Source organism: Glossina fuscipes, unplaced genomic scaffold (assembly GCF_014805625.2).
Source record: "Glossina fuscipes isolate IAEA_lab_2018 unplaced genomic scaffold, Yale_Gfus_2 1, whole genome shotgun sequence".
NCBI classification, from domain to species: Eukaryota; Metazoa; Arthropoda; class Insecta; order Diptera; family Glossinidae; genus Glossina; species Glossina fuscipes.
The window spans coordinates 27,797,156-27,941,334 of record NW_023998415.1 but is presented as its reverse complement, the minus strand read 5'-3'; the positions used below and the strand labels follow the sequence as shown (position 1 = coordinate 27,941,334).

General features: G+C 33.7%; 1 protein-coding gene across 1 annotated transcript; it reads left to right on the top strand.

Annotated features, from left to right (window-relative positions):
* Positions 1–47,027: 47,027 nt before the first annotated feature.
* On the top strand, positions 47,028–47,525 carry LOC119632602 (cell death protein Grim). Its single transcript, XM_038025580.1, has one exon. It carries the CDS (start codon positions 47,169–47,171, stop codon positions 47,523–47,525), a length of 357 nt encoding a protein of 118 aa, XP_037881508.1. The 5' UTR covers positions 47,028–47,168.
* The last annotated feature ends 96,654 nt before the right edge of the window (positions 47,526–144,179 follow it).

The window sequence follows — 144,179 nt, the reverse complement described above, 5'->3', positions numbered from 1 at the left end:
ACCAAACAGATGTAAAAAATTTGGATCGAATGGTTTGATATTTTGAGTTTCTTCCCATGCGGTTCGTACGCAAAGTTAGTGTTTATATGGGAAATCGATCTACTTTTTAATATTCTGAAGTGTCAACTGCTCCATAATAATGGTGTGATATAAAAATTATTTCTAGCATGTCTGGACCATGTACCTAGATTTTTTGTATACCATTCCATATAAGGATTCTTCTGAAAGGGTATTCTTATAGAGCGACAGCGGGCCTAGTTTTAAATATTATATGACGAAAGTTGGTCCACAACGGGAATTTTAGAAAAAAAAATAAAATAAAAAACATTTTTCGGATCCCCTCCCGTATGACAAGTGAGACGCCAAACACCGGACTCTAGTATTTAGGACTTACTTGTAACGAATATTGGTGAGTCATACACAATAAGATCTTTGAGAAAAAGTTTAATTTCGGAAATTAAATTTGAAATATCTTAATCCACGTTTTGGGCTCTCTATAATATAACGGCTAGCGTGAAAGTATGTCCTCACTCTGAAACGACGTATGATTTTCGGTACTTTATCAGAAAGATAAATAAAGAATTTTACTAAGCGAAGTGGTGTGGGGTATTTGATGGTCGTCATCCAAGATTTTTTAGGTTTAGGTCTTTAGATGAGTTGATTAAATGAATTTTTGTTGCCTTTTGACGATATTAAATTAAAAATCAGAATTTTATTAAAATTTCTGTTAGGGAACACGTGAACGAAAATTGCAAATTTAGACTCACATAGCCAGGTGTACATATTCAGTGACCAATGAGCAAATTTACCTAAAAACCTTCTAGTTTTTACTTGTCGAATGTCAGCTCGATGACAGTTGTGTGTTGACAATCCCAACGTGATATGATATATAAGATGGCATCTCTTGTCAAAAGAGATTATCACGTAATTACTGAATAAGATTTAAACCCATTTAAAATCTGCAATCAATACACTAACGTAATATTTAAAATTTATCTTAAAGGTAGGCAGAATCACATCCTAGGGATCAAGTCGTTAAAATTATTGAGTACCACGGAGAATGCTGCTATGCTAAAAAAACAGGGATGCAATTAAATCCGTTAACTAACTTGTGATTATGTCCTCGTTTCTGAGGTCATCTAGTTCTAAAATAAATTACCTTAAAATTATAGGAGGAGTTATGTCTTGCAAAGTATTTCATAAAAATACAATTTAAAATAAATTTCCCTTCGTTCAGTATGACACTGACCAAAGAGCTGCAGCTGTTTAGTCGCAATCAAAAGTCAAACATCTGATTTCGAATGAGATCGGATAGTCGACTGGCAATGCCGTCGATTCGACACAAGATGTCGTAAATGTCCAATTTCCTCGACCTGAGGAGACCTCCGCTCACCTCTGTCCGTGGATAGTACTTTTGAAGGGGATAGTGGTACTCTTACAAGGGACACTTTGTAAGTAAATATAGTGCGGATTATATGTTACAGCAATTGAGCAAAAACTAACGTGTGCATGTATAATAAACTGAAGCGAATATAAGAAAGTGGTGTGGGCAGAGTTAAGCACAGTCCGCTGATTGAAATTCAATCAATCGTATTCGACAATTCATGGGGCACCCAAACATCGACTCTCCTTCCATTTTTCGCAAGATTTCATTGGAATTCCCAGCGATCCGTTGGTCAGAGTGAAATGCATTTTCCACCTCAAAAATGCCAGAACAGAGCCGAGCAAGCCATCCACATGCGGTTTCCCGCAACAAAGTATCTCCACAAATTTTTTAAGGCTTTCGCAGCTTTTTCGTAGCAAAACAAATATACCGACACACAAATACAAAATACATTATTATATATTCACTAAAATTAAGGCTAATATAACCTTTAATGCAATTGACGTAACTTTATGAAAATTGTAGGGTGACATATCAGAATTGTCAGTGTGCGTACTGTCCGCTATATGACACATAGACACACACACACACACACACACAAACTTCATTTAGGAAAAGAATAGCAAATATCCCTCAATATATTTTGCTCTACTTAATATACATACTTTAGTAGTGTCCGTTGACGGAACCCTGTTTTGTTCCAATACCGTCTCTGCATTCTTATGCAAAATACTATGTAATAATGCAAAACACTTCATTATGATGCCTAAAGTAAATTTTAGAAAACAATGTCAGTCTTATATGCAGTATAGGCAACAATAACAATAACAACAACCATGGCAATAAGCAAAAGCTGAACGGCAATCCTGCAAGATATCTTTATGCATGCAGGCAAAACCTTAGATACATTTCGAACAATAAATGCCAACACTTATCTAGGAAAATGTCACTCAACATACGCTTTTCACCGATTCTGTCCCTTTCTCTTTCTCTCTTACACTCGCTACAGCATGCATTTTCGATACAGCACCTGCCATAACAATAGAAATTGTTTTGTTAAATATTTAGGCTGGTGAGCATGCTGTCCTTTCTTTTCTCGTCCCCGACCGAAGATAGGAGTAAGTTTTAATGAAAGTAATGCTTATATGTCACAAATGGTTTTCAATGAGATTGATTCACCGAAAGAGGAAAAGGAAGGGGAAGGGGAAGGGGAAGAGGAAAAGCAAGAAATGGCTTTCATTACTTTAAATTTTATATCGAATACGTTTGCATACATTTCATTTTTGCAACGGAGCATTTTGAAAAAAGAAAAGAAAACTAAATAAAAATTAATGGCTTATGAACAAATGTTGCAAAGATCTATCAGTTAATAGAAGCTTAACTTAAAGAATGGAAAATAATTATTACGGTTTGTACGGAAAATAATAACAATAAAATTTTACGAATTTCCTTCATTGCTCAAGAACGAAGGAATATGAGGAAAGGAAGAAAAAGATTTCTTCGTTTCGTTTCGTTTCGTTTCTTTTTTTTTTTTCTTTTTAACTAAAATTCTCTGTAAGAACTACTTAATATAAGTTAGGTTGTGTGAGACTTCGAAAAAAAAAAAAAAGCTCTTAACAAACTTAACGTAGCCAATTTGATTAATTTTCCACATATAATTTTCCATTGGGCCGAAAAATACGGAGAGATGTTTTCAACAAGCAAAGTAAACGTGAATCGTATCAGTTGGATGACGGCATGAAGGACTAACTTTGATATGAAAGTAGCATGTTCGTTAAGTCACCTCCGTGATTACTAGCCTGTGTTTTTGGTTGCTACTGCTGCTGCTGCTGCTTAAATGATGAGTTCATCTATACCTTGTTAAGTTTCTCTTATATTCTTGCGTTTTTTTCTTTTTTATTATTCATCTTCATTTTCTTGTTTTTCTTGTTTATTATTGTATTACGTCTAAACAGGAAGTTACAACAATTGGGCGCGGAAATAACACTAAGCATAAAATAAAATTGCTACTCGTAAATGGCTTTTTTTTCCTGCTTCTAATACAAGTTACAAGTTCCTTGATTAAAATCATGTCTTATTTTCAGACACATTTTGTCCGTACGCGTCCATCATTTTGGTGACGTCAATGATTGTCACTCAATAATCTTAATCATCAAGTAAAACGGATACGAAAAAATTTACTTGTAATTGCTTTGAAGAAAACTTTCTTTAAAACTAAATTTGTTTTATCGAACGCAAAAGGAAAAGAGAAATGTAAACGAGTGGTCAAGGCGTATATATATATATATATATATATATATAATTGTCGTGAACAGACATTCGATCTTAAATTATCCTCGTCTTCTCCAACTCCTCGTGAGTCCTTAGGCGAACTTAAAAGATGAGATAAATCGGAAAATTTTACACTTTCGTCCAGAATTGTTCGTATAAACTACAAGGCTTTTCTAAAGTGAACGCGTAGATTATATTAGTTACCCGTGTACCTCTTATGTTTTCGGTAGATTATATTATCTACCGGACGACTTTAACACAAATATCGATAACATATCGCATACATGTAAGCATTTTTGATCGACATAAACAATGCATTTGGATAATTGAGTTGGTGTCTGTGCAGATCTCTTCACCGATGCCTTTAAAGTGTCGACGACAATCTCATTTATTGTTCGGAGCATCTCATGTCTGACAATGTATATACATATATATGTATAATATTGTTACGAAATTCGCTTTTCTCGGACACAATTTGTGGATCTTACTTTTAATAGAAACCACTCTTGCACGCTTTCACTTCAAAATTCTTTATTTACAATCAATTTCTTTAAGGCTCGCATTAGTTACATTTTACTTTGGCAATACTCTCGACTTCTCAACTCTAATATTCTTGTTCGACTGAAATATTCTAGAGAGAGTAAGTTGGGCAGAATAGGATTAAGCAAGGAGAAAGTAGACAAGAGAGAAATCAACCGAAATGAAGTCAAGTTTGGGAGTTAGACAAAGAAAGTAAAGAGAAATTAGAATAGTTAGCATAAGCAGAGGTTTACTCAAGTTACTAAAATGGTTTAGTAAGTTAGAATAAAGTAAGTGAGAGAGGAGTTGGTCGCGGGTTGAGTGAAAGAGTAGAGGTTTTGGTCCGATTGGTGCGGTTACAATGACGGTTATGCTAGGTCTTTAGATTAAAAAAAAAATGAACTTATCTTTCATATAAGAAACGAAAATTGTGAATGTAGAAGAAGAAATCCTGAAATATATTTTCCTAAGAAAAGAATACTTTGAAGAAAGTTCTTGTGAAAGGCAACTTGGAGCTGCTGAGCTAGCCCAGCATAAAGTTTTGGGCAAAAATAGCCCTCACAATATGTATACACGGCTTCACCTTGGAGCAGGTAATGCTAACAATCCCATACTAAATGGTAATGAGATCTCATATTAATAAAATACCGCGAACGTAATTTTTAAATTTAGATAAGCAATGAAAATGAAAAATAATAATTCGCAACCAGTGGTAGGAGCCTGATTGAAAAGTTAGAGAAATAAATGTAATAGAAAAACTTTGCATAATAATGCGATGAATTTTCCGATATTCGTCTATCAAAAACTCGCGCAACCACTTAATTAAAAAATGCAATCTAAGCCGATTATAAATATGTTTTTTTTTTTTTTTCATTTGTATTGTAAAGATTATGAAAATAGTAAACGTGTAGTATTTTATGAGAATCTATTGCAAATTCAAAACTTTCGATACCCAAAAAATAACGATGGTTTCATAATACATTGGCAAGTAGTAAGAATATGTTGCCGTTCATAGATAAAAAAAGAAAAATCAAAAATTTAAAAATCATTTAAAATATATATACATACATATATATATATATATATGTATATATATATAATAGTTAGCTTAATGACTTGCATTCATCAGTCATTCATTCAGACGTTATGTTACAAACCATCAACAAATTGATAATAATCTCTTATAGGTTAAAGAGGAGAAAAAATGAAAACCATACTAAAGCCGCTCATTAAATATTCAAAACACAGTGAGAATCGAGAAAAAAAGAAAACTATATACATGCAATATACAAAACCGATTTAAATAGAAAAATAATTAATTAAATATTCAGAAACGAAAGATGAAGGGAATACATCAAATATGAATAATTTTAAGCGTACATTACCCTAAGCAATGACGGTTTAGAAAATCATAAAAAGAAACAAAAAAAAAAAAAAAAAATCATTATATTCGGCTCGGTTCGAATGCTTTGTATACCCATTAGCTAAGCTGTTAAGCCATGATTTGTATAGATGTTAATTCCTTTGATTTCTGAGACATAGAACTATGAGAGTTGGACGCTCGTAACGAGTTTTCAAGTGAGTGCTAACGAAATCTGGCAGTTATTAGCCATCTGAAGATGAGCGTCTTTTTCTAACTAATCCCTGCACTCACTCACCAGATAAAACCGAATTTCGTCAATATGAGCCATCTATGCACATTGCAGCTTGTATGTACGCTATCGTCGGAGTGGTATAACCGATGCTGTGGAAAATACAATTTCAGTTTGATTGCAAATATATAGATGAATAAGAGGAGCTTAGATCGACGAAGTTGGTCGTCACAAAAATGGCTAAATGTCAAGTAACGTATAGATAGTCTGAAGCATCGGAAACCAGAGCGAAGTAGAAAATTATTATTTGCCTCTGAGTGGGCTCTTGAGCATCCATTAGTTTTTCCTTCTGTAGATCGATCATAAATTAATTTAAGACGACATTTTAGAGTCTGCCTGAGAAAAAAAAACAAACAACCTGCTGTATATGCTAATGTTACACTTTTCCGATTTTTTTGTCTTTTCTTTTTTTTTTCGTAGATTATATCTATCTTCACACACTTTATCTCCGAAGATTGCACATGTAATGCTAATCGACCTCCTGAACATTCACAGATAGACGTGTTCGCTTTACGGCGAACCTAGAATATTCATTTCCTCAAAATTCCCTTTACCATTTCACAGAGTGTAGCCGTGGGATCCGCTTTCAACTTTTTACATTTGTTATGGGCTATGTAAGGTATGGAAAAAGCCTTTGTTCGTCTCCTCGAAATGGTTTTGTCTACAGTCTCGAGTCCGTGTGCAGATTATAGACATATGTTTAGCATTCTACACACAGCCTTTGTGGCCTGGAAAGTTTTAACAATAGGCGGGCAGACGAAGTCTTTAATGCGTAATTATTTGTCAATTTTCAAATTAAATGTAAATCGGTATGGGCGTGTCGCTTAAATTGATCTTATAAATAACATATAGATTGTTTTTTTTTTTCTTTTTTTTCTTTTTTGTGACACAATAATGGGTAAATGAAAAAACCTTGAGTTGAATTGTGGCCTTCTGCGTATCAAAGCAGCCTTTGAAGCATAAAAGCAGCTTCCATTGTAGCGCGTAAACGTAACAAAAATTGTAGCAAATCGAATACACCTACGATGTTTGTTGACGAGTGTGAAAAAAATTGCATTTGCTTGATTAAAAGCATTAAGTTTATAGCATGAGCAGAAAAACCAGCAGAAAATTGATGCTCGAATATCATTTTAAGTTTAAGTAGCTAACAAAAAAGGAAGCATCTTAGCTGACTGCTTATTTTTGTGTGAATGTTTCCATCTTTGCTTTTCAATTGGGTAGCGCCCCTTTCGTTAAACGTAATTATAGTCAATTTTACAAAAGAATACACGGCTAAACGTTACATTTATGTTCGCCTAAAACTTTGATTCAAACTTTATCATGATTCTCTTTTACGTGTGCTACGTGACTTTCTCTACAAACTTAAACCCTTTTTTTATAAATTTTTTCCTTGAACTCTTCTCGAAGATGTGTGCACATGTTTACTGTTTTTTTTTTTTTTTTTTTTTTGAACATCCCTTCTCTATTACTTTTTTTGATTTGTCGACATTTTATTGCTTTTATTGATGGGCTTTTATCAAAATAAATCTTTCTTTTTTTATTCGTTTTACTCGCTTATCATGTGCGTAATGATGGATGATTAGTTGTTGTTTTTGCTAATCATTAATATCTTCCAATGCGCTGAGGTGTTTCCTAACAAAGCGAGATTTCTTGGTTTCTCACTTTTTACCTTTCAAATCATGATAACATAAGGGAAAAACATACCTTAGGGAATGTTTTTGAAACAAAATAAAGGGTTGGGATTAAAGTTCTGGTATACCGTACGGCACTAAGCTTGGGAAATATAGTTTGTTTTTTTTTTTTTTTTCAAATAAGAAACAAGAAAAGAAATGACAAAGCAAAAAACAAAAAAAAAAAAAAAAAAAAAAAAAAATGAACAGAAAGGAGAGGGTAAAGATTTAGCTACAAGCGAGATTTGACAACATTTGATTCTGCAATTACATGTGTCAACATTACACATGTATTAACAAACGTGTTACGAATTCTTTGTTAGATCGCAAAAAACACACAATACCGGGCTCTATATCCCACATAGAAGATTTTCCATGGTTAGGGTTTCAGACCTTTTTTCCTCTGTCCACTTCTAGTCGCTCTATCAATGATCCAAAGGTTCAAGTCAGTTACCATCCCGAACAGAGTACTGGCAATAAACTACGATATAGGTAGAGTTATAATTTAGTAATATATATATATATATAAATATGCTGTGTATTTGTACGTGCTGCATTCTATATATTTCTTTTAATCATTCATATAATAAGAATTTGTGGCTGACTGATGGCATTGTTTTGGTACACCTAACTTTTCTGGGCGACCTAATCCGTATCACTGTATTCACTGATTATCTTCGAACGAGAGCTTTACGTAGACATTGATATGAGAGCTACATTGTTATGATGACATCATGTTTCAAGTTACTATTACGTTCCATATCTCTGACCATCGATATAAGATGGGCTGTGTAGCGCTTGTGTGTGCATACATTTAGGGCAAGTGTTCCACATATAAAAAAGAGATTTGTGCACCAACTACGTCCTTCAACACTGCTACACTACATGACTGCCCCAGCGCTCCGACCCAACCGTCCTGTAGTCACTTGCATACCGTACGACACACTACTACGACCTGTCCTTCTTTAACCAGTGGTCTTCCCACTGTGCCTGATGGTTCCACATTTAAGTCGAACATTCGTAGATATTACTGCCTTCTCTTCTACTCCTCTTTGGCACTAATCCTTCTTGATCGTCAACGCACCTGCTGGTATAGCCACGTACCCGCTGGTGTGGATGGTCATATAAGAGCAAAAGGTGTTGTCTTTATAGATATTTACTCCAAAAACCGCTATGTTAAGGCATTTGCCAGAAATTTTTTCTTTATCTTTTTTTCTTTTAAGGGAAAATATCGTTGATACGAATCGAGTTATAACTGACTGTAAGGAAACTGTTTGGAAATTTCATACTTTAAAATGAGCGCTTGTTCTTATTCTTATCACACTAGTACTATCATTAAACTTCGTGCACTAATAGTGAAAAGAAGTATACAAGAAATGTAAAAACAATATTGCAGTTATAGTAAGCGTCTGGATCGTGAACCAAATGTATGGAAAAGTACTGTTTCGAGAGTAATATGTCTATGCGATGTTGCTATCTAAATATGATAGCAGATGAGGGCGTTCTAGCGGCAAAAGGAACGATTTAATTAACACATGTAAATACGAAACGAGAAATAAATAAAAACACATCACCATTTCAGAGGTAGACGAACACGCGAACAGAGAGAAAAAATGTATTGACCTCTTGACCTATTTATCCGATTTCATTTCCGTAAGAAGAAGAGAAGCATATTGAAAAATTCGCATATTGATTCTCTAAATGAATTACATAACAAACGAATACGGAATACGTGCACTTACCATTTAATGCATTAATTTTTTGTCTTTCCGAAGAATATGTGTGTATATGTTTCTTGTCAATTTCAAAGATTCATGTTTTTAATTGTTACATCTATCTATCTATTTATATAAGGAATCGAAGAAGAAGTTAAAAGTGATTTCTACTTGAACCGGAGAATATTCGTCGAAATTATTACTTGTGGCATACTCTCCTATACATGGAATGGTTTAAGTAGAAGATGGTGATTAAATGCTCAACATCGTTTGACAAATGACATGTGTACATTTTTTAGTGTATTTCATACATGTAGTATCAGTATTTCCGTTTGAAACGGTAATATACGAAAATAGCTTTATTAAAACCCTTTGGTTTTGGCTGTAAACGAAACTCATAAAATTTGCAAAGTTTTCCCAAAAAATAATCTTGTTTTAGTTTTTCATTTGTGTCTATGACGACAACCATTATGAGAGAAAGATATGATATTCTTCAACTTTGACAACGCTACGATGATAATTTTGAAAAGTGATGACTCTGACATGTACATAAGTGATGAAACGAAAACGAGCTTGGTGTCTTCAATATACTCTCGTAAATTTGCATAAAAACATAAACATTTCGTGTATGTATATCCGTTTGTCTGTATGTCTGTCCGTCTGCTATATCTTTGTTGTGGTTTTTGTATATCCTGCATGTATATGATATTTTCCAGCACACAAAAGAAAACAAAAAAAAAAAAACAAAACAAAAATATAAACTCTTGCTGCATAATTTCCTGAGTTTCTTCTATACGCTACCACACTTTACACAATAACATTTAATATTCAAAAGTTTTCCTTCATCTTGCAAGCAGTAAGTTAATGCTTTTGCATGTATCCCGAATAGCACGAATTGGCGATGACTTTTGTCATATGGCCGTCGGTGTTGCGTTTATACTCTGCTATGGTATCGCTTGCTAAGCCAACCTCATGCAAGACTCGAGTAATTTCGTTAAAATAACTTACATTAAATTGGCGTGTATGTGTGTATATACATGTGATTGTGAATGAGAATTTCCTTTCCTTTTTTCAAAAAAAAAAAAGAAAAAATCAAGAATATCTAAAATTTTGCACTTAATTTTATAAGACGACATATGAAATATATATCAAAAAAAAAAAAAACAACTCCTTTAAGCATTTGAGAGACTGGGGAAATTTTAAGGAATTACTGGAATATCGCAAAATTTAGACGAGGATGTTCCGCATTCCCTGCACTTTTTTTTTTTTAACATTTTCTCATATCTTTTAAGACAAACCTGTCATGCCTCATCTTCGATGGTGTGTCTGAATCGTCCCTGTCAAGGGGTTAACGTCACTGCCCCTTTTAAAAGGTTATACGATTTTGAAAACCAAAACTTGCTTTTTTTTTATTTTATTTACAATCTATCTGAAAAGACAATGAGCGAATGTTATGGCAAGGTGGGGCTATTGTCCGCCCAATCGGAATAATGTAACAATAGAGACGTGATACTCAACTTTAAATAGAAAAATTTATATAAACCTAGAAAGCTCACTAGAATGACCTAAGGAGCAGTAATTAATTAATTTCTAAAGGCCAGGTCCAATGTACATCGCCTTTTCATTCTTTCTTTCGCATCCCATTGGCGTATTTAGAATATAACTTAAATCACTTCTAGCTCTCTTACCTTGCTATCACAGTTCAAATCTTCTACCAAAATACGAAATATGAGAAAACGCCTACAGCTTCTTGTTTCCTTACAATTCTTAAATACCAAGTATTTGCCAGTGAAAGCATTATTTCTATAAATTTTTAACATATACCTCTCAGGTGCCATCAATAAACGTTCAATGTCTAATCGAGTTACAAACTTTTGGCAACCGGATGAACACAATCTCTTAAACGGGTTAGCTGACATTATATGATCCGTCTTCCCGCCAACACATCCTTCGTTTAAAGATTTCTATTCTCCCCAAATCTCACAAAGTCTCAAACAGACTTGATAAGAAAAAAAACAAAAAAATCGCCTGACTGATATTTATTTACTCAAGTTGGGATTGCGACTTATTGATATCCATCTGTCCCCATCTGTCCCATCGCGCTCAGTGCTTTTACAACTGTTTTCCGCGCAAATTAACTATTCACATACATATCATATATAACGTATGAATAATTCTTGCTTAGTTTAAGAAAAGAAAAATATTTTAAATCGTACGCTTTCTAATGTTGTCATAAGGAAGTTTCTCCTCAGGGCTCTCTTTGCTGGACTAAGTTATCTAGTGACTTAATTTATCCATCGTGTGTGTGGCAGATCACTTTATTTTGTTAAAACTAAATCTTGGCGACATTGGATTTACTTACACTTAATACATGACTTTAAATGATTCTGGCATCACTCACTCTCTAAGAACAGGGCGTGTTGGATTTTGGATATGCGGTTGACTTACACATTTAAATACAATTTTCTCCTAACCCTTTGCATATTCCGTGTGATATATCTTATAAGATTATTTGAAGTCCACCATGAAGTATGTATATTGTATATATATAAATATATGTATGTGTTTTCTAAACATAAGCATCCAGCATAATTGAAGAATGTAGAGTAGTCAGTTTAGCAATAGCATCGCTCCTTCAAAAAGCGAAATGCATTCCCGGATTAATCCGAAGAGATTAGTTAATATCTTCTCTTTACCTTCTTCGCGATCCTTCAGGGACCGCTTCGAACGATATGAGAGCAAAAGAAAAATGTTTAGCGATTGAAATACAAATAGAGGGCATCTACGACAAAAACCGTGATCGTGAGCAACCGACTTGTCTTCCGCACTACCTTCTTATACGTCTGAAGTGTATTTAAAATGTTTACCATAAACTTGATCATTGGTTTATAACTTTTTATCCGTTTAATTGCAACTTAACATATTTCTCATCCAAAGCGGACCAAAAGGTACAGTTCAAGATACAAGTAAGAAATATTGTTACGAAATTCGCTTTTCTCGGACACGGTTCGTATTACTAGATCGTGGATCTCACTTTTAAGAGAAACCACTCTTGCAAGCTTTCACTTCCCGATTTTTTATTTACAATCAATTTCTTCAAGGCTACGATTATTTAAATTTTACTTTGGCAATACTCTCGACTTCTCAACTCTAACATTGTTTTTCGACTCAAATGTGCTTGCCCGACTGACTGTGCCTTTCGCAAATAATTCTATTTATTTTTATAAGCTTATTACTAATACCTAAGTGCATGGCTTCATTTTTAATCGTTTCCCTCGGCCGACAACTGCATGACGTGGCGCGTATGTGCACTTGGGTTTTCCCTCTCTAGGGCATTTATTATTAGTTAAAATCAATTACTTAGAATGAACTGAGTTTGGGATTTCCGTAGCAATATGTGAACTCGTTGTTGTTTTGTTCAAAATTAGATAACATAGTAGCATAGCCGAAGTCTTGCTCATACAACTGTTGAAGAAGAAAGAGAAAAAAGGCGCGGCAAATATTCAAGAAGAGAAATATATGCGAGTCACTTAAGGTTAGAATTTGAAAAAACCCAAAATCGAAACATTTTTCCCTAATTCCAAAATTATGAATAATGGGCAGAAAGTACTGTAAAGTAAAATCTACTTTCGACAGAGAAAACATAGCTTTCGCAGATGACTAACAACGATCGATAACAACAATTTTGAGTCAATTTATGGCATATTTGCTTGCACTCATTTTGGTCATTTTTTCACTTGATAAAGGCATTTATTGAGAAAAATTGGTACAAAATATATTAATTAAAATATTTTAAATCATTCTGTATAGCATTTGCGAAGCCATGTGCCAGCCTAGCCATGCTACATTGTACTGAAGAAATGTTAATCAAAAGTCGCCATGTCTCGCGAGTACGCAGCAAGTGACCAAACTGGCATTTTCAGTCAATTCGTACGGTAATCACTTTTCCTTTCCATTCCTTTCCTAAAGATCCTTTCGGATCTTTGAATGTAAAGGATTAGAGGATTAGTTGGTTTATCAACTGTTAAGCTATCTGCAAGTATTTTAATGGCCTCAGCTGGGTTTTCGTCTAATAAGTTTTCTTCGGACTTTTTTAGTCCTCGAGGCCATTCTTTGCCATTGACCTCGAAATTAACATTTTTAAATCGTTGACACCAAAACCGAAAATAGAGCAGCTGAGATGAAGCAGCATCATCATAAGCTACTGAACATGTTTGATAGGCTTCTTCAAATTGAACAACAAAAGCAATGAGTATCGAAAATGCAATTTTTCGCACTCGATGTTGAACGTCCACCTACACTGAATAATTCAATGACACTAAATGGAAATCTGTTATTTTATATAGATGAAGGTCAAAATCATCGAATTTAACCCTTATGTACATTGATACTTCGCATTACCATATCATTTTCACCAATGAATATATAAATTATAGTGATAAGGCAAGAATTTCCGGTTGCATTAAATCGATGAATTATTGTTTAAGAAGAAACTTACACAAGTTGCTCCGCTTCCGTATTTTTTATTTAACTCTTATATAAAAGTTCGAAAAAATCGGACCTTTTCTAGATCTATCGAGTGTGAATTTTTTTACGTAATTACCGGATTAGTGTTGGGTTACTAATAATTCGGTCTCAACTACATATTCACTTTCTCTTGCTATTGTCTTCTATTCGCACATAAAACGAGCAAACTGATGCATGTGATGTAAGGTTATGTTTAGACTATAAAATTCGTTGAAAATCGTTCCAAAATATAAAATAAAATTTATATCGTTGGAGAAAAAGTGGAAATTAACGACCAGCCTGAAAAGGAATAAAAAAAAAAAAAAAATTCAAATCGAGTAATAAAATTAAAGTGATATGAGATAAATGTGATAACAAGGCACTCCTTTCAATAAAATTTGATAACTTTACGGTATGACAAATGCGTACACAGTGTGCGTTACTCTTTTGAGGGATTATAGAAATAAAAGTGATCAGAACAGTAACAAACAACTCTGTTAAATTGATAAAAAATCATGTTTAGTGCAATAAGAGCACAAAAGAACAAAAACTATTATTTCAATTTCAGAAAATTAAGCCGTAATAAGTTAAAAATAAAAATATTATGTTTTTTACTTCAAGAAACCCCACATGAACTAAAATATCGGCAAACAGGTGAAAATTTATATTTACGACGAATGTTACCAATTTTTTTTATAAAAATGATAGAAATACGCTTTCTTTAAAGTATGTCCCTTCGGCAGCGGTACACTTCTCCGGCCTGTATGACTGTTACTTTTTCGAGGTCATCGCGTTACATTTTCAGCGAAGCCTATGAAATGTGTGTCGCATCGACGCAAGCAAGTGGCAATCGCAAGGACTCCCGATTCGACAGGTAAACCGTATGGGGTAATCGTTTCTAGTTAGGTGTTATTAATGTATTGCGAACCGAGATTCCATATGGATTGATGAACGAATATCATGTAAGTACATGACTTTGTGTTGCCGTCTTGATGAAGTGATATCGTCTTTCTGCCCAAGTGGTTGGTACGCCCGCGTCTGTTCATGAATTGTAACGCATGGCTTTCGTAAAATATATCCATTTTTCATCTCCTGCTAGGATACGATCCAAAAGAGGACTTCTCTTATATCACTTGGGCAAGAAGAATGCTAAGATATGCCCTTTATTTGGCATGATATGTGTGTTGATGCTGTGATCGCTTATTGTTAATTGGTATCCAGATTACAAAAAAATCCAACTTTAGATGTGCGTGCTCCCTACGCATGGCGTTAGGGCAAATTCCGGTTTCGTACTTTCATATCTAGTATACGAAGACTTGGAGGAGAGAAAGAGAAAGACAGAGACAGTGAATTCCCAATTGTGAAAAAAAAGCCATTTTCCGCCAAATATGGGCTTTATTGGCAAGCTATTTGACAGGTCACGAAGCTGTAAACACCAATCACGAACACTTAAGATGAAGCGATATTTCTTTCGCGTGTGACGTTTTTGCACAACTCTATTGCTCTTCTACCGGTAACTAGACTTCTTCTTTTGCTTTTATATTCATTCATTCTGTCAGCTCGAGCATAACGGGCTCGAATAGGATGCTTTTACCGTCCCATTGCAACGAAAGGCGTACTTTTTTCCAAAAATTATTTCTTTTCAAAATAAATTGCATTTAAAGGGCGAAACCACAGTAAAAAGTTTCCAAAAACCTTTTCTTTAGCAATATTTACGAAACGAAAGAGAAGATTATACAATTATAATATTCGAGGAGCCCATTAAGCAGAGCCATTCCCATAGAGCGCATCTAATTTAAGGGCATCGCGAGGGCGGCGCGATGATATATCCAAAGTATTGATATTTGACTTATTGGCGAGTATTCGAACGAAAAATTTCAATTTCTCATTAAAAGAAAAAGAAATACTTTGTCGTTAAATGCGGTTTAAAGTAACTTATGGAAAATCCCTCTTATTTTTTACGAGAGAATGTAATTTTAAAGATATTGGAAAAAAGCGAAAAGAGAGAGTGTAGAGTATTGGTGCTGTAGCGGACGGAATAGTCGTGTTTCGGAAAAAATATGTCACACTATTCAGAAATTTTCCCGCGTCTGTAACTACTTTCCTATAGCATTCGTGCCTCTTTAAGAGATAAAAAAAAAAAAAATATAAAAAAATGGATTTTCTGAAAAATGTACGGTGATCTCCTTCTTGCGAATATGTACCCATCATTTCTTTTAAACGATCGATTTTCAAGAGATTCATCAAAATTATTGTATGGACAGATAACGGGTTCCACTGTCTGTAACTTTCGGAAGCTTTGTAAAAATTTAACTAAACAGAGGCTAAACGAACGTTTGAAACTTAAACCTTAGATTAGTAAATGTGTTTAGATTCCTACACCGAGTACGAATCTTGAATATTTCTTAGTTTGACGTATTTCTTAAATCGTAAAAAGATACCTTTTCACAAAAAAGCCTGACAAAAAAGAGAGGAAAGGGAGGAAACCTTTCAAAACTTCCTTTTTGTCACTTCACATTAAAAATTAATAAATCACTTTTTAGTCAGAGTTTCATTATTTCTACATGAAATATGGACGTATTTATGCGTACAGAAACATGTATTTCAAACACATACACACGTACACATATATACACACTTACACTTACACATAAATGAAAACAACAAAGTTTAAAATTAAATTAGAGTTTTTGCGAAAAGTGCCATAAAATTTGTATGGACAGGCGAGACAGTATGTGGAAGACGAGAGGAAAGGAAAATTTTTAGAAACATGAAAGTATGCTTTTGCAAAAACAAAAAAAAAAAAGAAGCTCAATAGATCATATTTTCTGTTAGGCACTGAGAAAGGGGATAAAGACCATATTGATGGCAATCGTAAGTAAATAGATACCATTGTACGTGTACAACACAATATATTATTATAGATGGTTCGGCTACGCAGTAATAATAGTAATAAATATGTTGGCAGAAGCTGGCAAAGAGGATTTTTCCAGGCTTTTGCTATACAGATATTTCTGTTCGTAATATCTTTGTTCATAAATATGATTAACTAACAATAGCACAAAGGATGTGCTATTTATAGTTAAACTAGGGATCATTTTTGTGCCCATCACCCAAGGGTGAGGGGTATATTCATTTTGTCAAAACATTTGTCACGTGTCCAGAAGGACACGTCAGAGACCCCATAAAGTATATGTATGGTTGATCATCATCAAATTCCAAAACGATTTAGGCATGTCCGTCTGTCCGTCCGTGTTATGTTTGTTGCGAAACTGTGGACGTCAAATTTGGGTATAAGCAGCGCAAGTTCTTGCTCACAAGTGGGTATTAAAAATGGACTAAATTGGTCGAAGGAGACGCCCACAGCACCACGTAAACTGCGAGTACCTCTGTTTCTCAAAGGGAATGAAAAATTGATTTTTTGCTCATTACCCATTATATTTTTAAAATCATTTTTTCGCATATAAATTTGAATAAACTGATGTATGTTTACTTTGGGCGCTTTGTCGAATTTTAATAATAAAAACGCGGTACACAGCGAGATTGACAACAACTTCGTGCTTGGTGTTTTTTTCTACTTCTTTACTTTTATTTGAGTGGCGCGACGGCGCGATCTTTCACATTTGCTCAACATTGAAGTTTTTGACAACTAATTGACATATTACTTGAATATATAGTGAACACAAGCAATAAAACAAACAACAAAAGCAATAAAGAATAAATAGTTCTTGCTCATTGCTTATGGGCTACAGCAGATAAAGCTACAAAAATTTGACGATATATTCGGTGGGCGATGCTATACTGGCTGGACATAAATCGAAAAAAAAAAAACTGACCACGCCTGACCAATAGAAGAGTGTAGCAAAATTTGATATTTGTTTTAATACCTTCGAGGTGTACAGCAGCAATCTTCAAAAACCCCATAAAATAGATAAATTTTTGGGTAGTTTCAAATTCCGAATACACCTAAGCATGTTCGACCGTTCATCTGCCCATTGGTTCGTCCGCGTAGTGTCTGTGTTAGACATTCGCCCGTTCGCAAAAATGAGGGTATTGCCAACAAACTTGCAAAAGATTTGGAAAATGATCCAAAGTGGTTAAAGCGCGTGCCCACTACGCCCACACGTCTGTGTAACGAAGTCTGTGAACACCTTTGCTTTTCATGCCTTCCACTTGTTACTCATAAAGCACAACCCATATAGCATATAGATTGGCATTTTTATATTGAAAATAGAAAAAATCAGCCGCGCCCACCCAATATAATATAGTCTGAAAATGTAGTCTGTTTTCTTTCCTTTCTTTGGTCGTTTTCAGGGTCACGGTGATGGATATAAAAGATCCAGTCACGAACGTATATGTTTTCTTTCTTTCTTCACTTTGGATTGCATAGGTATACCTTTCGGACTCTTACCCATATCAGGTTTCGGATTAAAAGTGAGCCACACATATGGCAGGAAGGTGTAATTTTTGACACTTCAGGGCTAACAAGGGCAAAAAATGTAATGCTATGGATGTGGTAGTGCAGTCCAGTTTAGGATATTAAAAGGAAATTCTGGCTCCACTAGAGCTTTCCAAATCGCTTACCTCTGCTTTTTTTTCAAATTTTATTGATAGGGGAAAGCTTCGGCTTAGATGTTGCTCTGACCCTTGTTGAATTTTTGATATTAAGATCGTCCCTCGTTAAATTTCTAAATTTTTACCATTATTATATTTTGTTTTTTCTATCGCTAAACAATCAAGGAATGTGCTTGGTCATTAGCGAGAAGTGATGGAAGGAAAGAGAGAGAGAGATTGCAAGGCCGCAGCTTGGTGGGTACGTGCCCAATCCCTAAGTGTTACGCATTTACCGACTGAGCACTCAGTATATGTACGACCAAAGCAAGGTCAAAGAGCACTGAGACTATCTTGGTAGTCACAACTTTTATCTACCCAGTTATGTGACGGTTCATATTCACATAACACACAAACCTTTGTACATCCATATTTTTTTTCATGCCTTATATTTCGCTCTGTTTTGCTAACCTAATAGCATTGTCAAGTGTAACTTGCGATCTGAACTCCAGCTGTTCATTTAACGGACGGTTGTAGCTATAACAACAGCGTCATATTTACGTTGGTCCAACGTTATAGACCGAATATATATTAAAAGGTCGATAGATCGATAGATTCTTAAAATGGAGAAATTCGAAAGACGAAATCATCTCTCTATGAAAAGCCCATATTGTATACGTTTACATCTGGGGCGGATGTTAACAAAAACGTTTGTCTATTCAATTTCTCATCAGACACTCGCTTGCACGCAACTCAGAATTGGATTTGGCATGTGGTTTTCGATCCTATTCCATTTAGTTGTGATGAATATTATTTTGATTTTTCTTCTTCTTCTTTAGAGAATCCTTAATTGTTTTATCTTTCTCGAGGATACTTTATTGGGGGCAGAGGTGACCGTTTGATAGAAAATATTATTTAACAATAGAAGAGCACTTGTGCATACACTAATTATGTACAAAAATAGTTTTCCAGTTCCAATTTGTTCATAGAACTTAAAAATATGAAGTATGTAAAATGGTATTCGGCCATTTTAAGGTTTTAATGAAACTTAGGTAAAAGTTAAATATGCCATAAACTCAGTTTGTATGTTATAATTAAGGTTCATCGAAAATGAACTAATAAGACAATTTCTACCCTTAACTTAATATTAGATAAGTAGGTAGACGCATTTGACGTAAAATCTTTGTAATCATAATGAAAACAAATAATAATTAAGAAGATTCCATATGAGACAAGAAAATTAATTATAAATTTATGAATTAATTTAGCGACAATTGAATTGTTGAAATAACTTGAAAAGATAAAACCAAAAACATTATCAGCAAATGCCATATAAATCTATCGACCGTATATCTTACACTGTGCGCAGTCATAAACTTGCTCACACATCTCTATATAAATAAATGCGTATAGAAATTTATTAATATAGCACTCGAGCAGATTGTTTTACACGCATTTATTACGTATGCATGTATGTATGTATGTTTGTGTGTGTGTGTGTGTGTGTGTTTGTGTATGTATGCGTATATATATGTAGATATCTCTTTAACTATAAAGTCATTGAAAATGAAAACGATTACTCAGAAAGCCGTATGCATTATAGCTAGACGTCCGTATATATGCAGATACATGCAGATACATTTGACAGACTAACGGCTGTTTGTGTAATAAAACTTCACAGTTATATGTCATTTACAAAATCATCAATATTTCAATTTAAATTTACACGCATAAAATTTTATGTTTTGTCTTAATGCGTGCACGTACAAAACGGTATCCCATGCAAGTGAAAGCAAGGTACAGCGTGGTTGGTTATAACAATACAATAAGTATAGCTTCCTAGTCGTCGTCGCAACTCTTACTCCTCGCCAGAATTAATTGCGCAACTTTAGTTCTTTAGCTTCTTTTTTTTTTTTTTTTTTCTTTCTTTGTTTTTTTTATTTTAGTGTCGCTTCCAACTTTACTTAAGCAAATAACAATGATTAGTTCTGCACGAGCAATTCGAGAAAGCAAAAGAAAGAGAGAGAGAGAGAGAGAAAAAAAAAAACCAATAAATTTGTGTCTAAACCTTCTGCCAAACGACTTCACTATATGTTAGAGAGACAATCACTACTTTTACGACCTTACAAAATGTCATGTTCTTCACGTATTTACTACATTTGGATAATATTTATAATGCCAACAGATGACTCTTACTTATTAAAGCCACTGTTCACTGTTGTTGCTATTCTTGTACCGTTACCGCTTATACTAACTAAATATTTGTTTTATATACATATACAAACATACAGTTGGTTTTTTAATTCTATCATCGAGGAAAGGAGGTATATTCGTTTCGAAATTTGACTTGTAACACGTGTGCGTATACATATCAGAGGTCAGACGCATTCGCGAGTACAACGAGTGGACGAGAATCTAAGCCATTCGAAATCAAGTAAAGGGGAAACAAATTGGAAAAGGTCTTTCAATTGCGAAGAGCTTCATAGCTCTTGTATACTCCCACTGACATGGTCTTTATGTAAATCATAAAATTCTTAGCCTCTAAGCCTGTAGTGTTTGTCAAAACTTGAAAATCGATTCGAAGAACGTAAGACACTAGATCTAGAAATTATCAGAGACTCAACTCAAGTTTCAGCTTAAGTCCTTCACCCATATTTATAAACACATATATATAAATTTCCTGGATAGTAGCAAAAAACGACAGTCAACCTTTACTGAGTGTACGTGAACTTAAGTCAAGGACGCCCACTTCGTCTCTTCATGTCTGTGCTACCGCCCTCTAAGCTTTTTATACGGGTTTATTTTATTAACTACACACATTCATATGTATGCAGTCGGTCTGTCTGCCCATGCACTGTTAGCATTCTCGTTGTGACAACATGTAATTTTCACTTTTCATAATTTAAAGGTTTTAAATAAAAAAATATATGTATGTGCGTTAGTTCATTATTAATTTATAATGTGATTCCCTAGTCATGCTTCAATGATTTCATCCGTGTTATTAATATCTATTTTTTTTTTTTTTTTTTTTTTTTTTTTTTGATGCATTATTAATACATATTCCAAAAGTCAGTATGACTGACTGAAACTGTTCTCAAAATGTTTTGCGGCTCCATTCTTTTTATTGACCGCCTATTAGGCAGTGTCTTCTAAAAACTGGTTTAGGCTCCTTAAAATTAAACTCATTCCCTGTATATTATTCCGCTTTTTTTGCTTTATGCTTAAAGTGTACATATAAATATATGTTTTCTTTCTCAATCAAACGACAATATTCCCACTGGCCTCTTAGCTGACGCCAGGAAATATATATGCATCGTAAAATATATATGTAATGAAAAGATAAAATTATATTGGTCTTACTTTTTGAACGCAGTAGTATGTCATAGGTTATAAGTTAATGTTCTTGTCTATCACGACTGTATGCATTGTCGATTCGGATTCATTTGTGAACATGTCATGGATCATTTCACAAATTTATCTACACAAGGTCAATCAATTTAAAGGAAATAATTTTTACTCACATTTGTGCATCTGTTGACGCATCAGAAAAAAGAAAAAGCCTTCTTGGCCATCCTTCGAAACAATCACTTTGCAAATGAAAGGAAAAATTGTTTGAAATGTCGTTTACGATCTATTGAAGCCCATAGGATTTCCCATTAATATTCATTTTAAATAAATGACATCGACTTGAGGTAGAATTAACAAAGAAGTTAAATCGTCCTAGAATTAAGTTCTGTTTAAGAGTTGGTGATAAGTGTTTTGGTATGTTAGGAAGGGAAGACAACGTATATAGCATCACTTATCTATTAAGAGTGTGAGTATAATTAGTTAGTTTTCGCGTCTCACGGAGAATATCGAACGCTGAATCATCATAAATGTTTAGAAGGACCTACAACTATAGGTCGTATACATAACTCCCGACACTGTACATATGACAAAACGCACGGATATTAATTATGAAAAAACTCAAAGAAAATGAAGAAATACCGGTTCAAATATCTCATCCTCTGGCTTGGTTTACTTATTTATAACCTTTTAATTTAATAAGAGAATCCTTCAAGGCGGGTAAATAAGATTTCCATCCCATACATGTTCTGGCTATTTTGTTCTTGCTTCCGGAGTCTAACACGTTACCGCGTTTTACGACAAGTTTAAGCATAAAATTAAATTTCCTGAAGGACTTGAGAGCTTCTCTGCGCATTAATCTGCGAAAAACATGACCTTAAAGTGAGACCTTCACTCAGAGATCAACTCATTGCAACCTCAAAACGAATTCTAACCTTAAGTATATGATGGGTATGTAAAAACAGTAATTATATGCTTGCAATTGTGTGCTTATAAACTATTTAACTAAGATAACTTAATTTTCGGTAAACGCTTATCTCTTGTATACATTTTACATATCGGTCGAAATAACTCCTCTAAGAAAAGCATTTGTTTTTTAAAAAGCTTGAGTTTGCTAGTTTGCTAATTAAGAGGTTTTTTAAAACTATTCATCAAGACAATGAAAATACGCTTCCGTGTTCTTAATGAGCTCAGCATTTACCTTAACTTTTTTCCCTTGAGGCATCTTTCTGAAAATTACAAACACATAATAATCGCTGACGGTCGCATTTCTTGGCAATGGCTATACATTAGTGCCACACGTCGCCCTATTCCACATGTCCAAACATTTATCCAAAGTAGTGAAGACTAGTGAAGAATAAATTTTCGGATCGCTTCCGTGTCAACCTCATCTTTTACGTCTGCACTGCAGTCAGCATCACCACTGTCCGTATAAATTTCTTTAAAACCAACAAATCATCGACAAAGTGTTCTTTCCGACAGAGAAGAATTACCGTAAGGCTTTTCAAGCCAACACTGAGTTTCAAATCTAAGTTTCACTTTTCGAAATCAACAAATTATGCTAAATCGATATTCGAAATTTAAATTTGAGTTTGTCCATTGAAATAAGAAAACAGTTGGTTTTTTCAATACCGCTTTCGATAAGACTAAATAAAAAATTACTCTGAGTCAGAAATTGATCGGCGTAAACGCCTTCAATAAATATGTGGTTAGCATAGTACTCTTGTGTCAGATTCGGCTATGATGACTTAAGTCAGGTTAAGTGCTGCTGTTATTATGAAACTTTCCACCAAATGGGTGTACAAGCCTTTAGCTAAGCCGAGATAGATCTCCTACACTCTTACTAAAAAGCTTAGGGCATTTGCAATAATCGCCGAACTTCAAAAAATCCCTTTCCCTACGAACTGTTAAATTTTATATGTATATAAAGAAAAAAAAAAAAAAAATGTAAATATATTCAGTCAATTTAACAGAAGTAAATTAACAAAAAATTTAAATATAAATTTCAGCCAAACGGCACAAAACCAACATATCGTTAATAATTCAAAAGCTTCTTGTCTACACATGAAACGGGTGAGCGTTAAACAAAATTACTCTTATATGTAATCAAATAAGACAAGGTTAACAATTGGTCAGCCACAAATATATCGACCACAATAATAGCAATAATGGCAACTCCAGATAGAATGACGTTGAGGAGAATATAATAACAATTCCTCTATAATTACGCCAACGTAATAGAGAGAAAACAAAATCAATGACGTATGTAAGAAAACCATATCGGTCTTAAGCGAACCGTCTTAGCACTCTACCTTAAGTAAATAATAATTGTATGAAAAATGAGAATATTTTTAATTCGACCCAAATCAAACCATCGCTAGGAGATCATGATTCCAATGGCAGTGCTTGCGTAATTAATCTCTAAAGAGCAATTGTTCTTCCATTTTCGAATCCGTTCTTCCACTTTCGAAACTAATGGCAAATGGTTCATTTACATATCAAATTTAATCTGCATTATGCACATAAGATTCGTGGCTGCAAAAACTCCTGTAACAGGCAACCAGGTAAGCAGCAAGTGTAAATGGGTGCACAGAACTTGTATTGATCGACTGCATATATTGAATTAGTAGAAACCCCAAGGTTCTGAAGAAGTGTTGTAAAGGGAGTAGTATGATATATCCGCAATTTTTGTTCTCATGATGGGCATAAGAAAAATATGTAGAAATATGAAAGGATATCAAGAAAATTGTCATAGAAAATAGAGGAGAAGCATATAAATTCAGTCAAGCGCATGTATGAAAATTATGAAAACTTAATATAACAGAATATGATTTGAACGTAGATAGCTACTTTAGAGCGATAGTCGTGCGAGCACAAGCCATAGGCTAATAAATACATAAAAAGCCAGCGTACATAGTCCTGCGATTAGAGTGAGGTTAATTTTGATTTGTTGTAACGGGGAGACATGTGGTGAATAGAAATCAAATTGACCGAAGCAATTGCCTGTTGTTGCAAATCTAAGCTAATCACACTTTATAAAGAGAAAAATCGAAAGATAATTTAGAAATGCGCAATTTTATATACAAAACCACACAAGTCCGGCCAATTAGATTACGGCTAACAAGAAAATCGTGTAAAATTGTCAAATGACTTTAATTGCAAACACTCAACAGTTTTATATCAAAGCATTGGTCCGAAAATTGACAACAAAATTATGTTCGGCGACAACTGCACATTTCCCCATTCCGCGGTAGTTTGTCTCTGATAAAGGAATGACGGAAAGTGCACTGATTGTATAAGACACGCATTGCCCACTTCATACGGAAAAATGTTCACTAAATAAAATCAATTTTTTTCGCTATATATAGGACCTTAGTATAATTGTCCACTGCACTACGTGTGGTATATTAAGCATGCGAGAATGTATGTATCACCCAGGAATGCCCAAGTGCTTGCTATATTTATCGCTTTAAGATCATCGTCTGATTCTATTATATGCAAGCCTGTTTGTCTGTCTACTTCACTGAAGTCTTTCAAAGTATTTTTGTGTTCACTGACATGTTTTGGCCCAGGAACTAAACTAAAAATGGTATAAGGATTCCCACGGTATATAATCCTTTATAAGAAAAAAGTTCCAATTTTTATGATTTTATCATGAAAATTGATCCATGATCGACTTTCAATATAAAAGCTAACTATATCACATTTGGTTCAAATAGATTCTAATTTTGAGCACACCATACCATATTGCGGTTTTCATAGAAACTAAACCCCTTCATTTTTAGCATAGTATATTATGATGCACACCAATCCAAATAATACTCGGACTCCACTTGATGGACAGGATATGTTAACCCAAAGTAGCGTTTTTACATAGAAATTAACTGTAGCAAATTTGGACCACATATTGCTCGGGGGTCAGCGTACAGAAGAGTTCTCATGACAAATAAAATGATAAAAAAGTCTAATTTTGTAATTCTTTGTGACGAAAACCGATGAAGAGTAACACAATTTTTAATCAGATTTACTATATATGGGTCACTTCAGTTCACGTTGTGAACCCTCTGCTATATAATGTTTGATTTTCAGTGTATTATCATTAAAATGAATGAATGATTGCATTAGGCCGGTAGCATCGGATGTTTGATAGTCAGCTTTCCTAGACTATAATGTTTTCTCCCGTTCCAAGTTAATTCATTGGTCAATTTATCTTTTTTAAATTTATTTAACCCGCAATATGTTGTTTATTCGGCTCGTCTAGTAATAGACAAAATTACGTGAATGGAGCGGATCAGAACTGTAAGTTCTGTTCGCAAACAATAGTTTTGCGTTCTTTCAATTTTATATTACGCCAAAATTACGCTTTTATTACAAATTTGATCACTATGGCAAAGTTAGTAGCAAATGTGGCCAGATCAACCAAGCATCTTGTAAGGAGTACAGATTTTGGCTTGTTTGAAACGGATTGGCAGAGTTCAATCCGATGAAAATAGTAGTTTGCTTAAAATTCACTTCACTATTTAAAACACGGACATTAATGCCGTAACAAACATATTCGGGTGCATGAACTGAGCAAAAGCATACCCTTGGGAAAAAAAACCTCTGGGTAAACTATGTTTTAATGAATTACGAGAAAAAATTCTTAAGAATTAAACTCCATCGATGTTATCGTATATCAAGTAATAATTATCTGTTAGCAATGCTTGATAGTAGTATTAATAACGTTCGCATAAAATGAGGTAAATAAAGTCATAAGTAAATAATTATTTTGTTTGTTTTGTTTTGTTAACAGAAACACCCAATTAAGGTAGCCCCGTTACCCTACAATCCGAGATACATCCGATATAAAGATGTCTTTAAAAGTGTAATTTTAATTCTCACGGGATTTGAATTTTTTCCCTATAGCTAGGAATTTATCTTTGTAAGTTTTTCATTTCGCATTTTAAGGTAAAAAGGCAAGTGAAAATTCCAACTATTTTTCAACATAACAGAATGACGCGAATGCATACTTAGCTAACTGAACCTACTTGCGCTTCGATTGTTCGAAGCATCGGGTAATCGCAAAAGGGTTTCTCGCTTCTAGAGAAACCGTAGCCTTGTTCAAATACTTAATCGAAACAGAGGGTAAGATGAAAAATTCACGCCATAGTAATGAAGAGCGTTCGTCTGTAGTTCTACAGTGCGTTAAATTTTCTGTGAACTCACGTTTAGAGTAACGAGTTTCGTGCCAATGAAGATCTGCACGAGATTCTTCCACCTACGTTGTAACTTTCTGATGGGATATAAATATTTTCCGAATGAAAACATTTTTAAACGAAACAATAATTGCAAGTCAAGCCTGGTCAATTGCATTGGTATGTGTGTTTAATATCGCAAAAAAAAACTTTCCACAATTTCTGTACTGGTCTTAAGAAGGAAGCAACTCCGGATTTTTCAGGAAAATTAATTTTCCTGTTCAATTAAATACACTTTGCCTGAAAGGCAGTCCTTTAGGAAAGGTTTCCTGTAAACTGCAAGCTTTCCTCAAGTGCTCCGAAAAGACCAGCTCTGACTTATTGGAAAATTCCGGCCTAATACTTTATTTCGTCACTTCTTCATCTGCTAAGAAATGTGTTTTGGAAGTGTTTATGGTCCTTTACAAAGAAATTTGGGAGATTGGGCTTCATTGAGATAACCGTTGATTGGATATCAGGTTGGAAGCGATTCATAAGGAAGCAACGCTTCTGCCAAGAAATTGAAAGTGTGTGATGAAGATTTTGATGCTAATTATCGGTTCGACCCTAACTTTTCTTGCCGTTTACTCATTATGAGCGATTGTGTCTTGAACAGACCCGTCGTCCGTCCAATGAAAATCATTATTTTTAAAGTTCCCTACGTCTATCAGTACTTGCGGACATGTAGATGTAGATCAACTGAAATTTTTTTTTTAGAATGAAATTTATTCCAGTTAGAGTATGGGCTGCAGTGCCCCTTCAACAAAAGCTGCGGCACGACGAAGACTTTGGTATTTTTTTTTTATATTTTAATATATGCTTGGGTTTCTTCCCTTCATCAATTTTGCCTTTTTCAGGACAAAGTCGTTGTGCTTTAAAAGCAGCTATCATAAAAGCGCCCCAAAGAAATACTTAGTAATATGTGGGGATATGGGATATGGAATACTTTCCACGCCTGTAATTTCTGTAGAAGCGTATTGTGCACGCTCTTAGAAAATTCCAATTTACAATTATTTTGGTGTCACTCTTTGCCGGCCATCGATGACAAAATGCAATTGAAACATTTCTCTCGATCTTGAAATAGGATGCAGCAGTTTGCCTTAAAGCAGGACGCCGCTCTCAATTTAATTTGGGCTAGATTTTAGTATTTAAACTCGCGATAGGCGCCTTACTCACAGTCTCGCAAAAAAAAAAAAGAAACATGCGCAAACACGGTCAAAATAGGTACTTTGCAGAGCAGTGCTGCCTCGCAACTGTCAATTTTCCTTTCATCCAATTAACAAGCGGCTACATTTCTAAATGCGCCGCTTCTGCATCAATATAAAACTATGGGGAGTACTTTTTTGTTCACATTTCACAGATAGGTTCGCACCTCACTTGTGATTTGTACGAAAACGATACAAAGAAAAACTAGTAGATCTGCTAAATAAATCCCCTGTGAAGGGATTAAAATATTTTTGGTACGATATTACATTTTAAATTGAATTTGCGTAGATTTTGTTTATTATCGGTCTTATGTGTGTGCGAGCGTGTGCGTTATTTTACACATTGTGTCTCATGGTTGTCTGTTGCTCTTGGTTTTCTCCGTTTTTTTTTTTTAATACATTACATTACTTGCGGCACAATGGTATATTAAGTTTATGCGGATGCATGGAGCACTCGGTCGATTCAGAATCCGAATAAAGCTAAGCTTGTCGATCCATTTGTCCGTCTACTTTTCGTTCTTGTTTTTTTATGCTCAAACTGCAGATTGCAATCATGCTTTGAGTCAACAACAAACACTAATCAAGATGGTTTGAATCGGACTACTACTACTTTTTCGACAACTTACTATATAGCGTCTTATTTTGAATGTTCGTTAGACGCATAACTGTATGATAGTATACGGTGTTTAACGATAGGCGGTGACTTACTGTGTGCGTTTTATTCGCTTCACCTAAGGATGAGGCGTATATTCATTGTGTCAAAAAGTTTGCAACGCCCAGAAGATGCTTCAGAGACCCCACAAAATACATATATTCTTCATCAGGATCGAATTTTAAAAGTTTCTCCTGGTCGCAAAAATCAAGGTGTTGATTTTACATTAACAGAAACATTGGAAGCTTTTGCTCGCAGCTTGAAAAGTGGGCTAAATCGGTCGAAGGACATGCTCACATTACCTCGTAAATTGAGAACAACTCTGTTTTTCGAAAGGAATAAAGAATTGATTTTTTGTTCATCGTCATTATCAATCAACTTTAACAAATATGGAGAAACTTGCCCACGCCTACTTTATTTAATTGTGTGTAATATATTCATTTTTTTTTTTCAAAATTTTTATAACGCACAGAAGCAGGGTTCAGAAACGTCTTAAAGTATAGAAAGTTTTGGCTTGATTTCAAGTCTTGAATACACCTAAGCATGTCCGTCCATGCGTCGGAACATTTGTCCGTTTCTATAGTCTCTGGGGTAAACACTTTCCGATTTCCAAAAATGAAAACATCGCTTACAAGCTTGCAAAAGAATGCAACCACGCCCACCTAATGTTAAAGAATACAAAATTGTAGCTCTTTTCCGCATGAAAGATTCGATCACGACCGAATATAATTGTCTTACTTGTTTTTTGTTCAATTTTCACTTTTTGTTTCTCGCGCTATTAGTAATCGTATGAGAATGTATTGCTTTCGACTTTGGCTACGTGCAACTAACTATTTGTGTGTCATTGACTATTTTATGGCAATATGAAACTCACAGGTGACAGTTATCGAATAACACAATGCTCTCTTACTGTTTTAATTCTCTTTTAGGGTAATTTTGTGAGGCTTAAAAATTAACAAAATCGTATGAAAATCATTTCAATTCAATTTCAATATGAAACTATTAGGTTTAATAAAACTTTTGCTTTTAGCAAATATCTGCATTCAGTTAAGCGTGTCACAACATATTTAGTGAACGTACTACCATGAAAAAAAAAAAAAAATATATATATATATATATGAGCAGAAAGCAAACAGATGCCTCTGCCCATTCTTATTATTATAGAATGTATACACTTTTTGTGTACATATGTGGGTGAGATATAATTTCGGGATTGATTTTTGATAGTGACTAAGTGTAAAATCCAATTGTGATAAATTGAATGGCCCAACGACGAAGACGGAAAAAAGCATTTGCAATTGCGTTTAATACAATAATGAGAACTTGTTTGTACATGCACGACTACAATAACAGAGAGACATTGCTCTATTCCTTGTGGATGCAAATGTAAAACTTGCTTGTGGGAAAAATATTTTTATTTTTTTTTTACATATATGTGAAGCGTTCGGATGTGCTAACAAGTCTTCAATATTAATTGATTTCGATATACCTTGAATTTTGCAACAATTAATACTAATTGCTACAGATTTCCAAAAATATACATCAAGTATTTCTACGTCATATGGAGTAAGTGATAAAAGCATGTCTCCTTAGTTTTAAAAATATGCTTTGGGAAACTGCCTCGCAGCCAATAAGAAGAACTGTCCTTTACAGAACTAATAATCTTTGTTGTTCTCTTCTTTTTTTTTTTTTATAAACCGAGATGGTATCGAGATGAATTTTTTTTTGTCTTAAGATTTTTCAATCATACATTGAAAAGAAGAGATCAATTTTGAAAAATTTTCATATAATACGAACGGCAGTCATAATATAATGTCCTTGAATTTCAAATGTTTGCACTCTATTGTCAAGCGTATACCAATGCATGGATATGTCTAAGCAGCAATCAATCTATGCTATCTTATCTTTTATAGTGAGATGGCTAATGAGCAAAATTTTACATTCATTAATTTACATATAAGGACATCATTACAAAACCAAGTACGCACGTCTGAGCATTATTGTGTAATTATCACGTAAATAAATAAATAAAGTAAAGTATAAGATAAACGATACGGCAAGTGCAAATGCATTGTTGCAACAGTTATTATTGTACATGTGCAAATGCATGATAACGAATACGATTTTCATATTCTATCAAATGCAAATGGTGGAGATATCTATTTATGCTCAATCGTGAGAGCGTGCGTATAAAAGGCAGTTGGCAATATCATCATCGCACCGTCATATCGTCAGCACACCAGCTATTCGCATATGATCATTATATGCATATTAAATATTAACTTGTGATGTGTACGCCTTTGCGTTGCCGTCGCATCTTTCACGCAGTCGGTTTGTCAAAATAAATAATTATCATAAAAACTGTGTTGTCGGCAGAAATGTCATTTTATGACTCTGTATGACAATGGTATCATATAGCAAACAAACAAATAAACGAATGTAAGCATTCAACACTTTCTTGTTGTTGTGGTTTATCTAGCTTAAATACATTAACAAACGGAATGAAGAATGGATGCACGTTAATGTTCTAGTAACGCACAGTTTCATAGATACCTTATAGCAGCAACAATGGCACATATATATATATATATATATATATATATATATATATATATATATCAATATATATATCAATATAAAATCCTTGTAGATAAATGCATGTGTTAATGAGAATTGTAAATGTGTTTGTGTAATTACGATTTGCAATAATGTTAATGTAAATTTATGTTAATGACAAATCGTTAAAATCCACCGTCATCGTAAAATGTAAATAAACGCAGTCTAGCTAAACTTTTACACTTACTTCTGTTTTAAAACTTCCTGCTTTAAAATCAGCAGCATTAGGCAGCTGCCTGAAATGCACATTTGGTCTTGGAATTCGTTTTCCTATGGTTTCACATTATCATTTTTTTTTTTTTTTTTTTTTTTTTTTGCTTGTAATCGTTACAATAAATAAGAGCCGCTGCGAACACTTACAATTGCCAGTACAAAGTTCGAGTTGATTTAGGAAAAATCGGTGAACTCGATTCGATATTTTCCTCTCTTCGATTAGAATTTCATATATAGCGGTATTTTTGTTTTCTGTTTCGCTTGGAAGCTGAATAATTCCTAACCAATTAAGAACAACGCAAACACAGGGCTAAATATGTCAAAATTTGTATTTTACAAAATTTTTTATAGCCTGCAAGACTTTTCCGAATGCAAGAGATTCAACTATTATTTAACATACGTAACGCTGAGTGATGCAATATTATTCCTCGTGCTTCGCCTTACAGTCACAAGTGGTCTGATTCAGTACGCAATTAAAACAGATGAGAAATCGTAGAAATAGTCTTTTTAAAAAACTCATAAGTAATTTCTTGACCAATTTTTCAGCTGATGCTTTTCCTGCTAATGTGTAGAACATGCTACTCCTGTTACTTGCAAAGAATGAGAATTAATTTTACGAGAAGTCCGAGAAGTGTGGATGCTAAAATAAAAGCTAAGAAGTGCTCGACGTATATCACTTTTAACGGCAATGAGTCAGACTTATGCTGAAACACGTCTTTGACCGACCATAATATATCTATCGTATTCCCTCGTAAATCCGAGGTAGAAATTCTTAGGGGTTTAGTACCTTTAAAATATTCCTACTCACACAGTTCAGATGGCATACTTTTTAACTATATCCTTGTCACTTGCTAGGAATATATTGTTCGACCCCTCATCGATATAGTCAACCTGTTGCTAGCAATGACACATAGCCGTAAAAAATTAGTCCCTTTTTCTCCGTTTTGAAGGTAGTAAATGGTAGTAAAAGTGACATAGAAAACTATAGGGCCATAGCCAAGCTTAGTGTTATTCCAAAATTTTTTAAGAAACTGGTAACAAGACCATTATTAAATTCAGTAATGCTTTTGTTATGATAAATGATGACTTACTTATCCTTAAACTTAAATGCACTTTAATCTGCATATACGACAATTGTAAATGCAGCCAGATGTACTCGGCAAATCAAAAGGTCAAAGGTCGTATACGCGTCAGCAGTATGACCTCCAACTCCTGAATGTGATTTTGATTGGATAAGAGCTTTCGATTGGACAAGAGCTGCACTTGGAGTTACCTACGAGGTTAAATTAGCTATTGGCCATTGGTTCAGTTGAAGAAGTTAATATTGATACCCCGGAGCGAATGCCCAGGCACTATATCCTAATAAAGTTGCCATTTTATCGCTCCAGCTGTGAACTTTTTAACACGTTTCAGGCTGTATTCCCTTCTTTTTATTCGCTTACCCGAATCGAAATGCACTCGCTAAAATTATAAACTGCCCAATGTTGCACATATGAACCGATATTGGATATGTTATGAATGTTCAATATATATCACTACTAGGTTTACTACTTTTTATTCTTACTAATGAAATAGACACAACAACAAATAAAAAATATATGACCTTAAGCGAATGGCTCAAAGTAAAACTATACTTACACACTCTTAAGACCGCATTGTTTTTTTTTTTTCATGAGACTTTCAAAAATAGGGAACAGAAGGAGCGGAAGTAGATTTCTGAAATTTAATAATCAATTTTCCGAAAATAATGATAAATAATTAACATTTATGCACAGTTAAATCCAAAGAAGAACACCCCCCTCCCAACCACTTTCTCAACTATACGCAATGAAATGTTTTCGGCAAGAGCTTAGAGGCTATATATGAAGATTTCATCACTGAGAGAGATGTCGTCAGGGTTGACAATCATTTTAAGCTAAACCGATGGAATTTTTAATGCATATTACTAAAGTTGTTGTTTATTTCAGGAAAATTGAACTTTTTCAACGGCTTTGTCATCCACATGTGACAGAATATTTGATAAAATTCAATTTTTGTCTAGTTTATCCGCCCAATGATCACGGCGGGTGGTCTATATTGTTAACAAAACTCTGCTTTTGCGCTTGGGCTATTTTTACTTTTCATTTTTTTTCCCCAAATCAAACTTTACATAAAAAATGCTTGTGTTCGGTATACAACTCAATTTCATTCACTTTGAACTGATGGACATTTACATTGATATTCGCATGAAAAAATGCCTAAAACCGCTGATCCGTAAATTAAGAGTATGCTTAGTTTCGTTCATAAGGTAGCGAATCGGAATATAACCTAAAGCGATTATGCATTTTAGTCTTTTAAGGCAATGACCTCTTGGTACACTTATGCTAGTGTAGAAAACAGAAGCTTTTCTGCGCTTTTCTCTCTCATGCAAATCAAATAAATTTGGTGCTGTTCACTAAAAATCCAGCAAGTTTGATGCGCCGGCAATTTATGAGTTAATAGAATCGATTCCGCACAACCAGTTTTCGAAGTTAACAAAAACATAACTGTTAGTTGTGAGAGATGCGGGTAGGTAAACTCTTAAATCTCTTCAGTAAACCATCATTTCATTTAGAATCTAAAGCTCTTTTAATTTAAACAAAACTAAATCCATTTATTTAGTATTTAAAAGTTATATGGTATTAGTTAAAACAACAATATCGGTGAAGTAATAAGCGACAAAAGAAATTTTCTCTCTTTTGCTTTCACATCACTTTAAAGTAAAAGTAGAGGTCAACCCAAGGTCTGCGTGCGTGATATTGCGTGGGCGATAAAATTTCGAAGCTTTCTCAAAAGAGTATTTAACAATTGCCACCCGTGTCAGAGTACCGTGTTCACCATTATTATTGAAGACAAAGCGTATGTCATTTCGTCACAGCTTCTTTAAGCAATGAAAACCATGTAACATGAGGCAACAAAACGCCGGTCTGCCGGATGATAAAAACAAAAGCTTATAAGCCCTTAAAGACCTTGAAAGGGGCTTATGATAGGTATGCTAGGAAAACGCAGTAAAACAACCGTTAATAAACATCACAAACAACAACAACTGGGATAATGAAGCCCAAAATAATAAAAAAAAAAAAGGAATTGTTGCAATATGTCCACAGTTCACCAAGCAACGAAGCACCGAAGCACTGAAATGTCATAAGCTATCGCACCAATATCTTCAGCAGATATTCTCTCTTGTGATTATTTTGCTATGTTATCAGTGCTCCTCCAAAAATCTTCTTCACATTAACCGCTGATCGAATAGCCTACTTTGCTAAGCCAAGAGTACGGTCAAACATAAGTCCTTGCAACATATTCAAGCGGGAGTTTTTTTCCTAATAAACAGTTGCAACTAAGTCAATTCAGAGTCTCACGCTGAACAAATATATAATAAAAGATGATTTTCGAGCTTTACAAGGTTAATGACAAAGTTAATATGCCGCTATCATCCGATGGTAGTGTAAAAATTATTTATTTGATTGTTTTTCAATATCACCAAAAGTTTAACTTTATCCCATGGAAAAAAAAAAGAAATCAAAAATCGATAAACTAATGTGTGTTGCATATACCGAACATAGTAGATGCGTAATAAACCGTTTATTCGTTTATGTTTTATTGTAAAGAGTTTATGATAAGGATTCTGAGGACACCTTCCTTTCTTTGACGGAAAAATGTAATCAATTCGCCCAGCAGGACAGGTAACTAGTTGGATAATAATCGTTTTATTAAAAAAAAAATAAATTTTAGAGTTCAATTTTTCTTGCTTTGCATTTAAGATTAAAAAAAAAAAAAATCCATGTGATCCACATGCAGTTAATAAATTGCAGTTAAATAATTGTTGTCTCATTACAAAACGTTTTAGAGTTAGTTGCACTTAATCTCTTTTCTGATTTCATTGGTTGTTGCGTTCGGTGGGACCTCTTAATAATACTCGCTCAGGGTATTTTTCTCTGTTCATATCCTCGTTCAGACAGGGACTGCAAGATGATGGAGCATAAATATTTGATTGTATCCGTGCAATTATAAAGACATGAAAATTTTCCATAGACCGAACACTTGAGTTTCTTAAGTAAGTTTAAGTTTTTGCTTTTTGTGCGTAAATTTAAAAATATCTTTAAGCGAATTTTCATTTCTCTTCTCTCTTTTTACACTTTAAAGGGCTTGCTTTTCAAAACGCACTTTAGCATAGTTTACACAGACTTTTATTACTTTAATATTAGTGCAGCACAAATAAGACTTTAAATTCCCTTAAGTAACTAACTTCGACAGCAGTTTATCATACCTGGTACTGAGAAAAGTGAAAAAAAAAAGAAGAAAACACAAAGACAGAACTGCATTACCAACCAGCCAACCAGCCAACCAGCCAACCAGCCAGCACACACATTTAAAGCTTTATTAAATATTCCACAAAATGCATATTAAATGCATGTTGGATTTTATATCTCCCATCATGTGTAAGCTGCCAAAGAGTGCTTCCGAATGTTGTGCTGCTGTTATGTACATTTAAAGGAAAGTTTATATTTCTTGTGGCATTTTATCGTTGGCAGCTTCTCCTCTTTCACGTTCCGTATATAAATTATTTCTTTTTTAAGTATTCATCAGCGAAAACATATTTCATGCTTTTGGGAAATTTCATTTTAATTTTTCGGTATTTTATTTATACCTATTCTTTCGTTTTTTTTTTTTTTTTTTTTTTTTTTTTTCTACCAAGTTTTCATGGCTTTTTTATTAGTTAAAATAAGAAAAAAAAAAAAAAAAAAAAATTAACTAGAACTTATACAGAAGAGCACGAACCAGCTGTTGTTTTAGTTCTTTTACCAGTGGGAAGTCAATTTAAATTAAAATATCCGCTAACAGACGCACTTGGAGGATAACAATAAAAAAGACATTCAACCATATATATACATATATATATATATATAAATGTAAGGTACTTGTAAAAATTAACTAGCTTTGCTCTTTTCCCTTTCGAGTTGAAATATTATCGTCATACCTTCTCAGTTCCTTTAAATATTAATTTGGCTTAAATTACAGGTATTCAAAGCTACTTTATATAAAATTCATCATCTTTTGCACCAACTTTCTTTAGAAAAAAAAATAAAAAAAAAATTTAAAAAACTATAAAGAAAATTGCTGTCGCTTCAAGATTACATCCATGATATTCGCCATTTCAAACTAATATATAGAAATTCTGTGTATTTCTTTTTTTTTTTTTTTTTTTTTTTTTTTTTTTACAGGTTCGGTTTGGGTGCCAGCAAACGCTTGTGTCAACTCGATATCTGTCATGGGGTAAAAGCTTTTAACAATATTTTCAAAGTTTTTCAAGGTTTTTCTAAATGCCTCGCAATTACATATGTTTTCAGTTTGCTGTAAGATAAGAGAGCTCTCAGAAAAGACAGTCGACTCGCACACATACATTGCTAATATTGACGAAGTATCTACGTAGATCAAAAATGGAAATTTAATAATAAAGAATTCAAAATAGAAACAAAAAAAATAAAAAAAAGTTACAAAGCGCATGATAACGCAACATACTATAGTTGCCTGTTGCCCTGATGAGTCAAATAAAGAAAACACCACACAGTTTCATTAAGTTCTCGCTTTTCTCCCTGTGCGCTCCCGTCGCTTTCCTCCTTTACTTTTCATTCATCGCATGGCTTTCGCAATTTATTATACGTAACGTAGTCATTTTTTGTTTGTTATCCTTTTCAGCTACCATTTACTTACGTTTATTCTCGGTTTTATGTTCATATTGTTGGTTTTCAGCGCACTGACTGCATTTCACTTTTCAAAGAGTTTAATTATAATTTTATAAATTCATCAGCTTAAGCCATAGCATTCTCCCTTTCTTCCAATAGTTGTTTTGAGTTATTAGATGAGAAATCTTTTAATAACTTTCTTGTTTTAATTTTCATAAAATATTCGTCCCGCACTTGTTTATGGATAGTCGTTAATTTTTAGAATTAATCTCGATGTTGTAATATTACGACACTTTGCTTAATGACTCGGCAAGAAATAAAAATGTGCAGAATACGGTTACACAACGCTCATCTCCAAATCAATATTCACGAATAAGAAGAGAGGAGGTAGACGACTCCTACCATTCAGTTAAAAGAATTACTCGCATACTCGAGTCTGGCATTTTTATAGATTTATAACTTGACCCCGCTGTAATAGGCTTTCAAGAATTTTTTAAAAATGATATCCATGGTTACATGACTATGTGCAAAACCCCTTGGCATCTCAATCTAACAGTCACACCTTAAGGAATAACGCCACTCAGCCAACCTTGAAGAAATATAAAATTCTTTTCCATTTTTCTTAGGAATGGATGAAATGATAATAGAGCAAGCATTAAGAATTTAACAGAATCATTTTTGAAAAGTAATAAAAAATAGCAACATCTCAGGCAAGATGGGGAAGTGGTAGCTATAGCCTTCAAAGTTGGTGCCCAATTGCCAAGTGCTCCGTCTATATCGCCAGTTACTTGGGGGTCCCGAGGCAAGCAATGCAGTTAGTGCAAGCATTTGAATGTAAGAAAAAAATGAAGAAATCGCTTTATCTTTATCTGTGCTTTGTCTGTTGCTAGCGAAACACATGGGCAACTTGAACAAGCAAGAACGTTATAGTCGACCTTACACCACTTCGCTTAATAATAATGCACCAAAAGTCACAGATTATTTTTATGTTAATGCATAATTTTCATCAAACCTTTCATTTCAGAGAATAGTCAAACATCATTTAGTGTCCCTAACTGCTTCCCTAGGCACTTTATCTTGGTTAAGCTTAGTCCAGTGTAAATATACTTATGAGCTGTTTAACCCGGTCGGAGTTGTTTGCAAGAACCTAAATGACGTCTATCAATTATTCTCATTACCGGACTCTTAAAGCAACATTGCTTAATACGCCTGATTTACCTATGTCCTACTTAAACTAGCCCTTAACCTTCAAAAGTCATTATGATTCGAAAATTAATTGTTGTTAACTATTATCGGTTGCCAAGCTTATTCGTGTTTGCGATGGCTTAGGGGTTCATTTTCAATTTGGTCCTGTACCGGTTATGGGTTTGGCTCTATGCTAAATGTGTGTGTGTTTCTTTTTTCTTTTTTTTCCTTCTTTTTTTGTGTTGATTATACTTATACCAAGTTTTAATATTCATTAATATAAGATATACTGAAAGCGCCAATCGAACTCGACTGTCAATTTGTTTTAGTTGAGTTTCATGTATAAGTAGAATAAATAAATCAACGCGGGCGGTAAACTTAATTTGCTTGTCAAACAAACCGCAAATTAGACTCATCATGGAAGGATTTGTTTTCACGAGAGCCTTTGTGTATATGCGTGTGCGTGCGGTCTAAAAAATAGACCTACGTGATCCAAATTTCCTATGATTGATTTTCTAAGCACAACATTTTCATCATAAACATATGCAACCCTATATTTAGTCAGCGTTATTTCTCATAAACAGAACTACGTAGTACAAATTCGATAAGGTTAAGTTCTATTTCGAATCACTATTGCGAATGCATTTACCTAAAGAAATATTAAAACTTGGGTCTTTTTACCACTCACTTTCCATTTGATCGACTCTATGGCAAAAGATTAAAAAAAAATTCCCCATCACATGCAAAGTCTTGACACCAAGGAGGAGTATATTTAATTTGGAGTATATTTGTTTGCAATGCGTGGAGGGAATCATCAGAGACCCCACAAAGTACACATGTTCTTAATCAGCATCAAATTCTAAATCGATTTAAGCATATGCGTCTGTTCATCTGCGTAAAGTCTCCTTTAAATATTCTCTTGGCCGCAAAAGTAAAGCCATCGAGTTTAGTATTTCAAATGAGTCAAATCGGTCGAAGCAGGGCGCCACGTAAAAATTGAGAACACCTCTGCTTTTCAAAAGAACTAAAAAATTGATTTTTTCTCATTGCTCATAAACTATAGCAGCTAAATGTACAATAATTCACATTCTATGGACGATCTTGCAGCACCTGTACAAAAATTGACCGCGGTGTCTGCCATATTCGTTTTAGAATTAACTCCTTTTTTAGGCAGATAATATATCCAGATTTGAGGAATGTACAAAATAGTTTTAAACATTCTATCTTGTTTGCCTTCTGAAAAATAAGCATAAAACATGAAAAATGTGAAGAAAAAATTTAATCGCTCGTAACTTTGTGTGGCCATGTTCCATAAAGTAAATAAAGTAAAATAAAGTAAAATTGCCTTCTAACTTTCATAATTTCCGAGTAACGAGCAAAATTTTGTTAAGAAAAACGGAGCTACGTTCAGTTTATACTCAACTGCAGACTTCTTCTCCGACCAATTTGGCCCATTTTAAATACCAACCTCCGTGTTTCTACAAAATTTGAAGTCGATATCTTCATTGTTGCGACCAAGAGACATCGTACAGACGGACGGACATGGCTAAATCAATTCGAAAATTTCACGCAGACCAGAAATGTACATATACTTAAAGGGGTGTCTGAAGTTTCCTTTTGGGTGTTATTATGACATTATGGAAAAAAAGCGAAACGAGTATACCCCCATCTTACAGTGGTGGGTAGAAAAAGAAAAAACTTTGCATTGGGTTTGTGCCGATTTTTTTTTAATATGCTCACAATATTGATATGCGAAATGGAATTAAGACCTACATATCCATTTCTCAAGTCGCAGTGCTCTATCATTCTTTTCACGTCATTTACTTACTTTTGTTTTTGGGTAATTGCGGAAACGAGTGAAGTGCCGATTTAGATAATAGAGAAGACATTCATCGGTTGAACTTATTATATACAATAATTAAAATAAAAAAAAAAAAAAAAAGATCGCTAAATTCAAAAAGAGTTCGAAGTAAACCAATAGCGAGTTACACAAATTGAGGTTAAACTTTAATCTATAGTTAAGCTCGGATTATTTGTGTTTGCATAAATGAAGATCAACAAGAGTTTGAAGCGAGATTAACAACCGCGTAATTCTTTTTCTTAATGGTTACTTTATATGTAAGTATATAAGGAATTCGCGAGCGTTTTGCAAATCATTGAACATAAACTGCAACTACAAAAGTTTAGACCAACTTAATATATATCTCACACTCATATATTTCTTATAGGTATCGTAATATGCAAACACATATCCTCTCAACCATATTCGTCAAGCTCTTTGAAAATAAACGAGAAATTAAGACAAGTCGTTAGGATAAGAGTCAAATAGAAAATAAACTCTGACTTTACAAACATATATATATATATATATATATATATCGTATTGACAATTTCATTCCAATATCCCTGCATACTGAGGTAGTCCGTATAACATGAAGATATCATAACGGGCCGTCTTCTGGCAATTATTGGAGAAATTCTTTGAAAATCTCTTCTATTTGGTCAGAGCTCAAGCAAAAAATATACGCTCTACGAAAAATTATTCAGACATATGTTAAGAGAAGAAATTTTCTTGATCAACAAAAAAGTTGGAAAAAGTGAATATATTTTCACAGTAATGGCCAGCATAGCAAGCGATAATCTAACCAAGCACTTGTAAAATAGAAAAGCAACATTTTTGCGATAACATGCAAATATCTATGCTTTCTGCTGGTGCCCTCCAAATAACCTTTGCCAAGTGGCATATGAGATTCTGAAAAAAGCAGAAACAAAAAAAAAAAAAGAAAGAAAAAAGGGAAGAGAAGCAAAGCAAAAACCTTAAACTTGACATAATTTCAGCTTGACGATAGAGAACTTGCACCGATGGATGCACCCATAAGAAAGCAATAGGAAGAATTATATAAATGTATGGAAGAAATTGACCTTGTCATTTTCAAGCATTATTTAATGTGATGACCTTGAAATTTTATTACAACTTATTTCAATTCTTTCAACTTTTTCATGAATGTTCCCTTCTGAAGCGGGAGAAATTTTAGTGGGAAAAAATAAATATCATGATCCCCGGCTTGTTTAAACAGCATGCTACCATTGCGAACACTAGGGACTTGTATCCCTCTCTTAACATAAATGCAAGCACACGAATATACGCACGCATATACACACACACCCATCTTTACAAACTTGAACAACTCGTATACGATTTTCAGTAAGTTCTATGGAGCTGTTGCTAAGCTTGTTGTTTGTTAGCGTATTTTTTTCTTTTTCTTTTTTTCCCTTTTTTTTTCCCCCTTGATTGTTTGATTGTCAAGGTCATGTTTAGTGGGTTAGTTTGCAACTTTTTCCAATTTGCTAGTTATAAATGTTTCTGATGAACGGGAACAAATTTCACCTCTCAAAGCATCTTTGCATGTGCATGTATATGGACATGTATGGACATGATATATATATATATATATATATATATACATATTGTGCAAGTGAGTGTATGCGTGTGTTAAGTCCCTAAGTGACAGTTAGCTGGATTGTTACAATGGTTAGTAACAGTTTTAACTGCTGCTGCTTTCTTTCACTTTCCTTCTCGACTAATGGTGACCTTGATAATGAAATGAAATAAAGTAAAATAAAATAAAATGTAATGAATAGAGATTTAGAAGGAGTGTAATATGAAATGTTATCGTTTCATGCATTTTAAATGAAAATATCAAGGTTAACTTAATATATTAGCAAGCACGTATACATAAATACATCTATATATATATATATATATATATAAGTACGTCTTTATGGTAAATAAATTTTAGATTTAACAATGAAATCAAAACCGTGAACTTTCAGAAAGAGGGCGAAACTAAGAAACTAACTGTAAATGCATTTAGTGAAGCTAAGCACTGTCACATATTTAACGGCAAACAGTTATTTGAAGAATTAATTTTAATATTAAAATGAAAATGACACATCGTTCTAACTCAACTACTCAGCTAAGTGTAAACTATAAATAATGCTTTAAAATATAAAGTAACTCAAACACAAGTTTACATATGCAGATATAATCAGAAGGGCAAGCGTTCATGCATAGCGAAAGAAAAAAATAAAAAATATAAATAAAAAATAAATACAGAGAAAATAAAGAAAATAAATAATTTTGACAGCACAAGATTAACTACTTATGAACATATCCACATATATATATATATATATGTACGTATACGTATAAAAACTTTCAACGACTAACTTATCTGCCATATCAATGGAGAAGTGTGAACATCACTCAAACCTTCACATATGAAAATGACAATCAGTTAGTTAGGCAAAAAAGTGTCTTCCGTCTTTCGTAGATTTGCAAGCGTAGATATACACAAGCGTACAATCGAAATATGTGAGCATATTTAAAATGTTATCCAGCTTGTAACGCCTGAAAATATTCCTGGGAGAACACTTCACGGTTCCCACTTTTTCGTATATGAATATATATGTCCTGTGTGTATATACACATATGTATAGCCTTTTGTTTTATATTTCAAAAACAAAAACGAGAATAAAGAGTGAAAAATTAATGTTGCTGAGAAGTAAGAAATTGTATATCGATCTTATAGGTATACCTTTGTAAAATCCTGATCAATATCGGCTCCAAAATTTAAAATCAAAATATAATTACATATAAAGTGCTACCTTTTTTATAGACAGAAAATGTACATACACAAACAAACACACATTTTACTTTATTTGTCTTCTCTTAAATACGGGATCATAAACTTGCTAAGGCGCAATATCTCGCGATCGTTTTTAGAAAGAAAAAGCTCACAGCTAATGCTGAACGGTAGGTCGCAAAGATTCGCTGCAAAGCGAATATCACTTTCTTATATGTTTTGTGTCTGTAGGTGTCCGTGCATCTATTTAATTTGGAAGAGTTGTTCTACATCACACTGCGAATAAAAACCCTTCTCAACCATTTGTCAAATCATTTTAACTTTTAATATTATAATGTCATATACATACATGGAAAATAGCTTGTTTAGCAATTCATACATTTTTCATCGTTTGCATATATTTTATGTTTATAAATTTAATTCTAATATTTAATAATTGTCCTTATTCAAGGCTATTTACAGAATTTAAGTTGAACCCCGTTCAACACCATTTGCCGAACACTCATCTATTGATTCTGTTGCCTCTTTGCTATTAAATCCAATGTATTGAGAAATCGTAAGTTAATACAAAAATCGTTATCACGCCCTCTCAACTAACTTCTCTATAAAAAAAAATAAACTAAAGAATTCACGGATTGTACTCTTGAGCCAGATGTTGATAATAATACGTACTACGTCACTGCAATACAAATAAAAGATCCATAGACAAAAGGACCAATGTGCATACTAGAACTCTTAGTTAGCTTCACTGCCTAGAAATCGATTATATTCAAGTATTGTCTTCTTCAACTAACCCACTAGACGTTAATGTGTAATCTGTTAATATGTTAAACGCGCTATACTAGATAGATATCAGTACTTAACATAATATTAAGAAGAAGCGACGGGCAGTCATTGTAAGAAGGGGCACGAAAACTGTTCCGTTAGCTGCATCCACAAATACGATTGTCAGAGATATGACTAAGTTGTCAATAATTTTAATTCGAATAAAATTTTTATGAAAGCATAACTGTCTGTTTCTTCACTTCAATTTGAAACCGAGTTCAATCGTTTTTCAAGGACATAACATCGACTTATTATAAAAATCTTTTCTTATTTTTTTAGTTTTTAATCGTTATACGTACATCTGTACATTAGACTACAGCTGATTGGAGAGGGGTTCAAAAGAAATCTGAGAGAACGGTTTTTTCGCAATTGTCTTCACAACTAACAGAGAGAGACATGGCTTGAACGATACATAGCATAGATAGGCTTAGATACTAATCGCATTCAACGGATATCTATGGCAAAGTTTCTCGACTTATCTCCATGGTTTCTATAACCACTCTTCAAATGACACGTGTCAAAATTTCATTGGGCTCTGTTAATAGTTAACTTACTTCCTACAATTGTTTTAGTGATCGTGGCTCTGCAATTTTCGTAGCAGGGCAAAAGTCTGAATATCGTTTGGTGATTAAACGTTACGTCTTGATAAGAAACAGCACCGTTCACAGTCAGCGTTGCCTTGAAAGATATTATGGCGATTCTTGTCTGTTGAAAAATTCAATTTGGGTATGATTTGTTAATATTAAGCTCAATCGTGTCGGACGAGCGATGCTGAGCGCTCTGGTCCAGAGAAAACAGAAAAAAAAGCGCACAAAACTAGACTTTATCCGCGGTAGCTGACATCTTAGTGATATCAAAAGACAGTGTATTTGCTATTTTGTAAGAGCATTTGTCCATGAGAAAGCTCTTTTCCGAAGTGGGTGTCGCGTGTGCTGACTTTTTACCAAACGCAGCAACGTGTTGGATCCGTTTAGGCGAAATAAAAGGTATTTTTTCATGAGATATACCATAAAAGATGAAATTTAGAATCATTCGTACACTCCAGCGTCACATCGACGATCCGCTGAGTAAATAGCAGCCGGCGAAAGTCGCGATATAGTATTCATCGATTATCTTTGAAAGGATCAATTGTGAATATTATATAGCATTGTGTGTGCGTTTATATGATGAAATTGCAAAAAAAACTGCAAGTTAGACCGGAAACTTATTAAATGCTGTGGTATTCATGATAGGCGTGAATGTCAGAACCAATTTAGATAGTTGTATCCACCTTTTTGTCTTCCGCGCTGTTCACTGGCTTAAAAAAACAAACGTGATTTAAAAATCAAAATCATCTAAATTGGCCCCCGTTAGTACACGACCAATATGTCAAATAATTGGACATTCGCTCCCTCGAATAATCACTTATCGTGGACGACATGGAGATGAAGAATTCAGCCAAATTTGAAAATATTTTAGAACTTTTATCTTGCTTTCAACGAACCAAAATCAATTTAAAAAGACAATTCACACGGCCCACCATTAAATGCCCTGCAAGCCTTCGCTTAACACAATCATACCCGTATAACCACTTTTCTAAATGGGTTCTTATATCGGCGATGATGTGAAAAAGTGGTTCGATCCGAACCATTCTCAATAGCATTTGTCCTTGAACCAAAAATATCTGAAGAATTGTGGCCTGTGGCTTCAGCACAAGAGAACAAGACGGGCAGACAGACATGCCCTTGCACCAAACAAGGGGCAGGGTATAAAAATTAATTTTTAAAGATAATTAAAATTAGTTTTTTGAATTTGTAACCTAAGAGAGAGGAAAATATTCAACATTTACTTGTGGCAAATATTTGTAAATGCAGAAAGATGGCGATGACTGACTGGTAGTAATCCATCTAATATAGCTCAGCAGAGCTTCGATACTAATTTCTAGGAATTTCAAGCGTTCGATAAGAGACTAATATATTTTCTGAATCGAAATAGAACATAATTTGACTTTGAACCACGTACGATCTGAAAATTTGTACATCTTTAAACAGGAGTCTTCGCCGTGGAAGAACAAGGCAATTAAATCGCAACCGTATATATATATATATATTCTCTTGTTATGTTTCCTTTCATCCCTTCGCGCGTCGATTTCAAATTTGTTTAACGATTTTGTTATGAGCAAACTGTATAATAATAATAATAGCAACAACAACAACAGCAGCAACTACTACGGTTTGGGTAAAACTCGAGTCTCATACAAATGCTTCTAAATGAAATAAGTTAGCTTTTACTTGTTACACAACTTGCTCTCTTAAGTTAAAACATTTCTTAAGCAATTCTCTCCTTTCTTTACATATTTAAGCGAAATCGAAATTATCTGATAAAATATTTTTCGTGAAAGGAAAATGTCAACGTATTGCACTCAAGATGAAAAAGGATAGAAAGGGGATGACTGTTAGTAAGTTTTGTTTAAAGAAGCTACAAGTGTTAGATGTGAAACCTGTAAACGTTTTATATACAAATTTTCAGAGAGCTATTGTTCTCTCATATATTTTTAAACGTGAATTCCATCATTTGGTCTCTTTTTACTTCTTTTCGCTCTTTTTCTCTTCTATTGTCTGCCTTTTCAAGCGTTGCTCTCTTTAAACATATAGTAGCAGTGTCATAGGTGCTAATGCAATTTTATATTTGTGTACGTATCTGATAACTTATGTGTACTTTGGGCTTGCGGTGGTTTATGATGAACTTTGCTTAAGAGGATGAATTGGGGATGAAATTTGCTTGTGTGCTTGTGTACGTAATTAAAGGTATTGTATTACTTTTGTGGTCGTTGTTGTGCGCACTGTTGCTTCCACTATGCTATCATGCTGTTGAACCCAAAACATAATATAGCACAATAAACAAACGTAACAGCAGGAAGCTTACAAAATATTATAAAATAGATTGTTACAAGGATATGAAGAGTCAGTCGCTTACGAAGCATTATCAAGGCAACACAGTTCAAGGAGAACATTTACTCCTATAAGAAATCTCTTTACTTTTCTTTAATACGTACTTTTAAATTTTGTGAAAGTAAAAAAATAAATAAATAAATAAAAATAGTTGTGCACCTTTCAATAAAAATTAAGTACAACCAGCCGTTAACTTGTAAGGAAATTTTAAAGAAGCAATCGACGTCAACATAATTTTTGATGAGAAATCCTTTCTTGCACAAGTCAAATATCTGAACGACATTTTCGACTGACTATCGTAAATTTTGAAAAGAATTAGTTGCGAATTTATCAAAAAAAAAAAAAAAAAAAAAAAAAAAGAAGAAATGGCACGAGCGTTTTACATACCAAATAATGCAAAATTTTTAGCTGCCAATGGACGGCAACAACAAGAGCGACAACAACAAGAAGATAGACCCACCACGTCTCGCAACAATCAACCGTCCAACTATACACAACCGTCAGCATCGGCATCTGTTGAAGCGGAAGCGGAAGCGGATATTGAACAATCAGGATGTTGGGATATACTCGCCCAACTTTTCTGTTTTGCGGCACGATTTTTTGGGCCAAACACTCGACCATCTATTTTTCATATCTCACTAGAAATCCACAATAATCCAGCCGTACCCACGGTAAATTCCGCAGAGACGCAAACACAAACCGTCGAGAACGCCACCAAATAAATTCTTCTCTTAAACAAATTTTAAACATTTAAGTCAACAAAATTTAAAGAAATGACTATCGTCATCTCTGGACGCTTGTTATCAGGTCATGAAAAGATCGTTCCAGCATGTAACCGGCGGTCAGTTTTGAAGAGTTTTATTTCTTAAGGTTCGTTGACATTTTTATATATACATATGAGCGTACAACTCCTATTTTGATTATTATTTTAATTTTAATGTTTAAGAACCAATCAAAGCGCATTGTGATTCGAGAAATATAATGATAGTTCTATAGCGATTTTCTTAAGAAAATTCAAGCAAGAACTTGAAATAAATATTACAAAAACAATTAATACAAAATGTTCAAAAAAAAAAAAAACAAAAAACAAAAAAAAAGAAGAAAAACAAAACATTATATATAATAAACAATGATATTTTGTTATAATTTTTTGTTTTTTTTTTTTTTTTAATTTTTGTTTTTAATTTTAACTCAAATAATTTCTAGCAAAAATGTTCATTTCCCTTAATTATACTAAGCAAAAAGGTTTCGTTAAAATTAAAATAAATTTCTATACACATTGACAAAATATTTTTTATAAAAACGATTAATTTGCTTTAAGTAAATATTGTGTTAAATAAAACAATTTAGAAAAGCTTCAAAATTTTAAAGTTAGTTTATTAAAAAAAAAACAAAAGATAAAAAGAAAAGGAAATAATTTGAAAAAAAAACTCGCGTTATTTATTTATATTAGTTCACTTTGTTCGAACTTTCTTCGTTTTTGAAATCAAGAAAAAAAAAATTAAATAATTATAAGCAAAAAAAAAAAAGAAAAAATTATAATAATAACAATTCAAAATTAAACTGGAATTTTCAAATACTAGTGAAAGGAAAAAACATTTTTTACCCATATACAAAGAAATTTTCTTTTTACACTTACCACCAAAGCATAAGCTTAGTCTGCTTTACCTAATTCATATCCAGCATCCATTCAAAAGTAGGCCTCCGAGTCCCTTTAATTAGTACAGTCTCTTAGCCGATTTTATTATGCACGTGCTTTCATTTCGCCGACGGCTGCTTGTCGGCAAATAGTCTGCGATTTCAAAACATTATCTCTTTCGACATTTTGCAAGCTATCGCAAATGCCGCATCTAAAGCGATTATGTTGAACTAACGTACAAATATTTACCATGAAAACCTAAAGTGGCCAAGAATCGCGGATTAGCGATTTGACGAATCCGCAGCTGACAAAGTGTTGCAACAATTTCGAGAAATTTCGTGCAGGTGGTAAGTAGCGCACGATTGGCCTTAAGGCGAATTTATATGTCTTACTCGTCTTATCTAATATATACATTTTTTTTTTTAATCCAAGACTCGCTCTTATTATAATATAAATACACCTGAGAAAGAACATTGCATTGGATTTATTCCTAAATAAGAACTTCAGCTACAATCTCTCTGCATTTTACTTATTCACAATCTGCGAGTTTCATTTATATCCATAATCCGATGTGTTAATTTAAAAAAGACAAAAAAAATAAAAAAATAAAAAATAAAATAAAACGAAAAAAGATTATATTAGGTTCCATATATGTATTCGCAAAATATATATCAACACAAAGTGCAAACCAAAGTTTGTTAAGTTTATGTAAAAACATTTTCATTTCTTTTGGCCGCAAAAGATTTCTTTTATTACAATTATTATTGTTATTTTTATGTAATCATCCAGTATGTATGTTAATGCATTCGTTACACACAAGTTATGATTATAAGATTCAATAGCGGTTTAGTTTTAAGCACATAACAGCGGGCAGCGTTTTCGATCAATTTTTTTTTTTTTTTATTTTGTTATTCTATTCGTCTGTCGCCTATCACTTTGGGATTATTATACTAAAAATCCGTCACAGTTGTCCGTATCTAGTTGTCATCATAATGATTCTATCGCCGACGGTAGATACAAGAGTTGACCTTTCGTAAAAAATCTAATTTATACGTTTGGATAACATTGTACACAGTTGCCGACGGCAGTGAATTTTTTTTCTTTATATTATCCTTCAAAACATTATGTGAAAAGGGTAACTAATAGCAATAGAAAATTAAAATGCAATTAATTGTTGAAGATATCTGCTTAAGACGCTACCATCGTGGGGAGCTATTGCCACCGATCTCCCATATTTGTGAAAAGTTTCGAGAATGCAAATTTTTTAAAATTAATTGTAGTCCTAGTGAAGAAGGGGAAAAAAACAAAAAAAAAAAAAAAAAAAAAAAAAAACATGCCCGTTTTTTGTGCGGTTGTGTGATTACTAAACTAACAAAAGAACAAATTAGTTTATTAAATGAAATCACGAACACTTTGATATTGTGTTTTTAGCTCTTATTTAGCTGTGCAATGTAATGTCTTTTTCCAAAAAAAAAGGTGATACACATGCACAAAAATATAAACTTATTACTTTATGTACGTGAATATACGTGTAATAATATGTGTATATCAATAAATAAAAAAATAAAAAAAAATAAAAATTTGAGACTAAATATGTGAGAAATATATATATATATATATATATGAATAAATGAAATAAAAAAGTCCTACACACATATGTATATGTATAAATATATATACATATATATATATTATAAATAAATGTATCCTAAGAGAAGAAAAATATACATAAACCTCTTATGACAAAATTAGTCAATTTATTTTTAATATTTCGGACTAAAATTTTTTAAAAATATTTTTTAATAAATGTAATCCAAACAAATGTCTAAAGAAATTTATTTCATTTCTTGTGCAACGCGACTCGAGTCCAGTGACTGAAAGTAGGATTTCTTTACTTAACGTTATGTCGCGCATTATGAATTCTTGCCGTCGGTGCAAACTCTTAACGGGAGATATTACTCAAGCGTTATGCGTTGTTTGCGGAAAGCTTTTACAACACCGTCAACAAAGTTCTAAAATTACATTTTCTTCATTTAATATGATGTTGTTCAAAACGAATTCTTGCCGTCGAACCGGTCGGATCGCTATACGTTACTTGTGTGGAAGCTGTGGGCTACGAGCAACTAACACTCGATCTTCTTATTACGATAATTCGTCGAAACATGTGCGACTTCTTCACTTACTCCTTTTATTCCTTTGGTCTAACTGCTGGCCATTCTTGAAATTTAAAAAAGTTGCCCCGGACAATATTCCCTTTACTCATTTGAACGAGTCGAAAATTTTTCCATTTTAAGTGAAATACGAAAAATATTCGGATTAAATCTGTCAGAAATGTCAACCAAAGGAAAAACAATATGGCAAAAGAGTTTGTCTTGAAAAGCCAACAATGCCCATGTGACTGCTTAGTTATTGCGGGTTTGACTTGAATCGTTATTGTGTTAAGTTAATTCGGCTTAACCTTTGCAATGCCCATGAGTTTAGGTCAACCTGAATACTGACACAATCATGATTTGTCTGGATATCCAGGCCAAGTTGACAGCACTTCCATTCCGATTTTGATATAATTTTCAGATTACCTACGATTTACGTTTTATGAACCATAATTTAACTCGACCTTACCTGTACATAATTTTGGCTAGACTTTGTACCTAATTTTTTTAAGCCCGACGCTTTGAATTGATTTGCGCTATTAATTCACTTTTGCTTTGACTTTTTATGCAGTTTCGAGGTTAATTTTAATCTAAATTTAGTATTATTTCGGTTTGACTTGACCTGAATTGGTTCAATTTGAATTTCGCTTTCATATCAACTTGACTTTGAGTCTGACGATGTTCCTCCAATTTTTAATCATGGTTTTATAATTTATATATCCGTCAGCAACACAAAGATATATCTCTTAGAGGAGTCAAAAGAAATTTTTTTTTTTAAATCTCAGTAGCAGCTCGAAGCCCTTAATGCTATCGAAATTATTCAGTTGAATATTTAATGTTATAAATGTTTTCAAGAAACATGGGATTCTGAGTCGATTTAGTTACGTCGTCTTATCCAATTGTCTTTTCATCCGTTGCTTCTTAATCCATCACCTTTACCCAAATTCGAACGGTTGAGATGTAAAGTCCACTACCTTTGTTTAATTTCGCTTATTAATGCTGAAAACCAGCACAACCTCTAATAAATAAAAGGCGATAGAATGAAATAAAATGTGACTAACTGCCTTCTAAAGCTTCTAGAGCAGGCAGCAAAATAAGCGATGCTAACGTAAGCAAAGCGATCAGACGAGCATGTGTTAGCAGCCTATTGAACTAATCCAATAAAATAGCGATTTTTTTACTCTACATAAGAGCTACGACTATTTCTGCAAATCAACAAAATCAACCAAACACAATTTATTTTAATTAAAAGTGGTTCAGCTATATGTCCGCTTTACATGGTAAACTGACAGGTATCATGAACGTTGGATAAGCGAAGAAAGTAATTCGAGTTTTCCTGCTTTGTAATGCAATTGTTATCTCCCTAAGAAATCACATTCTTCACGACGGCTATTCCAAATTGAACAAATTGACGCATTGTTCTCAAATCCAACTCAGCCAACGATTGTCTTATTAGTTAGGCAGAAAGTTCCCCCCCTAATTTCCCCACTTACTACTGCGATAAGTACTGAAGAGTGAATAGTTGTCTTCGTGATAAGCGATTAACCAATTTGTAGTTCGATTGGAAGTTTGTGTACAAATTGTATGGTAACCGGTACATGTAAAAAGAATCCAACACCACACAATATGTGAGCGAAAATCTCTGTCTAAAATGCTCTGTTTAACTGCATGGCCAAACTTTAGACGGTCTTTTGTTACGTCTCTGCGATGATTACGCAATTAACCCGTAACCAAGTCAAGAAGGAATACTGTAAATATAGATAAGAGTATAGGCCAGTATGTCACTAATAATTAAAATCACAACTTTTATATATAATACCGTGCCTTTAATAAAGCTTACATAAGCATTCGAGTTTGTTTAGTAGTTGAAAGGGTTGAAAGTTAAAAATGCGGGTTTCCTGACTTTGTACACCGTTTAGCCAAACCACCAATTCAAAGTCATCATAATTTGGTTGGCACGCAAACCTACCGCACGGCCGATATCAGCTTAAGTTTAAATTTAGATGGATTTGACCATCTGTGACAAATGATCTTTACGGAATGATAATGACATTTTTTCAATTCCATATGTGTGCGTATGTGTGTGTGTGTGTGTGTGTGTCTTAAAGTACGGCCGCCCTCATATGAAGACAATTTGAAGCAATAATTATGCAAACATGCATATAAGCGCTAATTTGTTCGCTATCTTAATTTAAAATCGTGACAATAAATTCAACATTTTTTTCGTGTTTCTTTTTTATTTAATTGTTGTCGCTGTCCCATGTTGCGGTTAAGTTAATTTTTAGTTTTTAGTGTAACTAAAGCAGTTTAAGATTTGTTGGTCATGATAATCGGCACAATCTGACAACACAGCTACTGCATGAGACTTTAAAAAAAAAAACTTCAACTGCCCACAGTTACGTTAGAATTTTTTATAAACATTTCCGACTTTCCGAGCATTTGTATAGTTTTCGGTTATTTTTTTTTTTTTTTTGTATTGTTGTTGTTTTTGTTTCACTCCTTTTTTTGTACCTTTTGCAGCTCGTGGAGCAAGGGTTACTCAGCTTGTGCAGACATGTAATTGCCTTAATTAGCTCAACATATGCAAAGATGATAATTAAATTTTATGGTAACAGTTGTTGCAATCAGAGAAGTTAGAACAATTAAAAAGAGAAAAAAGAAAATACTTTTGTTTATATTCAAAGTTCAAAAAAAAAAAAAAAAAAAAAAAAAAAAAAAAAAGTTAAACACTTAAGCGAAACGTTTCGCGTGATTTTCAAACAAACACAACTATGATGTTGGGTGTCAAACTGACCCTGCATTTTGTCAATCCCATTCCAATCCAATTCCGCTCGCAAATAATTTCGTAGTGTTTTGAGAGTGTAATTTGAACAATATTCAAATAACACACCGCTAAACTGAAGCTGAAAAATACTTCTCCGCATTGCATTTTATTTTACTTAATATATTTGCATTGATAACTTTGCTAAACAACAAGATATATGTTTGTTATTATAAAAAAACAAAAAAAGAAAAACACGTTTATACATATGTTTTGTTTTACACATTATGAAAAGTGATTCAGGATAAGTGTTTCAAAGCATCTTGAATTAATTTGCAATTAATATGCGGAACGCGGGTTATTATCAGAACGTATAGCACGTATATAAATAAAATGCCTTCCGAGCAACGCGTGCCGATGAATCTGAATCTGAATTATCTCAAAATCATTTTATACACACTAATTGACTAACCGATTTTTTTAGTCGAGCAGTTTATTAATGGGTAACACCACAAAGCCGACGATGATTTTATGACGGAAGGTAAATTTAATAGACTAACGGTAATATTCAAGAAGAAGTTTATTAAGCATTAAATAAGAAAATTGCATTTGAAAAATTAAATATTAAAATACACGCATTTGAATGGTCAGGCGTGGCCGACCATAAGATACCCTATACCTATGTACCTGTCGCCTAATACAGTTATTCATTCGTTTCGGCAATAATGATAACACACGAAAATTCACACATTATTTTCATTCAAATGCACACACTTTATAAAATCATCCGCACCAAGGATGATGGCCAAGACATCACATGAGGTGATCCCAATTTTTGTAAACTTAATTTACTTCTTATTATTATTACTAACTATAAGTGAGGCTTTCTCTCCATGTGTGACCTTACTTCCTATATACGCTAGGGAATAGGCCTACCTGACCCAATCGGATCTCTAGGTATTCAATATACAAAAATTATACCTTATTCTGATTATTCATCAGCAATCGTACTCGCATAGAGTGATGTCAAAGAAATAGATCCAGGCGGTTCATACGTGGCCATACAATCAGGCGTTTTTGCCAGATGAAGTTTTACATTCCCGCGAATCTGTACATAAGGTGGTACCCAAAAAATGGATCTTTTTAGCGTCCTTTACGGTCCATTAAAAATCTGCAGTTGCGTTGATTCTTTCAAATTTCTTGTAACATACATACTGTATATTGTAAGTTTTCGCCAATTGTTTTGCACACTATATGCTTTTTATTATTTTTTTCCCTTTCTCCCTTTTTTTTAGTTTTCCTCATCGTTTTGATGGTTTTTCAATAGCAATCAATTTTCAATTAATTGAGTGGAAGCGCAAACCAAATGTGAACCCGGCAAGCCTTTTAGCGAAGACAAAAATGTGGACTACGAACAATGATCTAACCAGTATCAGTACCAGTAAAATGTTATGCTACAGGCCGACAAAGACAGCCGTACTTATTACACTGCACGACTTGCAAAACGGCAGTAGAGACAGCAAGAAAACGCATCATTCAGTAGCAGAGATAATAATTACCCGCAATGCAATTCATTGTCTCAAGCTTTCAAACTGATGGCAAAAGCACTGCCAGCTTTTGAATCGCTCCCAACGATCGTCTTGATGACACTACAGCAAGTTACTCTGGTTGTTCAATGAATATAAGCACTTTCTAAAGCCCTATGTCAGAAATTGACAGGCAAGAGATTAACATGTAACTTCCCAGCAGAAATTCATTTGACGTAGATAGTCGTTTCGAATCGCTTGGGGTAGGATTTGATTTTTTGTAGAAAAACATTTTCTGCCGATAATAAGAGTTTTTCCCATAACCTACCAGGTTCAAAGCGTCTGTTAAGTCAATAAAAAGAAATTGATTTTCTGATAAATGTAAAGTGATGCTATCCCTTATAGAGCATCTTTAAAATTCGATATTCTGCTATATCTTCCCAGGCCATATGCACATCGCATGATGTTATTATATTTAACATTTTGTCTACATTTCTTACTTGAATTGCTTTACGCAAAGGTTGTGCAACCAGACAATTATGCCGGCGTAGTATTACATGTTTTCGCGAAAACGACGCACGAATTTTGTGCGTTGAGAAGTTCTGCTTGGATCAAGACAGCGTGAAAATGTCGAATAAGCTTTCCCAACAACATTGCCGGTGAAAAAGTAATTGTCATGTCTTGAGTAAGTGACTTGAATAAAACAATTATATATAGTGTGTTACTATTGAAGTTATGCGCTTAGAACATTAGTTAAAATATTAGAACATTACTTTACTCCATTTTCTTGATTTTTTGTACGCGCTCTCTTTCATGAATACACAATTGATTTTAAAAGAATTATTGTAGATATGTTAATTTTTCTCGACTACTACTACTACTACTACTACTACTACTACTACTACTACGACGAGACTTTAACAAGGTGATTCCATGAAGAATGCATGTAAGACCGCCGGCAATTCAAAACCAATTGCGGAGCCTGTAATGGGAATAAGAATTTAAGCTCGCTTGTGCCTGATGGTGGCAAAGGGGCACAACGTATTCGAATTCGTCATTATGAGAACTTATTTGATATTTCATCTATATATCTCTATAAATTTTTTAATTCTGTAAACAAAGTTCTTTAGCGTGTGCTTTGAAATTTTAACACAACGTTTTATTCAAATAGAGGCGGAAATTATCTTAAAGTTAATCTGAAAGTGCGAGGCGATACATAAAAATATCTTCAATTTTCGTAGTTTTCGTATTCAAATACAAGTTCAACGAATCTCTTGGAGAAGCAGATAAAACGGTTCAACTTCCAGCAAAATTTTTAAATTTGCTCGACTTGCCAGCGATGCCATCGCCGGTGGCAGCAAACAAAGGCTTGCAACAATACGCGGCTTGTAAAAAAAGCAAACATCTTGATAGGACGTTTCAGACACGAATTTGTTCTCTTTACTCGCTTGCCTACAATTGAAATTCCCAATTCAATTGGCGCTCGGAGTCACCATTAATAAAGCTCAGCACTAATCTTTAGAATTGTACGGTTTCGATGTAGAGTGTATGTTGAATTAAGTTATGATTTTCCAAAATGATAGGAAGTCTTAGAGACAAATGACCGGGCTCAAGATATATATTCACAATTTAGTGCAATATTAACCCGGTTTCAATAGCTATGTCTAACTCCCAGTTGGAGAATTGCTAGCGAAAGTCATGGCCAATCAGTTATAATGTGCGCAGCTTCTGTACGCGTAAATGTGTTTTGTGTCTTTCTTCACGGACGAGAAAAAAAGTAAATTTAATAGCCCGATCATGTGCACTGCGAAAGTGTAGCGGATTTTGCACCGTCACCGCCCAACGTCAGACACATGTACAGTGTTCGAAAACAACATTTCGTGCGATTATCACGAAAGAAAGAGGAACAACTATCCCGCGCAAATTAGCAGGCATGACAGGTGATATGGATTAGATCCAGCACAGGCACATGGACTTGTAGATTGATCCCCGTAGTAAAAGAAGAGGTGTAAAGAAAATACAAGAATGTTAGCTTGTACGTAACGAAAAATTCTGAGAGGACTTGGATGCTTTCGGGAGTATTTGCTTAAGAAGGACATAAAAGCGAATTGTATTGCGCGGAATGCGCGGAACAAGATAAGAGTATTTTTCATGTAATGTTCCAGTGTTCAAAGATTGCTACTGAGAGGAAGATCATAAATCAAGCTAGAGGAGAGAGATTGATGCAAGACAATCTGGCAAAGGCAATGCTGCGCGAGCCGGAAGTTTGGAGGTCCTTAATGACTTAGGCCGATAATGCTTTCCCCCGCTGAAAAAAAAAAGAAGAAGAGCATACACACACACAAACACATACTCCCAATTAAAGAGTCGTTATTCGAAATAATCTGCCGCAAATTAATATTTCTTTGCAAATTGACTAAAAGATAGTAATTTGGCAAAACTTGAAGGAGATCGATTCACTCATTGAACCCTTCACAAGGACAGAGTCATTAGTTTGTAGTATTTTATGCTGAGATCGACGCGATTTGATATATAAATTGATCATGCTAAGTTCAGACTACTCAGGCCTAGATATCGAACTCTCCATGTACGTGCGTAAACCAGTTTCCATGACAAATAAGTGTTTAATGGCAAAAAATTAGAATTCCTTGATCTTTTATGACGACGAGAAATAGGTTTTATAATAATTTTAGTAAAACGGATCGGATCAGCGAAATAAAAATTAAGATACGTCACTTTCTAATTACAAATGGGGGTGACAAGGAGGGAACAACTGCCGCTTGCCGTTTCCAACTTCAAAGAGTTATGATAGGCAATATTTGTCGTTTTGCGTAGAAGATGTTTATTTGGCAAAATGAAAAACAGCCGGTGCTGCATACGTAGCTGATACGTTTCGCAAGCAATTTGAAGCCGATGACGATCAAACTAATTCTTTACTTAACTTTATTATTATTATTATTATTATTATTATGAGTTTAGCCAGAGAATAAATTCTAAGACTAAAGTATTAAAGCACTAGCATCTAAGACTTTCGGCTTTATTAAAAACTGTACCGCTTTTGAGGTTTTTGAACCCACGACCATTGAGTTGCTACTGGAGACTATTGTCTACTTGGCTACTCAGGCGGATTTACTTAACTTTAATCTCGTCTGCACTTTACTTAATAGTGCGTTTTCTTACCAATAAGGACTCGAATAAAGTTTCGCATATTCGCATATTATATTTCTTTCGTCTTTGTGATGTTTTCGCGAGCGTACCAAATTTTTCCGCTAACTGTTTCTACCGCTTAACAGGCAAACGAATACAATTATTGAAAATTAATGGTTATTTATTATTGAACATTAGGAATTGACTGGGATTTATTGAGAGACATAAAATTAGTAGACGATTTGTGTAGAATGATATCAACGGCTTTACTTGGTGGCATAATAACAATAACGAATACCATGTAAGGGTAACGCCCTAAAGTTTTCCTCTTAACAAATATTTTTTTTTTTTCCATTTTTTGAAATGCTTCTTAAGAACATAACATACACATATACATTTATATATATAAAAAATATTTTTTATTTCTGTTTCCAATACATAGTGATGTAATGTTTATGATTAATTGTTTTTCAAGAAGTTAGAAAAGGAAGCAAAGAAATATGCAGCTTTTATGTGTGTAAAGCAATGTTGTTATGTACGGCGATTTGAGAGAAAAGACAAAATTATCCACAAACTTACAACAATTGCGTACTTTTTTCTTTATACACATATATATATATATATATATATTTTTTTTTTTTTTTTTTTGGAAAACAAAATAAAAAAAAAAATTATAAAAAAAAAAAAAAATGAAAAAAAAAAAAAAATTTTATGTTGAAGAGAAGAGAACACGAAACCTTTGTGGATAGCATTCAATGGCGACATGCAATCGAGTCAATTATCGAGTCTGTACACTTTTGGTCGCTAACCAAATAAAAGGTATGAGAGACGACAATGGCTATTGCGACGATGATGACGATGTTGATGATGTAGTGTTGTCAATGTCCTGCTGCGCTATTATTTGTCTTTTTTCTTCTTCTTCTTTAGATTGTCTCGTTATTATGCGTACAGCAGACCTTTATTTCCCTTTCGTACAGCGTAACCATTAGGTGAGATGATGGGGTTGCCAGGTTGTTAGCCTCTATTGTTGAATATAAATTGTTTTACTGCATTTGGGTCATTAACGAAATTGAAAATGTATCTCTGCTTTTTGTAATAGTTTTCTGCTACACTGCATTTCAATCTTCAACCAAGTGTGCATGGAAAACATTTGCTACGTGCATATGAGGAGCTGTTCATCGTCTTCTTTAAAAATTTTTGTTGCTGCATTCAATGCAAAGTCATTAAATCAGTGCCACTTATAAGTAGTTAAAAGATAATTTCTCTAACTGGGCAAACTGACTTGAAAAACTCCTATTAAGTGTTTCTCCTATTATTCTCATTAGTTAATCATTTCGTCGTGGACTCATAATAATAAAGCACTCGACCGGCTATCGCATGTTATGTTGCAAAAAGCTACATAGTCAGGATGGCTAAACACAATCTTTGCATTGCTAAAAATTTTCTCTCATTAACTCATCTATCTTTTTATGGAGGATAACTGTGGTGTCGTGGTCGACTGGTTGCAATGTCGTATGAAAAATGTTCATGCGATTTCGTTGTCTCTTTTGCGGAGTATGAATCAGTGTCGAGGAGTGAACACTAATTAATTTTCTGAGCATATTTTCCACATTGACATCTATGCACGTTAGGAACAAAAATTCATTTCACTTTGGGTTATATCGATTGAAATTTGTATATGCAAACGCCTGTAAACGATGTACATACGTATGTTCCGCTTCTCTTAACATTTCTCAGTAAATGGGAGGACGTGCAATCATTTATCACAATCGTATAAATATACAGCGGTTATTAGTGATAAGAAATGATAAGTACGTACGCAACTTAATGTAATTTGAGAGAAGCGTACGAGAACTTGAAATCACATAGTTAGTTAACCGGCTATTATTTTTAATCCCGTAAACGAAGGATGGTCATATATTATGTAAAATATACATACATATCTTGACTAGTCATTCTCCCGGTCGCACAAACGAAAATATTACCTTAAAATTTGACAAAAACAAAAAAATTGTCTTTCCTTACACGCACTCGACTGTCGGAATTTGGATGGCGAACATGCTTATAGTAAAACACGAACGGTGAGGGGTGGGTGGGGGAGGGAATAACTCTGTTTTCTTGTTGCATAAACTGCCGCAAATACCCGCAGATAAAAGTTTTTATGCAAATTCTATGAATTAATGCACAATGTTGATGCAGAAATGGGAAATATCGACCACGCCCAATTAGAATTGTACGGTATTGAAATTTCATCTCTTTTGTTGTTTTTATTTCTTTTTTTTTTTAGGCAATTGCAGTGAGTAAATGAGTAAAAGACTCGGCTACAGGCGAATATTTTTATTTCTATTTGTTCCTTCTTATGTGAAAATCGGTCTGTTGTGTCTCCATTATTATTTAGGAAAAGCAAACTATGGTTATTCAGTTTTTATTTATTTTTCTAAACTTTAAACACCGGAAGTGTGCAAACAATGTAAATATTTTATAGGTTGGTATCCCGCTGGCAAACTTTTGGCCGGACATTGTAAGCTTCATTTGACACAGAAAATGATCTGTACATTGTATGGTTAAAGGAAGCACGTGCGATAGCTAAAAGAGAATAAAGAGACGCAGGAAAATAAATACGTGTAGTATCCTTTTAATTTTTCAACAACAATTTTAAAGGGTTTCACGTGCTAAACTTTTTCTTTAAATCAGACTAAAGAGCTCAAGTGTTTTCTTTTTTCTTTTTTTTTTTTGTTTTCTTTCTCTTTCGTTTGCTATTGTTCTTAATAACAAAATGATTTGCAAACATAATAAAGCATGGAAACGAAATTTTCTTGTTCTTTCGTAGGAAAAGTTTTAACCCCTTCGCCGAATACGTACCAACTGAAAGTGATAACATGACAATCATTACTATTGCCAAATAATGCTCTAATTTCCCATTAGACTGTTAGCACGCTTTCAATTTAGTTTTGCTTGATTTTTCATTGAGTACCGAATTCAATAACCACCACAAATAGAAACGTTATCCCTAATACCCTTAATAGGTTTGCGATATAGAAAGACAATGACAATCACCCAAAAATCAAAGCGTAACAAATCATGATTATTTTCCATACAAGATTATTTTTACACATAAAGAGAGTTAGTTCTATGACATCTTCGCTTACCTAACATACTGATGAAAATGAGTTGTTTTAGTTGACGACGAGTGCTTATAAGTTCTTAACGGTGGATTAACACCGCGTGTTTGTCGTTGTATTATCATATCTACTCGTAATTTAGCACGTGACCAAAATGGTGAACAATAACGAATACCGATCATCGATACTGTGTTTCTAACCAACGAAAACCTTTCACTTTAAATACTTTTACTAAAATAAAATATTACAGAATTGCTTCCATACTTTTGTGCATTTCAGCTGTACAGTCACCCGTGACAGCGGAGATAATTTCGTTCATTTTCAAGAACCATGGCCTATATCGGTCACAGTGTATTTTGAAAAACATTTCAATTGTTTACATATGCATACATACATATATATATACAATTTAGGAAAATTCCAATTATTAATTGTCATCAACATCAATAGAAGTGATTTCTCATCATCGCTTTGCCTTTCTACTGCTAATAATCAAAATCAATGTTCAAAAAGATATTTCCATTAACATGCGCACACCAAGGATCTCCTTAAATGTCATCAATTAGAACAATTAGCATGACGCGTGTCCAATCATAAATTCCAACTGACCAAATGACACTTAAGAGCCTCCACATTTTATAATACATGCATGCGTCCGGTCCCGCATGTAAATCTCTAAGATGAGGGTGCTTTTTCAATTACAAATGTAACAAAGACGTAATGGTTCGCAAAGATCAAAGTTTAATGAAACTAACTGACCACTCACTCATAACGTAACACATATATCGTAGGTAAGAAAATGAAATATTGTTGTCTTGCTATCATCTAAAGAATATGGGAACAAATTTTGGTGGGAATTATGCAAATATTATTGAAATAAAACGTTACCGTGTGCGATTTAGAACGGAGGAGGAGGAGGAGGAGTAGCGCAAATTCGAATGTAATAGTTGACAGCAACTTTTAAAATTTCATACTAGCAAAGAAATACATATAAGCAAATTAGGACGAGGCGGTGTTTTTTTCGAATTCTCGCAAATATATCTCGTTCTACAAAAGCACATATATACATATATATATATATATATATATATATATTTATACTCCTCATATATATATTTGACTAATAATTTTTATGTATAATAATATGAATAAAATCAATATATTAATAAATAATTAGAAGAAAAATGTCGAGCGAGTTCAGACAAGTTTTATTACTGCCATGCCCTGAAACTTGCTATGCCGAGTTTTTAAGACCACATGTAAAGGTTACAATAGAATAGATAACTTCTATTAGAAAAGTCAGGACTTACCTTTACGGATTATATCAAAAGTCTGTACATTCAATTAACGGCAAGTGTAGCTACTCTTCGTCGACCTTATTGCTGCTAGGCAGAAAACCAAATGTAGATAAAATTTCGCAACTTGGCATAAGGATTCTTGACTAAGAATCTAAGAATTCCAAGAATAGAGGTACATTTTGTATAAGCATCCGTTTGTATCAGGTCATCGTGACAATGGCTATGCGAACCACTTTTTCATGGCCCTTATTAAGAGAAAACCATTGTGACCCGTGAAACGGCAGACCTCGCCACCAGATGACATTAATATATACGAACTGCTGGTAGAATATATACGAACTTTTTTGTTCGAATAGTGCCGATCCGAAGAAGATCCCTTCCTCCAAGACTAACCAAACAAATTATTAAACACAAGAGTTCGTTCGGCTTTGAGTTATAAATAAAAAAAAAAAAGGAAAGGGTGCGCAATTAGTTAGAGGATCGAACGTTTCAGACTGCCCGTCGCTAACCTATGTATATTGGTTTATACACGTGTCTATGTAAATCGGAATGGGCGAGAAAATTTGTATATTTACGAAATACATACAAGTGACGCTTCTCAAGAAATCAGGATATCAGGAAAGGTTCAGCAAATCAGGAAAGGCACTTAGATTCTGATTTTTACACACATTACCGGCTAATGATGGACATGCTAAGACTCTCAGCTACGATGTTGTACATACACAGCACTGTGATCAAAAATGAAGACCAATACTTATGTTAAATTGCACAGCCATATGGAATATTAGCCATATTTTTTCTTAAATTGGTAGACCTGTGACAGAAATCTGTGTGAAATTTCACATTACGAATGCTGGTTCGTACGGCACACGGAACGCTTTGTTTTGTACGATACAAAATTTATTTTCTCCGATTTGTACAATGCGTGATTATGTTGAGCAAAGAAGTTGCATTAAATTTTATATGCGACATGAAATTTCTGGTGCGAAGAGGCTTAGGATATTGCAGAGAGTACTTGATTTTGTCGCAAAGAAATGTTTGCAAGTGCAATATAAAAACATCAAAGATGGCCGCAAATGGATTCACGGCAAAAAGCACGCTGGACGACCATTAACCTCTACCGATGAAAGTCACGTCAAACAAATCAAAGATTCGGTGCTTAAAAATTGTCGACTAATAATTAGAGATCTTGATAACGTAGTGGACACTTCAAATAGGTCAGTCAAGAACATTTGAAAAGATATTTTCGAGCTTGAAACGCGTCACATTCCAATTGACACCAAGAAGACTCAATTTCTAGATTGATTTTTCGAAACCATTTCGTTAAAAATGCAAGCCATTTTATCCCACAACCTCCTTATTCACCTGAGTTGGCTCCACGTGACTTTGAGCTATTGCCTAGACTCAAAACACCACTCCGGGTACAACGTTTTGACTCGATTGAGAAGATACAAGCTGAATCGCAGAAAGCTGCGGAGGCCATTCCGGAAATTGACTGTAACAAGTTTTTCGATGATAGGAAAGAATGTTTATATGAGTGTATAATTCTGAGGGGGATTACTTCGAAGGTGACGCAATAGATTTGGCAATACATTTAAAAAAGATAAAATCAAATTGCTCTTAGATTTTGATCACAGTACACGCATACTCTTAGTTGACAAAGGATTCTCATTCGAATTAGTCAGTTCATCCGGGAAAACCTTGCTGTTTTAGACATTTTTCAAGATGGAATTAAATCGCCTTTCACCCCAAAATAAATAAATATTAATTTTATTGACAGATTGTATAGAACCGCAAAGTTTTTTTAAACAAAATGTCGGTACAAAGCTTAATGGAAAGCTCTATTGAGCTTCCATCCTTTCTCGAATTGAAAAAGATGTCCAGTCCATCCCACTACAATTTCTAATATGGCCTTACTCATAAACTAATTACAGTCCATTTGTCCATATTGGTCCATATTTCGAAATGTTATGCAACCATATTACAAAGTCAGTAAAAGGTACATGGCTAAGACACACGATAAACGATGAAATACGTGATAAGCATATTAATTATTAAAAACTAAAAAAGATACATTCGGCTCAAGTGATGCGATGCGACTGTCGATTAAAATGAACATTTTTGATGCGCACTGACGCTGTGTTCACGGCTATTGTCAATTATAATTGGTGAGCTCATCTTAGGGAAACTTTCGCCAAGTCCTTTTTTTCTATCTCAGTGTGTAGCGTAATAAAAGTTTCGATAATAAATAATTTTTGGATAGATGTACGGACGACCGAGTGAAGAATCTTATGCGGACCAAGAATATCCATATGATCTATACATCTTTTAAAACTAATGACCGCTTTACATTCATTTCTTGGTAGTTTAAAAATATGAAGCAATTTTCATCAAAAAAATGTACAAAAGTTTTCCAAATTATATTGAGACCGTTTAAAACGAACAAACAAAGTAATGAGAAATGACACATTCCTGCTACTCCGCTTAAGATAATAATAAGCTAAGATGGGCATATGTAAAAAAAAGGAGAAAAAAAAAATTGCAAAAAAATTAAAGATTGTATGATTGTAAGATCGTCGTCTAGCTTGGTAGATTGGGTGTTAAGTGATAACAAGGGTTAACCGTGGCATAAGCCCATGTACGACCACATGAACGTAGATGTTCGTTAGCTGCGTTTAACAATCACAATTGTATGTATATATGCATATATGTATGTATGTACGTGCGCATACACATGCAACACAAAGCACTTATGTCAAATTTTGGTCTGCTTTGTTTTGTAGTGGCGTACAAAATTGTTTTTTATGACTTTCATGTTCATTGACTTTTTGTTTTTTTTTTTTTTTTTTGTTATTATTTTATAATACACATAAACGCGCTCACGAATTGAGTTCTTTGAAGGACTACTCCGTAACCCTTTAACAATGTTTAGCAAACATACACACACACACACAATCAAAAAAAAAAGGAAAAGAAAAAGAAAAAAATGGATATCGCCGGCAATAAGCTATAAATTACGAAATTTTTCATTGACACAATTGTGAAAACATACATAAGTAGAATGCTATGTGGATGTTTAATTTTTAAGTGTTTCGTAATACTTGCTCGATATGTTCGATTATTGTTCGCAAGCACTCTATTGGAAAATTTAAAAAAAAAAAAAAACAAAGAAAAAAGGAATTGATTAGGGAAGTGAAAGGATTCTTTTCTTTATTTCCTTTTTAAATTTCAATTGATTAATTTATGTTATTATTTTATTGTACAAGAAATTGCAAGTCAAACGTTGTTGGCTAAATTTTTAAACTTTTATTATTGTTAGAAAATGAGCAAGATGCTCGCTTGAAACGAATTTCAGTTAGCCTGCATTTTAGGCAGCCGCGACAAGCAGGACGATCACCTCTAACAGTTTAGTACTGAATCTAATAAAGGTTCGATCAAAATCAAAATGAGTTAATATCAATTAAATAAATTGAAATTTATTACTTGTAAACATCAGATAATGCGTCCGTCCATTCGTCGTCTCTTATTCAAGTTTATATACATATTGAAAGTACTTGGGATGTGAAATCTTGAGATATTTTCATAGGAAGATGTGAAAGTAAGAGTATACCGGCCGCTTGCGAGCTTCGGTAATTTGGATGGATCTGTCTGTGTCTGCTTTCAAATCTGCTTTGCTTAAAATTACCGAATTTAACTCATATGTACAAAGGTTTCGATTGTAGTTCCATCATACTCAGTTATGATTAATAATCGGAAGAGAAGCCCTTGCCTCTCGCAAGAGAAACGCTATTGCGTATCTTAATGGTGCCTGCTATCAATCTGTAATTGCTATCTTTAGTAAGAGAAAACGATAACGATAACCATTCATTACGATCCGTTTCTGAAGGTCCTGCTTACCTGTAACTACCACTTGATGTTACAACAGAGGTAGTTAAAAGTTAATTTGCTTGCGTTGTAAACCAATTATGTATTTTTGTTAGATGTCACTTCTAACGGATTTTCAATAGTATATAGGAACATTTCGTCCCAAAAGTGAAAACATTGTCGGGCTTGATTGGCTATTAAACACCCTACACCACTTTCTCTAACACAATACTTATTGTTTTGGAAGGAGTCGAAAAAATGGACCGATCCTCCTTGGGTCAAAGCGTGTTGGCGTATCAAATTTCATCGATATATCTCAAATATTGCGATCGGTAGCTGGAACATAAATTCATATGGGCAAACATCAGACGGACAGACAGGCTTAGATCGATTTAGACACTGATTCCGAATCGATCGGTATAGTAAAAGGTGGGTTTATCTTTGCTTGTATCGCTTCTTCCGTGTTACATACATCCGTACAAATTTATAAGCCCTGTATCACAAGTGCTTTAAGATATAATTATACGAATCATGATTCGATTGAAAATTTTTAGGTTGAGATTATATCTGCAAGGCCTCGTAATTCAATTTTCAATCTATATATGTTTTAATAAATGTATTCATTATCTTATCAAGCGAACTAGTGTAACCCGCAATCGTGTGAAAACCTCCGTCCCCTCCACTCATTCTTGGCTTATATGAAGGATAGGTGAGAAACTATATTAATGAAAATGGCGTATGATATTTAATAATCGACCTTGCCTGACTAAAACCCCTCAAGACCAATAATTCAATCTCGTCCTGTTTGCCCCATATTCTCGCCCATTTTCACTTACCTACAGGAATTTTCATTTTTCTCATTTAAGTGTCGAAAGAAACCAGAAAAGAAAAGTAGCGTCGTAAATACTAAATAAATATTGGGCCCCTTCTAGAGTTAATCGCCGGCGTAGGAGAATAAAAGAATAAATAAATAATTAAATGAATAAAATCAAAAAATTGTTCCTCTAAACTGAACATTTCTTTTACTTAAGTGTAGAACTAATGAGAAATTTAATTGTTATCTTAACCATAATAAAGAATTTTTTTTTATTTTTTATTTATTTTTTTTTTTTTATTGTTACACGGTCTCGGAATCTTTGTGTGCTATGGATAAATTGTAACTTTAACATTGTTGTTATTGCCTTTATATGGTTTTATTTACTTTGATATTTGATTTCTCTTCTCTGGATATAACCGTATTGCGTTTCACTTTTACTTTCCCTTCCGTTTGTTGCCATATGAAGTTTCAATGATTTGTCTGAATTGGATTTTACTGTTCTTGCCGTTGTTGGTATTTGTTGTCACTGTACACAAAAGGGGATGTATTTACCACCCAAAGGTATTATTATTAGTTTAGATATTTAGTTTACTAAGTATTAAGAACGTATGGATGGAGTTATCTGTTTTATGTTACTTCACATCCAAAAAAAAAAAAAAATAAAAAAATAAAAATAACAAAAGAAAAACAAAATCCAGGTCAATAGAGTGTTATTGCACGGAATGGAGTGTATATACACGGAAGTCCAACGTATATGAATAAAATAAAATCAATATAGATAAGCTTAATTGTATTCACATGCGGCAAGAAGTACGTCAAGCATACCGGCAAAGTTATGCCTTAATGGTATGCCAAGCATTTCAGAACATTTCGTCGACAACTGAATGGAATTTTCTATAATAAAAATTTCATAAAAAAAAAAATATATATATATATATATATATGTATATCTATATATATATATCGGATAAATATATTGAAATATTTTAAGAGAATTACTTTTGCAAACAGTTGAAAAATGCAATCGTTCTTGTGTTTCGATTAAGGATGTACTTCAAAAGGACAGTTTTAATAAGTTCCGACTTCCTCCCACTGACGGCAACAATAAAGGTATGATAGGATAAGAAATAAGAAATATATGCAACGAACTATAAAAAGAAACTTCTCCAGTACTTAAAATGTTCTATGGATTAAATGAAAATGCGTTCTCTTATCCTTTCGTCTATGTCAAAGCCAAAACAGTTACGTTTACACTCCTCATATGCTCCTATTATGCGCTCCATCTTCCAATTATATTTAAATTAAAAGATCAATCCTTATAAATACCACGGACCAATTATTATTCTATCCTTGTAATGCATGTACACGTGAGAGAGTAAAAAGTGAGCAGTGTAAAGCGTCTCTGTTGAAGTTCACGATTATCGCGGCGTATGTCTTTAATAGACTTTACATTAAATGTTACCCGTCCCTCTCGATAGGTTAAATTCAAAAATACGTCTATAGACCTGTAAACAATTTCTAATATATATAATAATAATTTTTCGCCTGCTCTGGCTTCCAAATTTATTCCTAATAATATTAATGCAGCATACCCGCACCCTGATTTAAATTGAAAGAAACATTCGCCAGCAATCGAAGTAAAATTTTCTACAAAAATATACGATGCAATCAATATAGGATATATATATATATAGGATATGTATGATAATCATTCATTCATTCATTCAATCATTCATTCAGTCATTCAATACTTTATTCATTTAATCATTCATTCATTCAATCATTCATTCATTCATTCACTCATTCATTCATTCATTGCTTTATTCGTTCATTCATTCATTCATTCAATCATCCATTCAATCACTCACTCATTCATTCACTCATTCATTCATTCACTCATTCATTCATTCATTTCTATCATATATTTAGGATATGTATGATAAGCGATTTGCATATCGGATAAGTGTGTGTTGACATGTGGTATATACGTGACGGGTATCGAGGAGATTGAATCTAGACCGAGAGTTATTCCACGTTTCGTCTTTTTGATTATTAAATTGCTTTCATCTGAATAAAATTTACTTTCTTAACATGTTTTTCTCATTAAATAATATAAAATTAATTGCTGAACATGCTTGTTAGAAAAGTTCAAGCTTCTTTTCTTTCTACTTCCTAATGACTACCTTACGTAACCGTAACAGTAAATAAATTTTTCTGTCCTCTTATTAGATTTCTTATTCAAAATTCATTGCATAGACTGTCTGGCTTTTCGGTAGTGTCAGAGTGGGAAAATTCCAATGAATAGCGTGCTCCCTGCTACGTTTGATATCAATGGCGGCGAGCAAGAGACATTGACTTTAAATGTCTAATTTAAATGCATGCAATTTGGGTTTTTCTTCCTTTTTCGTTTTTTTTCGTTTTTTTTTTTTTTGAAAAAAAATAAAAAATATTTTTTCCTCGCAGGTTGTATACAACACAACATAACGTAACACAACACAGACGAAGATTGATGATTACCCAGGGTATTGAACAAAAATAAATACAATAAAAATTATAAAGAAAAACGAAAATATTTTCAGAATAAATTATAAAACAGTACTGACTAGTATTATGCTTTAAAGAATCTTTGCTTATGAATTTCATTAAAAAAAAAAAAAAAAAAAAAAAAAAAATTTAATATAAATAATAACCATAAACTTTAAATGTAATTCTCTTGCAAACATTTTATTTGCTTAATCGAATAAATTTCGCCAATACCGTTGAATACATCTGTCGCCGTGAACCTGGGATTTTATTAAATGAAATCATAAACTAATAAAAAAAAGGGGGGAAAAAAAACAACAACAAATGAACTCATAAAAACTTGAAAAAAATGAAAAGGTTTCGTTCGTGCATTTTTCCAATTCAACAATTTGGAAAGGCTGTAAAAACCTTTTTGCATGTTGTTGCCACTAAACAATTGAAATCAATCATTGGCATTTCAAAACAAATCAAAATAAAGTCAGCGCACAACAGTCAAAAAAGAAGCAACCATAACGACGGGCGAATATTTTGCGATCTCATCTCTGTTAACTGAGGGACCGCGAAATAAAGAACAAAACGAAACGAAACAAAATGAAATGAAAAAGAAAAAGAAAAAAAACACCAAACAAATAAGTTATTTGTATGTGTGTATGGTATGCAATCATAAAAATGCAATAAAAATGCAACACATAAAAACTTTCCCACACTGCGAACGCTCGGTCTCAAGGGTGGGGTGATGCTAAGCGTAGAAAAAGAAAATATAAAAAACTTTTTCAAAACCCAATTGAGTTTTGAAACAAGCAATAATTTTTGAAAATTTAATTTCTTTACTTTTTAATATTTTTTTTTTTTTTTTTTTTTTCGTTATTATTATTTGAAAGTTTTTGCTTAAAAACAACAAAAGTTATTTATGTGTTCACCCATTATTTAATCACTTTGCTGATTGTTGAAAATTTTTCAATGTTTCCTTTTTAACATATTTTGATGATTTCAAATTAAGGGTTATCGAGTTTCGTTTCGTTTTGTTGAAACATTATTGAACCCTTTATGACTTTCATTGTTATGGGTGTTAAAATGTGTTTTCATCATACGTATGTGTACCGATTTATATGTAAAAGAATTTTGTTTATATGCGTACATGTACGGTACGTGAACGGATTTATGTATGCGCTTCAAGTTTATTTTTGCGTTCACTTATTCGGAACACAATATTCAAGCTTGAAGTAGCCGACAGTCAGTAAATAAATCATTTCTTAGCGATTAATTCATTTGCTAACATGTGTGAATATCTTAAAAGCATAACTAAAAACGCATGGAAATTATTTTGTTTCGTATAGACAACAACAATGTACATATGGGCGAAGGGTTCGAATACGTAATTCAATTATATTCATTCTGAAAGCAAATCTTGGAAGCACATACATATCAAAACACTTTGAATTTTTTTTTTTTTTTTTTTTCATTTTAACATTCAATGTGTTTCGGCAATGATTTCGCCGATTCAAAAACTGATATAGGGCCGATATCGTATGTTTCTAAGAAAAAAAACACAATTTCTCATAACTCGATTCGATATTTGAGAAGCTTTTTCTTTATCAGTTTCAAACCTGACCCGATCTGACAGATTCCCAATTCATGATGATCGAAATATTGAGCAACTTTTCTATTGCATTACATTTAGCGAGAGTTGTCCGTTTGAACCATCATTTGCAGTTAAAAGAAAGGAATTTTTTTACTTTGCTTAAGGTTCTCGCTTCACCTTTTAATATGGAAGGAAAGAGGTTTCAAACTAAGTTCAATATGCTTTCTAGATCTCATCTATTGAAATCGCTTAAATTAACGGCCACTACGCTTTAGTGCTATAACTAGTTGTAGCCGTAAAAATTATTTATAGCAGTTGAATATGAGCAAATTTTGAAGTGATTAGATTTCCATTTGTGATATCTACAGTGGACACATCTCAATGTGAGCCAAGTTCGAAGGTTTCTTTTGCACTCTCTACGTTGAACAGATTCTCGAATGACGTTCACATCAAGTAAATTGCAAAGGACTTATAAAACTGTAATCAGCGTTAGCGTAAATTTTTAGATGGATTTTGCAGACATGTGTTTTCTACTAAAATTTCAATCAACCTTCGCTGCAGTTTAGAAAAAATTTGGGAAATTTAATAAAAATTTCCAGTTTTCATCACTTCGACACCCGAAATTCTATCCGAAGCATTCAACTGCAAATATAGTCTTTCTTCAATGAATCACGCAGCACTCGGGAATATGAACAGACAACAGTTGAAAACATATTTACCGAGAGATTGCTTTCCTACACAGTGCTTACATTACACTAAGAGATTTTTCTAAATGAATTAAAAAAGAAAAGTCGGGATATTACCAAAGTGGACGCGCATCTTTAAGCCTTTAATGTATAAAATTTATTTATCCTTTTTGCCAACATTTATGAATGTATTTGCGGTTGAAATTTTCAAATTCATTACGATTGTAACGAACGACTTATTCAAAACTTGTGATTTTTTTTACAAAGCAAATGAAAAATGAATAAAATTAGAGATGAGGTAAAAATAAGAGAAAATTGTGAAAGGCAAGTGGCATCACAAACGCATGTACGCAGTGAATTTTTGGTAAAAAATCGCGCACCTAAAAATTGATGGAAAATTCAAATACATTTTATTACATACATATAGATGTGTGTTGCTTATGTATGTATGTGAATGTGGAAAAAGGGGCAACATTTCTATGTGCACAACTATATATACTGCAACATCTCAACTGTGATTGTTTTCAAGCTCATTAATTTTCATACCATAATATGTCACAGCATCATATTTTTTCAGCCTTATTCGATTTCGTTGCTCGCATCTGAGAATAAGTCAGCGCAAATATTTTCATGGTGTTAATATGCACGTAAGCGAGTAAGTGAGTATAGTGTTATGATACAGCGATGACGGATAATGGTTGATTGTGCGTCATGTATATTGCCGTGTCAACCAGTCACCCAGTCAACCAGTCAACCAGCTAACCAGCCAACCGTCATTACCTGAATGAGTAAAAACTTAAATGTCATTTCAATGAATTTATAATTGGATGTTAAGTTCAATGTGTGTGTGTGTGTATGTGTATGTGTATGTGTGTGTGTATGTGTGTGTATGTGTGTGTATGTGTGTGCATGTGTGTGTGTGTGGTTAGGTTACGATTCCTTTCTTCCTTTTTTTTTTTTTTTTTTTTTTTTAATTGTTTTCGATGGTTCGCTTTTTTCCGTTTGCTCACTAGGCATGTTGTTAAATTGTCTTTTTGATACATCACTTTAATAGGAATTTGCATATTTTTATGAAAAACACGCAATAAACTTTTAATTTTTCACATACTCTCCTCATGTACGTTTTCCGAAGCTACCTTTTGATCTTTGCCACGCTTTAATTAATGATTTTATGCAAAGTTTGTTACAGCGCAACAAGGAGAAAACATAAGATTGTCAAATTTGGTTTTTTTTATTTTATTTTTTTTATTTATATCGCCACACACTGTAGTACGAGGTTATAGTAGTTTTCTTATATCGTTCGTAACAATCATCGATTACTAAAATATCAATGGTATTGCATTTAATCTTTTAAGCTCTGCTAATCGACCTTTTTGTTTTGTTGTTGTTCACAGTTGAAATTCCTCAACGTACAAAAGCATTGGGAAACTTATTCACACATTGACAGGACCAAATTTAGTTTACATTCTTCGCGCTGGAAAATGGCAAATGTCCGAGTAAATGCTTAGAGCTTTTGGCAACTATTGATAATAACGGCCCTGTACTGGAACTGTTGATAATAAAGGCCCGATTGATCAATTGTCGTGCTTCGCGTCGGGTGATAGGTGCCCGAAATTCGCCTTATATTTTAGAAGGCTCTCCATCTCTTCGTCTTTCTTTCGCCTATTTTTTTGTTTGCCTCATAGAATTTGCATATGCGTTTATTTATTTTTTAACCCCTTTCTCTCAGCTCTTCACTGAAATTTTATATCATTAATCAGTTTGTTTAATTTGTTTATTTTTCTTTCTGTTTTTTTTTTTTTTTTTGTTTTTTTTGTTTTTGTTTTTTTCGTACGTTGTTCTCAAAATCTATTTGATTTGGTTGGTTTTTTTGACTCATTAACCCTTTTGTTCCTTTTTTTTTTTTTTTTTTTTTTTTTTTGGTTTTTTTTTTCTGCTGTTGGAACAATTCATTGCGTTGTGTTTGTGTTTGTGCAATATAAATATTTATTTTCGCTGTGATTGCTTTCGATTTTTGTGATTTTTCCCGTGAAAAGTTTTAATGCCATTTTAATGCTCTTGCTTTTCACGAAATCCTTATTAATGATTGTTGGTTGTCACTTAAAGTTTTCATTTTCGCCGTCTACGTTTGCCGGCGTTGATCTTTGATTTGGAATTTTAATTAAAATTTCAAATTAGTTGTTATCCTAAACGTCAGTTGAACATAACCGTTAAAGATTGGCATCATTATGGTTTTTTGTTCTCATTTAACGCTCTTCCTATTATGCCGGATTAAAAGTTATCTAATCATTATTTGGTGATATTGTGTGCGAAGATAGTGACGTCTATTTGCACGTCAACGAATGACTTTGTCATTCCATCTGTACAACTCGGAAATATACCATATATATATATATATAACTACAAGCGATGATTATTACGAACTTGAAAGTGATTGTCGAATATTTTATCGACAAAAACAAAATTCTTAGCAAAATAGAACAAACGCTTGCTTAGCAACATGATTTCATTGTTCAATATCTCTTGGAAAACCTTAAATCAATTCAAGTATGATGTAACTTCTTCAGAGATACGCTTGCACGTCATAGAGTTTTCGAGGCTTTCCGAATGGCATTCCGATGGTAGCGTATTGAGCAATCGTAACGTAGCGTCTTCAATGTGACGATTGCAAAGGTATCTTGGAGAAACCAGGCACTATCTTGATAAAGAATGCGACACTTATTTTACTTTGGTTCGTTTAATTGAGATGTACTTGATCTTTACAATTACACTCGAAGAAATTCTGCGTAGAATTAATCGTAAGTTCAATAAGCGTCGGTTACCAATCGTCTTGACAAGCAATGTTACTAAGAATTTTTTCTTTTTTACAGACCGCATCAAGTATAGACATTCTTGATCCGCATCAAATTCGACACCGATTCAAGTATGTCCGTCTGTCCGTCTGTTCGTGTGCGGTAAACCTTCGCAACGCAACGCAAACGCAAACAATCGGCTTTGAATTTGGCAAAGGTGTTAGAAATTCTTGCACACAGTTTGGTGGTGAAATCGAGCCAAATCGGTCACGGGATATAACCACAATATAACATAACCTAGGATTTTCAATGCGGCTATTTACTCGTTGTTTATAAACCACAACAGACACAATAATAAATGTGTGATCTTACCGTACATGTACGTCGGCCACGCCTACTCAATATTAGAAGAGATTAGAATTCCATTATTTGATTGCAAAAGTTTGCAGCATCCAGAAAGAAGCCTCAGAAACCGTGTTAAGACTACATATAATTGATCACTCTTAAGTTGTGAAGGGTGTAAAGGATTCGGTCACGATCTAATATAATCTGCTTAGTAGTATTGTTTGGTATTGAACAGTTAAGTTCTTTGTTCTCGAAAGATCGATTTCCGGATGTAATCGTAGGGCTATACTGTACGCCTTTTGAGCGCATTGAAAAGTTTCGCAACTACTCAAAGCCACTGTTGATGAAAATCGCACCATCCCAGCAACGAAACCAAATGTATATAGTACAGGATTCCCAGGGTTGCAATGAAGCCCAACGTTTCTTCAAAATTGAAATTCCTTTCTGCCGTAGTATCAACTCGTTCAAATCTGATCCGGTTTCCCTTTAAATATGTATTGCGGCTTTCAAATAAGCTTCTCTAGTGAGCGAGTAGTTTTTTCAAGATATTGTAAAATTAATTAAAAATGAATCGATGGTTACTAGATTTTGAAAATTTTCATTTTGTTGTTCGAGGCCCAAAATAGTGATCAAGCAATGCGATCCTTTCATTTTGTTCTTAAAATATCAGGAGCATCTGTTAGCAAGTTTTGCGACTTGTACTTTTGCACAATATATATAAATAAAATTTTTTTAATGAAATTTTTAAATATTTTTTATACCAAAGAGTTGTTCTGATAGCGTATTTGCTAAGTTTGTAGGCATTCATAGTACCTTTAAATTGTTGTTTCGTTAAAAAGAGAGAAATGCCTGAGGGTTTATTGTCGACAGCTCCTTTCGGACGAATAATTTAAAAATTAACAAACTGACTTGATTTTCATTTTCATTAAATTATTCATTTATTCATATTGCTGCTAATTATTCTAATTAACTCCGACTAACACCGACACAACTAAACGGTCCGTATTTACTTTAATAGTAATTTAGTAAAATTTAGATGATATGAATTATATTTTGCACTATAGCACTAAATGATATGAGTGGACATTGAAAATGTACTTGCATTGCCTTGCGTACTCTTCATGATGATGGCGATGATGATGATGGTGATAAAAAAGGTGATAGGGAGGAGGAAAGCTACTTTAGATTTATTATCAATAATTTTCTTTACATATTAATATTAGGTACTTTGCTGAAAGGTTGTCTACGGGGGGAAACCCGCATAATAAGCGAATTTATCATAGACCGAACATTTTTCATTGCTCTCTCTCTCTATCGCTATCTCTATCTCTCTCTCACACTTATCAAGAACGCATTGAGAAAGTTTTGAATACATAATAAGGTGTAAATTAATGTGTTTGCTTGGAAATTAACATAAATGTAAGTGGTTGGTATTTATCCTTCAAGGTCTTCTCTCCTTTATGTCATTTCATGATCTGGATCGTTTGTTTGTTTAAAGATCCTGTGAGTGCGGTTCTTTTCTGTTTCTGTTTCTGTTTCGGTTGTTTTTTTCATTTTTTTTCTTTTTGTTTTTCTAAACATATATTTATCTCGTATTTATCTTCAATAATAACAACATTAACCATAATCAGTATTCTTTTCTTAACATTTCCTTTCGCTTAGCTTCAATTCCTCTATCATCAAAAGTTTATCAATATTTCCATTTATATGTTACGTGCTTGTGCACGAGATATATGCTATATCTTATTACATGCAAAACTACACTATGGCATTTCCGAGGGTTCTTTTTGTTTCCCTTGAGAATTTATGTATTTTTATTTACTTATTTATTTTCTGTTTTTTTTTTTTTTTTTGTTCTTTCGATTTATTATTATTTTATAATAATAAAATAAAAAAGCATCGTGACTTTTATCTGAGCTAAGAGTAATAACTCAAATTATAAAAAGCATACAATTTTTGGCAATTTTTTAAACACTTATCTCGATACTAGTTACCGTAATAAATGACAAAATTATTGAGAAACATTTATCAAGAATATCAATAAAAACGCTTTAGATGAAAAATGTAAGATTCAGAAGCTTTTAGAGAAGCTTTAGAGCTCGTGGCCAAACTGAACAGAAAAAGATAATTTGAAAAGTTAAAATAATATTTAATGGGAATGGGAGAGTGACGGATAGGGAATCGAGCTATCAATAGCTAATTACGAAAATTACTTTGAAAAAGTCCTACAAAGAGATATTGACTTAATATAATTAAAAATTCATAATTAACGATAGAATTTCAAAACTTGAAATTAAGTGAAAATATGCTAACGAATACAGCAGGAATAATATCAATATCAAAGGGCATAAATCCAAAAGATTCCAAATAGGTAAGTTTTAGTCAAGGGCTTACGATTACAAATCTTGTCAAATTCTATTATGCAAAAGCAATGAATTTTCTTAACTTTTAACAAATGCATTAAAAATGTTGCGTTGTATGCTTATCTAGTACACCAAGTATATGTAGAACAGATGCGATATAATAATAAAATAAAATTCTTGAGAAATTACACTGTTGCCTTAACCCAAATGACATTAGAAAGTACGAAAAAGTTTCCCGTTATGCGGAAAACAAGGTACATATGATAGCTCAACACACCAACTGAGTTAATTGTGGACCTCTTGCTAAACCGGATATAAAGACAGCCTCGACGCAGTTCTGGATGATAGTGTTTGTGTAAGGAGGGGGAATCTGAATGATCTCTTGGCGTAGATATAGGCATATATCATCGTCGAATCGAAAATGTCAATAGCTGGAAAGAGAAACTGCTTGATTAGATGCCTTTGAAGATCAAAAATTAAATAGTATTCGAATGAAGTACTCGGGTAGTGCTAGTGCTAATGCTTCAAAGTTCGATAGCAATTGATAGCGATGTGAAGAGTTATGATTCGCTAACACTAGGGCCCAAGCAAATTTTACCGATCTGAGATTTAGACCCGCTAACACTGGCTTGGGTAGTTGCCCTTATTATCTACTCCACTATTTTCGTAGAGTTATTTTGCGCATAAAGATAGTCCGAATGGAGCGTGTGATGCAAAGTGCCAAGCAAAAGTCAACCCTCTGTCATTCTCTCATTAATGTTTTCAAATTTTTAACGGTCATCTTAAAAACGTATGAAAGAATTTTCGTATTTATGTACATTGTTTGACATTAAGGAGCAGGTGTTCACTTTCCCTTTCAATCTAACCACCTACACAATACAATTTACTTTTCTATTTTTTCAAAATTTATTTGCTTACATTTATTGCGGACGGTGTTGTCGTTGTGTAGCTATTGAAAAAAAAAAAAAAAAAATTATTTTATGATCTTTAACAAATCATTTTAGTTCGGCTTGGTTGGAAGACTCGAAGGATACTTGAAATCGTATCGCAAGCTTTTATCTCATACATGTTGAGATTTTTCCATTCGACTATGTAACTCACTAAGCACATATAATTACTAAGCGTTTGTAAGTAAGTGGCACATGTATTTTTTTGTTCTTCTTTTTCTTTTTTTTTTTTCTTCGTATTTTTCATTTTACAAAACTTCCGTTATTTTAAGTGATGTAAACAAAAAAAAAAAAGAAATTATAAAACGACAACAAATATCATTAATTTTCATATGGATTGACTATGGCTGAGTTTCTATTCAGAATTTATTAACATCGAATCGAATCGGAAATCTAATAAGATCGTACAGGGCCACAGGTTTTTGTGCCACTGTAGATTAGTTACGCAGTAATAATCACATATATTTTTGTGGGTAACAACTACAAACACTTTAAAAGCGATACGATATACGATAACTGTTATTGATAACTGATGTTGACTTTGAAGAACATCATGTGCTTGTTAATAAGTCAAGCATGAATGAATGCATTATTTTTTCTATCTATGTTGTGTCCTTTGATAATTTATCCGCCGCAGTGGTCATATTAGATCAACAAAATATATATAGTGTCTTGAACATGCTTTGTGTGAAATTCTTTTAAATCTTTTCTTTTATAATAAATGATTATTATTGCAATATCGAATGAACTAATCTAGCAGAGGATTTTTATTTTTTTTTTTTCTTTTACTTATTTGCAAAGAACAAGAAAAAGACAAGCCAAGAACAAGGCCACTCCTCCTGCCATTATGTAGATATTTCAAAACTTACACAGGTGTTTTACTCTTTGAAAATCGTTTGCAGCCGCGAGTATTATCCGTAAGCATTACTCATCCGATTAATATCGGTCAAAGTAGTAATAGTTGTGCTCGTCGTAAAATTCGTGTACACACGAAATGAATAAAACGAATATAAGAGTTTGGACTTGCTCTAGCAGCATAGTATATTTTGCACCTTAAACGCTTACGATGCATGTGCATGTGATGCAGTTATGCTTCACGCAATATAGCGCATGAAAGATAAAAAGGCGAAGAAGTACTTTCCTCTTCTCGTCTACTTTTAATTATAAAACCAATTTAGTAAATTAAAACAGCCAAAATAAATGATAACATTTTTTTTTTTCTTTTCTTTTTTTTTTTTTTTTTTTTTACATATATAAGATTTCATTCTAATTTCGACGATTATCATCATTAATAAAAATCATAAAATGACAGCGTAACGAATGACGTCACGTTTCATGATTAGTTATGTCAGTTGGAATTTATAGAAATCTAAACTAACCTAATGATAATGACGGCGTTCTTATTGCTACGAAATGTTAAAAAGGATTAATAAAATTGAAGGAATCCCAACCAAAAACGTAAACGTTAAACTGGCACACAAAAGATTTGAAATCATTAAAGGATGACAAATTTTATTAATTATGAACTAACGAAAGGAAAAAAGAAGAAAGAAAAGCATTTTCGGAATTTCGCTTTTCAAAAATATATATGCATATATATATGTAGATATATCCCGGTAGACCGATTTTCATATATATACACAAAATAGGGAAATGGAGAATGCAATAAAATTAGCTTAGCACGAGAAGCAGGAAAGGAATTAATATATTCGAAGCGTTTCCTTTCTTTATTGCATCAATACGATATAAGCTACGGTTCATCTATCATCAGCTATGGTGCTTCGTCTGTTCGAATTGTTGAATTAATTGTTTGTTTTGGATCTTTGTTTGAATGAACATAAAATATATTACAATAAATTCTTGTTACAACGCTAAACTTGCACACATGTCTGACTTAATATTTGCAAAGCGCCCAGATACGCATCATATAAGGAATAAAAATCGTGTCTGTTGTTGTTGGGGTAGGACAGCGATTGTCCAAGGATTTTCCATTGCAAGGAAACTTATATTTTTTTTTATGGACCACTTTCGCTAGAGGTGCGAACTCACCTGAGTCAATTTTCATTATATAATTTATAATACGGCGCGTAATTATATTTTATTTCAAAACCATATTTTATTCTGTAATTCCGGAACAATTCGGTTCAAATCTAATATTTCGTTTTATAACAAAGGGTCCCGTTACCTCCTTCCTTAAGATTGTCTTTTTAAAAGCCACAATACACACTCTCTTACCCGTTCGCCTTGTATTTCTTACTCTGCTCTTTTCATATTCTTCTTGACATTCATTATGCCCTTGTCTTCTTCATTGTCATATCTTACTCTGGTCGCATTTTTCTTCCCGGCTTTTTTTTATCCTCGATCCGCGCCTCACTCAGTGCTACTATATGCTCCTCAGTAACCCTATTTAATTTAAAATATCTTCTGTCTAGTTGAAGACGGGGGCTTGACTTTGGTCCTCACCCGCCAAAATTCATAAACATAAATACTCCCTTCCGATCCTTATCCAATTAGCGTAGAAGATGAGCTTTATTGATAAGATTTTGCAAATTTATTTATATTAGAATAGGCAAGAACGTCATGGCAAGGACGACCATTACGCCTAATTCAGGAGGAATACCACAAACATGATACATACTCTTGATGAAAGCCCGCATTATGGAGGATGCCAAACGATCCTATAACGTAATCCAAATTTTTGCAAACTTAATTTACTTTGTAAACATTTTGTTATTGTTCAGTTTTCGTCAAAAAAAAAAAACTAGAAATTAGATCTAATAAACGATTCATTTCGTTACGATATATTAATCTGCCAGAACAAGCTTCCCACTGTCCTTCTGTTACTTAGAAAATTCATTATATAAACACTTTACTTTGCTTACAGTGCCTGAAAGTAGAAATTAACTTAATACACTTAAATTCAAAATTTACGAGTCCTTAACTTTATAGATTAGGACTTTATTAGTAAAGCCAAGCAAAACAAAAAAAAAAGAAAAAAACAAAAAAACAGAAAAGAACAAAGACAACTGGAACCGAACCGTGTTAGCCCACTACATAAAGAAAATTGGAAAATAAAGTAATAATAATCATAATTTTAGTTGCCGTCTAAGCGAGTATGTCTTTCCATCACGTGCTTGTTTAGCGTATCCCGAATTTTTAAAGCGCAATTTGTTAAAAGCGTTTAGTTTATTGCGTCAAACATTTTGAATTTTTGGTAGATTTTTAAGTTTCTGCAACAACAACGAACACGACAAAGTGTCCTTAACAAAAAAAAAAAAAAAAAAAAAAAGAAAAATTAAATGACATTTCTGATACATTTACCTGATTGCTACAAACGAATTGATACAAGTAGTGTGTCTTCCCCGCCGCACTGACGAATATAAAAAAGAAATAAACTTTACTCAAACCATAAAACTTGAAACTAGTTAGAAGAAATTTCCATTCAAGCACAGGTGTTATAAGGAGTTGTATATATATATATATATATAGAAACTTCTTTAGGAAGGGTCGAAAGGTTACGGATGATGAAAAGTTCAATTTTTATATCACTTAGAATGGATTTTTTAAAGTTCACTTTTTATATATCACTAAAACAAAGAAACAAAAATATAAAGAACATCTTATAGAGGAAAATCAAATCCAAGTCGAAAAGTGCCCTAAAAGTAACTTTACATCATTATGCAATTTTCGCATAAAACTTGTCCTTTTCATTTTATAAAGATTAAATGTTGCAAACAAATGTGCATTTATTTCAAAATAACGGTCCAATTATCTCACCGGTAGCACGTCAGTCAATCAGTTCGTTGCACGACAATACATATGTCACCGCTCTAAGACGAATCCAAATGATTGGTATTTAGTATCGATCTTCACACGAATTATGTTAAAATTCCACGCCATGCTCGGTTTACATTAGTTTACAAAAGTTGTTAGAGTTGTTTTAGTGAACCCAATTTTGATATTTTCAAAACAATGGAGAATTACGCGTTTCGCGTCTTGAAAACGCAATTGCTTCTGAAAGGGAGAAAAGTACCGTTCAAAGATCGCATGGGCGTACAAAGAGTGCTCGACGGTTGTTCCAGAAGGCCTCAAAGACAGCAAAGCGCACAGATATGCAGTTGCGTGCAATAGCCGACACCGTGATGAAATCAGACGGTAGTGTATTCACTAGTTTGCATAAACATTTGGCCGTGAAAAAGGTCTCTTGGGTGTGTGTACCTCGTACGCTCACTTTTGACAGCACGTTGTTGGTAACTCCAGAGCACCGCTTGCCGATGTTAAGACAGAATTTTTCATGTGATATGCGCCAAGGGATACGAGACCCCAAAATCAAATCGGCAGTTAGCAGAGCGGACAGCAAACGGCGAAAGTTGTATATAGCGAGCGGAAAACAATTGTAATTTGTAAATTAACGACCGGAAGGTCATGAACTTTTGATACAGTTCATTCGAAAGCTGGCTGGCATGGATTGGTCGATATGACAATTGATGAGCGATGTGTGACGAAATTGTCTTCTCTTATCTCAATATTGCGCAGTGACAATTGTTTCGGGCACATAGCCCATGTTTTAGCATTGCTTGGAAATTGTGCACATTTTTTATGGATATTCGAGCTAAGTGGCGACACTTTTTTATGTCCCCCGAATCAATGTACAACCATGGCAATCACCTCGCTAAGCAAATAAGGAAACGTATTCTAAAATCGGAGAAATGCAGTTATTATGCTCTCCTTTTTGGAACTGAGACCTTGCTCTATCAACAAACATTTCATCAGACTGGGTGGGAACTTGAAAATCTATGTTATAGACAGTCATACTCACAAAAATGAACCGTTTGGGGCGTAAGTGATGGCAACGGCATCAATGGCAATAGTAACCGTTCCATGATAGCCAACCATTTTCCAAACAAATTAAAAAAAAAGTAAATATGTAAATTAACTTAATTGAGCAACAACAACATGAAAAGATCTCTGATCAAGAAAGCTTTGTCAATGCAGTGGGTCATCGTTTAGTTGCTCTTTTCTTTTACTTGAAACGCAATCTCGACATTCGTAACACTTTCGAACGGCACGCACTGTTTAATATCGGCATCGAATCGATTATTAGGAACTGATCACTCGATCGATTATATTGCTGCCTATGATTGATTGGCACAAGAGCAACTTTTATGAATAATAGTTTTTGGCCTTGTCCGCCATAAACTAATACATTTTAATAGTCGTAGTATGATGAAATTTTTCAAGAAATTTTTTCATGTTTTCCTAATTCTCACCAAAAATTCGCTGCAATAAATTGAGTAAGCACCTGTGAGTGGTAACAGCATATAAGTAGGAAAATGTTTCCAAGCAATGCATCTTTAAATAAATGAACAGAAAAACAATAAATTTAAGGTTGTTTTTATTTCTCTAAATATTGCAAACTAAAATTAGCTTTCAGCGAACCCACATGTGTTGCTGCCATGCTTTATAGAATTTTTATAGTTATACGCACTTTTCACAGCGTACAATCTAAGGATTATATGACTTTTTAATAAAGAAACACAAGTAAGAAACTGGCATTCGACTGTGGTCGAATCTTTTGCATCCACATCGTCTTCCACTTACTTTTGTCCACATACGCTTAAGTCACCTTAAAGAGTATGCGAAGATATATATATATATATATAAAGATATTTCCATCGTTTTATCTGTAATTTATAGGAAACGAGCGAAGCAAAGGAAGCAAAGGTATCCTTACTTTATGTTGGAAGGCGGGCGTGTCCTTTGTTCAATTTGCCTCATGTTCAATATTACATTGCGCGCGAGAACTTTTAGTGTTTTTGCCAAATTTGAAGCTGACATCATAAGTTGTGCGGTAAAGAGAAATGTTTAACGCAGATATTGCACAGACGGACAAACATGGCTGGATCGATTCACACTCTAACACCGAACAAAAATATATATGTATATGCTCGTTTTATAGCCTATGAAATTCATGTCTGGATATTGCAAATATATCGACAAAATGAGCACACCGTCGTTATTCGATAGTGGATAGAAAAAGCAAACATTTTTTCAGTTTAATTTTACGGTATTTGGAAATCGTGAAAAAGTCTTAACTTTCTTTTCAACTGCGTGACAGCAGAATGATTAGCTTCTTCTTTTTCTTTTTTTTTTTTTTTTTTTTTTTTTATTAAAGGAAATCATAAAAACCCGAAAATAAGAAAAATAATACCCATTTCATTCCTATTAAAGCAGTCACCACTTCTGAAATGTTTGTGCAAGACGTAAGCAATCAATTTATTGGTCAAAGTAGCAAATGTTAGTAGTTAGCAGGACAGAACAGCCATTGAATTATCGAATAATGTTCAAGACGCTGTAGTCACAGGTATTGCTGGCACAGTCACCCGCGACAAAAACTCTCTCTGCAAGGATTACAGCAAACAGCTTGTGATAATTATAGCCCGCCAACTTTCTTTCACTTTACACAATCATCTAAACATATTTCTATTCTCGAAAGCTGTCGTGCCAAAGAATATTTTATTTTTTTTAATAAAAATAAACATTTTCTATTTATTTATACGTTTGCAAGCATGTCCCTCCGTCCGATGACTACCATGATATTCACGTACTTAATCTGCAGGTCGCAACTTTTGAAATATTTTGACGAAATTTGTTAGACTGATGTGTTTTTTTGGCTGACGAGCGAGCCCTATTACATATGTATCAGCTAAGGAAACTTCTGCGATCATCCTCATATAACGTTCCATTTGGCAAAATGGCATAAAGCAAGATTTTAGCATAAAAAATAAACCTTGAAAGTTGGAGATAGGGTTCAATCATTTCTCGGACCATCTTCCATCTTTCTTCAAGCATCTTTAATAACATTTTCGACCCCTTCCATATACTAGCTTCCATGATATATATGCGTTTACATGGAACGAAAGTGTAACGTTTGGTATTTTACCAGGAAAGTTAATGAAGATTATTTGTATTGGGGGGAAAGTGGTGTGAGGTACTTAATTGTCGGCCTTGCCGGCCGGCTATGAAGTTTTCACTTGTTTTAAATATGGATGCGTTGGGTAAGCAACACGGACGACTTTTACACTGAACATCTAGATAGTCTATGTAGTGATTGATTGTTAGTTACTAATAACCTCAAATTTTCATCAGAGCGCGAACGTGCATTTTCAAGTTTAATTTTCGGAATTATGTTTGCCAAGTTTCTCTCTAACATCTGTCTAAAATCGATCTTAGAATATGTCGCCACTTTCAAGACTGCAGTCGCTTTTCGTTCGATTATTCTGGACCAATGGTCCAAATAAAACTCTCCAATATCAAAAACAGGGCTGTTATGAAAACTATGTATTGAAATGTAAAAAATAAGTGAGACTATTTCAAGTCCTTCGGTATGTACATAAACTTAATATACCCAAATAAAATTAAATAAAAAAAGGGTGTATGTATATATATCGGTTTTAGCCGAATGAATATTAAATAGCAGAGTAGCTTTTTGATGTTTCATGTAGTTCCGAGTCGTTTATAATATTCTACAGCATGGTCTTCGGATTGCTAAACTGTTGCTTAAGGAACGAAGGAGTCTTCAAACTGGAAAGCATCGCTTCTAACTCTCAAACGATTTAAAAATCCTTTACACTCCTATTTCATGAAAAAGATTACTAGTTTTACAAAATTCTTATACAGTTGTCCGCGTTTGCGATTTTGTGATTTTCTACAAAATCATATATATATATATATATATATATGCAACTAACTTTGCTTCCATGTTTCATGTTTTTTGTTTAGAATTTTCTTTTTTAAACTTTTGAATGCTATAACGTACTTCGATGGTCGCACATTTATAACTTTTTTAACGTTTCCAAATTTGTGGTTAAAGGTTAGAAAACCAAAATGTCACATGGAGTCAGAATATCAATTTGACATTTGCCTGTGACCGACATATGACTTGGCATATATCAGTGATGCTACTCGGAACATGGCTACTAATAAATAAAATCCTATCTTGTGACAGCTTTCGCTCGTCTAGCCACTCGTCCTCTGCGGTTGGAACACTGCCAGCTCAGAAATTCAAATCGAAATTTAAAACTGGATGTCGAACCTTTAACGAACCAAATTTTATTACCTTTCAAGAACTAATGGAAGATATTACAAGAAAATTTGCTATGGTAGGAAATGTCCAAGCTGCGTCCTAAGGCTTTTTTTATCGCTATAGCTCGTTAGTTCAAGTTTTTCCTCTTTACCTTTACGATGCTCTTGTTTATGGAAGGAACAAATAAACTTGAGAGAACATGAGAGTTTATACAGTTAAGATGGTTTGAAATGATAAAACCTTTTAATATATATATATATATATATATATATATATATAAATATATGTGTATATATATGTGTGTATATATGTTGTAAGCTCTATCCAAGATAAATTCAATTAATTGCTAAGAGAAGTCGTATCGTTTCATCAACAAACTATTCTACAGATTTTTCTCTAGCTACCTTAGGGTGCATATCAATACATGAATGGTTTGACTTTTAAAACGGTATGTTTGACGTTAGCTGCATATGGATCGATAGTATATATATAAAAGCGAATATATGTGAAAACACGTAACCGCGACAAGTTTCAATCTTTTAAAAAAATACGAAAATTTGTGACTATTTGATGACGATATTGATGACGATAATAAACGTAATAATGATGTTGTTGGCTTTATTGTATAAAAATTTAAAGCACAAATGTATTACGTTTCGCAAAACATCTGAATTATCGCATAAAATATATAGAGAAACAATTGCTTGAATACCCGTACGTTTGTGTGTACGAACAGAATAGCAAAGCTTTAGCAAGTCATTAGTTACCAAATGACCAAGACATTAGTCCATATATATATATATATATATATGCATGTATATATATATATATAAATTGTTAAAAAGGCAAGTGTTTTAGCTTAGCTCGCAACGTACAACGTAACGTTATGTCTCACTTTGCTTTTGTTGATTTCCTTGGGTCAATAAAAATTGCTTGGCAATGATGTTTATATTACACCGTAAAGTATATTATATATCTGAGCATGTATGCATGGCATAAACAATTTGATTTGTCTTTGTCATTATATGTTTTCAGTTCTTTTCCCATTTTGCTTGTTTTTCATTTTTTAACTTTGCGTTCTTTAACTTCAGCGTTTTCTGAATTTATTTGATTTACTATATTTCGTTATTTTTTGTTATACTTTTTTATTGTAATGGCTTCGCATTAATTTATTGATGGTAGACTAACGATAACATTGCTTTGTTTGTATACATATATATATATATATATATATATATATTTTTACGTTAATAAATATCGTTGAACATGAAATAGGTGTAAAAGCCTTTCCCCTTCAGATATGGTTGGCTATAAAAGTTGAACTAAAAAATATATTATAAAAAATGGGGAAAAAGTACTCCTCGACAGAGTATTGAATGCAATACGCAGATACATTTCATTTAACAAAGATATGCGTAACGCGTAAGTGCAGTTAAAGCAGGACATTGTATATTGTGTTTACATTACAATGCGCTCTAAGGTTCACGCTCTTTGAAGATTAAGATCGAGTAAGATAACTCCGTTGCTATCCTCGTCGAAGAGATAAACTTTGTTTTTTTTTTCGAGCTTCGATACTTCCTTCGTAGTCCACTATTCTAACCGTATTTTTGTTGTTGCAGCATATTAGTGTACTTTTGTGCATAAACTAAGCCAATCGAATGTTGGAGATGGGCAATCGATTACGTTTTCGGAACAAAGGAAGCAAATGCCAAATGCCCAAAGTACGAAGAGCCTTCTCATGCTTAAATCCTACTTAAATATGTGGTCAACACATTTGTCGAACATATTCATATAATCTGCCTTTTGCCTAACTTTAATTCGACGATTGCCTGGAGCGATTTGATGAATTTTTCCCACATTATGACAGCGAAAATGCGCAAATCTGATCGACGTTTATCTTTACTGCATGACTTTGCATTGACGAACGAAACAACGACGATATTTTATCTAAACAAAACGAAATCATACTGTTGACCTGTCAAGCACCACATCACCTAATTGTTCGCCTGTCCATCACAAATCATGTTTGTGATAGCATGGAAGCACTGTTGAATATCAAGTTCGGAAATGGATATGATTCGCCCGATATCCTTCCACAAATGAAAGTTTCAAAATATTTCAACCCACACAAGATGGATTACAATTTGAATGCAAGCATTTGCTTATCATAAAATGAAATACAAAAATCACGACACGCTTTCCTTCCACGCTCAATATCCTTGCACTGGGCTTATGAACGTCAGTGTGACACAGATTGCGTACGAGTACAAGTTCATAATTACGCTAATAGTTTCAGAGATTTCTTCAATTTGAAATTTCTTTATATCCATAGCTGTTTGATTATCAATAGCTTTTCTAGGAGTTAAGCATATCAAGTGCATAGGCTACTGGCCAAAGTAATTGTTTTTCGAGAGAACTAAAGAGGCTTTGTTCAAATTAACTTAATTTTATTAAGTAAAATTAATTATGGCGAGATGAAGCTGAGAACGTTGGTTACCTCTCGTCACCCATCGATCATTTGAAGAGAAAAGTCGACTTCGATTTCAATGTAAGGCTATTATTAGAGGTCCTTCTTAAATAGAAAGCATTTGTAAGCGTAAAATGAATTATAATCTGTGCAGCCCGGAAATATTATTTAATTAAATTCTTATTACTGCGAGAAAATTGAAAAGTTGCGTAATAGTTTTTGTCGAATATGCTTTTAACAAATTTATTAATATATCCTATGAAATGCTTAACATATTTAACCAAACTTAACCCTTTTATGTGAAAAAATAGTTCGTTTAAATAAATCTTCTGAAATCCACAAGAAAGACCATTAAATTAAATGACTGTTCAACAGTTGGGATATTATGAAACATTAACAGCAAAAGCCACCCCGAGCCGTTGGAACAAAAGACTCAACGAATCAAATGTACGTATTCGGAGAGCGCGACAGTACTCATACTCGGTATTCGAAATCCTCTACCTGTTCTAGTCATATGCTGAAAGCATATATATATCGTTCAAATGATAGGATTTTTGGTTTTATGTAATCATATATTTTTAATTTTATTTATTACATTGAAGAGTGTGAGAACTTTTTGTTATTCTTCTTCTTCTTCGAATTACTTGCAGTCTAGAAGAAGTTTATTGAATAAGCAATTGTCCGTTTGTCCGTTTGTCGGTGATGCGATCATATCTGCGAGTTTTTTTGCTCCAAATAAATTGCATTTCGTGTGCATAAGTTTTCCAAAAAGTTGACAAACTTTTTGTCAAACATGCTATACCGTGCGGATGGTAGAGGCAATGCATTGAAAGGAAAGGTTCCTATAATTTAACAAGACTTATCACACATTAGCACTTGGTTCATTTTATTAAAAGTAAGGAAAATGAGAAAGAAAGGAAATGGCCTCTGGAATTGATGACGATAATGATGATGTAAATGACAATTATGTGTTTTAAACATGACCAATAGACAGACTGGCGACCGGGCGACCTTTTCGAAACAACCCTAATGGGACTCATATTTAAGATTTATATGCTCATCTTCTTTCCGTTCAATTTTAAACATAATTAGTGGTGTGCCTGGAAAAACTAACAACTCTGACGATATTATTTATACGTTTAATAAGTTTATGCAAATTTCCTTTTCAAAGCTATGAGCGACTGTTGCCATTAAGAGGAAAAAATATTAAGAAAATTCGAACATAATTGTAATAAGTTATTGTTGAGGTTTCTTCTTTTTTCTCTTTTTTTTTTTTTTTTTTTCTTTGTTTTTTTATTTTTTGTAAAATCCTTTATTAATAATTCCGCTGAATACATGTAAAGTTGACAATTATTGTTATTCGTTGCTTTTGTTCTAAACGCACAGCATCCGGTTGTTGGATGATGAAATGAATACCGGAAAAAGAGCAAAACTAAAAAATTTGAATATTTATGACCAGCGGTCATGTGAAGCGGAAATTATTACTTTACATTATGTTAGGAAAAAAATTATGAAAAAAAAAAAAAATATATATATATATATAAACAGTAACCCAAGAACGGAATTAGGTTAAAATGCAACGAACCGGTTCCCGTAGAAGCCATTCATATATATCTGCCGCGTCTGAAAGTTAAAGAAACATTCTCGAAACCACTAATGTACTGGAAAATCCACATTTCTCCGTTTTATTAACTTTTTTCCTTATTTATGTATTTTTTTCTTCTTCTATCATTCTTCTTCCTTTCCTTATCTCAACTAATTGCTTAGCTTAGCGGAATATTTAAAATTTGTGGAAAAGTTTACACACAAAATCTTTATAAAGACGAAATTCCGCCAAAAAAAATAAAAAAAAACTTCGAAAACTTCATGTCAAGTAAAAAACGGTATAGAGACTGAACTGCTAAGAGCTTTGTTGAAAAAAAAAAAAAAAACAACAATAAAATGTTGCAATAAAACGCAAAACAACATGCATTACACTTCTTAGACTTTTACGGGAAAGGGATTCGAAAACGCTTTAACCAAAACTCAGCTGATCACCGTTCAACCTATTAGTGCCTTATGTTTGACTAAAAATCGCAATAAACTGGCGCAGAAAATCTCATTATAAGTGCAACGGTCTGTTATCGTACGAAAATATTCGCCTGATCTGAAAGATAGTAACTACATCACGTTATTTAGGATCACATAATGATGTTAAGCCTGGCATGGAGTTAGAAATAATCTGAACTTTGAATTTCCGCTGATTCAATTCCTATCACTGTGAGTACTTTCGCTAAAAATCTAAACACCTTGCAAGGTGCAAGTCGACCAATTCTGAAAGATTTGACTTTAAAATTTATGAGAGGTGTGTAAAGAAAACCTTGCAATTGGCTGATCCTTTATTGGTTGGTATTTGCCATTTTCTTGAATCGTTATCATATTGTTTTCTGAGCATTTTCTTTGCTTTTCAGTGAAACGACCGCAGCCTAGCGGATGTGTGCTTAATGTTATGCCTTTAACGGTCAACTGTACTGCATTGGAATTTGAATTCGCAAACACTGATTCGACAATCGCGATTCTTACATTCTCGGCTACTCATGCGGACAGACTGAAGTATTCACGTGAGAGCATTTGCCGCAAGAGGCAAAGTTTATCAAAGAGTAACTAACGGGGTTAGATAATTGGCCACTTGCAGCGATCGTTGCTAGCGAGTTTTATTGCAAAAGAAAAAAAAAAAACCTGATAATTGCCTATGTAGCGTATAAATGATTTGTGAAAAATTGGATCACACACCGAAGGCACCGAAAACGATCTTTGGTCCTACAACTTAAGGGTTACCTTGTTTTACGATTTACGATTACATTTTAACTTATAACGAAAAAAAAAGAAAAAAACGAAAAATTGGTATGTGGTTAAATTAAGAAGAAGAAGAAGAAGAAGAAGAGGAAAAATAGGCTTATTTATAGCAACTCGATGCTAAACACAATAACATAATTCTCACGTTTCACCAAATATTGCTCGCTATCTAAGGCGATGCGTAATTCGATAATTAATCATTAAATATTTCCCCCGTTTTCTTATGTTTGTCGTTTACAAAGTTAAAAAAGAAAAATTCTGGCAAAAAAAGAGGAAACCAAAACTTGAATACCTTTGGAGTTAAATAAATTTTTTCGTTCAAAAAAAAAAAAACTTCAAAAACTATAGACAAAATACAAGAAATTCCTCGACATAATAAGAAAAGATTAATGATTTCTTGAAAAAAGAAAAAAAAAAAAAAACAAAAATTTTAAACGTCACACAACACATGGCGTCAGAAAGTGTCCAGCATCAACGTGCTATCTTCGATGGTAATACATCAAAAATAAAAAGTTACATCAAAACGAAAAATGTTAAATAAACTTAAATTTCGAACAAAGTGTACGAACAATAGTTTCATGCCATTGTACGGCTCTTTGAGAACACAATGAATGGTCAGTTTCAGGTTTTGAATGCTTTGTGTTTCATTTTTCGAGTAAACCAACAAATGTCAAAAAAGCAAAGTGTTAAAAATTCATAAATCTGTGTGTGGCGGTGTTAATAATTCATGTTTCAATTAATGCAGACAGCAAGAAAGTGACGGAAGAATGATATTTTCCTTGTTGTTGTTGTTGCCTTACTTTGTCTTTCTTTTCTTTGTTTTTTTTTTTTTTTTTTTTTTTTTTTTTTTTTGCTTTCTGTTTATCTCATTAAATGATGCAGTTTTTGATGAAGTTAATGTACAAATTTTTGATATCAACTTCTTCAAAGGGTAAAAAATCATGTGACATACTTTTGAAGTATAATCCTGTTGTACATTTGAAGCGGTTTTTGAAGCGGTTCCATCATTCAACACTTTTTCGGTATATTAATTTATTTATTTTGTTTGCAAGACGCTCGTCCCCCTTTAGCGGTAATTCAAATAGAAATCTGGAATTAAGCAAACGGCTGTATATATATATATATATATATATATATATACTTTAACCAATAAAGGATTGGAATAATTTTACTAAGAAGCAATGACCGATCAGGTTATACGAAACATAAAAAACGTTGATTAAAGATTTCTCAAGGCTACATAGAAATTGCCGATACGCCCACAAGCAAACATACACCAAAACATATCTGGCACTCTGTGACACTTTTCAAAGTATAATAAACAAAGCTTGCTTTTCTCGTCGTCATAAATCCATTATCGTTCCATCATCGAGGCGTGTGAATAAGCCAATCCCGTCCTTTGGTTTGCGGCATCGGAATCATCTTTTCTTTGGCGAACACCTTCTTAATAGCGCTTATAAAACAAGCAGTGATACGCAGTTACTTCTCAAATAGTTTGAGAGGTGACTAAGACACGAATATTGCTTACTTGGTTTTCATTTGGTTTGTGCAGTTTTCGGCTTAAGCTTCCTATTCATTAATTTGGCTCTTAAGCTCTAGTCCGTAGTGATTATGTTTTATATATTTTTGTCTTTCTCTCTTCTTTTTTTTTTTTTCTTTTTTTTTTTTTTTTGCATAATTCATGACTTTAAAACTGTTAAGGGGATTTTCATTTTTAAAAAAATGTTGCTGATGTAATTCAAAAAAAGTGCTGAAAATGACAAAAATTAAACAAAGCAAACCTAACCATTTTTTTTTTTGACAAATTTTACTCATTTCTCATTGTCTTGCCGAATTAAGCTGACCTTTAAGCTCCTTTCGTAAGTCCATTAGTACTGGCCATGATATATATTTTCACAAATTTTTGCTGTCGATTGTCTTCTCAAAACCTTTATAACTCGTTCAATAGCTGCTGCATAGCTAAATATTGTACAAAAGGCAGTTTTGAGTCACTTGTATAAGGCTGGATGCGAAAGTCGTGCATCGTGCATCGTGCATCGTGCATCGAGTTGCCTCAATCTATCCAGAAGATTGCATGTACTCTCTATACATTTTTTCTTTGCTGTCTTTACAATGACGAAACAGAAGAAGATAGGTAGTGGCCGCAACCGTAAGAAATCATTCATCGACTAGGCCGTCATTACAACTACGACCAAGTATGGTCGAGCGGCACTAAGATTTTAAGCCGCGAACAGTATAGTAGTGACTCTTGCCTTCTCAGCTTTGCGGTAACCCGGCTTTAAAGGGCGTAATTGTGATGCATCGTCCAGAATTGAGTAACACGAAAAGCGTCATCTACTCTTACGACGACCCCAGATCGTATTCAACATTAGCGATATAGGAAAAGTTAACAGAGCAAAACTGTTCATAAGGATCCTACTTTTTTTTTTTAATGATTTATTTCAGCAAATATGTCAATGATTTTCTTCTAGCACAAGTTCATTTTGCTATTTCCACACTATGGTGTAACAATTTTTATCGTTACCCATTTCTTTTTGACTGGTAATTTTGCGAATCGTCAAAGCCGCAAAAATAAATCTAAGACTTTGAATTTTGGCAAACGTGTTTCCCGATTCATTAGGAATGTAGGGTTCAAAAATGTTCGCTATCCGTTGGCACACAGGCCCATAATGTAGGAAAAACTAAGACAACGTCGAAAAACACCGATAATTTTTTCGAATTTCCACCTATCATTTTCGATCCTACGAAAACATTTTCGAAAACCTATGATCCAAATGCTTTTTGGGATCATTTTTACGTTCAATTCGAAAATTATTCCGGCTGCCTTACTAATACATTCGCAGCTTACAATAAAATCTGGACCATTATGATTTCGAATAAATGAAATGTAAGTTAGGAAATAACTTGGAATTGGAGTAACAATCAAGACCATTTTTACGCCGAACATTCAGATGGTTCTGACGGACATTCACGTATCATATTTTTAGAGATATATATACGCGAAATCGAAAATTATAGATGGAAATTCGAAAAAATTGGCGATGATTTTCGAAATTGTTTTAGTTTCCTCTACGTCGTGGACGTATATTTGAACAGGTAGCTTATTTTGCAACCGCATTCTTCTAATTAATCAGGGAATGCTTGTCCCAAATTTCATCTTCCTATCTCTATTTCTTTAACGGTAACCCCTTGCTTACTTTACCCTTCACATTAACGGGTCTTGATTAGGTCAAGTATATATAAAAAGGTCGGTAACTCTACTGTTAAAGGTAATAAAAGCTACTAGGGTACTAAAAGGTAAGCTAAGCTACTGAGCTACGTAATTAATTTCTTAATTTCTCTCAAAAGCTGCACTCATAGCAGAAACAAGGAAGTACATATATTTTTCGGATCGAATATAGTTTTAGAAACTATGGATATATATGGATATTGTCAACAGATTTTAACGTCAAAATTATTTCATTCTTCTCTTATAATAATAGTTGCATTATGCAAATATTGAGAGTCGTAAAAAAGATGCTGACAAACTATATGAACAATAATCGAATCAATGAAATCGTTTTGAATCTTCAGGATATTGGGTCTTGTCTGAACTCATTTTGCTATCGCTTTTCGTAATATTGTTATTAAAAGAAATTTGATGCAAAAATCTTTTTACTTAATTCACAAGCAAATGAGATCCACGATAGATATTAGTTGCACGCAATTAATGTAATCAGCAATAATAGGCTTAAATAGAAATAATTGACTTGAGTTGGCTTTGAAGCTAACACAAAAACGTTTAGAACATCGTGTGTAATTTAATATAAAGAGAATCAAAAAGGAGATGAAAACGAAAAATTCATTTCAATTCTATGGACTGGTTTTGCGCGCAAATATCGGTATTTGTCATATGTCACTTAGAAGTAAGTTAGAAAAAAAAATTCATGTGTAGTTGAAAATCACATTTACGTTTTTGTTACTTTGGTTCCTATGTCATGCATTGCTCCTGCTGATAAGTTGATCACATTTCACGAAAGAAAAGAAAAGTAAAAAAAAAAAAAGAAAAAAAAGAAAATAACATGACTGGTGTGAAAAGACCTAAACGCAATTGAATTTTGAACAAAAGCGTTTTACAGACATTGACAATCGATTTTAAACATGCACCAACACATGCACACAAAGAGGCTAAACGATTGCTGACTGACATGTCATTTCACATGATAACGGCAGCTATTGCAAATAAGTTACTAAAAAAAAAAAAAAAAAAATAAAAAATAAAAAAAAACAACGAAAAAAAAGTAGTTCCGATAACCAAAGTGCTTGAAATGAAATGTGAGCAAAGTAATGTACTGGAAAACAACATTTGAAAACTTTAAACTAAGAATAAACGAATGCACGCCTCGACACGAATTTAAAACACTCATCTTATATGCAAAAGAATGCGTATCTGATTTAATTGATCTATCGATTCAAAAATTACCTACCTGTACGAATAGATTTTAAGCGTGTTACCCTATTTGACTCGTCACGGAGTATCGACCTTAAGCACAAAGCAAACAAGAAGATATGATGGGGCGGGCGGGGGAAAGGGGAGGCTGTATGAAATCAACCTTTAAACTTATAACTGTTTACCTTCTCGGATGCATACACTTTGCAACTAAGCTGAAAATTGTACGCTCTAGACACTAGCTGAACCGTTTCATTGATCATTTGCAGTGAACGTGAATGATGCCATGTTGCAAACTTAATATTTAAGTCGTGTGCCTGTCCTCGCAAATGTTGAATCATTTGCGCACCACACTGATTACAAAAAGAAGAGGTATGTTATGACTTGAGTTAAAAAAATTTAATTGTAATGAACTATGCCGTCACCACTGAAAGCAGTTGATAAGCATTCATAAAATATGGACAGTTAGTCATAACAAGGAATGAAAAGAATCGTAATCGAAACAGAAAGAGGGCCCGTACTGTGTATTACAAAACCACACTAACGTTGAACTGCCACAAAAAATTGCAATCGCCAGAAAATAAAAGCAAAACAATGACATAACATTTATATCAATGTAACAGTGCCTAACGCGAAATCTAAAATATCATGCGACAAATAAGACGATAGAGACAAAGCAAAGTTGCGCATCGTGTGCTTATGCTTTATAATAATACCTTATAAATAGTTGCTTCATAATGGTCTTATAACACTCATGGCATTAACACTCAACGCAACTCGACGGGCCTAAAACGGGGCGGCGACCTGGCTGACAGAATGATGAATCAACAAATCAGGTTGGCTTAGCAGACTATTACTATTACTGCAGATATAGATTTTAGTGTAAAAACATTGGCAGAAGGCATAATAATGACGTAGCAAGTTTTTCATTTTTATCGTAGGCTTCTCTTACTTTGAAAGTAATTTACAAACTAAAAGCGGCTCTCTGCTCTATGTGTTAACGTTTTTCCGTTTTCTTGTTTCGTGTGCAGCTGAACGACGATAACTGTTATTAGTGCAGTTGATATAAATTGTCCGCTGTGCGCCTCTTTGCTTAATTTGTTATAATTTCTAAGCTTTAAACTAAACTTATTTACGTGTTTCAAGTTTCTAATGATGCTTCTAATTTCCTCTGTTTATTCCTCAGGTCAGGTCTGACTTAGCCACATGCGGAAACGCATTCAGTGCTATTAGGTATTTTTCTTTCTTTTTTTATTTATACTATTTTTTTCTTTTTGTTTTTTTTTTGTGCAATGTGTTCTTTGTCGTCGTGTCTTCTTCTTTTTCTATGAGAGTATACGTATACGGACCGTAATTATAAATAATTACACTGAATTTTATATAATGAATTAATTGTTTTCTTGTTTCTATTGTAGCTACTGGTATTTTGAAGAAGAAAACTTCATAATCACTTAGTAATTATTGGTCCTTTATTCCATAATTTATCATAAAAGAAATAATTGAATAACAAAAACTTCTTTACGTTTAAAATTTCACTTTAAGTGGTTTATATACCACAGAAAGAAAGAACAATTTAATCATATCGCTTTCACCGAATTATCAATATCCCTACAAATGTCTTCTTTTGTTTTGTAGCAATTATATCACGAACGAACTGTTTGGTTCGAAAAATACTAAATTCACTAAGTATACAATCAAGCAAATTTACATCTTGAAGACCTCTCGAGAAGCGTTCACCATAAACTTTCATATGAAACAAGCATACAAGTGTAAAAGAATTGTAAGTAAATTAAAGTGAACATAATTCACCCATCAATCTTAAGCAAACATTCTTTACTTCGAATGGTCCATTAAGGACGTTGTTTTAAGGTATGTGTGCTTGCCTACTGAATATTAAAACTAAACTAAAAATTAGTTAAGCCACTGGCAAATAGTTCAAAAGTATCGTTCAATATTTTTTACGCCCCAGCACTGTTCGGATCGTTTCATTCATTAACAAGCTTGTTTTGTAGACTTAAAATAAACGCTTATGACTCAGTCTTCGTTATTCATTTATTGAGATAATGAAAACCAAAAAGCGCGTGATCCGAAATGTTCACAAATATGGGTGATATGGAATTTAGTCTACCTCGCTGGTCAAGAATATAATTGTTCTACGAACATTTTGACGCATATTTCGTAGTAAGACCAGTTAATACAAGTGTAAGTCTGCTAGAGATATCCGGTCGCTGGAACCTATTCCAGCCATAAAGCGAATATAACTTTTTTATATAGAAACATATATACTGTTTAGACGTTCCGGTGATAACAGGTATCAAAAGTCACATGATCACTAAAGGATATCTTCTCCATCCGTCGATCCATGGACTCTTGTTAAAGATCTTGCAATGGCAAACAATGAAAGATGAAGGTTGTAACCGACAAAGAAAGGAAGTACACTACTTGCAGTCTATAGCAGTTGTGGAACCAAGTTAAACTTTCATACAAATTATTTACGAAAGTCGTTTAAACGTAAAGTTCAGAAACAGACAAAATTAATTAAAATTTACGTAGTCGGGGATAAATTTTTATGAACTCAATCTCCCCCTACTTGTAGTAACTTTTCTACTTGTTTTTAGTTGTATTTCAATTTTTCGTTTATTTTCAATTTTCCCTCTTCATCCGCCCTGATATCCGAAAAGTGTGAAACTGACGTCGTAATAGGGTGTCTTCGTGTGCCATTATAGATGGCTGAAGGCCAGGCAAGCTTAGCTACGACAATTTGGAAGAACCCGCCAATTAATGATTAAATTTTTGCCTTTCACGAACTCCTTATCGGGCTCCGGCTCGTAGACATACAACAGTTGCATGTGACGTGAAACCTTTCCGTTTATAGATTTTGGCATCTAAATCAACAACCCCAACAATCAAAACCAAAACAAAAAAAAAAGTTCAAATAAAAGTATGGGAAAAATGTAATCACTCTTCTATATCCCTTTCTGAACAAAATTTATACGTTTTTAGGCTCATAAGTATTAAGTATCTAAATACATTTGACTCAACACATAAGGGCAGATTAATAAGCGATAACCGTATAAGCAAAGATAAGAGATAATTTCTTTTTTTTGAAGTTTATGTCTATTCCTTACATGCTCGGCGGCAGCCTGTTTGCTTCCTTGCCTGCTTGCCTGCTTGCCTGCTTGCCTGTTGAAGACCACTAAGGTGAAAGTCTAATGCAGTAAAGTAATAATTATCGTTTTATTAGACATTTATTGCTTTTTCTCTATGGCAACAAGCGCGTTTGAATTAAGTGAAGACAAAAGAGAGTAAAAATATATATTATTTTAATCAACTCAATTGCCAGGAAGTGCAACAACGGCTTTCATTCACTAAGGGTATTTGTAAATATTTTGTGGATTTTGTGAATTTTTTTAAGACCATTTCCTTATTTATTACCGAAAACAGTGTCAGTGTCGGTGTGGTCAACGGTATAATTTATAAAGAGCGGTGCACCTGGTTGGCGAAGCAATGCTATGCTATGCGGGTTATTTAAAACTTTTGATTTAAGGGTTGCTTTGCGTTCTATTGGTCTTATAGTTTTTAAATTTGATTTCGTAGCTCAATTCTAATATCATTGATTTTATGATCAATAGTCAGATAAACTCTCATTAAAAAAGAAAAGAACGGATGTTGGTTAAATAAAAATTGTGCGAGCCTTAATTTTACCTTTTCTCCTCATACAAATGTATTCAGAGTACTGCTGAGTAAAGTCGTAATGCAAACAATGCGGTTTCGTAAATTATACACAGCAGAAAATCATACTGTACTGAAGATTTACCTCACGTATAACATCGATTTTCAAATCTGCTGATATATGTGACTTCACAGAAAAGTGCAAGCTAGACTAGAAAAACCATAGTTCAACGGTCTTAGTTACATTAGTATAAATAATGTATAGTCTAAGTAATGTAGAAAAGGGGTAAAAACTTATCAAGTAATTATGTTATTCTATCGCTAACCTCTGTAGTTGTCACCTTGGAAGAATTCAGGCCAATTTTTTTCTTAAAAATATTTAAAGAGTCAACAAAAGCATCTTGCATCGAATCGACCGGACAAGAAATGCGAGGTCAGCCAAAGAGTTTGATATACGCAGGAAAGAGAGAGAGAGAGAGAGAGAGAGAGAGAGAGAGAGACAGAGAGAGAGAGAGAGAGAGAGAGAGAGAGAGAGAGAGAATTTCAAAAAAGCATGAAGCATATATAGACATATAGGTATCATCTCGAACATTTTGTTGCCTTCACCAGAAAGATTGCTTCTTCTCTTCAAAAAATCTATTTTAGTTACTTCGTTTCACGATCATATAAATTTTAAAGATCATGCGTTGAAAATTCATTTTTAACGAGAACGGAGTGAACAGTTTCGATGTCTAGTTAGGCAACTACGATTTTCCGTTTAAAGCAGGTTGGTAGTGTACTGACACCCGCGAAGTAGGGACGGTGGCGTTAGTGTGTCTTCTCATTCGGCGATAGTCGTTTTAAAGCTCTCTTACCAAACAGCTGTTTGGTTCGCCAACCCTTTTTGCTACGTACATATATCCATATATGTGCGGCTAACAGCTTAGGCGGTGTCCTCTAAAAATGATGATTAAAAAGAAGTGAAGAGGAGGAGATTGGAATGACCACAGCCTGGCGGGTCAATGCCCGCTCGATAAATGCCTTCACCGAACCAGCACTCATTATCGCTACCATCACACATAACAATCCTAATATTAAAGTCATCTATCATTCCAATAAGACCTTGATATAGTATACTTGATATATATGGTCGCTCTTTTCAACTACTTGACTTTATGGAACGTCCAGGATGTATTCCCTGGCAGCTTCCCAAATCAATATGAAGGTGACTGAAAATGTGTGAAAACAGTAAGCATTCACTACTGTTCAGGAATTCGTTCGTCATTAAGAAAGAGGATGGGCGATTGTTGCATAGCTTAGCACTACACCAACTAAACTGTTCGCTTCCTCCAGTCTAAAGCGCTTACATAACATACTGAACCCGCACTTTGGTAGCGTAATTAGGTGGTTCTCTTTCCGCGGATCTGCGGGATAAGCTTTTCCAAAAGTGATTAGTGAGCTTCTTCGGCTTTTGTTCAAAAGGAATGCTAGAAAAATCAATAATTTATTTTCTTATTATCTGAGGTTGTTAACCTGCATCGCATGTTGTTCGCAAGAATTTGCAAAATACACAAATTGTCTGCGGAGAACACAAATACACATAGACAAATTTGTGTTCGCGTTAACCGAGAATAAATCCATAAATTTTAGACGTAGTCTCCACCCCACCCAGTAATTACGTAGAACTTTATAGTAGAATTTTATAGTATAACCAGGTCCGAGTTTAAAATCCTTTTCGAAATGTTGCAATGAACTAATAAACATATTACTTGTTTTTACCGCAACATTTTTTTGGGCGTATTATTATTATGTAGGCAGGAAAAGTTTGGTATAACGAAATTTGAGAAAAAAAATTGTTTTTTTTTTTTCAATTAAATAAATCTTTAAATTATTTAAGGTGTAAAGTTATAGTGAGAGCTTGTGGTTTATTGTTTATTAACTGCTCAAAAACTAAAAGTGCCTACACCTATAACGGAATAGGTTTAAGAATACAAGGCAAAGCCCCGGTATACGTAAAGCTTTGTACCCTACGTTATAAAGGTGTAGTCAGGAGCTAAGTCACAAGCTAAGTTGCGTACTTTAGATTAAAATCTCTTGATTCCCTATCAAAGTAGCATAAGAAAGTATGGAAGCGAATGGACACTTCCCGCTCGCCTTGAATTTTTCATTTTAAAAATTTGTTAAAAATTTATTTTTACTTTCCGTCCAAACTTGATCTGATTGATTGCTCCTTCTGTTTGCTGTTCTGCGAGCTTCATCTACCAAATTGTAGTTGGAGAAGAAGTAAAACTGATGTGATTACATTCACTTATCAACGGTGATTACTACTTTATCGCCGGAAAGCAATTTGTACGAACAAATATAAACCGTTTTAGATTGTCATTGAATTCGTAGGCAATGGAGTGTGAGCACATGCCGTCAACATAGTATAGCGTGCTCGCCAGAAATCATTATCTCATGCAATATCATTGCACTTTGTCTTGAAATGCGAAACAATTGTTTCTGGTTTCATCTGCTTGCACCGATTACACACAATTTAACAAAACCAACAAAAAGATATGTGTTTACCCAAAAGTCAGTTAAAGGTAGAGAGAGAGACAGAGAGAGAAAGTTTACTTTAAAAACTGATGATTTTAAGTGGTCTGAGATTATTTATCTGCTAACCACAAAAACAGCAATTTAAGCAGCGGTTCATTGTCGAAAATTACTCAAGTGAGTAAAAAAAATGTAAATAAAACAAAACCCGAACATAAACTAAAGATAAACGTTTCTTGAAATTGAAAAACTTAGTCGTGTATTTGAATTAAATTATCCCTTAAAACTTTATATATTAAAAATAAAACAGGAGAAACGCTTCGAGCTCTAAAATAAAGGGATCCGAAAACCACCGTTTCTTCAAAATCATTGCCAAAACATTCTTTTCAATTTTATTGATGCAAAGCAGTTGCTTTTTCTTCTCTAAAACTACTTTGAGTTATCATAAAATTTATTGGAAAATCGAGGAAATTCTTTTCCGAAAAACTATCTAATAAAAATAATGATTTTTTTGCTTCTTAGTTATTTGAACATGGCTTAGCTAATATGTGCCAACTTTGCTTTTACCGACGACACACTTTAGAAGCAAATGCCACCGTCATCGGTGTGTCATCCTAACTTTCATTTGAAGTTTTTCTTTTTTCTTCTTCTTTGAAACTCGATCAATTCGTAGAGCGTAGAGCGATGGCTTTTAGTTTCAAGCACTAACAGACAGTTGACATGAGGTTAGTGGAATAAATGCGAATGAATGCCTTTGGAATTTTAATAGTAAAGCAATGATTAACGTTTCCTAACGACATCATGATTTGCTCACCAATACTCAATACCAATACTTCTTAACATAAATATGTAACAAAAATGGGACTACAAACAAGACAACTGTCAAGCACTCATTTGTTGTGGACAAAATCCAAAACACGTTTAAGCCGAGTAGCTGGTACACTCTTCCGAAGAAAACAAAGCCGCCTCTTTTTTAACGAATTCTGTGAACGGCAACTTTTGCATCTTATTAAGAAGTCTACGCAGGTTATAATTCTTGTCAAGGCTTAATCCTTAAATGCATAATTTTTCGTTTTGAAGTTTAAGAAATCGTTTTTATAGGATTATAGTCATATGCTATGTAAGAGATAAAGAAATAAAAAGAAATCCATTAAGTAATAATTTCCAAAAATTTGTATGTAGACTTTTGGCAACAACATGCGTTTACTACTAAAATTATTGTATAGGTAAACAAATGCTTATGAATTTACATTATCTATTAGTAGAGGAATAAAATGCAGCAAAGCAATGGCGATCTTTATTGTGACACAAAGCAATCTTGCACTTGATGCATCCAGTCGGCGAGAATTCTTTGCAAACTGGAAGCAAAAGTTTTCGCTTTCGTTACATCGGCTACTTTCAATTTTAATATCTAGAGGGTAAATACAAAGCAAACAAATTGAAACTCTATTTATGGAGTTTATTGGGTAAGTATTGTTTCAAGACATGTGCCACCTTAATGGAACACACTTGCTCATCTAGAGATAGGCTCTGGTCGAATTGTGCCACAGTCACAAACAACTTATTCAAGTGTTCCACAACGCGTCTTATTTTGTGAAGACGTTCACAATGGGCTTCTCAATGACATTAGTCACGGACCTTGTATTGTCAAATCGTTTGTTCTATATTATCGAAGCCTTATCTACGCAACCAGGGTCTAACTTTTCGGTAGTGGTAAACGGACATAAAAATGATGACACCTAGAAGATGACGGAGTTCAGTTTTTTGCGTGATGTACAAATTTATTTGATCGACAACAACGGTGAGTATATCCTCATTGGAAAATGCTTTCAAGTGTGGCTAATCGAGGGGCAAGGTCTGTATTTCTTGTGAAACTTTTGCGTTCTTGAATGTATTCCAATTGGCACTCTTCCTATGTAGGTTTACTAATTCGTTGCCGCCAAACTGCAACACGAAGAGCAGCTAAGTGAGGATACGCTTTGTTCCTCATTATCATCATTAGTGTCCTCTAATTGTTTTCGTAGATCTTGTACACCTGGATACTAACCAATCAATTTCCATTATGTCACCCATATCCACTTCGCCTTCAGAAATATCTTTACTCTCAAGTCCTGCAATTAAATCTTATAGCCACCTATACATCCTTAAAAGCAAAGCAAAATAAGCCAAAAGACAAAGACATCAAAAGCGCGCGCTTATTATTACTTAGGTGACAAAGGCATAATGTAGACGTAGACATTTGGCAACATACAGTATTTCTCAGTAATGTGGCATGTATCCAATAAAATTTTCGAATGCAACATCGAACATCGATAGCTTACCTTACAACAGATGAGAAGCAATTTTTTTTCAATTAGATGGGTCACGCCTTCTTAATAAGCTCGAAAATACAAATAATATTTTTCCAAGTAACACACTGACCGCTATCACCCATCACACTTAAAGGAAGAAAAAAACACAGCTCACCCGCCAAGAGTAATGTCAAGTTTTTTCTCTTTCGTACATAATTTGTTGTCTATGTTCACCAAAGTACGTTCGGAAACGCACGCCCTAAGGCTGTCCATAAAATTGAGTGGGACAGGAATGCAATTGGCAACAATATGCATTTAAGGGTTAAATTTTGACCGAATAAACTTTCATTGCAAAGCCTTTTCTATCTTCTCCAGTTTCACTTTTTTATTTGTATCCTACACCTACACCATTTGCGGTGCAGGGTGCTGGTGTAGTTAGCGTGGACGTTTGTAAAACACAGAAGAATCCAGAATCCATCAAGAAATTTCGCCTGTAGGTTAAATACAAGAATACCTAGACAAGCAACGTCCTGGGATATGGTTCTGACACGATCGTCATAATAAAAAGTGAGGCAGGCCGTCGTAAACAATTCCGCAAGCTACATCATATTCTCATTAACTGTACCACAAGTTGTGTGGGATATGAAAATGTTTTATTTACAATCGAAATGGTATTAAACAGTATAGTCTCTGCTTTTGTCGTAACATATGTTGTTTGGAAACTCATTTCGTATACCACCTGTGCTATGAATAGGAATCGACAGAATCTCGGCACATTTTGTCTTAAACGGCATCTTAATGTTGCGTATTCGTAAAATTATCCTCCAAAGAAATCAATTCTCTTGTACGGGGTGGTTGCTGCTATAGACCCGGAACTTGATATAGTGGTAGAGTTAAGGATAATATTGATGTAATAGGATAAGAAAAGTATCGAAAGTATTTTGATAACGAATCATTCTACAATGATATAAATTATTGAGACGTTGTCTGAGGACTGTTTAATGATTTCTTAATGTCCTTAAATATTTGATGAATTTCAGCAAATAGTCATTGCGTGTAAGGATATTGCAAAATTTGTTTTTCTTACATAAATATGATGGGAGAGAATCCTTTTCACGCTTTAGTATGTGTAGTACAAGCTCTTTTTTCCAACATTTGCTAATTCCTGGGGGATTACATTCTGCGTTGCACGATTGTTTTGTTCGGTTTCCATTATTGTTACATTATTAACCGTAAGGTAATCAATCACATATTTGACTTATATCCTTTTTTTTTTTTTTTTTTTTCATTTTCTGCATTTACAATAACATTTATCTAATGTGTCATTTTTATAGGGTTAAATTCTTTTACAGGTCTCAAAGGAGTTGTGGTCATTTCCATAGTAGTAAGGTTTAACTAAATATTCTTCTCTCACTTTTCGGCTCACTTTTGTATTAGTGTCTGTGGTAGTGGCAGTTATAGGCATAAAATTACTTGTGCGTTTATGTGCCAAGTGAAACAATAAAAATAATATCAAACAATTACTGATAAGCTAGCGACAGAAAGTGGGAACATTATAGAAGGGTTACCTAATATATCATTTATTGTTTAATATCATCTCCGTAAGCAGTTGCTTCTGTTCTGTTCCGTATAAGAAACCAATTCGTTATGGCTTCGGAAATTTCGTTTTTCTTCTCGTTTTCCTTTCATTATTCAACTCTTGTGAAAATTTCATCAACAGAAAATAATCGCATTAACATGCAACTTGTTATGTTCAATATCATAAGAAAAAAGGAACAGCAATAACAAATCATCCCAAATTTGATTTCATAAACATTACGAATTGACCAGAAAAGGAAACTGAAATTTATGCAGTTTTTTATTTTGACAATCGAAATGATTTATTAACCGTAAGTAATTTGTAGCCATAAGCCGTAGGACAGGGTAAAAAAAAAAAAAAAAAAAAAAAAAACTTTGAAAATGTTTTTCCTTAAGATGATGAAAATGATAAAGAAAAAAGTATAGTAATAATAATAATAAAAGTTACTCGAAATCCTTAAAAAAAAAAAAAAAAACTCAATATTATACGAAAAGCTTCCTGTCGAAAAGAAAAAAAAAAAAAAAACCCTTTTATCTGAATTATAATTTCATAGAGAAGCACCATTTGTTCTACATGACAAATGGTTAAGTGGTGTGTGCGTGTGCATGAAAGCTGAGAATGAGAGGTCAGTCGTCCTACTTAATACATATATTGACTGTTAAAATTCTCCTTTTGAATTCACAAAAACACAAGAAATTTTTTAAAAATAAAATTTATAGTTTTCAACTTACATACATTTACATACAGACAGATTTGGTAAATAATATGAAAATGTGCTTAAAAAGTATTATAATTAATTACTTTTTAAATATACACTAACAACATACACATATCGTATAAAAAATGCAGATAATTTATAAATCAAATGGAATGCTTATCATTGGACCGATTTAAATTTCGCTATAGCGTTAAGTTTAAGAAGTTTTCATTGCGCCCGCTCTAGAGGCTATGAAAAGTTTACCAAATGCTTGCAATGCACGGAGATAGATGCCCATAAAATAAATACACTGCATATTCGTAATTAGTAATCATATACGTCCTGTCTATGCGCTGCATTAGCGTGTGATTGTAATCGTGACACATTATTTAAACGATCAGTTCCGATCTTCATTTCAATTGACTTTAGTGCCATCTACTATACCTCCACCTTAGTTGACAAACTTAATTTTAACTAATCTGCCGTAAATAACCTTAAGCCGAAATTATTTCTATACATATATATATATATATATATACAATAGTATGAGTAGATAGAGAGATATTTAAGATTAAGTTTACATTTGAAAAGTTTTGACTTTAACTTTTACAAAGTTTATGGAGAAGAAGGGAAACTTAAGGACAAAACCCCTTTTTTAAATAAACAAATAAGAGAGAAAAGAAACTACAAAAAAAAAAATTGTGTGTGGATAACAATGTGGATCTAAGCTGACACTGTAGACGAAAACATGGAAAAGCTTGACAGCCGATAATAACTAACATGTTGGGTTTATTACGCGATGCACCCATTAGGAAGAGTTGATTTCGTAGTATCGACAGAATCCGATATTGCGATTATAGATATTATTTGGATTCTTCCAGGGGATCCTATACGATTGAAAATCTCATAACCTGTACCTTCTTTAGCTATAGTTTATTGAAAGTAAAATTCCAAGGGAAGCCGTTAAGAAAATTGACATTTATATGAATTAATAAACTCAGCGGGTCCCTAATACCATTTATTAGCCTAACTAACAGGGAGACACTTGAGACAACAAACTTACCTTTCTCATGTGAAGCTAGTGAAATATAAACCGCAATCTATTTTCATTCGATCGCCTCCCAATCTAAATTTCCTAAATCGAATAATAAAAATTGTTTCTAAATTGATTCTACTTATTTGCTCTATTATAGGCAATGACGATTGAGGGGATATCACGGAACAGAGACATACACGAGTGTTTAATCGTGTCGCTTGTTACACCAACTTTCAATAAAACCTAGCAGTGATCTAACTTCATTTGCAAAGAGCAATGAATAGCTGAAGAGCTTTTACATTTCGCTCTGGCTAATCCTTTTGTACCCATCATCGTTATCCGAAAAAGGACTTAAAGAAAGGAAAACAAAAAAAGTTTTCCTACTCTACAATATGGGGTGGGCGTGGCTGACTTTTTCTATTCTTTACAATAAAAGTTGAAGTTTTTGTCATTTATAATATATGCTGTACTGTACTGCGAGTAACGAGCAAACACCACAGAAGGTAAATGTCTTGTCACCTTTTGTCGCAAAGACATGTCCTTTCACCGGCACTGGCCATTTTCAAATATTTTTGCAAACTTGTGGGCGCTGCCGTCATTTCAAGCAAATGCGAAAATGTTTGTCGCAGATCCTATACAGTTGGGCAGACGAACGGGTGGACAGACGGAGAGACAGCCATGCTTAAATCATTTCAGAGTTTACATACTTTGTACTGGGTAGTGCATATATTTTTACGTAATGAATCAAAGCCCATTCTTTGAGATCTTATCTCACATAGATGTCTGTAACAACTTTCGTAATTGAATTAATGAAATCAACGCCTATCAGTATAACAGTTAAAATGATCCTAGATAGAGCAACTTTCCCTGTTTTTTTGTTTTAATAGTTCCCACACAATACAATTGACAAACGAGAGTTAGATAATCGGAAAGGATGGACGGATAGCTGCCTTTAACTAAACTATACGACAGAGATAATATGACGTCTGTGTTTTCAATAGAGAAATAAAATACGGTTTTTGTTGTGGGCATTTCTTGAATATATTACTTTGAATATATTACTCGATGGCAATTGTGGATTCGAAGGTACTTACGAGATTATGTATTCGATATCAGAAATATTCCTATGTTGTCGGATGCCGTCATACCATTCTACTCGTTACAAGTAGTTCGATATGGAAATATAACACTGCAACGTTTGAAAGTTACGAGTGACTTTGCTCGATATCGAAAGCCAGAAACCGATCACAGATATTGCCTCCGATCAAATGTATGCAATAAAATCTTTGTTGCGTCTCTAAGGCGCCTTTGTGGCTGTTGTAATCGCAAGCGTAATTTTACTAAAACTTCATTTTCTTATAGCCGTAGTATTGAAGAAATGCTTAACTCGTTGAATGGCAACCCATAAAATCCATTTAGTTTCGTGTGCGACAATGAAGACTAAATTGGCCTTCAATCGATTTTCTCGCTGAAAAAGTCTAACCTCTCACGTCTTGCCGCTCATGCAAAGTGTCAATTTCAACTCCTTTTACTAATTCAAAAAAAAAAAAAAAAAAAACCCAACAAATTTCTTTGATAACAAAGAACAACTGTGTGATGTGTTTTTGTCATTGATGTGCGTAAATGTATCCCAAAGTCAAAAGCATAACATAGCGCACTACGTATGGGGAATTGTGTGTTTACCTTTTTGGTGTGTGCTGATGGCAAAATGAAAGTGCACAGAGAATGTTGGCAATTGTTTGTAATGCAATACAAAGGCATTTGAGTCTAAATGAGAATATAAATAAGAGAGAGAAGCGCACTGCAGGAATCCTACTTAGGGTTAGCTTGATATTTCTTGCGTTTTCTGGTTCCATGCAATTGAGGAGATTGTTTTCTTTTTCAGATTTGTTTTTTTTTTTTTTTTTTTTTTGCTTTTTTTATGTCTCTGCATTACAAAAGCAAAATACCTTTGGTTTTATATTTTATACTCATTTCCCTTGCATCCTTGTGGCGGTTATCCTTTGATTTGGTTGCATTTGATTTCCGCTAAATTGACTCGATTTGTTATTTTATAGTTTATTTATGTTACAAAAGGTTTCGTCCCCCCCCCACACACACCATTTTCCCCTCTTATTCTCTATCGTTCTCCATCGCTGTCTTTTACCTGCCCTTCCCCCCTTCAAGATTATCATTCAGCGATATACAACTGTGTAACGAGTTTTTTGAACTCCTTGCGATTTGCTTCTTTTCATCTCAATTTCATTTCACTCTGAAACTTTGATTAAGTTACGAGTACGTATACAATTTCACGATTACGATACGGCTGACTGGCTGACTGACTGACTGACTGGCTAGTGAATAAGGAAAATTCTCTACAAGAGACTAATATTAAGATGATGAAAAAATGTTGCTTAAAGAAGAAAGATAGCAAAACATTCCAAGAACTTTTCAATCATTTTGCAATGACCAAGACTCAAGTTGATACAACAGATGTTAATATGCAGCGGTATGCCAATGAACGGTGCAATCTTAAATTTTAATTAATTATAAAATGTCAAACTTCGAACAACATTTCGTACACAGCCCACAATGGCAAAAAAAAAAATAAATAAAATAATTTTGGGCGTGAAAATATCTGAAACGGACAAAGCATTTGATTTTCTGAGCATAATTTTATAGCAATATACAGATGCTTCAAACTTTGCATACTCGAATACTCTCGAAACTCGAATAACTCGTACAATTTTCACTCTCTTGACCCGAATATCTTACAATATTCTTAAAATGATATTCTGCAGAAAAGTGGGAAGGAAGGATTACTTTCTTGATAGGTTATTTTAAACATTTTCATACACCACTTGGGATCGCAAGGTATATTAAGTTTGTGCGGCTCGATCCAATAGCCGGAGCGACATGGGATAAACCCGTCTTATTTTATACTGAAGGATTTAGAAAACGATTCTGATTCTAATTTAAGTTTGTTTGCCCGTCTGCCCATTTGATGCCCGCCTACTACTAATCTTGTGTCCAGCCTATAGGTACAAGTATTTTTGATACATTTCAATGCAACTTGGTACACCGAATGGTCTGCATTGGACCACTTTTTCGAGCACTTCCCATAAAGCGCCTTATTTTCAAATGTCGATATATGCACAATTGTTGGGCGAAAAGTGAACTTTCCGAATCAAACGCTCGCCAATAACACACAAACCAATATCTTCAAAAAGTCCTTGATACATGTCTGGCTGTATGCCTCTAATTTAATTTGCCTTTCTTTTTAATGTCAGATCGGGACGCGGAGCCCTTGGTTAGGTTTTCTCATTTTTTCATATCAAATATTATTGCATTATCCTTCATTACATCCAAAAAAAATTGTCAAGGAATCTTTCCTACCATCTCGAGTTCAAAAAATTTATTACAATATTTATGCACGATGTCCGAAAATATGTATGTCAAATTTAATTTTTGTTTTTGTCGAAAATACCAAGATGCTGATTAAGTCGCAACCTATTCAGTTTGGATGTCCTTAGCTACATTTTATCGCAATATTGTTTTGAGAATAGCAACAATGACATTATCTGCTAAGTCGACTTGCCGGTAATAATTTACTTATTAATGAAAACACACAACAATCCAATATAATAATTTTTCTTCAAAGTTCAAATTATTTGTTTTCGTTAAAATATGATTTCGATTAAGGTAAGTATCGAAGAAGAGGAAGAAATTTAAGAATCTGTTATAGATTGTTTGCTCGTTTATTGCTAAATGTTTTGTTTCGATGTAAAACGCAGATTAATATGCCGCCGAATTGATATAAGAGCGCTTTACTATTTAGACCGATGTACTCCGACAGAGTAACAGAGGTATATATAGGCATTATATATTCTCGGGTAGCGAAATTATCAGATGAAAAATATATATTTATTTTTTGAGATTTATTTAAAACAAAAAAAAAAAAGAAAAGAAAAGAAGCTTAACGTTTTAAAGAAACATTTGTTTAATGTTTGCGTAATATGCAGTGCACATAACCGTTCAGGTGTAGTAAGCAATATCAGCACAATTTCGCATTTGAACTCGTTGACACATTCTCACATACTTTTCCTCAAAGTTCTCGCAAAGATAATATTATGTAGAATTCTTATATTAAACATTGTGTTGCTTATTTTTCAATAGACATATATATGTATGTGCTGTATGCTGTATGTACAGGAAAGAGGAATGAGGCAACATTTAGTCTGCACTTGAAAGAGATTTTTATCAATATGACAGCAGCGCTTGAGTCAATCAACCGGGCCTATGTGTGCCTGTCTGTGTCGAAATCCTTTCACCACTACCACATCCGCCTTCAATTAGCAACGTAAATAAATTTGCCGTTAAGAGTAATCGCAGACAAACAAATTAAAAAACACGCGTACACAAACACACACGCCTGCAACTTTACAATAATATGTATCTAAATTTTGCATAACGAAATATGAGACCGCAATTAATTTAACATTAAATAAATAAACAACACAGCAACAGCAAAAGCAACAGCAAAAGCATAAGCAACAGCAGCAACAACAACAACAACAACAGTAATAGCAATAACGAAAAATTGACATACAACTTACAACTCACAACCACTCGCTCTATTGTAAATCCTTTTTGATTGTCGCAGTGTCTTATTGCAAATTGGGGGAGTATTTGTCCGTCTAACCGATTGTCTCTCTGTCTCGCCGTGCCGTGTCTGTGCCTACTTGTCTATTGGTGGCTAATTGCTTCAAAATATTGTTTCGCTTTTATTTTCAAACTTAAAATATGTAAATATATTTGAGATTTTAAAATCAACTCGCCGTAATTGTTTAAAATTGTTTTCGTTACTTCTTCACGGCTGCAATGACTAGAGAGAGGAGGGAGCCAAATACAAAATATTTATTCAAATTTGCTTAGCAGCGTATTTTAGAATCAAATTTCAAAATACATGTGACTGACATTTGAGAAGCTTTACCAATTCGTTAAAGTGTTGTTTGTTATTACAGAGGAATGTGTTACAATCCTCCAAAGCTTACCAGCAATATATTGAAAAGCGAAAGCAAAGAGTAAGAGAAAAAGCAAATCGAAAGCGAAGGCGAAGGCGAACGAAAACGAGAACGAGAACGAGAACGAGGGTGACGAGTAGGATTATAGCAAGTTTTGACAGCTGTCATAAGCAATTCTTCTTTCATAATAAAATCTAAGTAAAGTTATCGTTTTAATAATAAGTATTTCGGCATTGGTGAAAGCGAAACTTAACTCGTTCTGTCTTCGAATGTGAGAGGACACGTAAAAAATAATAATTATATTAAGGAACTGAAAAAGACTGACGGGAATTATTAACATTTCGCGTCTTATTTGTATGAGAAAGTAATTTCTTTGCTAGTCTTCCTCAAGTCGCCATCGAAAAGGTACATACGATTTTTAGAATGAAAGGTAATCGCCTACAGAACAGATCAACAACATGATTCATTTGTGTTAATGCAAAATAAAATAGATTAAAATTAAGCCACATTGGGTTCTTCCTACTCCCGACGAACACGTACGTCATTAAATGTTTACCGTCTGCGACCTAGGCTTGTTTCAACAGTATATGTGTGCTATCACGTTTCGCCACCATACTACTTTACTACGTAGCCACTTACAGTTTCCAGATTCCATGAAAGTATATTAGTCGTACGTGTGGAAGAAGGCCATTCCCCAGAAACCCATAATCCATATACGCTTTTCCAAACCAACTTCTAATGTACGTAGGCAATGAGAACAGATTTATGACTACCCACCTAAACAGATACAAATAAGACCACTATATATAGGTATCATTGGAAAGGTACCCACATCCAGAAGAGCTCAAAACAAAGGGCCGCCCACTGCTATATCGATCTAAGCTTTTTTGCCCATCTGACGTTTATCCATACATTTTTGTGTTCAACCTACAGTCCGAAACTTTTCGAGTATTTTGTGGAAATATTGTGGTACAATGGTTCGGATCGTTTGAAAAATCATTATATGGCAACAATTTGAATACTTAACATTTTTCGACAAACCCCGCTGAGCAAAAGTATTTCGATATTCGTAAATGATATAAAAAATAGGTTTTGGTTGGAGCAATTTTCTGAACGCCCTCATACAAATGCCTCTAAGAAAACTTAATAATTTTCAATATTTCATGGCCAACAATGCTTCAAAATCTCAAATAAATTTACAAAGAAGTCAACCTTCTCGAATTTAAACCACATAGGTGTATAAGGATTCTTAGGATATATAAGCTCTTGTAGGCCAAGAAGCGTAACTGTTAATGCCTTATGATGAAAATTTGTTCATGGCAGCAATTTGATATAAAAATTAATTTAACGAAGTTTGAAATACATGGGTGTACCCATTAAATTCCAACCCATGTAAGTTTTCTCATGAGTAGTAAGCCCTTCGGAAAATGGTAGAATTTTTAATATGTTATAGTGGAAATTAGTCCATAGCAGCAATTTAGCCAAAAAAGATTAACCTCATGGAATTTGGATCGCATCTGTCTATTTTTTAGATCCTAACCTATATAGAGGTTACCATGAAGTAAACTGAAAAATAAAAAAATCTTTGGGAAGTAAGTCAAGTTTGCTAAGTTTGGATAACGCCATGTGGTGTTTTTTTTGGGCATCCACCAATACGCCGTCTTTCGTGCAAAGCATACCTTTGCATGAAAATAATATGTAATATAAAAGTGATGTTGGGTAACTAATAGCCAAACTTCTCCGTAGCTAATATTCTTACTTGCTTTTCCTTCTCTCAGAAAATGTTTGCCTTCATTTAAATTTAGTTTCCAAAGGGTTTCCAAGAGAACTTTCAACGAGACAATTGCTGCATGGGCACGGGAAGGTATTATAAAATTAGTTTCCGCTTTCTCTGCCCTTTTGCAGACCGTAAAGTCTAAAATGTGCGTCTCCGTCTTCGGCAGTTTTCAGTTAAAGCGCAACGCTTTAGCATGAAGCTTTTGAGGGAAGGGAATGAAAGAAAGGAATGTTCGAACGTGGAGGGACAGTTGTGTGGTCCTGCGGTAGCAGATTAATGGTAAAATGTTTAAATAATCGAATTTTACTCTGTTTCATTTCAGCATTAAGGACGCTTTTCTCGAAACACAATTCTTCAAAACCTCCAACCATTTTCAGTCCTTTCATTCGCATTTCTTTCGGTATCTTTAAGGCGAGATTCAAAAGGAAAGTGCGTGTACACGTAGGATATATTCGACAAGTTTTTACGTTAAACATGATTTATTAATAAAAAATTAATAGAGAATACTCGGCAATCAAAGAAAGATCAAAATTTGTGAAATCTTCTACGTATATACATATGCACATATAAACATTCTTTCCCTTTTCTTTAATACAAGTTGGCACAAGCTAGGCGATATGCCTCGCCAGAATGGTTCCGATGTGGCCATTTTTTTAAATTTGACGGAGACAGTTTTGTCGTTTTGTCGAATCATCCGAAATGGAGTTCGTTTCGAAGGATATCAAGCAAGTGAAAATTGCTTTCTTTCTTGCCATAAGCTACTCCTACGTATGCCGATACCAAAGAGAGGATTTTCATTTTCAAAATGAGTTTTTCACTGTCATAGCCACCGAGTTTTCAATTAAAAAAAAAAAAAAAAACGCAACCACCGCCCAGGCACGACAAATCAACTGCAAGGCTTTCCTCTTAAAAAGGTCCGTCTCTCCTCTTCAGTGAACTTTTTTTTTTGCTTGTTCTTCGATTCCTTTAATTTCTCCTCATTCCTAATGTTGATAATTTGTTAATACTGATCTGAAGCTTCGCTGCTGCGCAAATCTATTAAGCTAGTAAAAGTGCATTGCCAATAGCACGTCCTAAGCCTGCACAACGTTTCAAACAGAAGAATGAAATTTTCTAAATGATTTTTTCAATCTCCAAATACTATTTGGTTTCGATCCAAACACCAAATATCGTATAATATATGTATACGCATATACGAATGGTTTCAGTTTAAAGAAAAAATTTGAAGTAGCGGTACTATTGGATGGGGTTCGTAGTCGAAAGTCAATACACACACACTTCCGTAAAATGGAGCAAAAATAGATGCACCAAGGTATGGAAAATTTGATCAGTCGCCACGATGTTTTTCGACATGATTTATCAATAAATATAGTATTTAACCGTTATATGCGAAAGTAATTGACCAAATGATAAGATAAGGCAGAGGTTTAACTGAACCCTAACGCACCGAGTCTCTTGTTGAGATTGTAACTATTATTGAAGCGTATCCTGAAAACCGGATTCTCTTTCTTTCTCCATAAATGTTTTTCACCTTTCGAGACTTTTCGAGATTACGCTTCTTGATTTGATATAACTTCTCTTAATCGAAGCCAATTTCAACAGTTCGATAGGCAATAGGTGCATAAGTCAATTCAAAAATTTTGTTTTTCCTCCTAACCACATCTTTAACGACATCTCTAATCAATTTTATTGAAATAATATCACTTTTCGGTTAATCGTTTCATTTTAGACAAATTCACTGAGATTTAACCTCAAGCTTATTGAAGAAACCTTTCGATCTATCTATTTAGAGTATGTTGTATTCTCCGTTTTTTTTTTTTTTTTTTTTTTTTTTTTGATAAAAAATATGCAATGAGCGAAGGATTTTCCAATTAGTCCTCGTACTGCATATTAATAATCATAGGAAAAAACTTTTCATTTTCATTTCAATCGTATATATGTACGTTTACACGCTAGCTAGCACAGTGTCCTGACTGTATGCGTAAAATTCCACTTTTTCCGCGTACTGTACTAATAAGTCCTTTCCGTTTTCTTGTATGGGTAGTGTGTACACATATACATAAGATTTAAATCTATGATATTCAGTTGCCGTTTGTTTATCAATAAGTAACTCAAACCCATTTTAAATTTACTTATATACGCGTATCCAGATAAATGAATGAAAATAGTAGGGGAGTTCTTTATTGCAGACTTATAAGCAGAGTGTACAAAACGAGTAGTAGATGAGCGGCTAAATGCAAGAAGGTACTCTTAGTTGGAAGTGGTAAGGGGCGGAGGGATTGGGCGCAACGGTTTACCGTTATATAGACAACAACAATACCAGAATACAAACTGTACCAAACGCGTATATAAAATGACAACTTATAGACTATAGTAGTGAACAAGTTGAGAAGTGTAAATATATTTGAGCGTATATACGTCCGCCACTCACACAATATAAGTATTCTTGGAAGGGCCTGTGCGTTGTAAAATTGAAGAAAAAGCCACCCTTAAAACTGAGACCACAAACAGTTAACGATGACAATGAAGTCAACAGTAATAGAGGGATGGGGGCCCAAGTACGAGTACGAGAGAGAGAAAGTTATTATGCGTGATATTCGGTTGGCAGGAGGATAGGCGGGCCAGGGGTGTCTATGATGCCTAGTAAAACCTTTACAATTTACCACACATCACAACACACATCATCCATATTGATATGTATAGAGTCAACTATGTTAACGGCTGAGGAAGTATAAAGTGTATAGCATCTATTTATAGGTATTTTATGCTCTCTCTCTCTCTCTCTCTGTTCTCCTCTTTTAGTACGTAGATGCTTAAGTGTCATGTAGAGAAAAAGTTAACTGCAGTTGATATCCATGTACGATGTGCGATGACATTCATGTTGATGATGACGTTGAAGTTTTTTTTTTTTTTTTTTTTTTTGCGCCACTTTCACATATTCGTTGTTATTTGGTTGATATCGATGAGTGTACAATTTAGAGCTGACCATCTGTCATGGCACGTCAGGCTTATTTGATAGCGTGTTGTTGTGTGTCATGCTCTTGAACAATACCGATGAATATTGTCTTTAATAAAATTTCCACTTGGTTGGTAATGTTCGCGTGTAACTGTACTTTACACAAGTGTGGACTAAATACCATTTAACTTAGCTACATGTGTAAGCTTATAATTGAGTAGTATTTTCACATCTCTGTGTTGGTGGAAGGTTCAGGTTAAATAAAAAGAACTCATTGCTCGGTCGATAATTATTAAGTGCTAGCCAAGTAAAACCATAAGTAAATCAAAAGAAAAAAGAAAAAAAAAACCCAGAGAAAATTTTAAATAAATAAACATACATAGCACAAGCACACAGAATATTGTACCATTGTACCATTTTCCACAATACAATCTGTCATGGGCTTATGTATTTCGTGCATGCGGATAGGGATGAGTGCTTGAATAAAATTTGGCCGGACAATGTATTTTAATTTTAATACGAGCGAGCGTACGCCATTTTCTTCATTCTTCAGCGTTCACTTCTTCCTGATAAGACACTCTATCATCAATTGTAACAGAATTAACCGGCAATTTTCTCTGTTGTTTCAAGTTGTGTTTCGTATGACTTTGCGGTTTCTTTCAGGTTATAAAATGTGTGCAAAATAATTCTTTTTTTTTATTTTCTTCGAAGAATTGTCACTTGCCACGTTAAGCTTGAGAGATGTGACACGAACAGGGATAATTTGCATTTTATTGTCCATATATTTACTTTGTTTCTTGAAAGAGATGAAAAACGCTTTCCTTTTAATGTACAAACCAAAAAGATAGTTTCAAAATACCCATAAACGGCAACTTTTTCGTAAAAGCATTGTAACCGAGCAAAGCTATATATACTTTGTACTATTGTAAAGACATATAAAGGGCATTTAATATTGCAAAAGGTGTAAATTTCGTAGACTTGACATAATTTGTGGCTTTAAGGCCACCAAAATTATATATATAATAACCGAAGAAACGTTTCCTGCGAGCCCGTCGTCCCTAGTATATAACCTCTCTTATAAATCGAACACAAATGTACCTCAAAGTATTCATATCTCTATTATATCCGAAGATAAAGTGTTAAGCGCCTAAAAACTCTTTACTTTCCCCTCCCTTTATTAAAGTTGTTATGACATTTTCAGAGCACTTTTTTCCCTTTTTTGATATCGCGAAACAGTGTTCTTGTGATCTTTTAAGAACAACATCTACTTAAACTCAATTAAGTGTGAATATGTGATTGTTTAGAAGTGTTTTTATTATGGCCTGCACCACTTGTTGTCAAATGTGCTGATGTGTGCAACACCCAGAAGGGCCCAAGATAGACTCATCTCTTGTTACATCATCGATTCAGAATCGATTTCTGAAACGATTTCCGCTTGTCTGGCTGTATGTTTGCCTTGTTTTCTTGTGTTCAACCTACAGATAACAATTTTGGCTGGGTCGGCACGAACCATTCATTGCATGAATAAGAATAGTAGTAGTAGGGCATTCATTTGTGGGCCATGGCCCGTTATATTGCTTTCACTTATTTTTCTCTTGTCATTTTTTTTTTTTTTTTTTTTTTTTTTTTTTTATTAAAAAAATAAATTTTGATTTTTATTGATGTACTCTTTAATGTCATAACGCGAGAATATAAGCTATGCGATATATCATTGACACGCACACGATTTGTGCAATTAAATGAACGAAAAGTCGATTTTATTATATACACTTTACGATAAGCTGCAATGTATAAAATTTATATTACGTTAACGCCACATAAGGGAGTATTAATGAATGTTAAGCAACACATAGGGTCTACAACATAGATAAGAATGATAAATAAATACTTAGAAAACTCAAATTGAACTTATTTTCAATTTCAACTTTCCACCTTATTTTAGGAGCGTAGATTGCATTTCCGTATTAGGCATATGTAACATTATATGTATGCTTGATACTACTTTTGATGAATGGTATAAACGCAACGTAAAACTAGATCCCTTTTTGTTGGACGACAAATTAAGACCAGCCATTACCATATAAATAATAAATTCATATATCTACGCTGGCATAGCATGAGTCGCCCACAACGAAAACCGTAATTTTATTTTATTCACATATTCATGTGCATTGCATACTATATATGTATTCATAGAAAATGATTTTAAACAAATGGACTATTAAGTATATGTTAGATCGGATGCAAACGCAACCCATGGGAAATTCTATGAACACATAATTGAAACAATGGCAAATCTTATGTAGGTAAACAGAACGACATGTTAAAAATCACGCTCTGTACACTAAAGATTTTAGCGCTCGTTTGTTAAGCTGAAAAAATAATAGAATAACATGTAATAACGATTGAAGAGAGCTTCAATGCTCTACTGCATGCTCGATATGCAGCTGGTTGGTTGCTTGTGTTGCCTTTTCATCTTTTAATGTCGATTTTTGACGTCCAGAGTAATCAATAATAAGAATTTAAAATATATTCTTAAATTATGATTAGGGATATTATTATTATTATTATTATTATTAATTTCTTAAAAGCACTAGCATCTAAGGCTATCGGCTTTTATGAAAAACTCTACCGCACTTGAGATTCGAACCCACGACCATTGACTTGCTAGTCGAGATTCCTCGCCTTCCGCCACTCAGGCGGATGTGATTAGGGATAGAAAGCGCCGAGATTCCCTCAACCTAGCCCGTGACTTCGTTCGTAAGCGAAGCGAATGAAAAAGTGCGAGCACATCGAGACAAAATGAACGAACGAAACACTTGTAATCTTTTTACGGATAAACTTCACTTGCTCTTTCCATTTGCGATGGCGCAGTTAGCCAAGATAAACGAACGTCAATAGAACCTGGTAAGCAAAAATATGTCTAAACCGTGTTCTTATCAATTGCCTCGTCTAAGACGCAGATAAGACACAAGCAGCCCTGACGTATCTTATGTCAACTGATATTTTTTTAAATGAAACGTATTCGCTTAAAGAAAAACAAAGTCCATGCTTCCGGTCCAAGTAGGTACGTATGTTCTAAAACCAACTTTCTTCATCAATGTAAGCTTTTTCAAAAGTGTTACAATCATTTCAACGGTTCTGTAATATTCCGGTAGCTTCTTTGTGGAATCATGCTTCAAAACCGTTAAAATACCTATCAGGTTCAGCTATAATCTTATCTTCTATTTAGCTATTGAGAGCAAATCTTTTTCCCGGGGATATTCTTTCGAGGGTTTTCTATAGATAATAAAGCGCCTTCGAGTTAGCCCTGAACGATGTGGTGGTTGGGGTTGGCGATGAAGCCAGTCAAACCTCCTTTCACGTATAATTTGTTGATTGTAGCCATCGCTTTGTGCCTCGGTGTTTTTGCTCTATTGTGAGCAAACGTTGCATTGAAGTCAATCATGACGGTACTGAGCACCCGTACCCACACCATCCAATTCCCTTTTAAATTGTCTGGACGCATTGACTTTCAAAAGCATAAGACGACTAATCAAACTCAGTTTTTCCACTTTTCACAAAAACACTCTCATCGATTAACTCAATCGAGTGTTAAATTACCGCCTTACGTCTAAAATGGATATAATTGTTGCTGGGTGTTGATCAATGCACGCGCTTACGTATTTCCTAACTTTGGTGATCAAACGCTAGCACTTTTATGGTCATGTCGAAAACATTTCAGTCAGCCTAATAACAACTAACACTAGCTCTGTCAATAGAAGTTGCAAAGGAAGTCAAAACCTATTATAAGCCACACGAACACACAAGCGATTTGTGCGATTGTAGTCATTGAAGTCATTGAATATAAAAGCTTGGAAATGCTTTGAAGCGTTTTTTTTTTTTTCTTGGACTTAAACAATTCCCAATATTTGAGTTATGACCAACCAATAAGAACTCCATGAATCGAAGTGTATGCAGATAAGCTTCAAAAAGCTTACGGGGGATATACATCCCGTAAATGACGGCTCGCTTCACTTGTCCAGTTTCTTATTCGTAAAAGATGCTGCCTTAAAGCATCGATAACTTTGGTTAGTTCGAAAGTGATTGCATATGCATGACGAGTTTTTAAGCATGCGAATAGTGCAGAATTTTGTTTGTCTTCGTTGCTATTTATACGTAGTTCATAGGCATTATTAAGCTTAATTTTAAAGTTTAATTTTAAAGTACAGTAAAGTAAATGATTTGTTGGATAAGAGGCAGTAAAAGTAAAAAAGATATACAAATTTTTTTCTTATTGCCTCCCTCCTTCCTCTCCCAGTAATGTTGTAAGTGAAAATTGCATCGCAAAGCTCTTATGCAATAAAATGCTATTCATTTCACTTCGCTTTTGTTGAAGTTACTGTGAAAACCTATAAATAAAGTCGGTAAACTTTTATATTTTTTACAAAGAAAACACAACTAATACAAATGCACTTCAGTTTGCAATCCAAACAATTCAAGCGAATATGCAATGAATAAAAATGAGAGCAATCCTACAAATTTGTAGAGCATTGTCGAAGGAGGCTTCATGCGGTCAAGGGTAGTAATTGTCAGTTGTTATGGTTATTAAAGATTAAAATAGAACCTCGATAAGTCTTGCCATGCCATGCCAACATAATGATTGAAACTCGACTGCAATTTGAAAAATTGCATTTCACGAGAGAGAGAGAGAGACGTGGATGCCAAAAAAAGAAGATATGCGTACACTTAGAATATTGATTCATCTTACTAATGGTTTTTTTTTTTTTTGGAAAATCTTAGACTTTTCCATACAATGTCGTCCGAAATTAAGTAAAATTTCAAAAAAACTTAAATATTATCTCAAAATATTACGCATTAACGTGCTGTATAAACAATTCGGTAGAAGGAGTGGCCATAAGCAGCCGGATCATTTCAGCTAGTTATCCCACGATCCCCAGAAATATTACGATACCTTCTAGGTATAGATTTAGTTTTCAATTCGCCAAACAACACAAATCTGTTGTATTATCTACTCTCTCTCTCTCTCTCTTGAATTCGAATGATTTCTGTTTGCGTTTTTCTTCAGTGTATTTAAAATTGAAAATGTACGCATTCATGTATTGAAGTATTGATTCAAAACAAAAGATTGAAAATTTGACCACAATCGTGTGTAGTCATTGTTGTTGCAATTGTTGATATTTTTATTGTTATTGTCAACATGTCGGCATAGTTTCAAACATTAACGTTGCATATAAAAAACATAAAAATAATACAAAAAAAAAATTGGAAAAAGACTGCATTGCAAGCGAAAAATCATCAATATCCTGACAAACTAAAAATTCGGTTTCATTTATATTCAAACTCTCGATAAATTGATGCATATTCGTTTTGTTATTGCGTTTGTCAGCACACACACACACACACACACCCACACACACACTGCGACAGGCTTTAAAAATAAACCAATTAGGAAACGTCGAATATGAGGCGTCAAGCAAGCCAATCTATACACTGTACGCATAACATGCCTGAGCGTTCTGTTCTGGCCTATCTAGCCCGTATTTCAACACACATAACATATAAGATGGGAAGAAATCTAAAGCTTCGAACTTTGAATTTTTGAAATTTTGCAAAGTTGAAGTCGGAAAGGTAAGAACGCCATCGGCCGACAGAGGCAGCAACTGCTATCATACTTAAAAAATTTCAAGCTACTCTTGTCATCACCAATAGTCTGCAGCGCTTAGGAGAGACTGAGGCAAATTTTGCAATAAATATTTTTGACACTCATTCTCCTTAACTTTGGCACACAAAACAATTACTATCGTACAACTAAGCCAAAGTTAACCAAACATTTTGTTGTGCTTAATTTTTAAAGCGTCCAAGGCTCGTTTCAGGGCAAGTGAGTTTTATTTTCCTGTTCGTTCATTGTTGTTCTCGATCGGAAAACCGCACCCAAATATTCAATTAAAAGAATATATCAAGTTAATGATGTTAAATGTTAAATAGTGCGCCGTGCTTTAGTGGTCAGATGTAACGGTTGTCTCTGCGCTTATGCCACAACTTGAACTTATCTGAAATTGAATGAGGGGCGAAGACACGTGAAAAAGGTCTATACCTTCAGCCAGTGATTGGCAAAAATTATAAAATTTACGGTTAGCTTACTTGTCTAATTAACTAACTAAAGATTTCGGTGGTCAACCCCAAGACAAAGACAATAATCATATATAATTAAGCAGAAGAATCAGTTGCCCGCTTGTGAATGCATATAAGAGGCGGGGCTTCAAATGTGAGCCGATGGATTCGGTTGGAAAACAATAGCGGATATAACGATCTAAATAAAAGCCACTTATGCCCGAGACGAGCTGAAATGAATATTTGACTGAGTTGTTCAGAGAAACTGAAGACATCTAAGGCACACTTGATCTTAAATAAGAACAATAATGGGACCGTAATTTTCTATTGATATATCATTACTGATTTATTTATTTACGACAATTAAATTTCCGTGGCAATCGCGAATTCAAGTGCACATAGCTCCCATTGACATCTATTGCTTACTCTTAACGGGCACTTGGAAAGCTAAGATTACGTGCGTGACAATGTTTGACTTTCAAAAGAGTGATTAACACTTTCAAATCCTTTACTCCCGAGATATACACGATTGATTTCTTTTTCTTGCTTTGCTATAAACAGAAGTCAAAGATAAATAGCTCGATAGTAGGTGCATGAGGCAATTAAAAAGTTGTTAAGATTATCCAATATTTAAGGCTCGACAATGTAGGGAGCGACATGTTTCTCATAAGCTTATACATACAACTTAATTTTACATTAATATAAACGTAATAATCCTTTCCGTGCTTGTTTATATGCATAAAATTTATGAATACGTATGATGCACTTCTACGATTTCATTTTGCAAAGTAACTGGACAAAGCTTTTATGATGGTTGTGGGTAAACAAGGCGATACGATCGCATTGTTTTCTCTACGCCAAATAAAGCCTATAATCAAACATTAGCTGCATTTAAGTCAATAGAATGCAAACTTTCTGAATGTTATAAATTGCATATCGAATCATTAATGCATGCATATATATATATATATATATATATATATATATATATATATGTACATTATTTGTTTTACTTTCAGTTTTTTTTTTTTTTTTTTGTTTTTATATATTTTTGTCTTTCATTCTTAACAACAGGGAAGTCCTTCGCAAGCCCACTTGTTTAAGCAATCAACTGTAAAAAGCCGGAAAGTGAATACTTTCAACTTTTCACAAACAATACGAGAAATGTTTTTTAATTTGTATTCCACAATCACTTGGGTATTGTTATTGTTGTTGTTATACATCCTCTTCAGTCTCAATGTTCATTTTGATGGATGTTTTTGATGTCCGTCTCAATATAGAATGACCACAGCAATTGATGAAGTGTTGATGCATTACAATATTTAAAAAAAAAAAACAAAAAAACAAAAAAACAAAAAAAACAAAAAAAAAAACAAAAAACGAAAACTAATAAAATATTTGTATTGCTTCTAAGGAACTAAGGATTACTACAAATTTGAATTGAATATATATATATATATATATATATATATATAGAGAGAGAGAGAGAGAAGGAAACCAATACACACACTCAATGCGAATCATTTTTTTTTATTTTTTATTTTTTTTTGTAAGTTTTTAGTTTAGCTGGCGGCCTCTTCAACGTTAAAACTTAAAGGAATTAGTCAGGCATACCAGCATAACTTGTTATATTAAACATCTGGTCAAATTGCATTGAAAATAAAATAATAATACGCACATACCACACAACTATATATTTTTCTAGTTCTAGTTTTTAGTAATTAACCCTTGTGGGTTTGCTTTTAATGAAAAGGCGACAATAGCGAGATATTATTTATATAAAAACGTCATATATTACGTAACGTTGCTCTCACTCTTAAAGCCGTTAATATTCAAAATAGATCCTAGAAAAAATGAGCCGCTCAAGGTGTTTACTCCATAATTGCTTATGATAACTAATAACATTTTCTTTAATAAGGAAAGGAAGGGTTCAACGCCTGCTAATTAACTGATATTTATGTGCAACTTATGTGCAAGTTTTCTTTTCGCTGCTGTGCTGCTAAATAAACTTATTAAATGGGTGTTGATATATTTTAATATAATTGAAACGATATTTATGAACTCTTTCTTAAGCTCATTTGCTCATTTGCTCATTTGCTCATTTGCAAAGGGGAGAATAAGCTAAAAAACTAAATTTTCAAATAATATAAGCGTCTAATTATTGAAGGAAAGACGATAACTGCTACTAATGAGATATGAATTGTCATAAAAGTCCATTTGTCAATATCGAAATCTGCCTATACTATATAGTAAGTAGTGTGTAGTACAAGTGAGTAATTCATTCTCGATAAATATCACGTGTACGTACTACATTATATATTAAGATTTCATAGCACTATCTCAACTTATACATATGACTACTGTTATGTGTGATAAAATGCCTGATGAATATTTCTGTCAAATTTTATATCGATATCTGTTTCGATGACATTTTGAAATTTTGCATTTCTTCAGCTTTTTTTTAGTTTCTATCATTTTATTATATTTATCTGAATTGTATGTACATACAGATAAATAAATGCACATAGTTATAGATATATATATATATATATATATATATATATATATTTTGTTGTTCTTTGAAAAGTCGTACTCTTATACTAGTCTACCACATGTAATTGTGTCCGATTCCGATTGACTCGTTTGCTCTTGAAATTCGTAAAAGAGAAATTATTTGAATCATTTTCTCACCTCAAGCGTTCTGTACACCCTACCCTGGATCCTTAGTTACTTTCTCGTACAATTCATGCATGTGCGGCTAAAGTTGTAAATATATTCAACAAATGTCCGGCAACAAAAATTTTCAGTTAAGTCATTCCACTTCGCAGAAACGGAGCGAAGAGGTAGCGAAGCTAAACGCTTTGCTTAAACTCTTCGAACGGTAAGTTACCAAGTGGCTTACAAAGCCGGCATGAAATGAAGATCAAGCTTTGCGAATCTATTAGAATCGGCTGAGAATACTTTTCAAGACTTTGCCGAATATTGATTTTTCGAAAGTTTTTAATAGAGTGGACGAATTGACTTGTTTGGTATCTTGGAACTTGTCCTTCGGACCTATCTATCGAACCGCACGTGAAGACTATTGTTCAATGCAAGTCATTTTACTTTGGTACGGTGTATCTGGTAGTATATTGGTCTTGGCCCACTTCCGTTTGAGATATTTTTAAATAATCTGCTTACGTGTGTCGAAGCGTCAAAGTGCTTGACGTTTGTGTTTGCTTACGTTATAAAAAAAATATCCCATTAATGGTATAGCAAGTCTTTAGTCTGTATGGTTAAAGGTATATGGTAAAGGAAAGCTCTCGTTTTTTCTTGATCCACTATTACGCCCGGCAAATACTTTACTAGTTGCAATATAAACAAATTTAATGACTTGCATATGAAGCTTGATCCAAAAGATCTTTGTCTGGGCTTTGTAGAGAGATTGTCAAAGGAGCTCTGAAATATTCATATATATAGTGTGGATATCAAGCTAAGCAAGATGTCGCACTGACTTAATCGGATCAATGCAAGGAAGGTTTTTACTTTTATTCTACTTGCCTTTTGGTCGAGTTCTCGCCTAGATCTTTCATTTTATGGAAGGAGGTTGACGCTCACTGGACTGACATGATGGTAATAATACATATTGTAAAATTGATTAAAAGTATAACATCTTCTCCGACTACTCTTTACTTCAGGGAATCGCGTTTAAGGCGCCCGGTAGGTTTACGAGGCACTGTAAAGCTATCTATTTATCTCAATCGCCGCGTGACCTACGAACTTCAGACCACTTTTACGATGCTTTGTATAATGTATGAAATAATCTTTATTTCGATTAAAAGCCATTAGGAGTTCGCTGCTAGGAAAACACTGCTAGCATCCTTGTCTTGTCAAATCGTATATATAAGCGACACTTTCATATGTTCTTATAGCTTAATGACTTCGTTCACTCTTGCTGTAAACATATTTACTAATACTATCATTAATATCAATAAATTTTTACTAGTTATTAAATAACTTAGGTCGTAAGGCAGTGTGAGCGTGTGTCTCTTATTTTATTTCTGTTATTATCTCCTTACTTATAGTTAAGTTCCAAGTTATTGTGGATTGGTTGACAATTTCTATATATATATAAATATATCTGAATAAATAAATGAATGAATAACAAGAAATAGCCATATATTTAACTATCTATGTATAAAAGTTGTTGTTATTATTGTTATTAATTTAGCTGGAGAAATAAATTCTAAGGCTAAAGTAGTAAAGCACTAGCATCTAAGGCTATCGGCTTTATTGAAAACCCTACCGAACTTGAGATTTGAACCCACCACGATTCTATAAAAACATTTATATATTTACATTTCTATATTTATATATATATATATGTATGTGTATGTACAAACATGGTCTTTTATCTATAAACTAAAAACTCGAAAAAGAAAAAATTCGACTTTTCCGCTTTTCATGTTCATGCGAAACTACTTTCACGTCCGTCCTCTATCAAATATTAGTCAATGGCATACGTAATGCAGTACGTAATGAGTATGCGATTCTAATATGTGAATGTGTATATGAAATATTAAACACGGACGATAAAAAAAAAAAAACAAAAACTAAAAAAAAAAAAAACGAAAATCATTAAGACTAAACTTTTATTAACATAGTTTCAGCAATAGTTTCCAGCTAATGTACATTGAAATCATAAGACAATTAAAACATTTACTAAAATATTTATACGATGATTAAAACTCAGACTCAGATTATCATGAAAAACGCAACAACTGAAATGGAAATAAAATTTTATGATTTAAGCATAAAAACGAAATGTAATCATTAACTTTAAAGCCCTTTATAAAAAAACACATCATTATATTATATAAAAACCCAACGATATAAAACCCGTTAATTGTTTAACTTTGGTTATGTTTTCAAAAAAGAGGTAAACGTACTCTAATTTTTCATGTCACTTACATATAACACTTGGCGACTAAAACCGAAAATATATATCATATATATCGCTGCGTCGTCTCAGCCATACCCGTACCTGCAATACTACTTTCATTGATTTCAAATGTAAAATTGAAAAAAATTAAATAAACAAATAATAATACACTTCGAAGGGAAATTTGTAGAAACACTGACATTTTTAGAACTAAAGACAGAATAAAGACAGTCTACACTTGGTGCAATCTACAATTGTCAAGCTGTAGGGTCATCGTCAAATATGTGTTTTTTTTTTTTGTTGTTGCAAAAATAAAAAAAAAATCCAATCGAGTTATATGAGTATGATCTTTACGACCAGCTCACATTAGTGTATCTGAGGGAGTGCAAGATTTTTGAATTCTTCTCACAATAAATTGATGGTGCCACGAAATGTATGGCATGTTCTAACATTTTGTTGAAGGCACAAATCCTTCATGTCGGAAACATCGACTTTGTGCCACAAAAGTCAATGACCACGTTTCTGTAGCTTTCTGCATTAAGGGTAACCGCAATGCCATATTCAGGTTCAAAGCTGCCAAAAGTGGCACTTTCATCCGGCAAACTACACCCCAGGAAGGGTTGATTTTTGTCCACTTACAGGCCTCTTACGAACAACAGATATGTTTTTGTCCCACTGACCAGGCGATATTCCTTATTTATGAAGCCATTTAATCAAGTAAGAGCTTCATGCCACATGGACAAACCGTAATCGTGGGTGCATTGTTTTCGTAGTACATTTGAACCACTTCTCCACGCCATACAATCACACATTAATAATGACAAGATCCAAACAATGTGTTGCAAAAGCAATTCTGCCCCAATATCAAACATAAGTGCGTTCCATTCACTTAGTTACTTACTTTCGGAATCATAAAATGGATGGATCTTTTATATCAAAACTAATATTCTTCGTAAAGGGATAACACATATATGTTTACATATATATATATATATATATATATACTTTATACATTCAATTTAAGATATTAACTAACACTATTCCTATCATTGGACTTAATAGTTTTCACAGATATATATATATATATATATATATGTATATACATATATACATAATTGTAATACCAATAAAACCCGGTTGCTATATAGATATCAATGTAGGTCATATACTGTGTTACTTATAACATTAATTTTGGCTATCGAGCGAACAACTGTCACTAGCTAAGACTCAAGGCACAACACATTTGCACGACAATCTCAGAGGTATTCCAAGAAGTTTCTTATTAGTTACTAAATTCCTTCTTATTTTTATTTCATTTTTGTTTACCAATTTCCGAGAATTGCAATGACATGTTGGTGTCTTCATAACTTTTTATTAACGCATTAAAAAAATGATTTGATATATCTTTAACACTTGATCTACATTTTCATTTTACTCCTAAAATAAATAAAAGAAAAAAAAAAAAAAAAACAGTTTCAAAGTGAAAAAAAATTCCAAGATCATTGAGAGATTAATGATAGATAAAATATTGTCTTCACTTTTGTCGACGTACGGCAATACATTGTCCTATGATTTGTACAAGAAATTTACATTTCGTAACGAGCCTATGTAGAATTCTGTCTAGATGAATGGATCTAAACAGATTCAATTTTGTAAGAAATTACGTAAATATTAAGCCGAAGTTAAACACTAACGCATTTTGGAAAATGATTTGGAAAACAGTGCAAGTTCATCGCTTGCTTCAGATTTTCATAGCACTCACAAGACACTTTAGGTCATTAATAATTATTGTAGCGACTTAAAACAATTCTCTCAATCGGGTGCGAGTCGCTCAAAGAGAGTCAAAACTGTATCATCTGAGTATGCTGAGAACGATTCATAATTTCGAAAAATCTACAAATTGACAGGGACTGCCTCCAAGCCGACTACAGCCATCTATCTTTAAAGCATTTCAACTGTCGCACAATGAACGAGTTTAGCATTCTCTGCATTTCACAAGAAATAAATGCGTGTCCATAGGAAAGCCTATAAATATAAAATACAATGTGTTCGTATGATTAATTAATTCTTCTTATCAGCTTTCTTATCGGCTTTTAATTGCTTATAATTTTTACAGAAGATTTATGATGCCAGATATTAAACAATTAAAGGAACAAACATTTTTCTGTGCTTTTCTTGTGCTCTGTTACGTACGTGTATATCAATATTTGTTTTCAATTTCACTTAAACTTTCAGCTTTGAAATATATTTAAAAAATCTGCTCTTAAGAGACATAATTCACTTCACTGTGCAAGAACTTCTTTAAGAAATAAGACCAAGCAACGCATCTTCTATCGCAAGTAAACTAATTCGGCAAGATAAGCCATTTGCAAGGATGAAATGTTTTCATTTTTTTTTTTTTTTTTTTTTTTTTTTTTTTATTTAGTACCAAAAGTAATAATAACTTCTTCTGTTTAACATCACATTGCTTAATCATGTCTTCAATTTAGAGAGAAGAGCCTTCAGGGTGAAACAAAGCGAGCATTGATTTGGATTTCTGCGTTACTAGGCGCTGGTTCATCAGCAAATCGTCATCCGAACGTTGAATTTTGCGTCTACTGTGGCTCGTTGCCGCCACATCTCAGTGGGCACATATCCACTAGCCTGCGGACGCCACTACCCTTTCTTTTCTTCTTTCGCGTTTGTGACTGTCACCGTATTACAAGAACAACCCGCATCCCTTGAGTGATTGGTGACATTAAAAAAAAAAAAGGAAAAAGAAGAAGATTGCTTAATAAGACATTTCAGTTGGCAGCATATTCGTTTAAAATTTTTACAGTTTGCTCGTTACTTGAATGCAAAACTGCCCGCTAATATGAATCTTTACGAAACCGACTATTTTCGGATAATTTTTTCGGTTTGATGCGATTGCTTACTTTCGCGCTCTGCCCTGAAAGCATAAATGGGTTAAACGCAGCTTGTTGGGAAAACCGCCTTTTACTTCGAACCTTTCCCGTTAGGGGTGCGCATATATGCCGTTTTCTCTAATATATGTACTTAACTAATTGCAACGTCAAGTCATAATCCCCGTTTTAGAGTCGCCATAGAATGCTGTAGGAATAAATAAATACTTGGCAAATTTTAAGCTTTGGATATAGATAACAAAAATTAAGGTATTAAGATTATTTTGGTTCAATATTAAAACAGTATCAATACGTTCGACTTTACAACGCTTCAAGGATGAATGCAATTTTTCATAATTTTTATTAAAAAAATGGTGGAAGGTTAAGTAATTTCGCGTTTATTATGATCGCTTAAGGTCTCTGAAATTATTGATTTATTCACGCAAGCAAGATTGGCTAACCGATTTTTATTTACAATACCTGTTTGCGTAGAACGTTGCGCTATTGCATTGAAAACACATGTGGGAGATATTAAGTTCTTGTAATATCTGATAACAATAACAGCAGCATAAGGGGCTTTCCGTTAGGGATTGGTACGTTCGTTCAATTGATCGGCAAACATAAATTTCTGACCGGTAATGAACTAAAAATAATCCTCGAGGCTTAAAAGAATGTTAAGGTAAAAATAGTGATCTTCTTTGAAGTTCCGTTGCATGCAATAGTCATTCATCTTTTCTTCGCGTGAAGTACGATATAAATAATTTGCGCAGAATTTTTGTAAAATTTACTCTCTTCACCTCTCTGCTTCACCATAATTTTTATTGATTATACGAAAGTCATTCGCTCATCGGAAAGATGGTAATGTTAACGATAAGCAAATAGAACAACGAAAAAAAAAAAAAAATTGTCCAACGTTTTTGGAATTTTTTTATGTTTAAACGGTAGATGTTGATTGGTTGAAACTTTAGAAGAAGCTTAAGTACGCGTTATAATCTCTGCGCGGAAATGAACGCAGCATGTGTAGATGCCACTTTCTGATACTATATGATAGCTCGGATGTCTGTCTCGGATTGTCGCAGAACGATTAAAAAGAGTAATATATACCTTCGTTCTGCACTCATCGGTACAAACCGAGAAAAATGAATAAATAAAAAATAAATAAAAGAAATAATAACCCACAGCATCTCTAATATTGAAATGATCACAAATATAAAAAAAAGGTACGCGTAGCTTTGAAAGAAATTTATGTAGATTTTCCTCACAAACCTATTAACTTCGAGCATAAAGCGCAAAGCATATTAAATAAGCATCATATAGTTATATATTGTAACATGCAAGCAAAGATATTTAAACTGCCATTGAATGGAGCGAAACGTTATCATAAAAAACACTCAATATCGTAAACTGTATACAAAATGATATGCAAATAATGTTACTGTGGAAAAATTGTAAAACAAAAACAAAATAAAATAAAATCACACAAAATGTATCGCGTATATGTGTGCGTGCGTATGTTTGTGTGTGTTTGCATAAAATGTAAACCATAAAAATCACTCAAGCATAGCAACGATTTTTAAAACATATAACCGAATGTTTACCAACAAATACCATTACGTTTGCATACACAACAACACATGAATCCTTTTTTTTCCCACAAAAACAACAAAACCGAAAACTTATTCTATTTAATTTTTTTTTTTTGCTTTCTCTCTACACAAAATATTTTATTTGTGATTAGCATACACGGAAAAAAAGAATTTCAATATAACAGATTTTGATTTGGAACCCTTTTCTGGCTTTTAAAGGACTTGGATTTTTCTATACCTACTTAGTTTTTTCTTTGTTTTTTTTTTTTTTTTTTTTTTCTTTTTCTTGCAAGGGTAACAACGGATTAAGTTGTCATTTGTAAGCAACTGATGTGCTGTTGATTTACATACGTAATAATTTCCTGTTCGTGTCTTTTTGAATTGGTTACAAATCTAATGAAATGTTAGCGGCTTTCGTTGAAAAAGGAATTGAAAAACGAATTGACTTTTACTTCTTATTGCATGCTTGTAACATATATGGGATTTAAAAATGATAAGTAATTTTCTGAAACGTCGGTGAAACGATTTAAGCCCCATATATTTCAACAATAATTGAGAAGCCTTTGCCTAAAAGATTTGTATTTCGCTTGAATGTTTTCGTAATCCCTTTAACGATTTTCGTGGAGTACGGATCGTAGACTTCATCTCGATTTCATCGCTTATTACTTCTAACCCTATTCGCGATTTCGGCTCCATTTCGTAAATGAACCGCCGTATATAAGCGCCAAAGTATTTTGTCGACATTTTTGAGTTATAATCATTAGCTTGCTAAGTTATGTGTCGGCCGGTACGGAACGTTTTAGCCTGGCTTTTCTATTCTTCAAATGCTCGCTGTCTTGTGTACCCGGCGTCATTCATCCTACTTACATACATTCACTCACTAATTATAAACTCCCGTCACATGTAGTACCAGAACCTATTGGTTTCGCACGGTGTAATATTTTAGGTGATGCCCTCGAATGATAAATCGATAATGCGCTGACTTCCACAATTCAAAGACATTCCGCCTTCTATATGATTGCAATATCGCACTGGCCGATCCTTATCGTCACTGGTTCTTTCTCTTTCTTACAACGTATAGGAATTGTTTCGTCTGATCTTAAACTTGGAAGATTCAGTAACTTGTGGCTTATCAACAACATCCGCCTTTCTCTCTGCTAAAGGTAAAAGAAAGCAAAGCTTATTTGAGTGTGGATGCGGATTAGTTTTAACGCAAGATTGATTGACAAATATTTAATTGAATCCCGAAGAACGCCGTGTCATGCGCATCGGCTCCCGTGTGGATAGTCTTGAAGAATATATCCGTTCTATCAGCTTCAACTGGAGATATCTCACTGCAAACCTGAGAAAACCGTGTCATCTATTTATGGAGTGGAACTGTCATATTTATTATGTAAAACTTATTGAACGGAATATTCAGCAATGCGACCCATCTATGAATATAGCAGAGTCGTCTCGATCTAGTATTATAGCCCGTAATATTACTAAAATTTGAATGTCGCAAGAGTAAATCTCGCAAACTTAAGCTGGTCCATACGCGTGGACTTATGAGATGAGAAACTATTCAAAATAAATTCCGTTCGGAAAATATAATAAAAATAAGTGAAAGCCCTATCCAATGCCCAAAACCACCCGGTAATTATTCATACATTGAATCTTTGATATCTTTGCGTTATACGGAAAGTGATGGAAAGAGTAGTCGGATTCGAACTATTTCTAATAGCTTTTGTCCTTGAGCCAAAATATGTCGGTGTACGAAATCTCATCAAAATGCCCAAGAACATAAAACCGACAGCCAGACATATATAGGTGGACAGAGGGACAGAAGGACAGAAGGACAGACAAACGGTGTAATAAAAAAAAAAAAAAAAAAAACGACTATGCGTTCATTAAACTGATTGATTGGATGCGGGCGGGAATTGCTATATGTAAGAAGAGGGTAGTAAAAGTAACCGAGTAAAGCTTATTTACTTAAAATATTCCAAAGATCAGCAGGGCAAGCAAACAAGTTAAATTATGCTTCGCAAATGAAACAAACTCCAAAGACGCAATTTATTCAATATTCTAAAATTCGTTCGGAACGATGTGTATATAATATAAAATTATTATAAATTCAAGTATGTATACAAACATGTACATGCCATCATCTGTTTGCTGTTATCGTTTCCTATTTTTATTTGTACTTTTATTTTCATTTTGCTTTTTTTCTTTTTTTTCTGTTATTTTTTTTTTGGCAAAAGGTAAACGAAAAAATTTGCATTTCTTCGTACGAAACATTTTTATGCATTTTTCGTGGCAAAATTCATACAACTTCTACTTAAGAAAGAAGGAAATTTAATGATGCATAACATAATGGAACGTGAATTTTGTTTCTGCGGTTCTTTAAAGAAAAGTATTATTGAAGCATATTCGTATTGATGGGAGTAGGATGGAGGGACCATCGCACCGCACCTAGTAAAGATTTGCCTTCATCCAATCGCTATGACTGTGTATGAGAGGGAAAAAGAAAATTTTGAAGTCAAGTTTATTGGTCTTTAAAGCCTAATCATGCATTGAAAAAGCTAACAAGCGAATGTATCTTAACTGATTGCACATACGCACCCTGGTATTCATGGTGCACAGATCTGATTCAGTTCTGTCTGTATTTTTCGTAATCGATAGTAGGTCGGTAACAATCTCTAATAATCTAATTCATTAATGAAATGAAAATACGCTCGCACATAACGTCCTCGAGAATCTCTTTTAAATAAGTGAAAAAGCGTGCATCATAAGCGATGTAGGGGACAAGAGCTAGAATTTTTAATATTTTTCGAGAAAAATCGATAAAAAAAAAAACTATAGCGTACAAAGTAAATGTGAGGAGAACTTTTGAGCCCCTCTAATATAAATGTTATTGAAGAAATACGCCTTTATATGACAGAAGGATTGAATTTTTAAAATTTTATTATGGAAATTACTCGAGAATAGACAAATCGGTGCAGGGTATCCAATGATCGGCCTTGCCTGGCTGGCTACAATGATTTCATTTGCTTTGCTTAAAACAAATTCGCTATATTCGATTCCATCCCACGTATATTTATACATACATATATATATATATATATATATATAAACTAATTTATCATCATCATGTAAATACATACACTTTTCATCATCATCATCATCATCATGTATAAATTTTGCATGAGACTGAATAATGAAATCGACTTGGCCTATTTGTCTATCTATTTTGCCACGATTTCATCAATTATTCGCAAGATATTTCTTTATTTATTCAAGGTCTATATATTTTGAGAATGAATTTACAAAGCATGGAGTTCAAAGGCTAACGGATACTTTGCATCATATTCTCGCCTCATTGAGTTGTTACACGCGATCCTTTGGCTACTCGGCTAGTTATGCGGATTCGAAAGATATTTTTCTAAACTTCGAAACAAACATAAAGTACCGGCTTGGGGGACTAAAATTGTACGTTATTGTCCCACATCGTGTGAATACATTTTATAAAAAAAAAAAAGAAGAAAATATGCAATTAGCAAACCGTTTATTTGTCGACTTTCTCTATTCTGAGCGGCATCGCAGAGACATAGCGTGATTAAAAGCGATATTGCAGTGAACGGACCAACTATTAATTGATGCAAAGTCAAAAAAACTATAATAAGAAAATATATTATTCGCTTACAAGACCGACTATGTCCCTAAGACATAGGAAGAAGTGAATTTGACATTACCCTGCGTACGCACTGTCCGGATATGAGTAAGTAATTTAATTAGGGTTTCTCTTACCACATCTAAGATTGTATGAAAATGAGTTAATACATTTACTTCCGGAATGAAAAGTGACCTGAAAATTTAGTAAAAAAATTGAAGGAAGTGGTTTGCAATCCATTTTACTAGATTAAGGCAATGATTTCTCCCGCATAGGGAATGAAACTTTCCTTTCACTTTAAAGTCGACCTGTATATTATTATTACGTTTAATTTAGTGATTAAAGTTTTAAATTTAAAAGTCTTCTTTTCTTTTAAGTATGCAAATAACTTAGATATACAAATCCGTCCAACAAAATCCCTCCATTTAATGTCATATCTATGGAAACTTCGTCGACTGTAATTAAAATCATTAAAATTAACGCTCTTTTACCCATAATAAAGCAAGAAATCTCCTCTTAAACTTTAGCATCGAGCGGATAAGTTGTTGTAATCTTTTAGAAATCAAATCATTTAATGACACAAGGAAGGCAAAGAATATATTCACAAAAAAAAGTGTTGAATAATAGAATTTTCTTTTCATTTTTATACATTCATAAATATATTTAAATGAAAAAGAAGTTTGTTTTCCTTTTTTTATTTATTTTTATTTTTTTTCTATTTTTTTTAATAAAAATCAAATGTCATTTTAGTGCGACACAAAATAACTAAGTTGACAGAGTGACTATCTGAATGCCAGCCAGAACGTTAGCATTATAAAACTCATTCAAACGGAAACAGCAACAGCATCGTTAAATATTAAAAAAAAAAAAATAAAAATAAAAATAAAAAATAAAGGGAAAAATTCAATTAAAAAGGTTTGTAAGCAAATTTTACATTCCATGTTAAGTTGTATAAGAAGTAGGAAAACCACGTTTGCTTGGGGAAGACTCTTGAGTACCTACCGTTTCTAGTTAATATCTGAAAAACGTTATTAATTATTTATCCATTTCAGTAATGTTGCATAAAAATACATTTTTTTATTTAGCGCAGTAGCAACAAAGGCCATTAAAGATTCCGAAAAGCATTCGATTTTTAACAGCGATATCGAGTCTACGAATTCTTATGCCAGTCTCTTCTATTTCTACATATGAAGATACATTATGTGTAACAAATTTTATTGTTTTACGTAAATTTTTCCATCTTTGGCGATACTTACGGTAAAAATGGTGACAAATCATTTCAAAATCTTTCATCATTTAATTTTAGCATAACTAGATTACGTTGCGTGGGAATTTCTACTGAGAAGGCAATCAGGTCAATTTGATGGATCCAGCCTCATTGCGTGCCATTCACCATTATCATCCTGTATACGTTCTGCCTTATCAAGTACACACGGCGTCAGATTAGTTTTCGAGAAGTATTATGATAAACTAATGATCTTATAGTATATATATATAATAAATTATAATTCCTATGCCGTATTATCATTGTTTATAATAGAAGATAATATGGGAGTTGGAATGAAATAAGGTAAGACGGGTAGGACAGATCCTATAGACTATGAAATCCCAGTAGTGTAAGTACTGCGAGGAGCCAAAGTAGTCCCTCGTTTTGGCCTCATAGATTCTTTGTATCGGAGAGAGGAATGCTATGCTAAGTTGGGCTAAGAATTAGGATTAAGTAACGAATTAGACGAACGATGAAAGATAGGGGAGCCCCAGTCAGAAGCAGATGTTTCTAATGATGGTAGAAAGCATGGCCAAAAGACAACCTTGGTGACACCCCAAATAGTCCGTGTCGAGGGTCAGACTGGTCCGGTCGAGTAGGGTAACCAGAGCAAAGGGCAATCAGAACGAGGAGTTGTTAAGTTTTTTTTTTTTTTATTTAGAGATAAGTTAGTTAAGCTTAGGCGAGGAGAGAGTGCGGATCGAGTTTTAGTATCGAACGAGTGAAGGAAAACATTCAACCAAAATATAGAATTCTTAATGTCGTTAATTTTCGCTAAACTTGAAATTTAAAAAAGGAAAATTCGAGAACAATGAAACTGATGTAAATGTTCAACCAAAGTATAAAATCTTACGAATCGAAGCCTGGCGTCGCTGAGCATACCCCAGCACCAGGAAAGGGGCAAAAGCCCTCATAGTACATTGGGTGAAAATCTAATATTAAAATGCTTTTTTTTTTTCTACAGACGAATGCTTTCGTCGAGCAAGTGATTTTCAAACTCAGATCAAATCCCACGTAATTCATATTAGGGAAACATATATATATATATATATATATATATATATATATATGGGTATTCATATGAATATATGTACAGACATATACAAAGATAAAGATATGTACATCTCAGGTGAGGTTGCATATATGAATATATGCACAGACATGTTAACAGCACCATTCTCAATCAAACAAAATGCTTTTAAGAAATTACTAACCTTATTATCTTCCCCCAAGTTGTTTCCCCTTTTCCGACATGAATATGAAACTAAATTAGATTATCCTTTGATTCATTTCTCGCCTTACAATCGATTTCAAGAATGAGTCTAATTTATCATTTGCCATATTCTTTGAATTTATATGATTAAGCCTTGCACACAGGATACGAAGCGCAATGTATGTACTTAAACAAAAATATATACATATACATAAACATAAACATATATGCGTACAACGAGGAAGGGTCTGCTCTTTGAAATCAGTATAAGTTGTTAATTGCATTTCTGTTTCAAACTTTCAAGATTCCATTTCAATATTTCTAATGTAGAATTTTTGCTTGCATGAGTGTACCAATGGAAAATGCATTTTCTGTTTGGATGTCGGTGTGCGTTTGTACTTAATTTACTTACTCATACATCGGAGCGTATGTATGAAAGTTGCATCTAATCTTATTTTGCAATTTGTCACTAGCCAATGATGTGTTAAAGTTATTTCCGCTTGTGTATATGACCATAAGTTATTGATTATCAAAAAAGTAATCGCATTAAAGTTTACCAGCACTTGGAAAAGAAGAAGACGAAGCATAGTCTTAAATGAGGTTTGTTTTGTTTGAAAAAAAAAAAAATAAGTAAATTATTATACAATAAAATAATTATGTACACTATTAATAGAAACTCAAAATCTACAAAAGTCTATCTGCGAGCAGCCCCCAGTTAAGATTCACTTTCCCAACTTCCTACCTTATTATTATTATTATTATTATTTCCTTTTATAATATATATATTGCTCTGCTTTATATGCAAGCTATCACTTATTATTGCTGCCTGCCTGCATATAATGTTGCATTCTATTGTATTTCAAAGGAATGCACATTGAAGTTTAGCATTACTTTTCAAAAGCATGACAAAGTAAAATTGATTTGAAATTTAATGTAATAAGACACAAGAAGGAGAATTTTATTATATAAATAGGCAGATGTTAAACGTGCTCTTGCATAAAGTTTCAATGAATTTCCCTAAGTAAAAGTTAATAATTCACTTTAGTATGCTGAGAGCATTGCTCTGATACTGGAACGATAAATGATCCAACATACGTACACGACTACCTTTCGGAAGTTTTAATTTCTCAAGGTTCGCAATAAAAACGTACGTTAACAGTAGAACTACTAGAAGTACGACAATCTTACTCACTTAAAGTGGCCAGCTTTTCAAAACAAGCCTTGGCATGGTATGGCATTTACCAAAACTTTTGGATGCCTTTTACTTATATGAAAATGACATTTTTAACACCCATGGTTAACATCATAATATTTATCGGCACAGCATCATTCTCTCAGTTGGCGAAGGCTTCTCTAATTGTCTAATTGTCTGATGTGATTTTGTGTTCAATCTACAATACGCAATTTCTGAAGTATTTGGACAAAGTTTTGGTGCACGGATGCCGTTTGGCCGAAGAACGAATCCTTTCGGAAATTTTTTTTTAAACGCTCTTCGAAAAATGCGAACGAAAATAACGAAAAGTAACCTTTCACATGACAACAGATTAGTTTTTAATATTTTATGAATAATAGCAAAAATTAGTCCACAATAATAAATTCACGTAGGACTCTAACTCTATTAAATTGTGATCATGTAGATTTATTTTTTGGATGGCACTCGATAACTTACCCATGAGTATATGTGTACCCGGTCGAGAGCACGCCAAGCGCAATCTAGAGGCTATTGCCTGCACCTGCGAATTGTACTTCAATGTTGTCCTGACGTAGACGATGTGAAAGGTGCGAGCATGGCCTGCATTGAAGTAATTTTTGCACCGCTTCACCTGGTGGTTTGATTGTAGGTTCTGACGCAGACAGAATATATGTTTTATCGAGCGAACATCATTTTGTATTCTCTTTTTCAGAACATCAAGAGTGCTAATGCTTTTACACTGGCATCACCAAATCATCGCGTTTCCTATGTGGTGAGAGACGGCATTGAGTTATTAAAACATTGGACATTTAAAACTTATTCTACTTGTCCGATGCCCTCCGGTCTTTATTAGATGTACGGAATGCATGCAGCATTTCTTCGATAGTTGCTGGAGCAGAATAGATGTCACGATGTGCCGTCGTCTGCAAACGAGTAAATAGTGCGTACTGTCACGCATTGTTGTTAACGGACGTCAGCAAGGGAGAATGACAAAAAACCGAGTGTTACACATTACATGGAATTTGTTTGAGATTTGAGTAAATCGAGCGAAAATACTGTCGACAATTAAAGCAGTCAGCTGCGAGACAAGAGTATGGAGATATGTAGCATAAAGACTTTACTTTCGCTGAAACGGCGAATAGCTCGCTCTCAGTAGCCGATGAAGTATGACGTTAGGTCACCAGGCTTATCACTAATTAGATCTTTGAATTCCAGACATATCGTCAGATGATAGTTGATAATCGTTTCCACGATTTCGGCTATAGCGAAGCAGATTCTGATTCGGCTAGTCCAGGTGGACTAGTGTTACACGTTTACCGATCGCGCCGTCACCATATGCGGCCGCAAATGAAATTCCACGGACCTTGTGGATGGATGGAATGGATGAGGACTATTGCTTTGGTCAGGAATGCAAAAGCCCTAACTAACTAATTACATCAGCGCATTTTTATAATATAAACTGTTGCTATTCCCATTTTGCTGTTATTAATTTGACATGATAGGGCTACCGAGGTATAAAGAATCGGATTTAGAATTCTAATGCAATTCTCTGCAAAGCAATGATTTATGTTCCTAAAGCGCTCCGTACAATGAACGCCTTTGCATTGTGAATTTCTGCAGTGATGCCATACACTAAATAAATTGAACGCACAGCTTTGATTGGAGTATTGTAACAAAATGATGCAGTTTGAAAAACTGACTGTATGATTAGAATTTGCTTACACAAGCACTAATTAAGGGCGAAATTAATAAACCGGAAATTGTTTTGAATAATGATCTTGTTTGGAGCAAAAGACAAGGGATACAACGAAAAATTAATAAACCAAAATATTTCTTTGAAAGGTGACGTTTTTGAAAACAAAAACAATTTTAATTGTTGCTGATAACTTCACACAACACTTGATTATATAATACTTGCAATTAAGTAACAATCTCTACTATCATGATGCTTGTGTGTTTATAAGGCAGCATTCGAGCGATATATAATTATTTTAGTTACGATAGTAGGTAGTAGGTAGTAGGTAGTAGGTAGTAGGTAGGTTATGCGATCGGCTTTGCCATCGCTATAGACACAAAAATAGATTTTAGGATTTGTATCATTATGCCGGCGGGCTATTTGTGACCGGTTCCGAACCCATAAATTCCAAGAAGCGCCATTTACATGGAACCCGACGCCCGAACGCCATGTCAGTGATAAAGGCCATCGTTGGCTTACATAATTTTGCCAAAGAGCAAGAGGGATTCTATTATCGACCAGAATACGTTGATTGTGAACAGAGAACGGTAAGCTGTAAGAGTTGTAGAGAGGCCATCCAACACCGCCGGGCAAACCAAGCAAATTGAGAGGAAATGAACTCAACATGAGTACAAGTTTGTTTAAATGAAAAATTATATAAATTAAATGAAAAAATGAATTTTCTTTTATACCGTAAAAAAATAAAATAAAATATGCATTTATAGTGTAGAGGTGGAAGAACGCACCACATATTTTTAATCCACTTTAAGCTTCTAATTCATTTTAAGTTTTTAACTCACTAATTCATAATACATGGCTTATTTCATATAACACATATGTACATACGTATATTTTATATGTAAAGTGCAGATACCTAGAAGAGCAGCGGGGAGTGAAGAGCCAAGAGCGAACGGTGGAACGACGGAATGAACGTGATAGATAAACACAGAGAAATAATAATCATTGGTTATTAGGAGTTCGTCGAATCAAGCTAGAACGCAGTGCGGTTGTTGAATTCTTTTACTTATTTTTACTAATACTTTATGTTCTTACATTATTCTATTTCTAGAATTGTGAATGTTGTGAATGTTTATATATATATATATATATATACATTTAAATGTGTGCGTGCGTGTGTTTTCAGATCGCGAGTTTTGAGGATAGACCACTCCGTCATTCAGTTTTCCTTTCTCCTTCTCGTCCCTTTCAAGTTTTCTTTCTACTACGGCCATTAAGCTAAACGTTATTCCTCAAAATTAGTCATCTTCAGCCTGCGGTTAAGAAAAGTTCGATCTCCTTTCAGAGTCAGCCGCACTGCTTCGCAAAAACTCGTCGCAAGGTTGCGGCGCACTTTCGGCCAACTCTACCAATCGTTCAATGTCCCAACTTTTTTGTTTACATGCACTTTGAAGTCTTCTAAAAACTGTATAGGGTCGTGCGAGGGCCATCAAGGGTTCTCGACAGAGTAAGCACTGCCTGAAATTGCTATTAACTGCAGCCCCTGGCAAATCAATCTCTCAGTATTCCCGCCAGCCTGCCTTTCCACTGTTGAACTGAAAAATATTGAAGTTGAACTCAATTATTTGCGTCTTTTTCATATTATACTAAACATGCCATTCTTGGCATACACTGTTCCCTGCTCTTACTTTTGCCGATTCACTTCGATTGTCTGGCAATCGCTTGTTGTATAGTTCGTGTCTTTTGTATACCACTTTGACTAACTCTTCTTTAAACGTTCTTTGCTTTGTAAACAAAAACATAAAAACGTATGGCAGCACAATTTAATTTAAATCTTAATTAATTTTATTGTAATTAATTTATTTTAATTATATATTTTTCTCTTCACTTCTATTATTACAGCAAAACCATTTGAAAGTTGTGCGTTGTGTGTTTGAGATATTAACCGTACGAAT

What these genes read in the sequence shown, in the direction of transcription:
- LOC119632602 (XM_038025580.1), top strand. Translation starts at nt 47,169, where the DNA reads ATGGCACGAGCGTTTTACATACCAAATAATGCAAAATTTTTAGCTGCC.